We start from the raw sequence: 121,896 nt of genomic DNA, 5'->3' as shown, positions 1-121,896 counted from the left end.
TCTTTAAAGGAAGGTACCACAATTTAGTTTCATATTTGTACAGAAAGAGGAACGGAGGGAGGGAGGGAGGAAGAAATAGGAGGGAAGGAGGGGGACAGGAAGAAGGAGCAAGCAGCCACGGTGTCTGGCTGACCATTCACTGCACAACCCGAGGGAGAGTATTCACACACTCCACGTGCAAGGCACCCTTGGAGCACAGAAATATGAATCGTATTCCTTAGAATGCCGCAGCGTGGCAGCTCTGGGAAACGGTGCACAATAACTGGTGCTCAATGCGTGTGAACTGAACTCTGTCAAAGAACCTACCTAGGAAGGAACTACCAACTCTGAATGATGGACTGCGTTCCTGAATATAAATGGCTTATTCCAGATCCAAGACACTTCTTTTGTAGAGATTACATTAGGCTCATGAATACAGTGTACTTTCCAATTGACATTATATGGTGCGGAAAACAGTCTCCAAACTGATGTCTATAAGAAAGACTACTTATTCATGTAGTTGAAAGAGTGAATTCGGTGAACTATATTCTTAAAGAAACCTATTTAGTGCTCAAACTATATACTTTAAAAAATACTATTTTATTTATACTCATGTATGAAAAAAAGTGGCTGCACTACCATGTTTACATACACACCAATACTGGAAACAATTCAATAATGAATCACTTTTAAATTTTATAAAGAACACACAAACATTAAAACACTGATTGGTTATAGAAAGCAGAGTGGAGAAAAAAAAAAACATTAGCTATCATTTTCATTTTCATTAAAGAGCAGCACCCTCTGAGAAGAATCAAATCAGTTAGTAATATTCATCTATATTGCAAAATAATATATACATAGAAAAGTTAGTGATTGTACGGATTTTATTACTTTTACTAAGCCATTTTATCTTCCTCACACTCAATGCAAAGAAATAAAACAATATAAAGAAAAATATGTCCTCATTATTATTCACAATAAAAAGGGTCTGCTTCATTCTGCAGGCCTGGGCATATTATACAATAGGGAGCACTTAATGGCTCCAGTGGATCAAAGTACCATTTTGATTCTGACCCAATGAATAGAATCTCATGCATATCTGGTGACTGGACTAACTCCATGGGAGCTGTGATGTATTGAACCATTTCTGTGCTATCCCCAGATCTCACTAAATTAAGACCCTACACAAGAAAAGATAACAATCAATCTGTCCATAAATTGTATCTCTAGGCTCTTTCTTTAGTGGCAGAAGGTGGGAAAGGGGCCCTTTCTTGAGTATATGGATATAAGTATTGTTGTGTCTAAAGATTGCTGGATTGATACTGTGTCTGTTATAATGAAAATCAGGTGTACATCAAAACCACTGCCAGATTAAGAAACTTCCACAACTTGTCTCAATTCTTCGAATAATGGAGCAAGTTCCTTTTCTAGGCTGACAATGAGTCCTAAAACAGAGATTAAAAAAATTAGAACATCAGAAAAATATTCCTGAAAGTCTTTGACTTAAATTTCCTGTCAAAATTTAGTTACTAAAAAGCAAACAAGATCTAGTTTAATCCCCATAACTAAAGCAAGATATTGTAATTCTAAATGATCAAAACCCCGTATTAAGAAGTTTATTTTCATCATTAAAGTAAATAAACAAAAAATATTTTTATGTATAAGAAGATATAAAATGAATTATATATACTGTAACTTCGTTACAGTTTTGAAAGGAAAACTTTAATTTATACTTTACTATTTCAAAACCTGTACAGATTCAGAAATGATACAAGATTTTTACTTAAAAAGCTACACTTTTTTCCTGAACAAATTTTAATGGACTTTATCAAAATATATGTAACAGGCTGCTTCAACCGTAAGCAAAAAAATAATTAGAAATTTATTTTATAAATTCAGCAAATCTAAAGCATAAATGGGTAAGTCAAGTGAAAGAATGAATTTTAAAGATGAATGGTATAAGGAGAAAACATACACTTCCATGTTTAAAATTTAGTGATGAATCTGGGAGACAAAGTAGTCTAGAAATTAGCGTATCTAGCTTCTCCTTGGTTTACCAGAGTGAAAAGCTATGTATCTTACACTGCTTGTTTTATGCTCAAAAATCTTCCTCTATTTTGCAGAATATTAAAAACATCTAAGATTCTAGGCTCAGTCAACTGAGCATCAGACTCTTGGTTTTGGCTCAGGTCATGATCCCAAAGTTGTGGGACAGAGCCCTGCACTGGCAGAGCCTGCTTGAGATTCTCTCCTCCTCTCTCTGTGCCCCTACCCCACGCTCTCTCTCTCTAAAATAATATTGACAAGAAAAAAAATAAAAATAAAAGCATCTGTGGGGTGCCTGGGTGGCTCAGTTGGTTGAGCATCCAACTTCAGCTCGGGTCATGATCTTGCAGTTCGTGCATTCGAGTCCCACGTCAGGCTCTGTATTGACAGCTCAGAACCTGGAGCCTGTTTCACATTGTCTCCCTCTCTCTCTGCTCGTCCCCTGCTCATGTACTCTCTCTCTCTCTCAAAAATAAGCAAACATTAAAAAATTAAAAAATAAAATAAAAGCATCTGGGATTCTGAAAAAATGTTCTAGGAACTAAAATATATTTCTGGGGCGCCTGGGTGGCGCAGTCGGTTAGGCGTCCGACTTCAGCCAGGTCACGATCTCGCGGTCCGTGAGTTCGAGCCCCGCGTCAGGCTCTGGGCTGATGGCTCGGAGCCTGGAGCCTGTTTCTGATTCTGTGTCTCCCTCTCTCTCTGCCCCTCCCCCATTCATGCTCTGTCTCTCTCTGTCCCAAAAATAAAATAAAAAATGTTGAAAAAAAAAAAAATTAAAAAAAAAAAAAAATAAATAAAATATATTTCTGTACATTATCAAAATTTATAACTGATGACTTAGTACATGATGGTGATTTATCACAACTGAGGTTTAATATATTTAAAATATCGACACCACTACCATCCTATATAATTTACAAAGTGTTTTCACATATAGCATTTTACACCTTCAAAACATTTAGAAATGGAAGAGACATTGTAGATCATCCAATCTTAACCCCTCACTTTAAGATGAGGAATGTAAAGACAGGTTTCAGTGACATAGCTGGAAACAGAACTTGCTCAAACAACTTGGAAATATAACAAATATTTATATTTGCTCAAATAACAGTTCTAAAAAGCAGTCAAATCTAAAGGAGACAATACTAAAAAAAAAAAATCCCACTTTACCCAAAAATGAGTTAATAAATTACAGAATACAATCATTATTTTACACATAAATGCCCAGTGAAGGCTACTGGATATAATGGGATCTTATGATCTACTATAAAATGTACAGCCTCCTAGTATTTGTTCTCTAATTCTACAACCCTCACAAAGAACACATATATGTTCATCCTAGTCACGCTCTTTAAATTCTCAATCATAATTAAATATGCTATGATTCCACTCATATGTGGAATTTAAGAAACAAAACAGATGAACATAGAGGAAAGGAAGGAAAAAAAAAGTAAGATAAAAACAGAGAGGGAGGCAAACCATGAGAGACTCTTAAATAAAGAGAACAAACTGAGGGTGGCTGGAGGGGTAAAGGGGGAGGGGATGGGCTAAATGGGTGACGGGCATGAAGGAGGGCACTTGTGGGGATGAGTACTGGGTGCTATATATAAGTGACGAATCACTAAATTCTACGTCTGAAATCATTATTACACTATATGTTAACTAACTTGTATTTAAATAAAATTAAAAAACATCTATGAATAATATTGGAATAGAAATAAAGAAAGCATATACTTACAAAAAAAAATTCTCAATCACATTAATCTTGCCCACTATTGTTCAACATTTTACAAACTCTAATAGATTGGTCTACATGGAATTGAACTCATCTCTGACCATTTTATTATGTATTTTGTTTGGTTATCTTCACCATTCATTCTCTTTTTGTTTTAGGCTGTTTTAATGTGAACAACATGTTGCATTCAAGAGGTGAAGATAACGTTTAATTTTCCTTTCTATCTTATAGAATTAGTTACCCATACAATTTCTCATCTGAACTAGAAAATAACCCCATAAGACAGTTAAAGCAGATATCAGCTCCATTATACAGCTAGAGTAAACAGAATCCAGAAAGGTTACTTTTCTGGAGATGAAGGAACAGACAGTGGAGCTGGGCCACGAATTCACGTTTTCTGATTCTAAATCTACTATTCTTATCATGTTAGACTGCTCAGATAAGGTGTTTTAAGAAATTAAAAGCTACATGGGGCGCCTGGGTGGCTTAGTCAGCTGAGCGTCCGACTTCGGCTCAGGTCATGATCTTGTGGTCCGTGAGTTCGAGCCCTGCATTGGGCTCTGTGCTAACAGTTCAGAGCCTGGAACCTGCTTCAGATTCTGTGCCTCCCTGTCTGCCCCTCCCCCACTCATGCTCTGTCTGTCAAAATTAAACATTAAAAAAGATTAAAAAAAAAAAAGAAATTAAAAGCTATTATTAATTTAATTTAATACACACCTGTATTGGCATTGCTGCTGGCTATGAAACTCACCACCAAAGGTAAACGATTGAATTGAACCACCTAAAAAGAAAGTAAGCTCTAAATTAAGATGTTATTCAAGGGGCAGCTGGGGCTCAGTCAGTTAAGCGTTGGACTCATGGTTCGTGAGTTCAAGCCCTGCGTCAGGCTCTCTGCTGTCAGCACAGAACCTGGAGCCTGCTTTGGATTCTGTGTCTCCCTCTCTCCCTCTGCCCCCCTCCCACTTGTGCTCTCTCGCTCTCAAAAATAATTAAATAAACTTAAAAAAAAAAAAAAAAAAAAGGATGCTACTCAAACGAGACATTTTAATCTTTCAAAAATTTTTATTTATTTATTAACATTTATCCATTTTTAAGAGACAGAGAGAGACAGAGTGTGAGCAGGGGAGGGACAGAGACAGAGAGGGAGACACAGAATCCAAAGCAGGCTCCAGGCTCTGAGCCGTCAGCACAGAGCCCGATGCAGGGCTCAAACTCACGGACCGCGAGACCATGACCTGAGCTGAAGTCAATGGCTTAACTGACTGAGCCACCCATCACCCAGGAGTCCCTGATCTTTGTGATGGATTCAACTGAGGCATTTATTTAATGACAGTATAAATAAATATACACTTCATGACAGTATATATGCATATTTTATATGATTATTTTGTTTAACCTCATTTTTTAAATTACCTGACCAATTACTATTTCTTTTTTTTTATTTAATTTTTTAAATGTTTTTTTTATTTTTGAGACAGAGAGAGACAGAGCATGAGCAGGGGAGGGGCAGAGAGAGAGGAGACACAGAATCCGAAACAGGCCCCAGGCTCTGAGCTGTCAGCACAGAGCCTGACGCGGGGCTTGAAGTCATGAACTGTGAGATCATGACCTGAGCCGAAGTCGACCGCTTAACCGACTGAGCCACCCAGGCGACCATCTTTCAAAAATTTTTAAATGACCAACGTGTAAGATTCTATGTAACATCATGTAATATGAAAGAGCTGAAAACAAGTATTTCTGTAAAAGACTTCCGATTATCTCTGAGAGATATTAACATTACTTAGCCTAAGTTTTTCAAGTGGGACTGTGTCATCCTCCTCTGTCTTTAAACACCCAGCAGCATGTCAATTATTACATGGCAGGGGCTCCACAAATATCTGATAATTAAATGGCTAAATAAAGTCAGTATTTCTCATTTAAGTAGTTATACTATCAAGATTTTTCTGCTTCCTGTGTACCACTATTAATTTAAATTAATTTTTTTTTACATTTATTTATTTTTGAGAAACAGAGTGAGACAAAGTGTGAGCAGGGGAGGGGCAGAGAGAGAAGGAGACACAGAATCTAAAGCAGAGTCCAGGCTCTGAGCTGTCAGCCAGATGTGGGCCTCCAACCCACAAACTGTAAGATCATGACCTGAGCCGAAGTCGGACGTTCAACCGACTGAGCCCCCCAGGTGTCCCTAATTTAAACTAATTTAAATTAAGTTTAAATTGACTATTATTTAAAAAAAAACTTAGTTTCTGGGTGCCTGGGGTGCTCAGTCGGTTGGTTAAACATCTGACTTCAGCTCAGGCCCTGATCTCTTGGTTCGTGAGCTCAAGCCACGCTTTAGGAGCCCCGCTTCTCTCTCTCTCAGTGCCCCTCGTGGGATTCTCTCTGCCCCTCACTCACTTGAGCATGCGCGTGCGTGCGCTCTGTCTCTCTCTCTCAAGACAAAACAAAACAAAACACCAAACCCCCCGCTAAAATTAGCTTTAACCTAATCCTTATCGGTGAAATTAAAGGTCAAAAGGGTTGGTCGTCTTTTGCCTATTACACATTAAAATATGTTAACTTCTAAAATTAAAAATATCACTTGTGTAACATCAAGCAGCACATGAATCATACCCTGGGAAACTCTGCTCTAAAGGAGAAGCTACTAATTTACTCTAAAGAAGAAAACGCAGCCAGAGATCAAGAGGTATATAGCAACTAAATTCTTTCCTAATAACCTCACATATTATATATATATATTCCAAATCAAATGAAGGAATTAGCAGCAGTTAACAAATAACTTATCATGTGACCAAAAAAGGAAAACTTTTTATCTGTCACAATAACAAAAAAAGTATGTCATTTGAGAAATCATATTTGTTAAGCTAAGGGCACCATCTACTGGAGGTAACAGTGGCCTGACTTCCTTTTTTAGGATAATGTACTTTATTAATAAAACTTTTAATTACTTTTCCATATTAATTAATTCCTGATGTAAAATGTAAAGAAAACTACTACAATTCAACATAACCAATTTGAAGGCTAATGGCATCCATTTCAAAACTAAAATTTAGAGTAACATAAGCTATTTTATATAAAAAACATAATAATAGTTGAAAGCAGCAAGCCATTCAATAATTATGAACCTACCTGGTAGGTGTTATAGTAACAGATGATACTTTTATTTTTTGAAAGTCCAAGTTTGCTCCCTTGATCTGTTGCCAGGGCAAAAGTAGATAAGAAACCAGGTCTCAAAGCATGTTCTGGAGCATTATCATTGGCCACTGGAAATACAAATGATTTACATAAAAATTACGCAGTGGACAGGATACAGAGAAGTTCACTGCACTTTGTTTTTTTTTTAAACATAAATCAGTAAAAATATCAAGCACAAGGGCTTTTATGCTTCACAATATTGAAAATCCTATCACTAATCGGGTCTTACAATTTAGGCGAGATAAATTTCTCAGTCAGAAATTGAGTAATCAATAGCTAAAGGCAGAAATGCTGATTCTCGCAAGTTTTTTTCAAGAATACTAAACGTCTATATTTTCTTAATTTCTACTCTAAAACACAGATCAGTGTGTTTATTAATAAACTGAATATTCTGTCTAACCAAGAGCCAAGCTAGAATAGTCCAAAAAATTTCAAAAAAATCTTTGCTTTCATAAAACCCATAGCAGTATCACTTATAGATATTGACAATTTTGCAGCTGGTCATCGGTTTCAAGTTTCTTTCATTCATTTAAAAGCCTGAATGAAGTCACTTGTACCAGTAAGTTCAGAGCTTAAGGCTTTAACACAGAGATCCTAAGAAAGAACACGAGAGCTGGAAAATCCGAGATTATTTTGATTTCGTTTAAAGCTCTTGCTACAGAACTGAGTAAAGAAAAAGGCAGGTGCCTTATTTGCCCATGACCCCTATGTTTTATGGTGGGTTAGAAAGCACACTGACCCACACATCAGAAGATAATGGGTTCTATTATTGTCTTCTCACTGACTCATGTGCAACTTTGCCCTTGACCATCTTTGTTTACAAAACAAAAGAACTAAAATTAGGTGATTTTTAAGATTTCTTTCTAAAGTCTAAAATTATCTGACATATATAATAACCTCGGGTGGAAAATAAATTGCAAACAATATACAGAACATTATTTAATCTTTCTTTGGTAAGGCTATTATAGCATCCCTATGAACTATGACCATCCATCTGATAAGAAAGAAGTAGTAAAAATGGTCTTAATACATACTGACTCAGTGACATCATATATACTTTTTTAAAAAGCTGAAAAATAGGCAAAACATTTGCTGGGTTTTTTTTTGTTGTTGTTGTTAACAAGCTCTTCCTTAGGTGAACAAGTCTTATTAAAGTCTGGTTAAATAACATAATTGTGAAGGTAAAAGTTTAAACAATATTTTATTTCTAGTAAAAAGGCAGAAAATCCACAAAGAGTAAACAAAACAATCAATGTATGTTGATTCAAATGTATGAAGTTTATCCCCAAACCACTAGCAACACTGATTAAAAAGTGTTGGGGGTAGTGTGTACGTATAATATATCCCACTGCATATGTACACAGTCTCAGCACTTACATTTACCAATGATTTACATTATACTACAAATGTCTTCAAGAAAAAACTGGGCTTGTGATAAACCCATGCTTAAACTCTGGATGGTAACACAATATATTCAACATGTAGTTAAGTCATAAGCTCCAACCCAGCCTTCAACATTCAAAAGCAAACATTTCCGCCCCCCAACCAAGACCATCTCCTGAAAGTATTGCAATAGCTTTTCTATGCTTGCTTCTGCACTACTGAGACATAAATACGTTTTTACTCAAAAGCAAATGTGACACTGGTGGGGTGCACAGTTTTACCTTTAATAACAGGCACTCCATCTCTATCTGACACAACGATAGCATGGAGCCCTTCAACACTAGAAACAAAAAAAAAGAAGTTAAAAGATTATGAAACATTTCATCTTCTCAAAACATGTACCTCAAAGTCATTATGGGGATTTTCATGTATATTTCTGAAAAACTATGTAAACTCCGTTATTGATCTCATAAGCACCTATGCATCTGAATAAGAGTACTGAATAAATTGAATGAAAGTATTACTGACATGCTTATAATCTTAAAACGTTATGTAATTTACTGATAAAGATCTAAAACAATGTAACTCTGCGTTAAAATTGCTAATTATCCTTTCACTATTTATGAAAGTATGACGGCGTTTATCAGGAGTAGTGGCTACAGCGACAAAAAGACAGATTTTTCTCTTTCTCTCCCTCCATATCAAGTGCCTAGTATTTGGGGCACTTGATATTTATGATACCATGATACAGAAATAGTCACTGCTTTCACAAAGCTTACAATCTAGGAGGGAGACTATCAATCAAATAATCTCATGCTAACAAATGTTAAACGACAATGGTATCAAGTGCCATTAAGGTATCTGTGGGGTATGAGAGTCTATAAAAGGTGGGTTGATTAGGCAAGTGGGTCAGGGAAGGCCTCCCTGAGACAGTTGATTAAGCTGAGATGTTAAGGCACTAGTCGAGAGATGAGGGGCAGAAAGCTCATCATTCAGGCTGAAGGAACAGGATGGAAACAATGAAGATCACATAGAAATCTTTTCAGCTATGCCTACGTAAGAAACAGTGGAGAAATGGTCCAGACTAGGCTCTTCTACATTTACTATTCGTGCTACTCGGGGACAGCTATGAAACCTCTGTGAGCCTCCATTAACAATATGAAAATGGGAATAACCGTACTTATTTGGCTATCATAAAATTTAATAAAACCATGCATGTAAAGTAGAAGCTAGTACATAGTTAACATGCAAAAATATTATTATTAATTAACATCAGAGTGTCATTTGTGCACACTGACCATTTATTACTGTAGTTTAAGTAACAAATCATTAGAGAATTCCTAGAGCACAAAACTAAAGTGTTAAAAATTAAAATGGGAAAACATTCTCCAACTTTTAGCCCTATACCTATCTTATAGTATCCGAAGACTGCTACTCAGAAATGTTCAGTGCTCCTACTATAATCCACATTATCCATTCCTTATTGTGTTAACCTTAATGTTTTAACTTAGAAATGAGAAATATTTGTATTAAGATACTGAAATTAAATTTTTTAATGTTTATTTTCGACAGAGGGTGAGAAAGAGAGAGCACAAGTGGGGGAGGGCAGACAGAGAGGGACACAGAATCTGAAGCAAGCTCCCAGCTCTGAGCTGTTCACACGGAGCCTGACATAGGGCTTGAATTCACACACCGTGAGATCATGACCTGAGCTGAAGTTGGATGCTTAACCAACTGAGCCACCCAGGCGCCCCTGAAATTAAATTTTAAAGATCCCACTGGCAAAAACTTTTAAGTCAGAGAAGTGTTATTAAAATTTGAGAAAATGTTATAAATACCACCATTTATGAACCTCATGTTAAAAACAGGAATGATGGAAAAACTGTGTATAAACATTCACTGGTATTATTTTTTTATTATCATTCAATCCTGAAATTACCTACGGATTAAAATGTGCTCTATGAAGTTAACGTATAAAACAAATTCTTCTTAGTTAAAAACTAAGTTACATAAAAATATATACCACAGATATTTGCACACACAGACACTAGTCTGTACATTTTTCAATAGCAACATCAGTTGAAATAGGAAAAGGTCGGAAACCTAACTGTCGTCAAGAAGGACAAGTTAAATAAATTATGACACACATACAATGGAATACTCTGCAGCCATTCAGAACAAAGAAACAGCTCTTTAAATGTACCGGGAAGGACTGAACTCAAAGGTACATCGTTAAATGAAAAAACAGTTTTAAACAGTGTATACAGGAAGCAACAAATTATGTAATGACACGTGTATGTATATGTTTGCAATACACTGAACGTTTGTGTCACCCCCAAAATTCACATGTTGAAACTCTATTCCCAGTGTGATGGTATTTGGAGATGGGGCTTTTGGGAGGTAGTCAGGCCATGGAGCTGGAACTCTCATAAATGGGAAGAGTGCTCTTATTGAAGGCTAGAGAGCTAGCTTGTCCTTCTACCACATGAAGATATGGGAAGTCTGCAATCTGCAACTCAGGAAAGGGCCTTCACCAGAATTCAACCATGCTGGCACCTTAATCTTGGACTTCCAGGCTCCAGAACCGTGAGAAATAAATTTTGGTTATTTACAGGAAATCCAATCTATGTGGTATTTTGTTATAACAGCCTCAACTAAGACCTCTGTGTATGTGTAAATATGTATGTGCTTATATGTATGTTTGTTTGCAGGTGCATGAAGTATCTTTGAAGGTGATGGGTGGCTCTGAGAGGGTTAACTGTGTAGCTGGGGGGCAGGTATAGGAAACTTCTCACTATGTCCTCCAGTTAACTTTCGATTCTTGAACTTTATGAATATATTGTCTACTCAAAAAATAAGCAAATTAAAAGCATGTAAAGAGAACTACAAAACAATGTTTAGAAGTATCTGTGTCATCATAGGTAGTTTCTTTTTTTTTCTTAAATACTTATTTATTTTTGAGAGAGAGAGTGCAAGCGTGCATGAGTGGGGGAGAGCCAGAGGATCTACAGCAGAATTCTGCCCTGACAGCAGAGAGCCCTATGTGGAGCTGTGAGGTCATGACCTGAGCTAAAGTCCAAGGCTTAACTGACTGAGCCACCCAGGCACCCCCACCACAGGTGGTTTCTTTTCTCCTATTTTCAAGGTAATTAACTTACATGCCAACTAACGCAACAAAAGAGGAAGCAGAAATAAAACGACTTTCTTTTTAATGGATTTTAAATTCACAGAGATAATGCCCAACAGAGTAGAAAAATTTCTCACACACTTAAAATACTCAAAGAAATCAGGTTACAAATACGAAAGGTGTTTCCAATTGTACACATAGTGAACAAAGAATAACGTGAATAGACTTTAGCAATAGTTGAAAATAAGTATGATGCATTAATAGGCACACTACACTTCTAAAAAAAATTTTTTTAACGTTTATTTATTATTGAGAGACAGAGAGAGTCAGAGCACAAGCGGGGGAGGGGCAGAGAGAGAGGGAGACACAGAATCCGAAGCAGGATCCAGGCTCTGAGCTGTCAGCACAGAGCCTGACACTGGGCTTGAAGTCACAAACCAGGAGATCATGACCTGAGCCAAAGTTGGACGCCTAACCGACTGAGCCACCCAGGTGGCCCAGGCACACTACACTTCTCGAAGGACTTGATTACGAAATATTCTGCACACATCTAAACCTTAAACTTAATCAAACATTTTTACTCCAAAAAAGGAAATGCTGCATTAGTAACCAAACATCATACTTTGTTTTATTCATATAATAATGAAACATTTGGTTATTTTATTTTATTTTATTTTATTTTTTTTTAAAGGTATATGAAAATTACCCAAATTTATTTATTTTTTTTTTTTTGATTTATTTTTGGGACAGAGAGAGACAGAGCATGAACGGGGGAGGGGCAGAGAGAGAGGGAGACACAGAATCGGAAACAGGCTCCAGGCTCCGAGCCATCAGCCCAGAGCCCGACGCGGGGCTCGAACTCACGGACCGCGAGATCGTGACCTGGCTGAAGTCGGACGCTCAACTGACTGCGCCACCCAGGCGCCCCAACATTTGGTTATTTTAAAACACAAAAAAGTTGTGATTATCATAAAGCCTGAGCCTGCTTTGGGTCACAATTAGACTTTTAAAATATAAATTCAAGAACTATATTTAGGAGGGAATTTTAAAATGAATAAAAACATATTCCATTAAGTGCCTTGGTAAACTGGCTCTGGTCATTATGGGGGACAAAACAAAACACACGGTCCCAATCCTTTTTCTTTCACTATAGAAAGATTTTCATTAGACTTTTACAAATGCCCTTTATACAAATACCTACTATGCTTCTGCTCCTATATTGTGTTGCCAGCGTGATACTTCCCCCGGCCCCACAGGTCAACTTTAGCATGCTTTCAATATGCTGAACTTCCAACAAAGTAGATACAGATAAGAACAAAAGGCCATTATTTTGTACAGTTTCAGTATGGACACATTTTAGTTACCACAGGTGAATTAACTAACACTATCCCCCTGGGCCAAATTTCAGGGAGTATGGTCTATTAATTGAATAACTGCATAAAGTACAAACCTCACTAACTCTTCACACAAATCACTATGTGAATAACTTTGTAAATAACAGATGCACATTATGTCAGTAACCAGTCACATCACTTCTTTCAGAGTGTGCTGGTGATTGGTCACTGAACATCTGTTACTCAGTGTATGCAGAGACAGTAGAGCATGGAGTTTTGTGATCTCCCTGTGTCTTCTAAAAATAAAGCATGTGACATTAAAAAGAAAGGAAAAAAAAAAAAGGGAGTGCCTGGGAGGCTCAATTGGTTAAGTGTCCAACTCTTGGTTTCGGCTCAGGTCATGATCTCACGGTTCGTGGGTTTGAGCCCCACATGGGGCTCTGTGCTGTGCTGACAGCCTGGAGCCTGCTTCAGATTCTGTGCCTCCCTCTCCTTCTGCCCCTGCCCTGCTCTATGCTGTCAGTATAGAGCCTGCTTGGGATTCTCTCCCTCTCTCTCTGCCCCTCCCCCGCTCTTTTGCTCCCTCAAAATAAACTAACTCAGAAAAAAAAAAGAACTGAAATAGGGAACTGGCTAATAAAGATGAAATACAGCAAAGGGAGGAGAAGTGACAATGCTGGCGGTGAAATTCAAATAGAAAGTACACAGTTCTAGAAGTAACTGGCTGGAAGAATGCTGCCACTTTCATTCTTGTGCGCAAGATGTACAGCCAGAGGAACTTTGTGAAAGTGCACTTACTGACATAAATGAGGAAAGTGGTTGTGATGAAACCGATGAAACTATCCCGGAGGAAGTGACACTGGCAAAAAAACCTTGCATAGCATCGACAGTACAAAGGACAAAACTGTTGGCAGCTGATCCAAACTTAGAAAGGAGTGTGCCAATTTGGCAAGGTACAGAAAAGATGCCTGTTCCTTATCTTAAGGTTATACCTTTCATATATTTTAATGTTTATGCAAAGAAGTAAGCACTATTCAGTGGGGTGGAAGGCAGGGGAGCCTGTGTGGCTAAGTCAGTTAAGCTTGGCTTCAGCTCAGGTCATCATGGTCAGTTCGAGCCCCGCACCAGGCTCTCTACTGACTGCGTGGACCTGCTTGGGATTCTCTCTCTCCCTCTCGCTCTCTGCCCCTCCCTCACTTGTACTGTCTCTGTCTCTTTCAAAATAAATTAAAAAAAACAAGACAAAACAAAACAAAAAAACAACACTGTCTCAGCTTGTATGGTCATTTTTATGGCCCTGCACTACCGTGCAAGGCTAGGACCGCCTGCTAATCATTATGTTGAGAACAGAAGCAGCACCTGTCTTTCTAGTTTGCAAGTACTGCAAGGAAGAGAGTAAAAATGAACTTAAGTACTGCATTAACATGAAAATCAAAGGTAACAATTACTTAACACTTCAATAGTATTGTCTTCCTGAATATAGAAAAATATACATAAATCAAACCCACGAGATAATATCATTAATTTCTACTAGTCTGTAATCACAGTAAAGGCACAATAGACAAATCACAACAAACAATTCAGGCAAAACTCCAAACAAGAGATTTTTTCCTTTTGTTTATCTACTGACAGAAATAATAAACTGGCATCTAAAACTTTTTAAATTCAAACATTTGGAGAATAAAAAAAGAAGTAACATAAGGATCTCACCACGTATTCTGCTACATTACACCTCAAAGGTTATTTAATTATTCTGGAATGTGAAAATGAGTGTCTTGAGTTATATTCCTCTCTCTTAGGTCCTTATGTATTATTTTACACCGAACTAAATGTGAATTTTAATTCAATTAAAGGGACAAAGTCCTTTGAATCACAGAAATATCTAAAAGGAAGTTTGTCGGTCTCAACAGAGAGCCTAATTGATAGTGGTACATCAAACGGACTGGGTGCAGGGAAAGGAAAGCCTTGTGACTTTTCCAAGTATGAAGTGCTGCCTACGTCTAGCATTTTCGAGCTACGCTGACTCAGCAAGTAGCTCTTAAAAGTAATACTACAGGAAACCCAAGCTCTCAGGGTTTTTTGCTCCTTAAAATTGCTCTAACTACTTCAAAGCACAATCCATTCAACAGCCCTCTGGCATTCACTAGCTAGTTAACCTCTGAAAGTCACATTAACTTCTCTAGGCCTCATGGTATTTATCTGCAAATTCAAAGGACAGTTCTTGTGCTACCTAGCATGATTTGAAATGGTAAATAATAGCATAATAGGACCATACTATTAGTCTAAAAGAAACAAAATGCTACATAATCAATCATATATTATGCAAAATTTATTTAATAACAAATGAGTAATTTTTTACCTTGGTAATTTTTTATACAGGAATCGCTTCAGGTCCTGAAAGAGAATATAAAATTATCTTATTATAATGTGCCTTGTACCATTTCTCTAGATACTAAGCTATCCACATTTCAGGTACTTTAAGTCATCATTCATAATCCTTCTTGCTTGTGGGTTTTTTTTTTCTTTCAGATTTTGACACTAGTTCTATGACTTGGAACAAGTTATCTAACCTTTTTCTCTAAGCCCCAGTGTCATTATTTGTTGAGGAGGGGTAATAATCATGAACCTATGTTGTAAGGCTGTTAAAATTTATTGAGAAGATACGTGTAAACTTATAAGCATATCTAGAAAAATACACATATAGTAAATACACATTAGCTGTTAAATTAGATCATACTTTTCATACAATTTTACATCCTGTTGCTATTGTCATGTTCACTTGGAAATATATTATGAACATCTTTCCATGTCCACAGATAAACTTTCTAACATCGCTTTAACAATCCTGGGTAAATTAAGCTGGTAAGAACAGATACTACACTTGATCTTAGCCAAAAGGTCAAGAAGCAGTAACAATCCTGGGTAAATTAACTTCTCTGGAACTCAGTTCCTTTTCATGAGTAAATATAAATAACAACACGTGTCAAGTGTTAAGCACGAAACATAACCAGGACTAAAGAAATAAAAGATGGGGTGCCTGAGTGGCTCAGTCGGTTGAGTGTCCGACTTCCGCTCAGGTCATGATCTCACGGTTCACGGTTCAAGCCCCGGGTTGGGCTCTGTGCTGACAGCTCAGAGCCTGGAGCCTGCTTGAAATTCTGTGTCTCCCTCTCTCTCTGTCCCTCCCCCGCTCATGCTCTATCTCTCAAAAATAAAATAAACATTTAAAAAAAATAAAAAGAAATAAAAGACTGTTTTATTTCCTCTCATTATACCCTCTCACCTGGGGAATTTCACTGACAATCCAGGTATCAGTTATGAGGTCCTCATAAGTAAATCAGGTACCTGTTGTTTTGAAACTCTAATCCCTACTATTCTCTAAACCTGAATGTTCATTTCATGTTATCACCACCATCTTACCTCTGCTCTTATCTTAAACACACACACTAAAACTCCACTCAATGTTTCATGTGAAATCCAGATTTCCTCAATCTCATTTCCACTAACGGCACTACCAAACCCATTATTGAGATTGAAACACAGAGTAATATTTAACCCTAACCTCACCTTTGTCACTTCTAAATGATTTGTGAAGTCAAATGTTTTTAAAATGATCTCGGAGCGCCTGGGTGGCTCAGTTGGTTAAGCGTCTGACTCCTGATTTCGGCTCAGGTCACGATCTTACGGTTCATGGATTCAAGTCCCGCTTCAGGCTCTGTGCTGACAGTGAGGAGCCTGCTTGGGATTCTCTCTCTCTCCTTCTCTCTGCCCCTCCCCTGCTCACTCTCTGTCTCTCAAATAAATAATAAACTTAAAAAAAAAATTTTTTTTTAATGATCTCTTCCTCTCCTTTTCAACTGACATTACACTCTAGGTTTATTTTATTATTTATGACTTGCCTCCCAACTGGTATGCTGGTCTCCCATTTCTATCCCACACAGTTCTACACAATGCCAATAACCATATTATTCTCCTTCTCTACTTGGGTTAGAGATACTTCCCAGATGATTCCCTGTGCAGCCAAGGTTGAGAACCAACGTCTGAATGGCTCTCCACTGTTTAACAAATTCTGTACAAATTCCTTTAACATTTGAGCCTCTCTACAATACAGTCCACACCTAATTTTACAGTCCTGCTTCCTACCACTCCCTTGTACATATCCTCAGTCCCAAAGTGGACTACTCACAGCTCCTCCACAAACATCTTTCTCTTTCCTATCTCTGAAACTTTGCTTACACTATTCACTCTAATGGTATTCTCTATCAATCTTACTTAAAAAAAAAAAAACAAAAACAAAACAAAACAAAAAAAAACCCTGCTTCTCATCATTTAGAGCTAATCTCTACCAAATACTTCAAATAAGCTTTCCTGATAAACACAAACGAGATGTAATCCCACTCTCCTTTGAAGTTTCACATAACAGTGTATATACATTTATGATCACTTGCCTACTCTACTTTTTTAATTTTAAAAACCCTTAAGGAATTATACCTTAGTCATCTTCATTTCGCCCACAGCCTTTTTCACAACAACCTTTGCAAGGCAACGCTCAACAGATATACAGTGATTTGAGTATGCCTGAAGAATAGGTCTCAAAAACACAATGGGAGACACCCAAAAATGGAGTGATAAAGGCACACAAAGTTCCTAAATACTGAAACACATAATCTTGCAACCTAAAAAGAAAAACCACATTCATAATAATGTTAAATGATCATTCAGTGTTATGTTTAAGAGCATAAACTCTGGAGTCAGACCGCCTGGGTTGGTATCTAGGCCCTACAACTTACCAGCTGTGTAACCTGGGGCAAGTTACTTTATCTTTCTATGTCTCAGCATCCTAATCTAGAACCCAAGGACAATAGTGCCTACTGCACAAAAGTTGTTGCAAGAATTAAATGAGTATATTATATTCAATGTTTAGAAGAATGTCCAGCATGTATGTAAGTAAAATAACAGGATGTAAATTACAGACATAAACATTAGTAGTATTAATTCCCTGTTGTTTCTAATAACTAGTACAATTAAGTTTTCTAAACTTAGAACTTGGGTTCTATTGCTGTGCCAAAGGGGTATCAGAAATCATCTCAAATTGCTCCAATGAATCTAGAAACATCATGACCACTTACTGGGGGGCGGGGGAGAGGGCGGAGATTCAAGGCAGCAAAACATCATTTAAAAATTCAAACGGTATTCAGAGCCTCTCAGGCCCGCAGGCCTAGGGAGTGGGAAGAATACAATTTCCTAAACTTCAGACACCTTAGTGTCTTCGATCCCCATGTGGACAGAAACTCAGGACCCCCCCCCCCCCCCCGCAAATCTATTTATAGTAGTTACTCGTTCCAGAGTCTACAGAAAATACTTGGGCGGGGTGGGCTGTAAAAGGAGACATTTCTACTTGGGAAGCTTTACCTCTCCCCACCCAGTAGGCCTCCACCAAACTCCCCACCCTCCCCTTCCTCTTGTGTGGGAACTCACATCCGCCATGATGAACCCCTTTCTCCCGCAGGATCAATCTCCACTCCTGGAAGAGAAACTCCTGGTGATTCTCCCCTCAAGACTGCTTCCCACCTCCGACCTGATAAGCGGGGTCAGCTCCCATCAAAGCCAGGCAAGAACCCCCGGCTCCAGGACCCGCACCAGGCAAGCTGAGCTAAGTCGGGAGTTCCCAAATACCGAGGCGGCAGCCGGGATGCCCTGCCTGTCAGCCCACTCCACCCTCTACCCGCCAAGATCTAGGCCCAAAGGAATGGGGGAGAGGAGTCCTCTCCTTCCCTGGCGTCACACCGCCCGCGCCAGCTGCGGGCCCTAGCTGAATAACGAGCAGAGCGGCTCGAGTTACCTGGTTTGCTGGGTTGCCGTGTTCTCTCAGCTGCAAATTCAGGGACAGCTTCAAAAACAGTCTCCTCCAAAAGCCGTCGTCACATGATTTGTGACCTCTTCCGTGCTCCAGGAAGCACTTCCTACGCCTCCGAGGCCCGATGACACGAGATTTCCGGGGAAGCGCAGTGGCTCTGGAGCGCGCCTGGGGCTTCGGCGTCCGACCCACTCGGCCCCTCCCCGCGCCTCCCCGCCCCGCCCTGCGGGCTGCTCCCTGCGCCTGCGCAGAGCTGGGGGCGTCGGGACCCAAAGTGGTGGAAAAAGCGTTGGTACTAGACCTTTCGGCACTAAAAGCCCCCCCGAAAAATGCGTGCCAGGGGACATTGTTGTGTGGAGAGGGTGTGTAAGTTTCGTTAGTTGTTCCAGGTCCACCTTTTCTTGTAGGTGAAAAAATTTGAAGGGGGTGGTGTTTGCACACTGAACGGCAGGCCCGATGACTGTGATTAGAAGTCCCAGGTTAATAGGTTTCTGACCCCAGTGCCCTAATCTGCCTTGGCTTTTCCTGGTTGCCACCCACGTGCTCTTACAAAAGGTCTTGTCTAGATTGAATACAGGAGCTGTGGGCTTTCTGGAGTCCTTCGACAATGCAGACATTGGACAGCCTTCTGCGCCTTTTAAGGATGCCCGTATTATTTTTTGTTTGGTGTCTTGCTTGTTTGCACATTTAACAAAAACCTACGGTAGGTGGTAAGAAAATGAAGACTGTCAGAACTGGTGGACAACTCATCTTCAACTCCAGTCCCTAAAAGTGGAGTGCAAAAGGCACTAACTCTAGCCCAAGACGTGGTGAAGAGTCGGATGCTTGTTTCCTAGTTATTCTTGAGGAAGAAATGGCAAACTGCAGAGTTCCCAGGTGTTACGGATGACCTCTCCTCATCATTACAGGTGAACTTGACAGTTCCACAGGAACTCACATGGTTGAAGATCACTTCCTTTTTCTTAAACCCTTGGATCTCTTAGCTTCTGGGATTCTGCATCACTTATTTTAGATCCTCACCCACTCTAGTTTCCTCTCTAGATGATGACATGTAAAGCTTGTCTTTGTTTTTTTTCTTTCCAGGTTCCCGAGAATGTGAGTCCTAAGTCTGCACCTTTCGTCAAGAGTTCTAGGTTCACATTTTCAGCTGCTTGTGGGTTGTTGGATATTTCTACATGCATGTCTTATTGTCAGTTCTGACTCAGAAGCTCCAAAAACTTCTCCAATAAACCTTTTTTTCCTAATGTGTGTGTATTGTTTCCATTTTGTTCCTTATGTCAGCTTGTCTTTCCCAACAGTGATTTTTGCATCTACATTTTTTCCAGTTCTTCATTCAAACCCTTATTTTCTTTAGCAAGACTATATTAATAGCCACCTAATAATAGCCACATAAACCTTCCCAAAACAATGTATATTACTGCTGCTCAAAAAACCTGTATTGATGTACCACTGCAGACAATGATAAAGTTGACAGTCTTTAATCTGACACAAACATACTCTCTTTTACTTCTGAATGCATTCTAATGTGAGTCCTATACTCCAGCAAAATTAATTACCCCGTCCTTCCATCACTGGTTATTATTTCTCCACACTGGTTTTGAGGGTCCTTTAATCTCAAATGCTTGTTTCTCTTGTAGGGGAGGAAAAACTTACCTTCTACCTCTTAGGTGCTATGGCTGGGTGCAAAACTGACAGATTAACAGATGAAAAACATAACACATTTAATTAATAGCTTTATGTTTATATGGGAGTATTCAAAAGGAAATGAAGATCCAAAGAAGCCATTAGGCCCAAACTTTATATACCTTTTTATGTAAAGAGCAATAAATTGTAGGGATGTGACCAAAAAAGGGGGGCTTGGGTAAGGGATGGTAAATTGTGGGACAGTGACCACAATGTATACGAGTGAAACTAATGGAAGATAAGGATTATTTTAGTAGACTTGTTTGTACAGGTCCATTTTGGCGTCAGTCTCACCTCTGGTGATAAGAATGTTCTCTTCCTGGTAGAAGAAGGTCCCCTTTCTCACAGGAAATTTTATGACCTGCTTTTTGGTAAAAAGGGAGAAGTCAAAGAACCCCTGGTGCATCTGTTTTCTTAGGGATTTCAGCTCAAAATAATATACCTAAAGTATATTTTGGGGTGAAATGTTCTGAACCCCTTCACTTTCTACTTTAGCTATTTAAATATTGTTTTCCAATAATATCTTCTCACAGATTACATTCTCTTGAATTCTATTATATGTTACCAAGAATAATTGATATTTGTGAATAATTATGTGTCATAGTTTTGGTTTATTTCCCCAATTGAGACTATAAAAAGCTGGGTCATTAGTTTCTACCAATGCCTAAATGTCTTGCACTCTGTAGGCACTCATTCAGTATTTGTTGAATAACAGTGATTAAAAGAAACTATTGGAGTGCCTGGGTGGCTCCATCAGTTAAGCATCTGACTTTTGATTTCGGCTCAGGTCTTCATCTCATGTTTCCTGAGATCCAGCCCCGAGTCGGACTCTGCACTGACAGCATGGTGCCCATTTAGGATTCTCTCTTACCCTCTCTCCACCCCACCTGCTCACACACGTGCTCTCTCTCTCTCAAAATAGATTAAACTTTTTAAAAAAAAGAAGTATTAATCCTGATCCTGACTAAAACTTACCCACTCCTGACCCTCACCATTTGCCCCGAAGTTTATTTTTTTTGTGTTTATTTTTGAGAGAGAGTGCAAGCAGGGGAGGGGCAGAAAGAAAGGGAGACAGAATCTGAAGCAGGCTCCAGGCTCTGAGCTGTCAGCACAGAGCCTGACTCAGGGCTCGAACCCATGAATCTCAAGATCCTGACCTCAGTCGAAATCAAAGAGTCTGATGCATAACCGACTGAGCCACTCAGGTGCCCCTGCCCCCAAGTTTAGAGGCTAATAAAAATATGAACCCTCAGGGCACCTGGGTGACTCAGTCGGTTACAAGTCTGGCTCTTGATTTCAGCTAAGGTCTTGATCTCCTGCCTCATCAGTTCGAGCCTTGGGTCCAGCTCATGCTGACAATGCAGAGCCTGCTTGGAGTTCTTTCTCTCTCTGCCCCTCTTCCATTGACTCTCACTTCTCTCAAATAAATAAACATTTAAAAAAAAAAATGAACTGTAGCAGGTTCTTTTGAATTCTGCAAGTACTACTTTTCGTGTTGACATTTTCCATCCTAACGACCTCAATAAATGATAGCTGACCTGGGAAACACTGCTGTTTTTCTTTTCGGGTGACAAAAAGGGAGAACACAGCTTCCTAAGCTCTCCAAATACCACCACGTCCTCAAATTGAAAGAACTAACAAGATTTCTAATTTCCAAGTGTGGTGATTTCCAGTCAAAGGGAGAGTTCCTTACATACTCAGATTGGTGTGTTTGAATTTACTCACTGCTGCTGATACAGGACTAGGGGAAATATTTACTGGCCTAAAAGATTATCAGCACTATGTACTAGATCTCCAAAGTGGGGTGTCCCAGATGATCCCTGAGGTTTAGGAAGAAACTAGTAGAAACTGTATATATGAATGCCCAAAATTTTTATGTTAACTGAATTTTCTAGTACACAGCATACTGGAGAGGGTCCTAGCATATATTATTAAATAGCTAAACATGCACATGTTGTTGAAGTTCTAACTTTATTGGTTGTATCAAAAGCCTTTGTTTCTGCTTATTTTTAGCTTAAGTTTCTCTTAGTTTTTGTATATGGCAGAGATATCTTGATTTTTTTTTTACATTTTTTATTATTTATTTTTGAGAAAGACAGAGAGTGCGAGCAGGGGAGGGGCAGAGAGAGAGAGGGAGACTCTCAAGCAGGTCCTGTGCTGTCAGCACAGAGCCCAATGTAGGGTTCAAACTCACAAAACTGAGATCATGACTTGAGCCTAAATCAAGAGTTAGATGCTTAACTGACTGAGCCATCCAGGCACCCCTCAATTTTTTTAATCCCTCTTTCCTATGAAAAATTACTAATCATTTTGGTTTAGGTTGGTTCCAGTATTTATGTGAAAATTCTAGTTGGCATTCAAACTCATGAGGAGGGTCTTGCCGATTCTCCAACATACAAAAAGGAAAATGTTATCACTTAGATTGGCCAAGTTGGAAAATGTCTTGCTAATATTGATTCTGGCTATGGTTTGGGATTTGGCCCATTGAGAACACAATTGCAAGATCATGTGCAATAACTTTCTCTTTTCTACTACCACTCATTGTCATCACACCCTGGATTTCAGCAGTCACTTAAGTAATCACTAATTCCACTCATCTCTGGCTTGCATACAATAGGCAATCACTGAACCCCTCACTTGTCAACATCTTAAACTCTCCTACCTTCTTTCCTGCCTGCCAGAACCCCAAATTTGGATGAGTTTAACGAATTGTATTCTCCAGGCCTATGCCTAGGCTGCTGGGTTAGACTGGAGAAAATACACATGACTTAATGGACTATAAATTCTGTCACCGACCCAGCAGTTGTAAAAATCCTACTTTTTCACTAGTGAGCTGACAATTCCTTCACACTGTCTTCTTCCTAAGCCTCTGTTTATTTTTCTTTTCCCCTCCCCCACTTTATACAGAGAAACTGCCTATTCATCAAGCCAATGCAAGCAAGCCATGACATCTTACTACCAGCACTACAAACCTACCTGCCTTTGCACCCATCCTTTGTGCATTCCTTTCTGAAAGAATGCTGGTGGTCTCTCAGCTAAAGTAATTTTTCCATCTGGCCAGTGGACTAATATCTTCTGGACGAATCGGGCACTTACTGCTAACTATCCCCTTTTCTCTATCTTTACTCTTTCACTTTCTACCTGCCCCTTTACAGAAGAATGAAAAACAACAGAATAAAACAGATCTCTCATGTAATAAATAAGATCACATATAATTAATAATTGAAAACACAGAAGCCTTCTTTAGAAACCACATCCTCAGGGCACCTGGGTGGCTCAGTGGGTTAAGCGTCCGACTTCGGCTCAGGTCATGATCTCACAGCTTTTGAGTTCGAGCCCTGCGCCAGGCTCTGTGCTGACAGCTCAGAGCCTGGAGCCGGCTTCAGATTCTGTGTCTCCCTCTCTGCCCCTTCCCCACTCACACTCTGTCTCTCAAAAATGAATAAATGTTAAAAAAGAAAAGAAACCACATCCTCTTCCAGCTAACATCCTTCTCTACTCCCTTTCACTGCCAAATTTTTTGGAAAGTTTTTAATCTCTGCCTCTATTTATTCTAAATCCAATCAAACAAATAATTCTCTTGATTCTATCTCCTGAATCTCCCTCAAAATCATTCATTTATCTGTATTCCTACTCTGGTGCACGTCATGATTATCTCTCCTTTGCCAATCCTACATTCACTTTTGCCCTCCAGTCTTCCTGGCACAAAACTAAAATGATACTTTAAAAACTCAAATCTCATTATGTAACTCCCTCCTTAAAAATCTCAAAGGTTTTCTAATAAAGTCCAATTATCATCATCATAATCTATATATGGTCTTATGGAACCTGGCCCCTATCCTATTTTAATTCCCTACCTTACCCTGCCTTTCCTATGCCATAATCATACAAGTTTGTTCTCATGCAAGCCTGTTTTCACGCCGGTATAAAGTTTCTATGCTTTATCAACTTAGCACACTCCACTGGAACCGTATCTCCTAGCATTCACCTCACTCCTACCACTTATCTCATCTTTTGGGCTGCAGCTCAAGCTCACTTTCTCAGAGAAACTTCCCCTAATCATCCCTCCCAGAGTAGGTTACATCTTCTAGACATATGCTCTCGTTGTACCTTAGACTTTTCTTTGTACTATTCATCATAATTATAATTAGTTATTTACTTGACATTTATTTTTCTGGCTAGACATAAACTCCTTGAGGATGTTTGTCTTGTTCGGTGATTAATTCCCAGCAATCAGCTCACTGCCTGGGATACAGCAGGCATTCAGACATTTGTTGAATGGTTGAACGAATGAAAGAAAGTGCATATTAAGAGTATCAAACATGAGAAAAACAAATCCTTTACAGTGAGAACAGACCTTCTTTTTATTCATATATTGAGATAAACTGCAGAGACTGAAAGACAAAAATTCATCACAAATCATTCAGCAGGACATTCATTAAAAATCAAGTGCATTTTCTTTAACAGAGTTCTCACACAGAAAATTTTATTTTATAAGTCTGATATAACAGTAAGTATTTTACAAATCAGACATTTCATTTTTAAATCTAATTGTATAATCTTGAATGCACTATAGACAAATAAAGTTAGCTCTCCTTTACCAGTATCACTTCATTTAACTTATACAAGGCTTCCATTAAAATTCCATCACACCTTGAAAACTACCTGCAGCTTTAAAAAACACATGATTTAAACTTTAAGTGGAAAAGTCTTATGTAGCTATCCAAAAAACAAAACCAAAACCAAAATAGGTAAGAAGCATTTCTTAATATAAATAAATTATAAAATACCATTTATGTGTGAGTTTCTTTCTTCTCATTGGTATGGTCAGCCAACTCAAAAAACAATTCATTTTGAAATCGATGCTTAAAATACTACAGTGTCACTCGAAAACCTCTATTATTTTAGTGGCACTCTTAAATGGCATAGTAGAATCAGATTGGAATGGCCTGACTCCTGGGCCAAAGTGAATAAGACTTGCTCAAATTCATGCCGGGTGTCATCACTGTGCAGTCACTAGACAGCCCGGTGACCAGTAGTCCCAAATGTTAATAAAAACTTACTAAACTAGACACTTCAAGAAACACTTCTTACCCTGACATATTTCCACTGCTAGATACAGAAACATACAGTTATATTTGAAGTATGAGCCTTATAACAGGAATCTCTGTTTAAAATTTGAAACGGATCGATAGAAAGAATTCACACCAATGAAATTCTGTGGAATGATTTTCAAAGTTAGAAATAAGAATATCCATGGCTACTGGAAGCCCTGCTCTGTGCAAACATAGTGTGGTATATATTAAACAATCACACATTTGAGGTATTAGCTGGAAAAATATATATATATATATACACCTATACATGGACACGTCCACAGAATATTCACAAGTCCATTGGCCCCAAAACCAGCAGATAATAAAATTAAATGAGAACGAATCACATACCAACAGGAAAAAGTTACACACAGGGAACTTACAAAACACGCGGTTATATAATCCTTAATATAAGGAGTATGTTTTGAGTTAATGTTTTGAGGGAAAATGTTTCCATTTACATGAAAGTGTCTATTTAATAGTAATGGAAACCAAAAAGGAAGCCTGAATTCTAGGACTATGTTGCCTGTCAGATTATTAAAGGGATGTATAAGAATTCTTTGAAGATCCTCATTCTACTCACTTTTTCTTTGTACTTTAAAATAAAAAAAATGTTTTATAAGTTATTGTTATACTATTCTCTCCTTTTTCATTGGTTTATAGAGGATGTTATGGATTTTAACTAGGCAACTGTCCAACGTGGCCAACAGACATGGTTTTTCGGCGACTTAGCAAAGATTAAAATTCAGATCTATTGTTCATTTTCAGGACTTTTTCTGTTCAGACAAAAAAAAAAAAAAAAAAAAAAAAAAAAGATTATGATGCCCTTTCAGTTTGCTACACTCAGTATGAAGACAGATAGTAACATGGGTAGTCCTGAACCTTCATTTGGGGAAACTAAATAAATGCACAAATTCTCCTTTTGAACTATATGGTCCTTTGCTGTAACACTTACTTAACTGGAAAGATGGCTCATTTGGTTCTCAAGTCAACATCAAAAAATGTTTCACTGTCTTAACACAAGCGGGAGATTTAATTTTTAACGAAATATGTGGGAATACGTTATTAAGAATATGTCACAGTTTTTAAAAAACAGATGCATTTAAAACTATTACAACAGAGCAACAAAGAGAAATGAAGAGGGTGATCATTTCTCTCACTATACACTATTTTACATACTAGTGTAGCTGAAGATTTAACAGGAAGAAAACTTAAGCATAAAAGTGCAATTACAGTGAAGGGCTGAAACTCCACATTCCTATTCTTGTGAACACCTGAGCTGACACAAAAGCAGAGTGGCTTAATGCATTGGCATATATATGCCTTAAAGATTTATTCTACCAAATCTGTGTATATTATAAATAAAAATGCAATGACTATGAAACAAATACTTATTTAAGCATTCAAATGCAATCCGTCCCCAAAATATATTATTTTTACATACTAGATGGATTAAAACTTGAATTTTCTCACTGAGAATGACATTCTCAGATTTGATCAAAATAAATTCTGAAGCTTATAAATGACTAGCACCAGTCTATTTGGGAACTAAGGAATCAAAAAAGGAGGAGAAAAGATACTATTTACTTTCCCCCAAATCCTTACAAGGACAATGATGTTTATACGTATGTATGTAAAAAGGGATAAAAATGTAAAGCATTAATAAATATAGTTGCGGCCAAACTTCTCAAATACTAGTTAGAACAGCTAGTAAAGCAATACTCAGAGATTGAGAGCTTTGAGGCAATGATTAAAATGAATAGTATAAGTTATCAAATGAAATTGCAAAGCTCATGTAGCTAAAAATAAGATGGTAAAAGTTGAGATTTTTATCAGAAGAGTAGAAAATATGAACATCCTCTATCTCAAGATAGTTAAAACCCTCTTACTTTGTAGAATTAACCCCAAATTCTAAGACACTTGGTTGGGTCTTTACACCAAAATATAGACGACATTAAGGACTTAATCTTTCCTTGCATACTTTATACGTGGCTTAAATTATCAGGCACTCAATCAGGTATTTCGCACAGTTGTCTGAAAATTTTATTTTCTCAAACACACTCCCCCAAACATTTTATGAAATGTGATGGAATGCAGCAATGCAACTGAAATATAATACTGTTCAAAAGCCACACATGACTCCATAACATATAACTTCACTTCATTTGATAACTACATGAATCCCCTTAAAAAGCCGAGATTAAGGGAAAAAGAATCACTCAACAAGAGTTCAGTTCACATTAGCATCAATCACAATAGTGTAAATTTCCCACTAAAGCTGGAAAAATAAAAGGATGAGATTTTTTCTCTTAAATTTTTGTAAGTTTTCTGATGTACATGAACTTTCAAAGTTAATTAGAATGCTATGACCTTATTTTTAAAAAAATCACTCTACAGGCTCAAGAACATATTTAAATTTGTATTTTCTTTTAGCACTGCTATTATTTTATTTCTTTAAATATTTCTAAAAGAAAACTGGTTTAGCTCTCCAGTTTTCCTGGAACAGTATGTTGTTTAGTTTAACCCACTAATTCATTCAGGTATTTCTACTGATTCACCTGGAAAAGGGGATATAAGAGAATATTTTTAAAAAGAATGATCATTTTAGCAGTTTTATTCAACAGGTGCTATAAAATTAACTACATTCAGAAAAAAAATCTTTAAATAAAAGAACACTGCCACTCTAACTGGCATCCCCTCACATACCAAAAAAAAAAAAAAACTACCAAAGATGCATTTGTGTTCCATTAACTGAGTATGAAGCAAAATCATTAAAATATTACAGCTGTTAGACTAGAAATCAAATAGGTTCATACTCAATATACAGGCACCAAAAACTTCAATTTCCAGCTTATTTTTATAATTTATATTATGGGTTGAATTACAGAGAGCTTATTCCTATTAGACTAATTGAATTACTCAATGGTGAATAGATTTTAGCTCAGAATTTTGTAAGGATAACTTGCTATAAATCACTATTCTACCTGCTGCTATATTTCTGCTCACTGTTGCATATGGCCAAACAGATCATGCTCTGATCAAAGAAGTGTGCTGTAATCTACTTATATGTTTAAGAGTTGGCAATCAGGTTAAAAGGCACGAAGCTTCATTTTAGTAGTATTTTCTTTTATTACTCATTTGTAGAAGAACCCATTTACTTGAGATCCTGCTTAAATGATAACTAAGAAAAAACTAAAATTTCCATGGGGGACAAAACAGGTGGGTCTTCTTCTTCATAAATCTTAGCAGCCTTCAATGACAGATATATAAACATTTGAGGGGCTTATAATTATTGGAATTGCAAATGACATAAGTGCAATTTACTGTTGAAGACCCTTTCTGTTTAATATCTACATAGCCATTTCCTCATATTTTCTTTAAAATCTATCAGTATAGCATTTCATTTCTATGCATGGCTTAGCAATTCATAAAACTAAATAGTAAACTGATACTCTACACCAGTTCATTTATCTCAATATATATTCTGGAATATAATGGCGATATTAAAAATATCAATTCCCTCTAAGCTGATAATGCTACAAGATTTACACAAAGTTAAACAGCTTTTGTTTTTTCTTTTCTTTTTGAAAAAGTTTCATTGCTTAAACTCCACCAACATTCGACATCTGACAAGGAAAACGTGATTTTCTCATAGGACATTTATTCTATCAGTTTAAACTAAAGTGTCTCATGGAGCTAAATGCTGAAAGAATTTAAATAAAAATGTAGTAACCCGTATGTACACAAAATGATCATTCCAGAAATATTTACATGACAAAAGGAAACATGGAGAACTACTAAAACTGGAAACTGCCACAGGTGTGATAATCCTTTCTCACAACATTTTATTTAGGAATAATGTAAGCTTTTAAAGTGAAAATAACTGCAGAAGCATAACTAAAATGTTACTTTTAGTTTTCAGTTCCTTACTATTTAAAGGAGCCAGTAGGTCACAAACAGCCCAAGATTTCAGGGACCAACCATTCAGTTTAGTTGTTAACATCCAATCTTTTTCTTTAGCTCTCATGATGAAACTAAACTTACTTACGGAAGAAATTAAGAGTACACTAGAAGGTATAAACACAATCCCAGTTCATCCTCCTTTATAAATACTGGTCAGCCGCTCCAATTCTTTACAGTTGTCCATGCTCAAGGCATCTGCCTTCCTTCGGAGACGATCATCACGGTACACTTTTGCGGCATACTGCATATCTGTTTCTGTTAACAAACAAAAACATTTTGCTAAGTAGATACTAATTTAGGTCACCTAGCTATTTAAACCGAAATGATGGTTAATAGAAGCCCTTCAATGCATTTCTATTAACTGACTTTTTTTTTTTTTTTTTTTTAAAGAAAGAAATCCAAGTATTCCTCCTAAAAGCCTTTGGAAGCCTAGCATGTAAAACCAACACAGAGCTGTTCTGGGAAGAAAATGAAAACAAAATCCTATCAACCTTTCCCTCACTCCTGTCTCCAGTGGTTTAAAAACTACTGCTCTAAAGCATCGTCTTGACCTTTCATCCTGAAGATATCATATGCTATTCAATCCTGCTAGTGGTTGTTTTTGCTGTGACCTCTTGTTAAGGGTTCAGATTAATTCATTATGCCAGGACTTGAGTGGAAAAAATTGAAATCTTGTCCTGGGTTCACTTGAATTAAAAAAAAAAAAATCTTGGGGCACCTGGGTGGCTCAGTAGGTTAAGCGTCTGACTCTTGATTTTGGCTCAGGTCATGATCTCACAGTTCATGAGTTTGAGCCCCCCCATCAGGCTCTGCGCTGACAGTGCAGAGCCTGCTTGGAATTCTGTCGCCCTTTCTGTGCCCCTCCCCTGCTTGCTGTCTCTCAAAATAAATAAAAATAAACTTTAAAAAAATATATAATAAAAAAATAAAAATTAAATTTAAAAAATCTTACTGAAGGAACACATAACAGAAAACAGCTTGCTACAGAATCACAGCAGTGGTATTTAGCAAATAAGTACTAAGATGTTCTTCAGTATGTGGATAGCATTACTAAAAAAAACAAATGGGAATCTTCCGAGAGATCTTCCGGGAACTATTCCTTGCTATCTTCCCGTTACTCTCAGTCATTTCACTGTTTATTAACACTTCCAAAGGGTTGGGGGCACTTAGGAAAAAAATGTAACAAGACCCAGAAAAAAGTCACTTACTTTCTGGAAAACAATGGCCAAAGTAAAAGACATCAGTCAGGACCACATTCAAAATAATACTCACAGTAAGAGTGTATTCTACTGGCAAAGATCTTCAGAACAGATCTTTATTCCGTCAATCCAGCTAGGATTTAACAACTCAGTCAAAATCGCTCCATCCCTTTTATTTACAAATGAATCATTTGTGAAATCCTTTCGCAGATGTTTCTTCCCAGATGAGGTAGATAAAACAAAGTTCACAGGGCTAGTCAACAGCAGGGTCTAGATTCCAAGCCAAACCTCCAAACCGCTACCCTTTTATTCTTTCCATTACTTCAAATTATTGCTTGTGTTTTATAAAACACCTATTTTACCAATCTAGACATTACACAGTGTTAAAAGTGACTACAGAACAGGAAAACTCTGGTAAAAAGAAATCTATTGGCCAACAACCTTTTTGATGACATCAATTTATAAAACAAGATGAGCTCATCCCAATCAACAAGTAAAACTTTCAATCAATGGATTAATTAGTGTCATACCGAGCTCCTCCCACTTCCATCCTCACTTAAATTTGTTAAATCTCATTTTGAAAATTTCAAACCCACGTTAAAGCGTACTGAAACGAACACTCTAAAACCCTTTACACCTTGATTGACCAATTCTTCACCTTTTGTCAAATCTGCTTCAGCTCTCTCAATAATAAAGGCTGTTACTGTTGTGGTGGTGATTATTACTTTACAAAACCTTTTGAGAATAAGGTGCAGACGTCATGACTTTTCATTCCTAATTACTTCAGCATGTTTCTCCTAACAAGAGCATTCTCTTACATAACCACAATACAATTTTCAAATTCAGAAATTCAACAACAGTAGAATCCTCTTATCTAATGCATAGTCCATGCTCAAATTTCACCAGTGGTCCCAAGGATGTCCACTACAGCCATTTCCTCCCCCCCCCCCCCCCCCCCCCGCCCAGGAGCCAATCCAGGATCATACATTGTATTTAGTTGTCATTTCTTTTTAGTTTTTAAGTCTTTAGTCTTTTTGTCTTGTTCCACTGATACTCTTGAATGCAACCAAGTGGTTTTGTAAATAATGACTTACTAAAATCAGATTTTAGTTAAAATTTCCTTCCGATAGTAACTTTAAAAGACACACATGTTAACTGTGTACAATATAGCTGCAGACAACTTGGTAAACAGAACAGATTCAAAGTCTGTGAACATTAATACCAATCCTGCCAGATTACTAAAAGATTAAACTAAAGTATGCCAAGCAAAAACACTTGGTTCATAGTATGGATAGAATAAAAAATGATTATAAATACCATAAGTAATACTATTGAACACTTACAGATGCAAGATATTATGTTAAGTGTAACATATATTATCTGTTATGGTCCACATTTTAATGATGAGATAATTACGATTTAGAGAGGTTAAGTAACTTGGTCTAGGTCACATATTGGTGGAGCCAGGATCTTATCTTGCAAGGCAGTCTCTGAGCCTTCACTCTTACCATAACATTACACTATCTTCCACAAACATGAATATCTTTTCCTTCCTTCTTTCTATTTATTCAGCCAATTTCCCAATTATTTAAGGTAACAGAATTTAAGTATGCATAATCCCCAAATCACCCATATGTGGTTGAAGATTAGAATTCGTATTTGAAAGGTGATAGATCTAACGTGCTAGTCGTTCTTTTAACACAAAATACGCAGGTCTTTCGTACATTCATTCTTATGAATTCATTAATCTTTCATCCAGTTATTCATATATCCATCAAAAGTTTACGATATGCCAAGATATGCCAAGGATTGTGCAAGGCACTAGAGACCAAAAAGTGAAATAAAATGAAGTAAATAATATTTGGTGTGCTCTGTCCTTAAGACCTTCCGCTAATGGAGTTTCTCAGCCTCAGTGATATCGATATTTTGGGCCAGAGAACTCTGTTGTGGGGGCTGTCCCCTGCACTGCAGGATGTTTAGCAGACCACGGCCTCAGTCTGTTGGATGCCAGCAGCAATCTCTCCCACCCCCACCCCATAGTGACACACACAAAGTTTCCAGACATTACCAAACATATTGTGAAGCAGGGGCAAATCATTTCCAGTTGAAAACCAATAGTCTAGTATAACCTTCTCCACATTGAGACAAGATGGATTTCACAGACTCAGACTTGGAAACCAAGAAGGTTTCTAACTTCCAGTTTCTCTTCTAACTGCCACTATATAGATGAGGACTCCAAAGTCAGAGACGAGAACTTTCTTGGAAGTATACAAAGGTTATGTTTTATCGACTCTTCCCTACTGGATGGAAGACGATGATAACTGCTACCATTTTTCTGGGCATTTACTCCATGTGAAACACTTTATTGTCGATTTAATTTTTATGACAAACCCATAAAGTTGGGCATTATTGAGAAGATTACGGAGCACAGTGCCTGGACTGACTGGTTTGAATCACAGACTACCTCTATGACCTTGGGCAAGTTACTAAATCTCTCTGTGTCTCAGCTTCGTCATATATAAAATGGGTATAATAACTTCACAGTGGTGCTGTGGAAATTAAATAATATATATAAAGTGCTTGGGACAGTGACTGAAACCAAGTATTATATAAATGACACTTAGTTCCTCTTTCCACTAGTCAGCATCACCCATTTCACACCTGAGGGAGGAAATTCATGAAGGTTAGAATATTTGGCCCTAATCACTCAGCTAAAAACTACAGAGCTGGGATTCAACTTTAGTCTGTTTAACCCCAAAGTCTACTTTATATGGTCTACATTATTATATGGAACAGTCAGAAAAACAATAACCATAACAATACTAGATTCACATGCACCATCTCTGCAAATTCTTACAGTCAAGCTTTTTATGGGTGGAACTGCTTCTTAAATTAAGGAAGCTGAGGCTGGAAAAGGCTAAACAAATTGATTAAGTGTTCCCAAGGACTTCACGTACAGAATAAAACAAAATGTCAACAAAACTCATTATACATTGGGGCGCCTGGGTGGCTTGGTCGGTTAAGCGTCCGACTTCGGCTCAGGTCACGATCTCGCGGTCCGTGAGTTCGAGCCCCGCGTCGGGCTCTGTGCGGACAGCTCAGAGCCTGGAGCCTGTTTCAGATTCTGTGTCTCCCTCTCTCTGTGACCCTCCCCCGTTCATGCTCTGTCTCTCTCTGTCTCAAAAATAAATAAACGTTAAAAAAAAAAAAAATTAAAAAAAAAAACAAAAAAACCTCATTATACATTAAGTGTTAAATGCTTAAGCTAAATTAATGAAGAGTTTCAAACTTCACTCTGAAACTGGATGCATATTAAAATCGATGACATAACAAATGTGCCAGAATTTTTTTCTTTTATAGTGATACATAAAATAATGATGCATGTTACAATTGACAACATCTTAAATACAATGAAATTTGGAATTATTCACTTATTCAACCAAATATTTACTGATAACAATACATACCATTTATTAAGTGTTTTCTATGTAAACTATGTGTTTACACTATCATAAGGCCACATGTACATTAAAATGTATTGTCGTATTCAAGTACTGAGCTCCAATTACGTGCCAGGCAATTCTAGAACATTTCTGGAGTAGGGAAATCTACAATAATCAATTCCAAAGACTCTGAATAAGTTTTTAAATGTTAAACATTTCATAAACTTACTTTGTTGTCTTTCTTTCCAGCAATTATTTCGAATATTAGTCACATAATCTTCTTCCACACTCTTTTCTACTTTTTGTAATAACATTCCTTTATATTCATTTTTAAAGTCCTTGTTGACATAATAAACGACACCCAAGTTTTCTGTCTGCATTTTAATAGTTTGCCCTGATCCACTGCAAAAGAAATGCTTGATCATTATTTTTTTAATTAAAATTGTACATTCTGATCCTGCTACTACAAACCAAGTTAACAAAACAACTAAAAATAATTAAAAAGTTAATATTAGTAATCATTTGTTTACATTATTTCAAATTGCCTAAAACCACCATTCATGTAATAAAAAAGTAATCCTATTTTAATATATGTTCTTATAAGTTCTTTCAATTTTTAGTTAATTAAAATCTTATTTAGAAGAAAGAAAAAGTTATTTCTTATTTTTACACCAATCTTTTTTTAATACTGTAAAATCACTGGCAATATGATTTTATCAAGTTTCTTGTATGTTCACTGTATTACAGTAAAGTTTTCTAGAATGGATGCTGCATTACATTTCCTTTATGTCCTGATCTTATATAAAGTACATTGTGGAAAAATACCTCCTATACCAAAAAAGTAATATTTGCTTTTATTTAATTAACATTTCACAAACAAAAGAGTGAAGTGGTTTACCCCTCAATGATACAAATCTATGTAACATCAATTATAATTCTACTTTTGTCTTTCAAACTATTTTTTGTCTTTGATCTCAACATATTACCTATTACATAAATTGCTATTAAGCTCAAATACAGTACGTCTGTCTTTAGCCACAGTAGAACAGAAATGTAAACTAACAAGATAATACAAATTTATCACTTGAGCAACGATTTTTTTAAATTAGAAATTGTAAAATCTGGTACACTTGTAGTAATAGAAAATTACTTAAAAGCTGAAGAGAGCACAAGGCCCTTTAAAGGAAGCTAGATAAGAAACAACATTTTTTGTGTGTGTGTAAAACTTCACTTAGCTACTTACGATCTGGGATATAAGGAATAAGGAGGATTAGAGACCATCAATTGGCTTAATAATGACACGAGGATCAATACAATAATGGGCATCAGCTGGATAAACACAGAAAAACCTCCCTATAAAAAAATCATCAAAAAACAACAAATTGTAATATAACTGTAGTTGTCAATAATCCAACAGTTGTCATATATTTTTAGAGGCAGAAAGGACATTTGACATCATCTGGCTCGGTGCTTTCAAATCTGCCTGATCATACCAGCTTCCTGGAGTGATTGTTAAAAACACCACTTTCCAGGTGGAGATATGCAGATATGTAGATCTGTAGATATCCTGATTTGGAAAACACTGATATAAACTGATCTCATGTAACAGATGAAGAAGTTCTCTCTCTTACAAAACTATTTTTCCCTTGAATGTCAGAGTGGTACATGAAGCAGACGAGTGTCAGAGCTGGGGCCCATGCCTTTTGATTTCTAGTCCAGCGTTCTTTCTATTTACCTTTCTACTTCATGTAATTTAAGTGCTATATGCAATTGGGTATAACTGTATTAGAACAAGGAAAGTAACTTCTAACTTAAGTTTTTCAGTATTAATTCTAAATTCTTTAGGACCAACAACGAGAAGCTTTCCTCAAAGCATGCACTCTGCAGGGGTATCTTCATCAGAATCATAGAACACCAAACTCCAAGGTATCATTTTGCCCACCACCCTCTTACCTTGACTTCTACCACTGCTCCCGCAATATCCCTAAAGGACTGTCTAGTCTCTATTGAATACCTCTGGTAAGGGAAAACTCATTGCTTCCTTTTAAAACAACTTGCCCTATTTTCAGACAACCCTAATTGCTTTTCCTGAACTGAAATGTGCCATTTTGAAGATTTCTAATCATATCATAAACATACATCTCCTCTTTCTTCTTCTCTTTCATGTCCACTATGTCGATGCTGATGTTGATGGCTATAACCAGCTCGTCCATTTGAAAATGAATGTACGCTACCTAAAAAATTAAAAGCAAGGTAAAACTAAGGAGAGAAACCGTGATCAGAAAAATGATATATTTTTTACATTTTTATTTAATTTTTAAAAGTTACTAAAATAATACATGCTTGAGTAGTGAATGCTTATTGCCCTTTCCTCCTGTGAGTAAAGGGTGGATAGAAACAGCAATGATTCTTCCCAGACTTTGCTTCCTTGGAGATGGAAGTTCTTTATGAACACCTAAATAAGAGTCCTCCCTAATATTGCATCCATAGAGGACTTTGTTGTGGCTGGTTGTTTTTACAAATCTTGGGTCTTACTTTCAAACTCTGCTTTCTGCATTTATCAATGAATCACAAATACCTCTAGAAATCAAGACAGTGCTATAACTTATTAAAAACAAAAAAACCAAACAGCTGTATAATAGAATATGGTAGAGGTGAACCACAATTTATTCAAGTATTCTCCTGCTGATAGACAATCAGGTTGTTTTCAAATAAGGTGACCAATCAGAAAGAGCTACCTCTGACAAAGTAAATTATGTCATAACAAGCAAAAGAACTGTAACTCAACTATCTGAAACTTGACTATTAACCCGAAAGATTCTTGATTGTTCCTACATATTTACCATCAAAATTACTAGTCTGGATAGCTTTTCTGTGAGAAGTAATTATATGTCATAATATGTCAAAATACATGTTGTATTTTCATTCATTAATTTGCATTTACACATTCTCTTTCCTTCAAGGATGCTTTACAAAATGCCCTGTCAATGACCACAATCTTTCTCAATAATATTCAGGCAGGGCCATCAGGCCAAATTATACTGCTACATTCATGAAGATTCTCCTAATTTTGAATCGAATGTTTAACTTAGTACCTTAAATAAATGATGTCAACATTACTGGAGCTATAATTTTAACTACCTTACAGGAGCTATACACTCAGAGAACATTAATTCTCACACAACTCATAGTAAATAAAGTAGCATTCAATACAACTTATGCTGGTACTATAAAATCTATTCATTTAGTAGTACCTCTACAATATTTTACTTTGATAGCCTAATTCAACCAATTATTTCTATCTTAAATAATTTTAAAAACCCACTTACTTTATATATAACCTATGAATCAAACATTTTAATATTTCAATGAAAAGTACCTCTACATATGTCCAAATTAGCAATTTATAATGTGATGAATGAAATATCTACAAAGATCTTCAGAGAACCAATGTCAAATTGTCATCTAGGGTATATGATACCTCCTGTAATTGTAATAGCACTTAATTAAGACACTGCCAATGGATCTCCTACTTATACATCCTTTCTTCAGCTTTATATAAAATAGAGAATAACTGTACTCATTTCTTTCTTAAAAAAATTAAAACATGTTCTAGAAAAAAGTCAGACTTACATTGAAGGTAGTAAGTCTAACATTTTTTTCTACCTTCATGAAAAATCATCGGAGGATCATAATACTGTAAGAAATGTAGTGGAGAAAGTAGATAAATCTCTACATAGCCTAATTGGAGGTGAGAATCTCTAGCTTCATTAATATAATATTTATAACTAACATTAAAATACCTGAAGGAAATCCACCACCAAAGAATATATTAAACAAGTCTTCTGGAGTTATATCAGCTTCACAACCTCTATGGAAATTAAATCTACCATTGTTCTGGTGATTACATGCTTGTTCTTCACTGCCCGTGAGGTCATATTGTTTTCGTTTTTCTGGATTGCTTAAAACAGCATAAGCATTTCCAATCTCTGAAAAGGTAAGAGTAAAAGTTGGTAAGCAAAGTTTTTACACTATAAAAGACTTCCCCATATAAAAGCTACTGCCATGTTAACCAAAAAAAAAACAAACAAACAAACAACAACAAAAAAAACCCACATATACACACAAGAAACAAAAACAAAAAAAACCAACAAATCCTACTTAAGGCTAATCAAGAAATAGTAAAACAGTTAATAATTTATTTTCATATACATTTTTTAAAAAGACTTATACATTGCCTGCCATTACACATATTATTACCTCCCAATCAAATTTTTATGAGATGGTAAATCTCCTTACTATCTTGCATATAAAGGAATGTACATCCTGCTTTCTTACTACTGTGGTCCATCCCCTAATATCCTACTTCTTCCTTTTGAATATCCTAATTTAGTCATTCATTAAAGCTACTCAAACCAATAATAGTAACAGTGACCAACTGCCAGGCTTTGAACACAGTATCTTATTACATTATTCATTATTATCCCTAAATTACAGATGAGCCTCCTGAGCCTCAAAAAGGTTAAGAAACTTGTTCAAGGTCAAAATGTTTGTTGGCGCAGTAAGTATACTCTATGCAACCTACACCGTTGCACATGCCAGCCCACAATGTGCTATTTTTCATTCTATTCATGAACAATTTATTCCTCTTAAAACTGGAAACTCCATGAGGGTATGGACAATGTCTATGTTTTCACTGCAGTATCCCCATGGTGCACTTGTAAAATCTGAATTTGCTTCTGAATGGATCCAGATGGTCTCTAGTGTTCCTATCTCACTTCACTAAGTTTGTGGTATTTATTTATAAAGAATTCTATTTCCCTTCTCATACTCCCATGTCCAAAAGAGGCAATGGTATGTTGGTTACAAAAATGTCTTTTTGAGGTAATTTACAAAAGCTGTAATGCTTTGATCCAAGGAGGAATTACCCTATTCTCATTCTGACACTTCTAATAATCATTTCATAAATACAGCTTGCTTCTTAAAGTTGATTGTAAGCCTTTCACAATATGGGGTATTTTAAAAACACTTTTTGGATCCCATGTGGCAGCTGCCATAGGTACTGTGCAAGCAAATAGATGCTCATTAGATAGTTATTTTTGCATGATTAGATATCACACTGAAATTAATTATACACATATACTCTGGAACTTTTCTTCCTATAGAGATTCTAAAACTAAAACCTGGGATTCAGAGATAGCTTGCAGGTGCTCTGTGAATCCCAGTATATGAAAAATTAGTTTGATGGTCCATTTATCTAAGGAGATAGTCCAAACCTTTCTTTAGATTCTCAAATAGATCTATGACTCAGAAATATAGCCACGATTTATAATGTTGCTCGAACGGGAAAGCATGATCAGAGATCCAAACAATGTACTTACAAATAACACCAAGGTATTAAACCATACCTAAAAGAGAAGCATATCTATCAATATCTGCCAAAGTTGTACTTCCAGTAATATCAGTTGTACTTCCAATAATATCAGTCTATATACAAATAGACTATTCCAAGTAATTTCATAATGCTGTTACTTTTTACATCATTGATATATTGGCATCTCAATCCTATTTTAAAACAGGTTTTGTTTTTTAAAAAAGTAATTTCCAAACAGCAAGCTATTTTAGAAAATCTATGTGAAATACTGTTATAACCCATAATTGTATATGTAAGACAATTTATCTATTCTAATTTTCTATTCATTTACTTTGTTCTATACCCATAATACAAATTTTTTTTCAGTTCCTTATTACCTAAAAAATTAAGCCCCAAATTTATTTTGGCATTCAAAAGCTGTACAAAATACATTTCTACCCCAGTCTCACTTACTTCACCAAAGGTACCTTCCACCATATTCCCTTCTCTTTAATTTAACTTTTATTCTTTTATGTTTTTCTTAGAGAGAGAAAGAGGGCTCAAGTGAGTGAGGGGCAGAGAGAGAGGGAGAGAGAGAAAGAGAATCCCATAAGGGGCAGAGAGAGAAAGAGAATCCCATGAGAGGCAGAGAGAGAGAGAGAGAGAGAGAGAGAGAGAGAGGCAGTGGAGGGGGAGAGGGAGGGAGAGAGACAGAGAGAGAGAGAGAGAATATCCCATGAGGGCCAGAGAGAGAGAGAGAGAGAGAGAGAAGTGGGGCTAACCCAAAGTAGGGCTCCTGCTCACCCAAAGTGGGACAAGAGCTCACCCGAAGTGGGGCTTGGACTCATGAACCGTGAGATTATGACTTGAGCCGAAGTCAGATGTTTAACTGACTGAGCCACCCAGGCACCCCTTATCAAACTTTCATTCTGAGGTAACTTTAAACTTACATGAAGTTGTAAGAAATAATACAGAGAGATCCTCTGTACCTGCTACCGAATTTCTCCAATAGCAGTATCTTGTAAAATTAAAATTATCACAAATAGGATATTGACACTGATATAATCAGGATATCGGACATTTCCACTACTATCCTCTCATTGCCCTTGTAAAACCACACCCATTTCCTTCCCTTCCATCCGCTTTAATCCCTAACGACCACTAATCTAGTCTCTAGTTCTGTATTTTGGCATTTCAGGAATATTATATAAGAAAAATAATACAGCATGTAAATGGAATGAAACCATTTGGGATCGGCTTTTCTCAATTAGCATAATTCTTTGGCGATCAATCCAGGTTGTTAGGTAAGCCAAAACCATAGTCTCTCCTTTACCTCCAATCCATGGTTTCAGTTACCCTTAATCAACCATGGTGTGGAAGCAGATGATCCTCCTTCTGACTTATCATCAGATGTCAATAGTAGCCTGGATGCTGCATCACTATGCCTACCTCACTCATCTCACTTCATCTTATCACGTAGGCATTTCATCATCTCACATCATCACAACAAGGGTTAACGTAGTACAATAAGATATTTAGAGAGAGAGAGACACCACATTTACGTAACTTTCATTATAGTATGTTGTTAAAATTGTATTTTATTGTTATTGTTGTTAATATCTTACTGTGCCTAATTTATAAAATTACACTTTATCACAGGTATGTATGTATAGAAAAAAAAAAACACAGTGTATATAGGGTTCAGTACTATCTGTGGTTTCAAAAGTCCACTGGGGGTCTTGGAACATAACCCCTGCAGGTAAGAAGGGACTACTACAGTTCATTCTGTCTCATTGATGAGTAGTACTTCATGGTATGGATGTACCACTGTTTGTTTCGTCATTCACCCACTGAATGGGTTGTTTCTAGTTTTTGGTATTATGAATAAAACTGCTATTTACATCCATGTACAGGTTTACGTGTGAACATAAACTTTCATTTCTCTAGGATAAATGTCCAGGAACGCAACTGCTGGGTTGAATGGTAGCTGAATATTTAGTTTTTTGAGAACCTGCCAAACTAACCATTTTACAGAATGACTGTGTCATGTTACATCCCATCCACCATGTATGAGTGATCCAGTTTCTCCACATCCACATCTAACACCAAAGATGTTGTCACTTTTTTTTTTAAATTTCTTTAACGTTTTATTTATTTTTGAGAGAGGGAGAGAAAGAGAGAGCGAATGGGGGAAGCGCAGAGAGAGAGGGAGACACAGAATCTGAAGTAGCCTCCAGGCTCAGAGCTGTCATCACAGAGCCAGACGCGGGGCTTGAACTCACGAACTCATGAGATCATGACCTGAGCTGAAGTTGGACGCTTAACCAACTGAGCCACTGAGGCACCCCGTCACTATTTTTTATTTTAGTCATCAGTGATATCTCATTTGGTTTTACTTTACACTATCTCTAAAGGCTAATGAATGATGTTAAATATCTTTTCATTGCTTATTTTCCATTTGTATCTTTCCATTTGTCATCTTCAGTGAAATGTCTTTTACTCATTTTCTTTATTGAATTGTCTGTTTTTAAATTTTTGAGTCTGAGGAGTTCTTTATATATTTTAGATAGTAGTCTTTTCCAGATATGTGTTTGGCAAATATTTTCTCCCATCCTGGTATTTGTCTTTTCATCCTTCATAAGGTCTCTACAGAGCAAACTTCAAAAAAAAAAAAATTATGAAATCCAAATTATCAACTTTTCCTTTTATAAGCTGTGCTTTTGGTGTTAAGTATAAGAAATTATTGTCTAGCCTAAGATCCTAAAGATTTGCTCCCATGATTTTTGCTAAGAGTTAAAAAGCGTTTTATAGTTTATGATTTATTTCAAGTTCATTCTTGTAAAAAGTATAAGATTTAGGTCAAAGTTAACTCTTTTCAACTATGAATATCTAATTGCTCCAAAACCATTTGCTAAAAAGTCTATCCTTCCTCTGTTAAATTGTTTTTGCACCTGTGTCAAAAGCCAATTAGGTATATTTGTATGGGTCAATATCGGGGCTTCCTATGCTGTTCCACTAATCTATTTGTCTATCCCTCTACCAATACCACACTCTTTTGATCACTGTAGCTATAAAGTTAGCCCTGAAATTAGATAAACTGATGACTCCACTCCGTTCTTTTAGTAAATTGTTCTTATTTATTCAGGTTCTTTATCTTTCCATATGAGTTCTAGAGCAAACTTACTTTAATCTACAAAAAAAAAAGAAAAAAAAAAGGCTTCCTAGGATTTTGACAGGAACTGTGTTAAATGTGCATATCAATTTGATGACACCTGACATCTTTACTATGCTGTCTTCCAATCCATGAACATGATATATTGTTCCATTTATTTACATCTTCTCTGATTTCTTTCACTAGTATTAAATAGCATTCAGCATAAAAATCCTGTAAAAGGTTTGTTAAATTTACACCTAAGTATTTCTTGTGTGTATGTGTTTGATCACATTGATTCTATTTTCAGGAAGAGACCGTAGAATTAGTTTAAATTTTTCTTTAAAAGTTCTGTAGGATTCTCCAGGAAAGGCATCTGATTTCTTTTTGGGAGTTTCTGATTACTAATTTAATGAGTTTTTAATTTGTATCTATATATTCACTGCTAGTATACTGAAATGTACCAAATATTTCTAAAGAGAAAAATTGCTTTTTGTATCCTAAAATCTTGCAGAATATATATATTGATTCTACAAATTTGGGGGTGAGGTACAATCTTGAGATTTTTTATAATTAGATCATTTGTAAACAGGGACAGTTTTATCTCTTTCCAATATTTCTCTCTTTTATTTTCTCACCTTAATGCACTAACTAGAATTTCCAACACTACACTGAATAAGTGTGGTGAAAGGAAACATTCTAGCTTTGTTCTCAATCTTGGGGGGGAACATTCAGTCTTTTACCATTAAGTATAGTGTTTTCTGTAGTTGCTCTTGTATCAATTGGACGCAATGCCTTTCTATTCCTGTTTATTCTGTCAGGGCTTTTTTTCTGTTAATTGTTATCACAAATGAGTGGTGAAATGTTTCAAATGCTTTTCCCACACTGGTTGATGCAATCATGAGATTTTTCTTCTTTAGCCTATTAATATAGTGGGTCACACTGACTGATTTTGCAAATATCAGCCTTGCATTCTTGGAATAAACTCTACTTGGTCAGGGTGTATAACTATATATACAGTATAGGTATTGTTCAAATGGGTCTCTGAAATACTTGGGAGTCTTTGAAGATAGAGTAGACGGGGTATATTTTGAAGACATCCACATCAGACAGAAGGAAAGGGATCCATTTCATTCAAATATTTTTTTCAAGTATGTTCATATATACTGTGCAATTTACTCTCTAGATGTAAACAAAATATTCCCCGCTTTGAGAAACTTCAGTTACAATCCTAACTGTAAAGAACTTAAGAGTTCGTTTAGTCTATCCTCCTTGATAGCAACCTATCTTTTATTTTTAAAGCTTTACAAAACACACAAATGAAGGGGTACCTGGCTGGCTCACCCAGTAAAGTGTGTGACTCTTGATCGTGAGTTCAAGCCCCACATTGGGCATTGAGCTTATTTAAAAAACAAAACAAAACAAAAGACCCACACAAATGAAAATATCTCTTCTCTCTAATTTAATTCCCTAAACTGATTACCTCCTCTTTTTTATTCTTGAAGGAAATAAAAAGCAAATGGTGTCCATCTTCTGTAAAATGTCTTTCGGCAGTTACAGCGTGATCAATCTATACTTACCTTTCATACAAAAGAAAAAACTATAATATTTGCTTAAAACAAACAACTTAGTATTCCAAAAACAGAAGTTAGGATCAATTGGTTAAAAATAAAATAAAATGAGGGGCGCCTATGTGGCTCAGTCTGTTAAGTGACCGACTCTTGGTTTTGGCTCAGGCCATGAGATCGAGCCTTTCGTTGGGCTCCGTGTTGACAGTGCAGAGACTGCTTGAGATTCTCTCTCTCCCTCTCTCTCCCTGCCCCTCCCCTGCTCTCTCTCTCAAAATAAATAAATAAACTTAAAATAAAATAAAGTAAGAGGATTCAGAAGATAATGAAAAGATCCTGGGTGCTGAATAAATGATTTCTGTATGATGACACTAGCCGTAATGTCTTCTAATTAACTACCTCTGCACACCAAGCATCTGTGAATTACAACCTAGTTTTCCACCCACTCAATGAAAAACGCGCTCATCAACCAATTCCCTATTCTGATCCTCTTTGGGATTAATAAATTGGCATTCTGATTTACATATAACCTCCTGTGTACTGAATAATGTGAGCCTCTCCTCTAGAGAGGAACCACCTCCCAGCATGTTGATAAATATTAAGTTTCTAGTTTGCAAAGCGGAGCTTTAGACTCTGAAATGTACCACATCAAAGTATAATCACCTTTGTCAAGTTCCTTCCGAATGTCTAGCTGGAGTGACGTTTATGCTGCTCACCTCTTCGAAATGTAACATAACATGTAAAAATATTGGTAGATCCACTCACTGTTATTTCAAGACTAATAATGCTAACACGACTTCAATATGAAGTGAGAGGAACGAGCAGTTTAACATTTTTAATATTAATGAAGAATTAAAACTGGAATCACTTAGCAGATCACAAACATGCAAATAACTCACTGCCAAGATATTTTTCACTACTTAAAAGCACCAACAATTTGGGGTGCTTGGCTGGCTCAGTTCGAAGACTGTGCGACTCTTGATCTCAGGGTCATGAGTTTGAGCCCCATGTTGGGTGTAGAGATTACTTAAATAAAACTGAAAACAACAACAACAACAACAACAACAATTTTAAATTAAATGATTTTAATTCATAATGTGGAAAAAAATTATCTTTTTTCCACATTATGTGCTAAAGTTAGTGCTTTGGAGTAAAGAAACATTTTCTCTATTTTCAAGATGCCACTTTTAACTGAAGAAAACAGAGAAGGTGCTCACTGTCACAGGGATATTTTACTTCTACCGGCACCACTTTGGCAGCTGCTTTTATTGGAATATATTAATAATTGCCAAAATACACTGGACTTGGCAACTTCCTTCAAGAAATAAAACTGTAAATAATATCAACAGTATTTTGTGAAAGACCAATGGAATCATCTATGTTTTAGGAGCATTTTAAAAATTAGTGTCTCCATCCTGTCATTGCAAGACCCCAGCATTTCACTGCAAACATGATATGCTGACTGTAAAAATGCCAAATTCTCAAGAAGAACAATCACAAGTTTTTAAAAAAAATGTTTTATGTTTGTTTATTTTTGAGAGAGAGAGAGAGAGAGAGGCAGAGCACAAGCAAGGGAAGGGCAGAGAGAGAGGGAGATACAGAATCCAAAGCAGGCTCCAGGCTCTGAGCTGTCATCACAGAGCCCGACATGGGGCTCAAACCCACAAACCGCAAAATCATGACCTGAGCTGAAGTCAGACACTTAACCGACCAAGCCACCAGGCTCCTGGGAGCAATGACAAATTTAAGCATTTTCCTATGAATTAGAAGTTAACTACTATGAACAAATTGCATGTAACAAAATACGAAATTATAAAATGAGGTGACATTCATTCATGAAACTGGCAACAACGACAACAAAAAGCCTTGAAATAATATTAAGAAAATGAGGAAGAATGAGTAGCAAAAGGAAAAGGACTTTTTTTTTAAAGTAAGCTCTATGCCCAACGTGGGGCTCAGATTCATGACCCCAAGATCAAGAGTTGCATACTCCACCAACTGAGCCAGCCAGGTGCCCCAAGAAACTAATTCTTAAAAAGAAAAAAAAAATCACCATAGTTAGAACCACATACAAAAAAATGCAAAAATTGGCCAGTTAACAGAAATATAACAACACTGGGCAAACAGAAATTCCAAGCAATTTTCCAATTTTAGACAGTCTCTATTATCCTAAAAACTCGCAAAAGCTATGTTTTGTTTCAGTGCCCTTGGAAGCAGATGGTAATACACTAGAAGCTTATGTATACCACACCCTAGTGTAGTAAACTAGAAAGCATGCATGATTATCTAGAAAAGTTACTTAGGACTTTGCCCAAACTGGCATTTTGCTCTTGTGAACCACACTGTATTTGTTTGGCTCTTGGTATAACAAATTAATAATAAAGTTTTAAAGGATTTTGAGGACACTTGCTTAAGCTGGCTTCTAAATGAACCAGTCTAAAGGCAGAATTTAACATTCTACAACACTGTAAAGTGGATTCTACAAAGAGCTTAGTAAAACTGCTTTAAAAGGTTTACTTTACTTTTAAAAGCATCTGTTGCTCCAGGTGCATGGTTTTTGTCTGGATGAAACTTCAAAGCAAGCTTTCTATAAGCTTTTTTCAAATCTTCATCACCAGCATCTTTGGTAACTCCAAGTACTTCATAGTAATTTTTACATTTGTTTATGCTGTGAACAAGAGAGTGTGTTATAATGTAAATTTCAAGGAAGAACTTCAGGAAATATCTCTAATTTTTTACTTATTAGAATACTAAGAAGAACTGTCTGTGGACTATTTCCTCAGTATCAAAGGATAGCTTATCCCGTTAAAGGTTATTGCTTCATTCTCTTTTTTGACCACAGACCAGTCCCTTAACCTCTTTCCAGCCTACGGAGAGTTGGCCATGAGAATGTCCTTGATGCATTTTATCCCAACTACAGAGAAGTAGCAAAGCCCGTAACAATCATGGATGAAGGACAGAGCATACACTGAAGCTAGAATGAGAGAGTGAGAATAATTTTATAGTACTCTTAAGTGCACCAAGAAATTCCAAAACTCTTCCCAAGTATGTCGTAGCTAAGGTCAATTTAATACACACTGCATTCCAAGAGTTCTATTGTCACATAATGCAGACCTCACCAAATATCACAGCAACAATTTAGTGCATGTAAAACAATTACAAGTACTCTATGGTTTCAACATCAATGCAAATTAACTCAGTTTGGCTATTCTAAAGAGAACTCATCTGTGTCACTCTAAGAAAGATAAAACCTCATAATAATATACATCATAGGCCTCAAAAATGTTTGTTACACCCAATTTTCATTCTGATGAGCATACTTTTAAAGATTACTGACATAGCTAACTAAAGGTGTTAACAGATTTAAGCCCGGAGTCTTTAAAGAGTATGAAGAAATAAAATACTCTGACTGGAGCAGAGAACACTAATACTTTTAAATGTTAACATTCTCCCCCAAACTTACTAATTTTCCTTCACTAGAATACAGTAACATTTTAAACATCTTCTGTGGAGTACTTCATGACTTTTCACTAGAATACAGTAACATTTTAAACATCTTCTGTGGAGTACTTTATGACTTTAGATGTGTCCCATGTGTGAGTCGCCTGAAGTAGCAACAGGATAAAGAGCTAAGGCATAATTGTTCACTGGCAGCTAAAGAACTGCAGGGTGACTTAAAGTTCTGAGACATGATTGATCTTATTTTACTACTGAACCTATAAGCCATCATAGTGCTTGATACAGGATAGGTTCTCAGTAAATATTTCTGGAATAAATGAGCCTTAGCCCTCCTTTTATAATGATAGCATTCAGGGGCACCCGGGTGGCTCAGTTGATTAAGCACCTGACTCTTGATTTCAACTCAGGTCATGATCTCATGGCTCATGAGATTGAGCCCCACTTTGGGCTCTGTGCTGACAGCACGGATCCTGCTTGGGATTCTCTCTCTCTCCCTCTCTCGCTGCCCCTCCCTCACACATGCTCCTCTCTCTCTCTCAAAATAAATAAACTTAAAAAAAATAATGACAGTATTCAACACTTGTTAAATGAACGAAGTAAAAAAAAAAAAGAGAGAAGACATTGTATAAGATTATAGAAATCTATTTATAATCACACATCAATAAAAATCTGTTTTGCGGTCTTCTTTATGATAAAAATAATTAAAATTGGATGTTTCTACTTTGATAATAATTATTAACATTTTATTCCACAAACATGATATTTCCTTTGTTTAACCAGCAATATTTATTGAGCACCAATTATGTCACAGTGTTCTGGGCACTTGAGATATATTTGTGAATAAAACAGAGAATGCTTCCTGCCTTTGTAGAACCCATTCTCCCAGATATGTTTAGAAACTATGTGACAGAAAAAAAATGAAAGGGGACATTTATAGAACACCTACTGTGTGTCAGGCACAGGTCCACAATCACATATCCATGTTCCAAAATCCATAAAGCTCTGAAAAACGAAAGTTATTCTATAACCAATTTGATGCAGAAACCTGACTGAACTCTTTCAGAGGCAAAATTTGACCTGATTGGATGTGAAGGGTTTTCATTTATCCCATTTAGGTGTGAATATGTTGCTGCAGAAATGTTACTATTAGGTTCTGGGCTGCTCACTAGATGTTAAGTGTTGCTATGTAATGTATAATATATGCTCCTTACTATCTTCCTAAAATATGAACAATTCTGAATTCCAAACTACATTTGGTCCACAAAGATTTCACACAGAGAATTGCAGAATCATATTATACTGGCTATTTTACATAAATTGTTTCATTTCCTCCTCATTAGAGGTTATTCCTATTTAACCAATGAGAAAATCAAGGCTTTGAATGGTTAAGTTGCCAAAAGTCATATAACAAAGTAATAGAGGGGAACTGAGTTTATTTGTTCAACAAAAATTTACTGATCAACTACTTTCTGCGGACACTATTTCAGATGCTATAGTGGTGAATAAAATAGTCAAAAGAATCATGATTCACATTAAATTTACAATTGGGAGAGGGATGAACAATGAACAAATAAACAAGTAAAATATAAAGTACATCGTATGGTGATAAATAGAGAAAAATAAAGTGGCAAAGGGGACTAGAGAATGGACAAGAAGGCAGCCATTTTAAATAGGATGATGAGGAAAGGCCTCACAAGTAAAGACTCAAACCTTAGTCTGTCTGACTTGAAAATTCTGCCCTCAGAACCACGGTAAGGAAAAGGAACCCTTCAGACACCAGAGTAACCCACCTCTTCCTTTCTATCCACTTTTCCAATCAGTGTTTAAACAGACTTTTCTCTCTCAGGTATTTTCAAATGTTGGTTTTGGTGCCCAGAACGTGCCTTCTCTGCTTCTTGCTTAGTTAGTTTCCACAACTGCTTCAGACCTCAGCTTGGCTTTTCATTTTCTCAAGAACTCCCAATTCCTCAAGACTCAGTTTGGTGCTCCTGCTGTATCTTCCCCAAAACCCTCTGGACTTGAGCCCTACCGCGGCAATTACCACAGTGTACTGCACCTACCTGGTCCGAGCCCTCTTCTAGACTATAGACCTCCTGAAGGCAAAGATTATGTCTTGTTCACCATATGTGGTGAATGGATGTATAATAAATGGACAGATGGATGAATGGCCCAATTTGAAGGCAGAAACGTTTAGGATCTAACGGTCAAAGGTGGTAAGTGCTATAATGTAGTTGGCATCAAAAGTTAATTTGGAGGGCGCCTGGGTGGCTCAGTCAGTGAAGCGTCCGACTTCAGCTCAGGTCACGATCTCGTGGTTCACGAGTTCGAGCCCTGCGTCGGGCTCTGGGCTGACAGCTCAGAGCCTGGAGCCTGCTTCTGATTCTGTGTCTCCCTCTCTCTCTGCCCCTCCCCCACTCATGCTCTGTCTCTCTCTCAATAATAAATAAAACATTAAAAAAAAAAGTTAATTTGGAATAGAGGAGAACAGACCGTGGGACAAGGAATAGAGCCAAGAATATGATAGACACTATGTGACTGCAGAAAACAAAAGGCAGTGATAAAACACTAAACAATCCTAAAGTCATTATTACTTGGTTTGCATGCACAAGATGATAGATTATATGCCAGACTAACCCTCCAAAATTGTTTTGTTGAGATTTCCTGAGCATAAAAGACTAGGCAATAGAAAAAGGCAGCCCAAGAGAGGACTGCTGGATAGGGTAGGGAAATTAGGCTGGAATTCACAATCTTCTGCAGATGTGTCTAAAGCTAAGAATTGTCAAAAAAGAGGTAGAAAAACAATTATTTCACTAATTCTTTTTTTTAAATGTTTATTTATTTTTGAGAGAGAGAGACACAGAGCACAAGCGTGGGAGGAGCAGAGACAGAGGGAGACACAGAATCCAAAGCAGGGCTCCAGGCTCTGAGCTGTCAGCACAGAACCCGACGTGGGACTTGAACTCACAAACTGTGAAAGCATGACCTGAGCTGAAGTCAGACGCTTAACTGACTGAGCCACCCAGGTACCCCTTATTTCACTAATTCTTAAGTGTAGCTAGTTCTACTATATCCTCCTTGCACTGAGTTTTTCATCACATGTTTACAAGAGAAATTTTCTGAGAAGCCAGCAGAGAGGTATAAAGTTGACATCACCAGTAGACAGGCTGCAGACTACTCCATTATTTCAAGTAAGGCTCCAAATACACTCATTTACTTAATATTTCACACATGAATGAATTACCATTCATATATTTATTTCAATTTATATTTTTGATCATTGTGCCTTCACCAACTCAATGCATTTGTCATACTTCATATATATATATATATATATATATATATATATATATATATAGTTTACTCCTTGCTTAAAGTTTCAAGCCTTCTTCTCTATCTTCACCAAAGAATTTTTTTAAAAAGAAAGAAATAAACAAGAAAATAAATTAAGAAGAGGTAATCTATTACCTCCTCTGGAAGGAGATATGAACAACCAGTCCAGAAAGATCTGACTGCAAGCTCAACAACTGAGAAGTCAGTCTGGTGCAGCCTTTCCATCTTCCTTTACGTGCATGAAAGCGTAGTGCGTAGGGCAGGACAGTCCTCTTTCAATTATTTTTTTCACGTTATAGCTGATCATTTGAATAGACTCCAAATTTAACTGGTGTTTGGGGAAATAGCTGTTCGTCCCTGAGACAAAGGACTATTTATTTTATAAGTTTAGCAAAATGATTTCTTTTCATCTACAGAGCTAGAGCTTAAATCAAATCCTAATCAAATCCCCATAATTCAAATGACTTAATAATTGTAACACAAGCGTTCCTAATTGATAAATAGAAAGATGACCCAGTTAGTTAATGCTTTCACACTGATCTGGTAAAGTTTTAAAATAAAAGATGGGCTTTTCTTCAGTGAGAAATTCAAAACCTCTTCGCATTAGATCCATGACACTTCTTCTCAATAATTTTTCAATAGATTTCAACTCAAAGACAACAAACAGGGTTTAGCGACACAGAATATTAGCTTTACAAAGTGATATACTTTTTCTTCAGTCTTACTGTAAGCTAGCTCGTACTTATGCAATGGCTGCAGTATTATTGCATGGCTTCTCCCATTGAGCCAAACTGTCACTGAGCAACTTGTTTGCATAATCATGCTACCACAAGATAACATGGCTTTCTTCAGAAAAAATCCCCTGTGTATAGGTAAAACAAAAAACAAAAACATACAGCACGTAAGTGTTTGCTGGTGATTTGTTACCTTACTAAAGCAACACTTACAAGGGCTACTGTAATGAATAAGTGTTACATAATTCAGCTAAGCAACTCATGTAAGGTACCAACTGAAGTAATTCTGAATAACTTAGGGATTCTACTAAAGAATGTTCCAATCATATTTAGTCCTCAAAGGAAAAAAAAACTGCATTTAATAAAAAAAGGGATAATAAAATTATTGACCAGACAAACAATCCCTAATACAGCTATACTACTAAGCTAAAACTTATACCCAGTAAGAATTCATGGTCTCAAACTTGGCTGGGCCTCAACGCTAACCAGAGACCCTTCTGTTCCCTTTGCCTTTCTTCTCTGTAAATTTTCCATCCTTGTACCACTCTCCTCAAGCTTTCAATCTCATCTCTTTTCTTCTAACTCCCAGAGGATAACCTCATCTCCAATTTCACAGAGAATATAGAAGCCAACAGATAGAAACTTCCTCAACATTGTGTTTGCATCTTTCCAATGCTGGCCCAAAGCAATGTGAATCTGTACCCACTATCATCTTTCATTCCTCCATTCTCAAAATGTCCCCATGCCTAAATACTCAAAGAGACAGCAAAACAAAGCACTGTTCTTCCTTCCTTATTTCTACTATGACTTGAACTACTCCTCTTTTCCTTTCCAACTGACAGCAGAGGTAATGAAGAAAAAAGATTCTTAAAAAATAGTGCTAGATTAGGGGATTCCTATGCTCCCAAACTTTCAACTCTCTTTTGGTGATATTTCAAAATGTGTAAGTGGTTCTATAGTCTTTTGAAAGAAATCACAAAAATGATTCTAAATAGAAATCACATATAATACAATTAACTTCATTTAGGTCTTTCATTAAGAACATACCCTCCCAATAAAAAGTAAATTCTACAAGAAAATACAATTGGTTTGCAAACAGATATGGTTTCCCGGAATGCATTCCAGCACACTGTTTAAAGGTTCTTCTTGAAGAAATTCAAAAGGAAGTCTCTCATTTATTCATCCACTTAATCTCACTTATGCAGCCACCTCTGACACAATACTAGTTATAAAAGTAGTTAGCAACATTACTTATACCCCAAAAGTGCTTCACTACCATTCATGTTCATAATGGCTTTACCATGATTAGGGAGTCTTTTTTCTTTTCTTTTTTTTTCCCACCAAACACCAACATCTGTGGTCACACTCAGATAAAATGTTACAATAAAGCTTTAGCATCTAAATATAGAGGGGAAAAAAGAAAAATATAAATACATTGATATTTTATTTTAAAGACTTCAATTCTAAATTACGGTAAGAAAAAAAAGAATGAAACAAAAAGCAATGGAGAAAAAAAGGTGAGAAAAACAGGAAATAAGATTAGAAGAAAAACAGATTAAAAACAGGTAAAGAGAAAGACAATCTAAGTTGTTTTACCTACTCCTCACTTAGCTAGTTCACTGTACTATAATTCGTTCTCTATGTGAATTATCTGATTAATCACGATTTAGAGTCCTTCATTCTTACACTTTACTTTCCCTAGAGAGTGAGATCAGTACAATATTAATATGGCATCCCTAAGCTGTAGCAGAAAACAAAACATTATTTTCTCTAGTGTTTCACACTGAAAGGTTCATTTTATTCCCAGAAAATCTTTTCCTAATTATAAAATCAGTTAAGCCAGAGCCCCAAAACCCAGTTCACAATTTTCCAACTCTGATTCTTCTCTGTAAATAGAAGAGTATCAGGAGGTAAAACTAAAAATACTGAGGCAGAATAATTAGAGTAAGAAAAATATTAAAAGGAGAGGACATGGGAATGCAAGCTGGTGCAGCCCCTCTGGAAAATAGTATGGAGGTTCCTCAAAAAACTAAAAATAGAACTATCCTGCGACCCAGAAGTTGCACTACTAGGCATTTATCCAAGGGATACAGGTGTGCTGTTTTGAAGGGGCACATGCACCCCAATGTTTACAAGCAGCACTGTCAACAATAGCCAAAGTATGGAAAGAGCCCAAATGTCAATCGATGAATGAATGGATAAAGAAGATGTGGTATATATATACAATGGAGTATTACTCAGCAATCAAAAAGAATGAAATCTTGCCATTTGCAACTATCGTGGATGGAACTAGACGGTATTATGCTAAGTGAAATTAGTCAGAGAAAGACAAATATTATATGACTTCGCTCATATCAGGACTAAGAGACAAAACAGATGAGCATAAGGGAAGGAAGACAAATATAATATAAAAACAGAGAGGGGGACAAAACATAAGAGACTCTTAAATATGGAGAACAAACAGAGGGTTACTGGAGGGGGTGTGGGAGGGGGGATGGACTAAATGGGTAAAGGGCATTAAGGAATCTACTCCTGAAATCATTGCTGCACTATATGCTAATTTGGATGTAAATTTAAAAAAATTAAATTAAAAAATTAAATTAAATTAAAAAAAAATTTAAAAATTTTTAAAAAAGGAGAGGACATTATGATGTTTGCCTATGTATAAAGATGCCCTTAAAGAAAGAATATAAATAGAAAAAAAAACTATTCTACATTAATATAAGTAGGAAACTGAAAATGCTGTTGCTATTGTCCTCAATTTTCCTCTCATGAAATTCCCTGCTTTCATGCATACATAAGACAAAACAATTCTTCATCCTCTTTCAATACAGTTATCTAAATACTATGCTGTGTCAAAAAATAAAAATAATATTCCTCAAGAGAAAAATACCTGGAAGCAACTTTGTGTCTTATAGTTACTTTAAAAGATGGAACCTTCCATAGAGTCGGTACTTTACAGACTGATGTGACAAAATAACATAAAATATAAGACACCCAGAGTTCAATTCCTCCATGTTTGTTCCTCCACTGAATAATAGTTCACACACTTTTTTAGGTGTTACAACATTTAAAAGTTACATTAGTATCAATTGTAGTTGAGATATAATTCATGTTTATCCCTACCTGAGAACTCCATCTACTTGATCTTTGGTGTAGCCTTTTCCACTTTCACCACTACCAGATATGCTGTCCTTCGTGCAATTAGGCTTGTTTTGGTCACCACAACCTGATGGTTTTCGGCAGTGAGGGCTATTTCCAGCCGTGCTTCCATTTTTCATAATTATTTCCAATAGTGCTGTGGAAAGATAAAGCACACTATGCCATGTAACATCATGTACATACATATGATCTTGAGAAGAAAGTTATAAACCTGACAAATTAAGAATCATGTACTCCGAAAGAATTTACCGTAAGGCTCTTTTTTAAATTCCTTTATGTACTTGTTTACATACCACTAATCATCACTTAGAAGCAGAATATTACTAAATTAAACCTACAAACTCAAAATTACTATCACTTAATTCCTTATGACATACTTTCATTTGTCACATCATGGTGAAACTACAGAATACCAAAGAAAAAGAGATAGTCTTTAAAGCAGCCAATGAAATTATCTACAAAGAAACAGAAATTAGACTTCCTCTTTATTTCTCAACAACAATAATGGCCGCTGAAAGACATGGGAATAGTATCTTCAAAATGTTCTGGGTGAATAACTGTCAAACTTGAATTCTGCACTTACTTTCTAGAAAATGTGCAAGATTACAACCATTTTCAAAGAAACAAAAACTAATAAAACTTACCACTAAGATTTCACTAGAGGATACTGTAATGTATACGTTTTGGGAAGAAGGAAAATGCTTCAAGATAGGTGAAAATGTGAAAGGGAATGGCATGCAAATACTGTGGTAAATGTATGAAAAAAATCTAAACATTGAGTCTATAAAACAATAAAAAGTTATGTCTAGGATTTGCTTTAAAGTACTGGAGGAACATAAGAGGGCAGAGAAAACACATTGGCTATATAAAAGATGAGAGGGCAATAGGAATTGATTATACTATTCTCTTTCCTTTTGTGTATGCTTGAAACTTTCGATAAGTTAAAACTAAATAAACATGGGAAAAAAATAAAAGAAAGAAACAGAAATCCACCCTGATGATAAAAGATTTTAGTATATTTCTGTTTAACACAATTTAACACAATTCAATGTCAGTTATTAACTGACATAGGGTAGATGAAAAAAAATCACCAAGGATACAAATGATATAAACATCTACTTTGTCAAGCTTGAGCTAGGAGACATAACATTATCTCCAACAATTGGTGAATATTCATTCTATACAGGCACACAAAGAATAAAAATTGATTACATTATATACTTAGACCATGTTACTGTCTTTGAATTTTTTTAATATGAAATTTACTGTCAAATTGGTTTCCATACAACACCCAGTGCTCATCCCAACAGGTGCCCTCCTCAATGCCCATCACCCACTTTCCCCTCCCCCCATCAACCCTCAGTTTATTCTCAGTTTTTAAGAGTCTCTTATGGTTTGCTTCCTTCCCTCCTTTTTTTCCCCTTCCCCTCCCCCATGGTCTTCTGTTAAGTTTCTCAGAATCCACATAAGAATGAAAACATACGGTATCTGTCTTTCTCTGTATGACTTCTCTTTGAATTTTTAAGAATTAGTCATATGTTCCACAATCGAATGAGCACAATGCATTTAAGAAATCAATTTAAAAATTTAAGTAGCAAAATCACAAATGGGTTAGAAAAAAAATTGAGACAACTCATGTATCAAAGAATCATAATAGAAATGAAAAAATAGAATTGAACAAAAATGAACGTACTACTTATCAGAACATGTGGGTTAACAAATGGAGTTGGGACAACTGAATGTCCACATGCAAAAAAATGAATTTGGATCCCTTTGTCACACCATATACAAAAATTAGCTTAACATAGATCACATACCTAAATGTAGGGGCTAAAACTATAGAACTGTCAGAAGAAAATATAGGAGTATGTCTTTATGACCTTGATTCAGGCAAAACATTTTTAGATAAAAGTACATGGGACAAAAGGAAAACAAGAGAAAATAGACTTCATCAAAATTAAGAACTCTATCCCTTCAAATAATATTATCAATAAAGTAAAAAGATAATCCACAGAAAGGGAGAACCTATTTATGAAATCATGCAAAATCATACATTATACAAAAGACGTATACCCAAGAGAAATAAAAACACACATCTACACAAAAACTAGCTCACAAATGTTCATAACAGCATTGTTCATAATAGAAAAATATTGGAAATAATCCAAATGTTCATTAATTGATGAATGGATAAATAAAATGTGATACATCCATATGATGGAATATTATTCAGCAATAAAAAGAAATGAAGTACTGATATATGCTACAACATAGACGAAAGTGAAAGAAGCCAGTCACAAATATTGTATGATTTTATTTATATGAAATGTATAGAATAGGCAAATGTATAGAGATAGAAAGTAGATTAGTCATTGCCAAGGGCTAGTGGGGAGAAAAGGGTGGAATCAGGGAGAAATGAGGACTGACTGGGGTGCCTGGGTGGCTCAGTTGGTTAAGTGTACAACTTCAGCTCAGGTGATGATCTCATAGTCTGTGAGTTCAAGTCCCGCGTCAGGCTCCGTGCTGACAGCTCAGAGCCTGGAGCCTGCTTCAGATTCTGTGTCTCCCTCCCTCTCTGCCCCTCCCCCACTCATGCTCTGTCTCTCTCACTCTCAAAAATGAATAAATGTTAAAAAAAAAAAATTAAAAAAAAAAAGAAATGAGGACTGACTACTAATGAGTACAGGGTTTCTTTTCATGGTGAAAAAAAATGTTCTAAAATTGTTTGCTGTAACGGCTGCATAATTATGAATGTACTAAAACCCACTGAATGGTACACCTTATTTTTTTTAATAACACGTTTTTAAAATTTATTTCTTTTGAGAGGAGAGAAAGAGAAAGAGAGCATGGGAGAGACAGAGACAGAGGGAGAGAGAGAATTCCAAGCAGGCTCCGCACTGTCAGAGCAGACCCTGACACAGGGCTCGAACCCATGAACCATGAGATCATGACCTGAGCTGAAACCAAGAGTCAGACACTTAACTGAGTCACCCAGGAGCCCTGGAATGGTATACTTTAAATGAATGAATTGTATCTCAATAAAGCGGTTTTATTTATATATATATATATATATATATATATATATATATATATATACATACATACATATATATATATATTTTTAAAGATTCCATCAGTGTTGGCAGGTTGCAAACATATAGTTGTTTTATTTTATTCATATACACACACACACACACATATCTAGATAGATAGATAGATAGATAGATAGATAGATAGATTTATTTATTTTTTTAAGAAGGAATAGAGTGAGTGGGGTGATGGGCAGAGAGAGAGGAGACACAGAATCCGAAACGGGCTCCAGGCTCTGAGCTACAAGCACAGAGACCAACATGGGGCTCGAACTCACAAACTGGGAGATCATGACCTGAGCTGAAGTCAGACACTTAACCAACTAAGCCACCCAGGCGCCCCATTCATATTTTGTATATATGAGTACTTCTTTCAATGTATCTTTTCCCTAGTTAATGCATTCAAGAGTAAATACATAAGAAATTCAGTTTTTATAATATCTAGCTTTAGACAATACAAAAAAGTTCTTAGACACCAACCTATTAGTTACTAACAAGATAAGTGTAACACATGTTATACAGTTAATTGTTAACTATAGTTTAGTTTGTATTTAATGCATCATAATGTTAACACTGAGTGCAGAAGCCAGCATGGTCTGGAGATTAGGGGTTCACAACTTTTAAATGGGAAAAATTTTGTGAGAATTCTGGGAAGAAGGATGTAACAGCAGCTAAAACTTTTAAATCTCTGCCAATTCCCTCATAAAGTCTGAGCAATTAGATAGCAAAATCAAAACCTCATACACAAAATCCCCAAATACCAGAAGGGAGGGACTAACCACCAACAGCTACAAGATCTGTGTGGGTTTTGCCATTGGTGTTAACGGGACATTTGCTAGTCCACAGAACAAAAGAACTCCAAAATAACCTACAGGGACTTTCTATATTACAACACATAAGACAAAACTGAGGAAAGTGTGTAAAAAAGAATGAGTTTTGCTCACTACAGTAGCATATGAGTGACAGGATCAACACTAAACTCCTACAGGCATATGGGGTGCCTTTCATTTATGGTTTTAGATTTTTTTATCAGAAATGTTTTCTCTAATTATTGTTTTATTGGCTTTATTCCCTTGCTTTATTTTTCTTTTTTTCAGGACTCCTATTATATGTTTGTTGGATGTCCTTTAACTGTTTTCAGTATTTGCCATTTTTTCTAATTTTTTTAATTTAAAATCTTTCCTCCTTTTAATACTCTCTTTTGCTTACACAACATTAACTGTAGTTTATTAATTTTTCTTCTAGTCTTCTTTTTTGAATTGATTTTTTTTCTTTTCATTCTTATTCTTTCCTGAGTTTTATCATCTAAGCTCTGAATGAATAATTTTGGCGGTTCTAATTCTAATTTATGGTGTACTTTCATATTGTTTGTAACTTTTTAGTCTTTTCAGCTTGTTTTGAAGTACTGGTGTATAGCGTTTACCTGTTTTGTTGGCAAGTCTTTGTGGTGTATTTTCTTTGTCTTTAGAGATTTATTTTATTCCTATTTGCTTTTTTTTCTCACAATAACTTTGTATCAAGTTTCAGTTCTATCATTTTTTTATACTCATTTTTTAAAGTCATTTTTATGTTAGGGTAGTTAGCTTTTCTAAATACACAGAGATCCTTCTCCAGTTTTTGGGTAATGTTTGAAAATACGGCTCCTTGCTATATAAGATCTCTTCACTCCTTTCTCTTTCCCCTCTTTATCTGGAATTACTCATTTCTTCTATTGCCCCTGCTCTCTTCAGTTGGGTCCTGTTCCCATCAGGTTCTCAGTATGGCTTTGTTCTGGACGAGATTTTTCACTGACTAGTTTTGAGAGTTTGCAGTGACTGGAGTTTCTATGCCTGTAAGAGCTTATCTTACTTTATTTTTTAATGTTTATTTATTTATTTTGAGAGACAGAGAGCAAGCGTAAGTGGGGGAGAGAGAGGGGAGGAGAGAGGATCCTAAGCAGGCTCTGTGCTGTCAGCAGCAGAGCCCAACGCAGGGCTCAGTCCCACGAACTGTGATATTATGACCTGAGCCAGCATCCAGAGTTGGATGCTTAACTGACTGAAAGGGCAAATCACATATTCAAGAATATGTGACCCAAAATAACCAACACCCAAATATATTCTAGTAAAATCAACTGAACAGCTTTCTTACTTGAAAAAACAAATTATTGGTCTTCTCTTCCCTTCCCTTCTCTACCATTTGGCAGCTGAAGCTGGGACAAAGGAAGTTTATTGGAATCAAGAAGCAGGTATAGCCAAAAACATGGCTGAGATTGATAGGGCCTGCCCCAAAGGGGTTAAGGAGGCAACTCATTAAATATAGGGGAAAATGAACAAATAAGTATACTGAAGATAACAGGAGTCACATTTCTCACTGTCAGAGAATGGAATTACAAATATAGAAATGGAGAAGGCTAAAATGAACTCTGGTGGACTGCAAAGGCAGGCTTGGGAGTCTTAAACAAATATCAAAATTAATAAAGATTAAATTACTATAAATGTGCATATGCCCACATACAAACACATATAACACAGAGATTCACATACACGTACATATATTCATACAAACATGTATTTCCTACCTCTGTCTACTGAGAGGATCTAAAAGCAATGACACCTTTGTAGCAAGGAGCCTTTCTAGTGTGTATATCTTAGTTTCCAAGTACCATTGTCCACTAAAAATAATTAGAGCTCCTTGGAGAAATAGCTGATTCCCAGGGCAATAAAATAAAAAGTGAGCCTGAAAATTTTTTTGTGCCAGAAAGTAAGGAAGCTCAAAGAATGATGAAGACATGTCAAAAAGACACAGGAGTCAGCTTGAAGGGATTCCTTCTGCCGAAATTAAAAATGATAGTAATGGATTAAATAAGAAACCATGAATCCAAACTAATAAGTAAAATTGATGTCAACTAATAAATTACAGAAAGAATGACAGAATTAGAAAACTACCATTTGCCAACCATAAGACACTAAGGAAACACTCATCAATGGATGCTAAAAGGAGTTGGTGAGAGTTTGCTGGGGGACAGGACATTTACACAGTTTCAAAGTATTTTCCTATAAAATATTTATTAATTACAAAGGGGAAAAGAAAGAGAAGTTTCAAATAGAGAGACCTGACAATCACCAACTCAAACAAGCGATCAAAATTAGCATTAACCAGGGGCATTTAGGTAGCTCAGTCATTAATTTGATGGTTATTCAGTGGTTATATTCAGTGGTAAGAGTGTCCTTGCCTTAGAAAATATACATTGAATTACTGAGGAGTAACAGGACATCATGTCCACAACTTACTTTTAATTGGTTCAGGAAAAAATATAGTCAGAACAAATTGTGCCTATATGCGTGGGGAGGGGGGAGATAGCTGGGAAGAACAAAGGAAGGGCAAGATAAAGCAAACGTAGTAAGTTTTATCAAATAGGAAGCCTGAGTGAAATACACAAGGGAAGTCTATAATACTCGTGACTTTTCTAGAAATTTTTAATTATTTCAAAATTAAAAAAAAAACAACTTAAAATGGGGAGAGTATATGCAAAACAATTTACTTGTCTTCAATAATTGTATTAGTGGAGTAGTGTTGGTAATGCTATTCTGAAACTATTATATATATGATGTAGCCGAAAGCAAAAAAATAATCATGACACATTCTATCATTTGCCATGGCGTTGAAAACAAGTATTACCATTGTGGAAGAAAAGAGATAGAAATACAAGGAAGGAAGGAAGGAAGGAAGGAAGGAAGGAAGGAAGGAAGGAAGAAGGGGGAAGGAGGGAGGAAGAAAGAGAAAGAAAGAGAAAGAAAGAGAAAGAAATAAAGAAAGAAAGAAAGAGATAAAGAAAGAAATACAATCTAGAGAAGTTTAACATGCCAAAGTGCTTAATTTGAATGACAAGTAACAGCATAAACTCATAAGCTGTTTTAATTTAAAAAAAAAGTTATGATCTCGCGGTCTGTGAGTTCGAGCCCCGCGTCGGGCTCTGTGCTGACCGCTCAGAGCCTGGAGCCTGTTTCAGATTCTGTGTCTCCCTCTCTCTATGCCCCTCCCCCGTTCATGCTCTGTCTCTCTCTGTCTCAAAAATAAATAAACGTTAAAAAAAAATTTTTTTTTAAATTAAAAAATAAAAAAAAAGTTATTTCCTAGTCTGTACACTGAAATGGCCCAGAAACACTGAACAATCTAGTAGCTACAGCATCCTTAGTGCCAGATTGTAATGTTGAAACACCATTTTCCACTAAAAGAAACAAGGGCTTTTGGAGATATAATTGATTCCAGATCTATTACAGAAAAAGTATAAGAAGAGACTGAAACATTGTTATACCAAACGGCAAAAAAACTATTAAAGACTATTGGGAATCTATACTCAGGAGCTAATCTAAAGGGGCTCCCTACTGGCCAAAGACCTAAGAAATACAGCTGACCCTTGAACAACCCAGCAGTTAGGGGCACCAATCCACATGCAGTTAAAAATACCTGCATAGGGGTGCCTGAGCAGCTCAGTCATTTAAGCATCTGACTCTTCATTTCAGCACAGGCCATGATCTCACGATTTTTAGGTTGGGTTTGTGAGTTTGAACCCCAAGTCGGGCCCTGCACTGACAGCGTGGAGCCTGCTTGGGATTCTCTCTCTCTGCCCCTCTCCCACTTGCACTCATGCTCTCTCTCTCTTTCTCAAAATAAATAAATAAACTTAAAAAAAAAAACAAAAAAAAAACCCTGTGTAACTTTGACTCTCTGAAAACCTAACTACTAATACCCTACTATTGGTTGGAAGGAAGCCTCACTGATAACATAAATAATTAAGTAATATATATGTTGTATGTTGTATGTACTATATACTTTATTCTTACAAAAAAAAAAATCCAGAGAAAAAACATTACTAAGAAAATTAAGGAAGAGAAAATACATTTACAGTACTATCCTATATTTATCGAAAAAAATTTTGATTAATGGGTCCACACAGTTCAAACCCATGTTGTTCCAGGGTCAACTGTGCCAATTAGCTGCTTTTGGAGAAAACAAAGGGAACCAACTCCTTTTCTTGAAAACTAATAAAAGCAATCAAGCACTTATCTGGTCTTTCCTGTATGAACTACACTACTGTGTAACCCTAAGAGAGGTAAGGGGAAGTATCTCTTTATAGAAATAGTTGAGCTAATAAATGAAGAAATTATTTTTTAAAACTTGTGGAGCCAGATATGAAAATGGTTTTATGTGTTTAGTATTTACAGGTGGACACAAAGTCCCTATGCATGCAAGTTAGACGTTATCTGCACATTCCCTTTCCTTCTTAGCACAAAAATACTCTTCCAGTGTGTTTCTGGACACCTTCCATGTTAATAGATGCTGAGTATTGCTAAAGCAGGATCACACCACTGTTTTTTATTTTCAACAGTTTTATGATACTGAATATTTTTCTACGATGTCATGCATAGGGGCTCTGCTTAACAATGGCTACATGTGTAAATGCACTCACACCCAACAATCTTTGACTCCAAAGAGTGAAAATTTGGACAAGTTCCATTACCTCTGGGTCTCAATATCCACTTTTGGCATCTTAAAAATGCAATCAGTAAGGTTTTCTGTATTAATAATCTCTGGAACCAATGCCAGAGAAGGTAATATGATTTAGTTCAAATACTGTCAGAATTTAGAACATATCTGATTTTTCTTAGCTATCACATGAGATTTCATCTGCAATAATGTGCAATTAGTTGGGCAGATACAGTACTTATACACCAGACTACATTCACTTTTGTTTTCAAAACTATACAACATCATTTTATGCCTTCACTTTCCACACCTATTGCTTTGCTTTTGGGGTTTTGATGGAATCTGCATGTTTTAAAAGTTTTTTTAATGTTTATTTTTGAGAGAGAGACAGAGTTTGAGTGGAGGAGGGACAGACAGAGGGAGACACAGAATCCGAAGGAGGCTCCAGGCTCCAAGCTATCAGCACAGAGCCTGAAACAGGGCTTGAACTCATGAACTGGGAGATCATGACCTGAGCTGAAGTCGGATGCTTAATCAACTGAGTCACCCAGGCACCCCTGATGGAATCTGCACTTAATTTAAGTATACTTCATATTAAAGACAAGTAAAAAAGTAAATAAACAATATTAAAAATGTTTACATAAATAATCCAAAATTGAAGAACCAAGATATGTTTGTGTTTCATAAGTTTCTACTGCACACCTGTTATGTAGAGTGTCCATAATTAGCTAAATCTAAAAATAAAAATACATAATTTGAAAAACAAATGGATGTTTTCCCTCTTCACAAACTAGAAACAGCTTTTATTTGTGATTATAAAAGTAATGTTTCTCAGCTCATCAAAAAAGACATAACAAAGTAAAAATCACTTATAAATCCCACACACAAAAAAATCACTCAACCATTCTGATATATTTAATTCTAATTACTCTAGTTAACTGTCGAGTTTTTATACCTATTTAAACAAAATTAGAATAATCTACGTTTATAGCTTACCTTTATTTAATTTATAATACATCATGTTTTTCATTTTATTTTTTGCTGCATATTTTTGAAACAGAGCGTGAGCGAACGCAGGGGAGGGGCAAAGAGAGGGAGACACAGAATCTGAAGCAGGCCGCAGGCTCTGAGCTATCAGCACGGGGCCGGAGGCAGGGCTTGAACTCACAAACTGTGAGATCATGACCTGAGCCCAAGTTGGACACTTAACAGACTGACAGGCATCCCTGTGTTTCATTTTATAGCAATAAATATTGGTTCACTTTTTTTTTTTTTTTTTTTTTAAGGTCTTATGCAGGACTATTGCAATAGGAGAGTGATCAGGCTTAACTCCAAATTCAGCAAAGACTGCTGGGGATTTATGGCCAATAAGCAGGGTGAAGGGATCAGTGGGTGGAAAATTACTGAGGCATATTATCATTTTTAGTAGGTGCATAGTATATGAGAGCAATGTGATTTAATCAATTTCCACTGATGAACATTTATACTCTTCCCAAATTTTGCTAGTGACAATTTTTATATATACATTTTTGCACACTTACCCAATTATTGAAAAGCTTCACCTGTGAATACATTATCATGATAAGCCTTACAGCTATAAGATTTTTATTTAATTACTTATTCAGCAAATCATCTTTATTGAAGGAAATAAAGTTAAATAAACAGGTTATCACTCCAGAAAATACTGGCTTATATATGCCAAAACAAACACTATCAGGTACTGAGGAGGTAAAAAACTGAATAAATAAAGACTAAAATGGTTCCTGATGGCAAAGGACTTTTTAATCTAGGAAAAGGACAGCTATATACACAGCACAGCACAAGGAAAGAATGAAGCAACACAGGGAGAACCACATGTTAACTAAGCATGGAATGAATAATTGAATCTAAATGGAGAATAATCTTGGGGTGCCTGGGTGGCTCAGTCGGTTGAGTGTCTGACTTCGGCTCAGGTCACGATCTCGCGGTACGTGAGTTCGAGCCCCCCCGTCGGGCTCTGTGCTGACAGCTCAGAGCCTGGAGCCTGCTTCAGATTCTGTGTCTCCCTCTTTCTCTGACTCTCCCCCGTTCATGCTCTGTCTCTCTCTGTCTCAAAAATAAAAAATAAAACATTAAAAAAAAATTTTTAAAAATAAAAATAAATTGAGAGTAATCTTAAAGCAATTATTTTGTACTCGAGGTCACTAAAAATGACAGAAAATAGATAAATAATATACTGTTGACTCCGAGGCAGTATCCAAATACTTTTGCCATAGTAATAATACATGACATTCTTACAGCACTTAATAACATACTATCCTTATAATAATCCTGTGAAAATTACAGATGAGATAACTAAGTTTCCACAAAGAAAAGGCGAATGACAGGAATTGAGCTGCTATTAGTACAGCAGATACTTTATATTTCATTCCTCTAGAATGGAAGCTCTAAGAGGACAAGGGCTTTTTGTCTTATTTTTCATGGTCTCCCCAGCTACAAAGAAGTGTGGACTCCGTAAGGATAAATATATCCCCAATTTATAGCTGATAAAGATAAGCAATTTGAATCAGTCTGCTAAAGGATACTACTGTAAGATCCTTTTTGTTAGGATAAATGTATCCCCATTTTATAGATGAAGAAATTCAGGCTCTAAAAGATAGTCACATATGCAAGGTCACACAACTATTAAATTAAGGTTCAAAACCAAACCTAGTATTCTTTCCTTAACTATACTGTCTGAAACAGTTGGCTATTAGCTGAAATTTGGAAATCATTTTATAACACTTAACTCAATGTTACTGAAATAATTGTTCTGAATGTATAATCTGTACTTGTCACTAAATTTTAATTAAGTCAGAAATAGAAAGAAAATGGAATTGCCTTAAAAGGAATAGGTTGGCTAATACTCCAGATGTGTAATGACAGTTTAAAAAGCTTTATTTTACTATTTTAAGTGACAAAAGAGGAATAGAACTTTGAATTTTTTATTAGATTTAAATTTTAAAATAACGTAGCAAAAAAAAGGAAAAATCTATACACATATCTCTCACATGAGGGAAAAACAGAGGACTATTTTAATTGTTATAGTGCCGAGAGATGTTGCAAATCACACATGAGTACCCACTCATTAAAGTGGACACAGGATGGCCTTTTTTGAAGTTGCAGGCCACCATTTGGTTCAAATTACTAAGAAATTCTTAAAAACAATCAAAATACTTTTCTCCAAATAAAACCCTCCTCAAACAAATCTATACTAAAAATTGCCCCCCGATTAGTATGAAACATTAAAGTTAATGCTAAGTAAACAGCAATGTAAAGCGTTAAAACAGTGAGATTGTATCCCTCTGTGCAAGTCCAAATATATCAATAATTCAACAAATATACAGCTTAAGAAACTAAAATGTAATTTACTTTTCTGCCTGCTGAAATTATTTTTCCAGAATATGTACATTTCCTATGTAGTAGTCATTACATATCAATCCTTTTGAACATAAATTAAATTCACAGTATGAAAATATTTGGATATTTATAAAACTCAATTCACTTAGAAGTCCACTGCAATAAATGATCCATAAAATAATATCCTCAATGAAAAACATAGAAAGCAATAATGCCCTAGATCCATTTGAAGATCAAGTTTTTCCTCAAGGAAAATTCTTGCCAATTTTTCAAAGTGTTTTATCAATCAGACTGCTCACCTGGCAAAAATAAAATGTAAAGAGAATAAAAATTCTGGAATTTACTTAGAATTTAGTCTCACATTTTCCCATTCACTGTATAAGAATAACAGAAGTCAAAATGCAATGTTTTCCTTTATCTATCTTAGTATGAAAACACATCCAGAGAAACCTGTAGTCAAAACTCTGAGTTATAAGACTTTCACGGTAGTTGAGCAAAGGGAAATTCAGGGATAACACTTTAAAATTTCATTTTAACTGACAGCTTCAATTTCTTTCTACATTAAATATTTTCTCAGGACTTACACAAATGTTCTAGACCTTTCCCTCCCCTAAATTCTTAAATGATTCCAATAAACCTCTTCTGAGAACATTTTATGTAACATACACTTTGCTAAGTATTTGTGCATAACTTTATTTCAGCTAATGCTCACATTGACCCTGTGATGAAATCTTCATTTCACATATAACTAAACAAGGCTTAGAGATGCTAAGTAACTTGTCCCAGGTTACAAAACTGTCAGAGGCAAAGTCTGCATCTGAACTAAGGTTTTCAGACTACACCACAACCGTAACCTATCACTTTACTTGGTAATCACATACTGTCTCTACAAGGCATTGTACTACTAATTTTCACCGTTATTTTTCTTAATTTTTTCTATATTCATGTTTTTAAGAGCAAAAATTGTGTTGTGCTTTGAGATCTTACAGTATCCTTTAGCAGACTGATTCAAATTGCTTATCTGATAGGGGCTCCTGGCTGGCTCAGTTGGTAGATTATGCAACTCTTGATCTCAGGCTTGTGAGCTCAAGTCCCAAGTTGGGCAGAGAGCTTACTTAAAACAACAATGACAACAAACAGTCAAAGAATAAAGTTTCTCAATGAAGCATTCAACAAATAACAAAAACCTCAAATTGGTTATATAAAAATGACAGGCTAAAAGTTTAAAGCTTCTCAGAGCCTCACATTTGTTAAATAGAAATGATACTGAACCACCTGAGAGGTTACTGTCAAATGCTTTCCATGTGTATTAACTCTTTTAATCCTCACAACAGCCCTAAGAAATTGGTACATTATTGTCCCATTTTGCAGATGAAAATGCCAAAAGCTAGCGAGGTTATCCTACTTGCCCAAGATTAACGTTACAAACTAGTAGGTGGAGGAGATGAGCTTTCAAATGCCAAGGTATTGTCTTAAGGGTTACTTGCTTAATGTCAAAACTGTCCCTCTAGGACTAGATAATGACTAAAATGAAATCATGTATCCATACGGTATGCAAAAATTTTAACTCTGGAAAATGATTTCTTGGATACGACACCAAAAGCACAGGCGATAAAAGCAAAAATAGACAAACGAGACTACATCAAACTTAACTTCTGTACATCAAAGGACACAATAAAATTTCCTACAGAATGGGAGAAAACAGTGTGTGAATCATACCTCTGATAAGAGGTTAACATCCAGAATATATAAGGAACTCCTACAACTCAACAACAAAACAAATAACCCAATTAAAAAACGGGCAAAGGACTTCAATAGACATTTCTCCAAGATGATATAAACAAGCCAACAAACATAAAAACATGCTCAACATCACTAATCATTAAAGAAATGCAAATCAAAACCACAATGAGATATCACCTCACACTTTTTAAGATGGCTAACATCAAAAACAAACAGAAAATAAATTTTGGTGATGATGCAGAAAAACTGGAACTCTTGCTCACTGCTGGTGGGAATGTAAAATGGTGCAACTGCTACGGAAAACAGTATAGTAATTCTTCAAAAACTTAAAAACAGAATTACCAATATGATCAAGCAATCCCATTTCTGGGTATATATCGGAAAGAAATGAAAACAAGAAAAACTTGAAGAGAGATACTTCCCCACATATGTTCACAGCAGCATTATTCACAACACCAAGATATAAAAACACCCTAAATGTCTATTGGCGGATGAATGGATAATGAAAATGTGTGTGTGTGTGTGTGTGTGTGTGTGTGTGTGTGTGTGTGTGAATGAAATATTATACAGCCTTAAAAAAGGAAATCACATCACATGCTACAACATGTATTCAAAGGACATTATGCTAAGGGAAATAAGGCAGTCAAAAAAGACAAATACTGTATGATTTCACTTATATAAGGTATCTAAAGTAGTCAAGTTTTAAAAATAAAGAACGGTGTTGTGACGGGCTAGCAGGCAGAGAAAATGGGGAGTTGTTTTCATTGGCACAGAATTTTAGTTCTGTAAGATGAAAAACTTCTGGAGATCTGTTACACAGCAGTATGAAAATGGTTAATACTACTGAACTGTACATTCAAAAATGGTTAAGTACTTACTTTTATTATGTATTTTTACCACACTTAAAAAAATATTAATTCCTTTTTCTTTCACTTCCTTTTCCTGTCCTCCCCGGTACAGTATTCAACAGGAATGTAAAGAAAATGAGGAAAGCAAAGAATACAAAGGCTTCAACAATGTAAAAAAATTGAGAAAACAATAAAACAGCCTCGAGTTCTAACTTATCAATAATTTTTTAACCTGGAAATACCTTGGGCCTCGAGTGAAACAGTATCCTATTGGCAAGAAAATAGAGCAGAGTATTTAAAGGATTTTTGCAGCTGGAAAGCTCAAGTACTATTATGACTTTGCTACTAATTACTCTGTGACCTTGGGTAAAATACTTTCATTCATTCATTCATTCATTCATTCATTCATTCATCAAAAAGTCTGTTTACACATGGGTAAACCTGGTCAAATGAATTTCACCTCTACATAGGATTGAGAAGTAAATGAAACAATTCATATAAAACACTAGGCACAAGTCCTGGCACTTTTTAAGTGCTCAATAAATGCTGGCTATTGCTACTACTTTAAAGCCTGCAGAGCAGGACATGAACAGAGCGAATTCAACTAAAGTCAGTCCAGTACGCTATTCCTTAGTGATTTGCCTCATTTATCGAGAATGATGGTGTTACCAAATCAGATACTATTTAGGAAAACATTGCTGACTATCATTCTTGCCAAATTTGTGCTCCTCTCTTCTAAAGAAACTCTCGACTAGGGAAAAGCAGTGTCATCTCAGGTATTCGAAATGTTTGCTTTGGAAAACAGTGTTCTACCCCAGAGGTGGTGGAACCGAGACCTGTACGTTAGCCACTAGAGTTCCCCATTCCTCACCTCATTAGGGGCCTAGGCCTTATCTGGGGGTGAGGATGCAGTGGCAGGGGGGCCACACAACCAAACATCCATATATAACGCCCGACTCAGGTAAGACGGACAAATCTAGGAGAATGAAGCTAGTCTTTACAGAACGGACCGGGGTACCGGCAACACTCGCCAGTCAGCTGAGAGCCGGCATTTCGAAGGCAAGCTGGTGCAGAGGGAATCTCCGGGAGCCCATCCCAGGCCCGGCCCGGCCCAGCCCGGGACAGTCGGGGCAGGGGCGGGGGTGTGTCGGGATGCTCCCCCCGGGGGCCTTGCGGCGGGATCTGGGAGGCCGGGGGCCCCCCGCCGGTTCCCGGAGGGGCGATGGTGGGGGCGGGGGCGGGCTACACAGCGGCCTGGGGACCCGGCAGGTAGGGAAGGGACTCCGAGGGCCTCACCGCGGGCCGAGGGCAGTGGGTAGAGCTTCTCCGCCTTCTGCAGGAAGCGCTGGGCCTTCTCGCGGTTACCGGCGTTCAGGGCCTCCCGGGCGATCTCGACACATTTCTCCGCCTCATCCCGGTTCCCCTCCATGGCTTGCGCTTTCTTCCGTTTCCTCCAGCGGCGCAGCTACGGAGGACGGAAGCCGCGGCCGCGATGGAGGCGAGCCGGCCCGGGGTGGGGGCGTGCGGTGGCGAGCGGGGAGGAGAGCAGAGGACCGTGGCGGCGGCCCCGGCGGACTGGCGGGCTCTCGGCTCCGCCTCCTCACGGCGGCCTCCCCGCCCCCCGCGGGCCGCTACAACGCGAGTCGCATCCCTCCGGGCCCCCGGACCGACCTCCCGGGCCTGGACGTCGGTGCGGACTCCCCTGTCCGTGCGCTGCGCCGGCAGGCTCGGAGCCGACCAACTTCGGGGTTGGGAGGGGAGGCGGGCGATACCAGCCCCGCTGCCCGCCGGGGGACTGCGCCGAGGTAGGGGACCCGGCCACCCGCCTCGGCAGCGCCGTGCCCCCTGACCTCCCAGGGCGGCCAGCGCAGGCAGGAACCGCCTTCCAGGCGGCCGGGGCGACGGAGGGGTCTGGGGACGCTCCCTACAGGAAAATTCCCAGGGATCGAAGGGCTCGCCTCTGGGCCCCCTTAAGCCTTGGGAGGTTTCCGTCAGGTGAGTACTGGCGCTGTCAGTCCCTATGCAGCGCTTCCGGCACAGGTGTTTAGAAGCGCATCAGAGCCTCGTTTGGTCGTAACCATGGGTTATTTTATTTCAGCTACACACCATTTTTCTGACCCATATTCCATTAAATTGTCTCTCAGTACATCCACAAGGTGTGGACACTTTGTACTTTTTGCAAATTTTTCTCGTGAAAAGCCCAAATCCTCATCCTTTATGACCCAAACAAGGCGGGAGCCACCTTTTTAATGTGTCACCATCAGAGAAATAAACTACTTGTTGGGTTTTCTCCCCTCTCCCATTTTCAGGACATTCCCTCGTGAAATGCTGAACCATGTCACGTTGGTCTCTTTGAAGGGGGGAAGGGACCACTTACTTATTGCTTGGTAATGTCCTCCATATAAGAAGAAAAAAAAAATTTAGGGACTGCTCACAAAGCAAGTATCAAAATGAGCCATTCAACTCAACCAAAATAATACTCAAGCTATTGTTTGCATGCAAATAAACACCCAACTCAGGACTTACAAAGAAATACTTCTTAAGAATGGGAATAGCATGGCCTCCCAAAGGGTTAACTACTGAAAATTTAATTCAAGTAGACTTCAAAACACTGTAGCCTAAGAAAACACGTTTCAAAGTCCAAACTGAAAGTTCGCTCTGTGGAGGTAGCTGTAACGCAGGACTTCCTCCTTTACCTGCCCTCTCCTTCCCCATATCCACCACAGCAAGTGCCCACCAGGGAAATGACATCACATAAAGCAGGCACAGCCAATCTGAACTGGGACAGTCAAGCTTAGCCTAAGCGGCAGCAACTTGGCCCATTCCAGCTTCTGGCTTTTTTAAAAAGTTTTAATAGCTCATTACATAACATTAAAAAAAAATTATACTTGGGTCTTCTGACTTGGTTGATCTACAAGTTCAATTTCAAGAAAAGAAATATGCTTAGGTTACTGTTGTATGAGATACCTACTCAAAAAAAAAAAAAAAAGGAATTCCTATTGCAATCAAGCAAATTTAAAACACAACTAGTTTGGGATATGACCTTTATTGAGCTTATCCACTGGAGTGGAAATAATGTCTGTACAAAACCAAATGTTTGTTACTATAACTTCTGCATCACAATTAAAATCCAAACAGTTTTTTAAAAACAGTCAACTCAATCAAAACCCACTACTTCAGAATCAATAGCTTCTTTGAAGCCACAGTAACACTTAAATATGGTTAAGACTCGAATGCAGAAATTTGGTTGGTTGGAAAGCTAATTAAACTTCCAACTTGCTCAAATAGAATTACAAAAAGGCAAAATTGTGTTTTTCACAGAGATACAGTCCACTGGAATCACCAACACTGGACAGCTGTTAAGAGTATTTAGAGTCCTGAGATAATAAGGAATCCAGGCATCCTTTAAACAGTCTTCTGTTGTCCTTTCTTCCCAATCAGAGATTTGTGGATGTGTGGAATGACACCTAGGAAAGGGACAGGGATTAATTCCACTTTTTAATATACACATTTTAAAAACCACACCATACTTTAAAACAAGACAGTTTGACATTTAACCTGGAAGGCGTCTTTACATGTACAGCTCAAGTATGTAAAAACTCATTCAGTTATATACATAAACCAAATTTCATGATGCAACCACAATGAAGATCAGTGAAAATAGTACTTCTGGACTAGAAATTACTACTAAGAACTGAAGAATGTTTTCTCCAAAGGAGTAAAATTTAGTATTTACATACCACCACCAGCAATTGTAGCCTTGATGAGAGAATCCAATTCCTCATCTCCACGAATAGCAAGTTGCAAGTGACGAGGAGTAATACGCTTTACCTTCAAGTCTTTTGATGCATTTCCTGCCAATTCAAGTACCTACAAGGGAGATTCTAATCAATCTCCTTCCAACTTTCCTTAAAGACCAATGCCCAAGGGGTAGAATCGAATCTTCACGGAGATACATCTACCAAATGTCGCCTTCCTCCACTACCTACCTGAATGGCAACACTTGAAAAGGGGGCACGCAATTTTATTTCCAAGAGCAGCAAACTCAACCAAGCTCAGTAGGATCTCGTAATGAACACCAGCCCCCTCTAGCGTTCTCAGAAGCTTCTTGCCGCGTTTAGAGCCTGGGAGTTTTTCTTGCATCACTTTCCTCCTTCCCTCTCGTCGCCACCCCCAACCCCCCCAAACCTTTTCCAGATTATAAAGCGTACACCCATTTACCTCTGCGGTGAGGTACTCCAGGATGGCTGCGCTGTACACAGCGGCAGTCGCGCCCACACGTCCATGACTGGTCGTCCTAGATTTCAGGTGTCGATGAATACGGCCCACCGGGAACTTAATTTTAAGCACACAAACATAAATGCACAAAGATGTTAGCGTCCAAGATGGTAATATTACACGCGCGCCAAAGCAAGGGGTATGGACGCTGGTGCAGCAACGCGCCCCAGCATCGACACACGTGATCGCCCCCCCTTCGATATTTATCGTATCGGCAAACCAAGTCGCGACACCGCATCACCCACGCAAAGACGAAACGCCCGTCTAGACCGAAGATAAACAAGAAAAGAGGAGTAAAGAAAAACACCACGGCTCCCGGACTGCACGAACCACCACTGACCTGCAAGCCGGCTCTCTGCGAGCGGGAAACCGCCTTTGTCTTGGCCTTTCCGGAGTCCTTCCCAGCCTTACCGCCAGCCTGCGGCGCGCACACGCCCGCGAGCGAAGAAGGAACGGGGAATATAGGATTACCAGGGCGGCGTGCCCCTCCCCCACCGCGGCGCGGCCCAGGCGCGAGCGCGGCCCCGTGCCCAGCCGGGGTCTCCGGCCAGCCGCGCGCTGCAAGGGCGACCCCGCCCGCCCGCCCCCCGCTGCGCGCCCGCCGCGGCCGCGCGCCTCCGTCCGCCCGCCGGCCCCCAGCGGCGCTGCGCGCGCCACCCAACCGTCGCCGCCCGCCGCGAGATCGGAGGCTGCTCCGCTCGCCGCCGACAAAACACCTCCCCCCCGCTCTTCCAAATCCTGTCTCCGCGCGTTCCCAACCGTCGCCACTTCACCCCCATCTCCCGTGTGTAACGGGTTTTTCTCCCATCGGCAAAAACCCGCGGAGTCTGCGAGCGCTTCCGCGAAGTTTACCATTTCGAATTCTGCTGAAGCTCAAACAAGCAAGGCAGAGAAAAGACTAGTCAGATAGCCAGCGAGATCCCACCGCCTACTCCTTCGTCGCACCGCGATTCAAACTGCGCTGTCTCCCGCCTTCCCCGCTCCCTTTATACTGCAGAATGTTCCCTCATCCGGGAACTCGGATTGCTCATCCCACCAATGGCTGCCACCCGCCCTCGGGACGCGTCCTTGAGGTCTCAGCCAATGAACAAACGAAGAATAGGGCGGAGGGGCGGGCACTTCGCAGCTCGAGTCGCTATTGGGGCGTGGGGAAGGAGGTGGGGGGAGGGCGGAGGGATGGGAACCGAGGAGAAGAAGGGCAAGGCGGCGGGAGGGAAGAAACAGAGCGAGCTACCCAGCGGGAGTGAGGAGACCCGCCGGCTGTGGTCACGTGTCTGGGAGGAGGAGCTGAGAGGCTCAGGGGAGGGGCGCGGGGTAGCGCCCCCAGTCTCCCAGCCTGATCTCGCAGGTTACGTGTTGTGGCCTCCGGGTCTAGCTCGCCCTCTTTTCCCCCTCCCTAACCGCCCTACCATCCGGACTGGAGCGCTTCGAAGGACGAGACCCGCCGGCCGCCTCTTTCCGGGGCCCGGAGCACCCTCTTCCCCACCCCCCTCTCCATCCCCAGCGTCTCCTCTGGTCTGACAGGTGGCGCGTACGCGTCGAGCTAGAGTAGCCCCCACTCCTCCGTGAACCAGAAGCTCAACAGACATTTCGCGTTTCTTCCCCCTGGGCAAATACCCTGCCTCCGACCGATCACGACCCGCTACTCCCACGTCATTTTTAGCTGTATCTCCCACGTTTTCTTTCCTCACCACTTTTGAAGCTCCCCCCCCCCCCCACGAGATAGTTCCAGGGGGACAAACGGAGGAGCAAAGTCACCTCGGTGTCAACAAAAGACCTTTTGGTCTACGCACAGAGGGCTTGGAGTGAGGCCGTATTCTTTAATCGAATCATAAGCCATATTTTTCTGGATAATACACATCAATGGGTTGTACCTATAGCCTGGAATCTGAAGTTGATTTAGTGAAACCTGAAAGCCATTATGTGTCAACTTTTCTATACAAAACATTTTGCTACATGACAAATGTTCGATAAATGTCAGTGGGGTAACTTCTAACATGATTCACAGACAGTTACAGATGGTCCATGTAATCAATTGCAAATGGTGGGCTTAAAAAATAGTCCTGTACACAGAGTACTATTGTAATGCCAGCTACTTAGTCTTCCAACTAATAGATTAATAACACCTGTGTACATCTCCAAATGCTTGTAGTGATCTAAATCTTTCATATTTACAGTTATTACACTTTAACAGTATTTCCGACGTGAAGAAATTGTGAACTCTGTATTCTTACATACTTTAGATTGGCTTTCAGTTTGAAAGATTTTATCAAATTAGAGGACTTGTCTAATTTCTGAGAGATACATTCTAGAGAAGAGGTTCTCAATTTTGATACTAAGGTATTCCTCCCCCTTGGAACTGAGGAATTGTTAATGATGTCATCAATAGCAAGAGTTAATTAGTTCCCCAACTGCACTGATATAATGATAATAAAAAGCTATGAAACCTGATGTGATGGTTAACCTAGCCTCCATTGAGCCTTTCTGATACATAACTCACAAACCAACATTAGTACATTTTCTAGTGTAGAGAATGTGTTCTCTTTGTTATGAGGCTCAACTAAAGGAATTCACTGTTGCCTCACCATATAGAGTTTAATAGAATGAGCTCAGGAATAGGCAGAAATGAATTCTACTCTTCTTTCTCACTGTGTCATCTTAGTTGCTCTTTGGAACTTCTGGTTCTTCTATGGGAAGAGTATAGTATTGGGACGCCTGGGTGGCTCAGCCAGTTAAGCATCTGACTTTGGCTCAGGTCATGATCCCACAGTTTGTGAGTTTGAGCCCTATATTGGGTTCTCTGCTGTCACCCCAGAGCTGGCTTCAGATCCCCTGTCCCCCTTTCTCTCCGCCCCTCCCCGCTCATTCTCTCTCTCTCTCTCTCTCTCTCTCTCAAAAATAAACATTTGAAAAAAAAAAAAACAGTTTAAAGAAATCTTTCACATAGTTGTTGAAAGATTAGAGAGGGTATGCAATGTACCTTCTAACGTGTGTTTGTCACACAGTAAGCACTCAATCATAACTGTGAGTTTATCTTATATGTAGGAGATGAATCACTGGATTCTACTCCTGAAAACATTATTGCACTATATGTTAACTAACTTGGATGTACATTTTTAAAAACTAATAAATTTTAAAAAATAACTATGAGATTATCTTCTACACTGGAAGCTGGGGAGGGCTAAAATAAAGTATCTTTGATTCCTAAATATTTTTTCCTGTCTAGTACATTGTCTTCCTTTGAAATGAAAGTAGCGAGCCTGAGGCCTGCCCAAGTAGACACAACCAAGTCATCCAACCTCCAAACTAAAATCCAAAATTAGTTTAATACATTCCATAGTTTTCCTCTTCCTCTGGGTAACAGTATAATATCACTTTCCTCAGTTTCACAGCAGTTTTGTGATTGCCTACTCTTTTTGCTTCCCTGGAAAATGTGTGGTGCAAATATGTTAATATTCTTGGATTATCTCTCCTATACTTGTGTTTATACCAATACTTGTATATAATATACATACTAGAGCAATATAATTCTTTTGTTCAATGCCATATCTAATTAGCTATTTAAGTCCTCTTTTGTCATAAAAATCTAAATTAACATGAAGTAGATGGTCCCAATATTATTGACTCTCTCCTTAATGGCCCTATCCTAACTCTGCCAAACTTTCTATAACCTGTTACTATCTCGTGTCAAACACTAGCATGTATGTTAACTACTGTTGTTGTTTTTCTTCTTATGGTGAAAATTTGGGAATCTCACATTTGGGAATCTTAAATTTCTCAAATACATTTTGCTTTAAACAACCCATTTTTGTTCTTTGTTTTAATGTTTATTTTATTTTTGAGGGAGAGAGAAAGAGAGAGAGAGCAAGTGGGGAGGTACAGAATCCAAAGCAGGTTCCAGGCTCTGAACTGTCAGCACAGAGCTCGACGTGGGGCTCAAACTCACAGACTGCGAGATCATGACCTGAACCAAACTTGGACGTCCAACAGACTGAGCCACCCAGGCGCCCCAGACACCTATTTTTGTTTTTAAGTTTATTTATTTTGAGAGAGAGAATGAATGTGGGCAGGGAAGGCACAGAGAGGGAGAGAGAGAATCCCAAGCAGGCTCCTCCCTGTCAGCACTGAGCCTGACACCCGCTCAGTCTCACCAACCATGAGATCATGACCTAAGCCAAAACCAAGAGTCAGACACTTAACCACTTAATTGACTGAGCCACCCAGGCACCCTGTAAACACTTATTTTTAAGCAAATACAAACAGACTTGCAAGTTATTTCAAAAGATATTAGTCTAGATAGATAATGGCAGAATTCTTCTCTTGAGGAAATCCACATGAGAATCCCGGGTCTCTACCAAGGGCATCCAGAAAAGAATGTGCCTTCAATGACTCTGAGTTCCAATGTCATATAATACAGCATAATGACCTAGAGTTAAGAAACGAGAATGAAAACAAAAACAGATTGAGTCTGGATAGCCACTCACTTGTTATACAGCCTGAAGTAAGTTAAACTCTAAGCCACAGTTTCTTCACTTATTAAATAGAGTCATAGCATCAGATAAACTAACCTCAAAGAACTATGAAAGGATTTCATGAAGTATAAAGAATATAAGAAGGAATGTATTAGCTGTGGAACAAAGGCTGTAATCCTCCCGAAATTCATCGTATAAGTATGATTACATTAAGAGAAACTTATGTGTTACAGCAATGACGAAACCAAGGCCATAGATTTAAATTCTCAGTTGTCCAGTTATGCACTTCCCATGACCACAGATTTCATACTCTTAATTCATAAATACAGGGCATAGGTTACAAAGAATATCATCTGAATCTACTCTATCCCAATCCACTGCCATTTCAGAAAAAACAATTCAAAGGTCATGGGGCCCAATACATCTTTTAATACAGCCCTAAATTTGTTTTCCATGTCTAACAGTCCTCAGAATGTTTGAAAATTTGTTTTTTTTTTATTTTTTAAAATAAAATATTGAAGATCTTTTTTTTTTTTCTCATATCCTTTCATTATCTATTGTTGGTCTTTAAGATTTATTGGGTAGAGGAAGGGACTCTATGTGTTGATCTTGTTTTCCCAAATAAGATTTTGCCTATATTAGTATCTTACAACACCTATCCTTTCAGCTAAATTGTAAATACTGCACATCATAACACAGGATGCAAAATCCCTCCCTAATAAAGGAATAGAAGTGATATATTCTAGGTTGGTGCTGCCAGCCTGTTAGGTAAACTAGAACACAGTCATTAAGTTGTATTACGTGCCAGGCAACATGCCAAGTGATAGCAGTTGGGAGACAGGATATGTAGGGCTTAGGTTCTTCCCTCGATCAGACAAGGTAGAAAATTTAAACAATGCTCTAATCATCAGGACCGTGTTAATAAGGCTGTTACAAAATAAGTTCCTGATTGGCTGCAAATCAACAGTTTCTCTAGTTTAAAGGCCAGAGACAACTGTGGGCTGGAGTGTTTTTGAAGAGTTTGTTTCAATGGACGTGGGGAGAGTTTAACTAGACTGGCAGGCTCTTGTAAGGAAGCAGCAGTTAGTTAGAAGGTAGATGTGGAGGAGCTTCCTGGTCATATCCCTATATCTATTTTCCCATCTTCTTGAGGAATAGAACTTCCAGTTTTTAGTGGGACATTTGCTCATCAGAGTATAAGTATATTTGGCCATAAAAAGAGTTTTCACTGAAGAGTATAAGCAGCAGTAGGAACAACATCCAGGAAGTTTCCTTTAAAAAGATAAGCCTTTTTCTTCTTCTTGCTGACTGGAATGAAAACTGTTGGGAAAGCCATTTTGGGCCATGAATATAGGTCACACATGGAGGAATAATGAGATAGAAAAACCAAGTGACACTATGGAGTATCAAACCTGCCCTGGATCTCTCTGAACTTTTACATCTGCTTTGTCTGAACCGCTTTGGATTGTCTATCACTTGCAGCTGAACCTGATCTTAGCCATTATAATACGTCAACATCGTAAATCTTGGAGAAAGCTATCAGACTTTACCCTGCAGAACTGAGAGACCAGTTAATACTTCTGAGAAGGGAAGAGCCTGGGTGGCTCAGTTAGTTAAATGTCCTCCTGATTCTGGTTCAAGTCACAATCGCACGGTTCATGAGGTGGAGCCCCTCATCAGGCTCTGCAGTGACAGTGTGGAACCTACTTGAGATCCCTTCTCTCCTCTCTCTGACCCTCCGCTGCTCATGCTCGTGTTCTCTCTCTCTCTCAAAATAAATAAACTAAAAAATAAAAATGAATACTTCTGAAAAGGGGAAATACAGCGCTCACCAATTTTATGATACTAATCTGGCATGAGGTATAAAGCAAATCATAAAAGGGAAAATTTTGTTAGACGCCTGGCAAAGATTACATATGTCACTTAAGTATAAAGCCTAAAACCAGCATCATACTGTAACCAAGAGAAGGATGTAAAACATCGTGAAGAAAATATCAATAAAATTTAGTAACTGATATGACATTTAGGAAGGTGGGAGGTGGACATGAATAAATGAAAGGACTTAAAAGAAGATACCTAGGTTTTTAGATTGGTGGTCTGGGATATAAAGTAGCATCTAAAGAAATGGGGAGGGATGCCTGGCTGGGTCAGTCAGTGGAGACTGTGACTTTTGCTCTTGGACTCTTGGATTCGAGCCCTGTGATGGGTATGCAGCCTACCTAAAATAAAAATTAAAAAATTAAAAATAAAATAAATGGGGAGGCCAAGAAGGTGGATGTGAATAGACAGAGGGGAGAAGAGATAAGTCAGGAAAGTCATGAAATATTTAAGTTTACATTAAGAGAATTCAAGAGGAATTTTCAAGTAGGTATGTTGGAAATAAGGGCAGGAGCCTGTGAGAGGAAAAAGTTTCAAAGATATATCCCAAGGAGTAGGCCTAACACAAAAGTTTGGTAGTGATGTCAGAACTGTGAAAAGATAAACTGAGGCACATTAAAAAGTTTGAGAGTTCATTGGAGCAAAAACTGATTGGAATCGAGCAACCCCAAACTAGAAAATAGTCAGGGGTCCTCCACTGACAGGAACTGGGGAAAAAGACTTAGATACAGGGTGGAAGCAAAGAAAGGAAATTACTTGATTAGCTATAGTTTAAAGCTCAGTTGTCTCATTGGTTGTCTTAAGTCTCTATTTCATAACCTTGAGGCATTTACAGGCTTAAGATTTTAGGCTGCCTTGACTATAGAGCCACCTCAGTCTAATGGCCTCCTTGTTTAATTAATTTAACACCACAGATAACCACACCAAGGAAAAAGTGAATACAACTGAGATCTAATGAGCAACCTAAGGAAAAGACCCAAAGAATTTAAGTGTGTGTGATGTCTCACCAGGCAGGATTCCTTACTAAACTAGAAAATTCCCTATAGTGACAATGTCTAAGAAGATGATGTCCAAAACATTTCCACGTGTGTCTCACTAGCTCTAGGAAATGACCATTAATCTGTTTTGGATGTTTACTCTTCTGTTTACCAAAAATGATGATGTTGCTAGAGATTCTGAGACTAAATCTGGTTTTATCTACACTCCTGGTTGCTATGTAAATTTCTTATGCCCAATGTTACAAGGCAATGATAACTAAGAAAAGCCCATTGGCTAAATTCTCTAAGTTTGAAATTCCGCATAGCTATCTTAGTATGAAAGGGAATCCAGATGCCTTCTTCATCCTGAGGAGGAAAGGGAAACAGTGCAAAAAAAGAGGAGTCTAAAACCATGAAATTTATACTTCATACCCCTCCACAGACTCAGCCCCAGGGCAAAAACCATATGAAAGGGGTGCTGTGACATCCATTGTTAAAACTTTGTAGAGAGCTTATGCAGGTAATTGAAGAAGATATAAAGAAATGGAAAGACATTCCCTGCTCATGGATTGGAAGAATAAATATTGTCAAAATGTCAATACTACCCAAAGCTATCTACACATTCAATGCAATCCCAATCAAAATTGCACCAGCATTCTTCTCGAAACTAGAACAAGCAATCCTAAAATTCATATGGAACCACAAAAGGCCCCGAATAGCCAAAGTAATTTTGAAGAAGAAGACCAAAGCAGGAGGCATCACAATCCCAGACTTTAGCCTCTACTACAAAGCTGTCATCATCAAGACAGCATGGTATTGGCATAAAAACAGACACATAGACCAATGGAATCGAATAGAAACCCCAGAACTAGACCCACAAACCTATGGCCAACTCATTTTTGACAAAGCAGGAAAGAACATCCAATGGAAAAAAGACAGTCTCTTTAACAAATGGTGCTGGGAGAACTGGACAGCAACATGCAGAAGGTTGAAACTAGACCACTTTCTCACACCATTCACAAAAATAAATTCAAAATGGATAAAGGACCTGAATGTGAGACAGGAAACCATCAAAACCTTAGAGGAGAAAGCAGGAAAAGACCTCTCTGACCTCAGCCGTAGCAATCTCTTACTCGGCACATCCCCAAAGGCAAGGGAATTAAAAGCAAAAGTGAATTACTGGGACCTTATGAAGATAAAAAGCTTCTGCACAGCAAAGGAAACAACCAACAAAACTAAAAGGCAACCAACGGAATGGGAAAAGATATTTGCAAATGACACATCGGACAAAGGGCTAGTATCCAAAATCTATAAAGAGCTCATCAAACTCCACACCCGAAAAACAAATAACCCAGTGAAGAAATGGGCAGAAAACATGAATAGACACTTCTCTAAAGAAGACATCCGGATGGCCAACAGGCACATGAAAAGATGTTCAACGTCGCTCCTCATCAGGGAAATACAAATCAAAACCACACTCAGATACCACCTCACGCCAGTCAGAGTGGCCAAAATGAAGAAATCAGGAGACTATAGATGCTGGAGAGGATGTGGAGAGACGGGAACCCTCTTGCACTGTTGGTGGGAATGCAAATTGGTGCAGCCGCTCTGGAAAGCAGTGTGGAGGTTCCTCAAAAAATTAAAAATAGACCTACCCTATGACCCAGCAATAGCACTGCTAGGAATTTATCCAAGGGATACAGGAGTACTGATGCATAGGGGCACTTGTACCCCAATGTTTATAGCAGCACTCTCAACAATCGCCAAATTATGGAAAGAGCCTAAATGTCCATCAACTGATGAATGGATAAAGAAATTGTGGTTTATATACACAATGGAATACTACGTGGCAATGAGAAAGAATGAAATATGGCCTTTTGTAGCAACGTGGATGGAACTGGAGAGTGTGATGCTAAGTGAAATAAGCCATACAGAGAAAGACAGATACCATATGGTTTCACTCTTATGTGGATCCTGAGAAACGTAACAGAAACCCATGGGGGAGGGGAAGGGAAAAAAAAAAAAAAAGAGGTTAGAGTGGGAGAGAGCCAAAGCATAAGAGACTGTTAAAAACTGAGAACAAACTGAGGGTTGATGGGGGGTGGGAGGGAGGGCAGGGTGGGTGATGGGTATTGAGGAGGGCACCTTTTGGGATGAGCACTGGGTGTTGTATGGAAACCAATTTGACAGTAAATTTCATATATTAAAAAATAAATAAATAAATAAATAAATAAATAAATAAATAAAAAACAAAACAAAAAAAAATAAAACAAAACATAACTCCAAAAAAAAAAAAAAAAAAAAAAAAAAAAAAAAAAAAAAAACTTTGTAGAGATAAGTGTGACCCCACAGTCCTCTCAATTGGACGGAAATGGCTCAGAGAAACAGCTGAAGCTTTTTCCACACCCTTAGGTTTTCCCAGCTTTGTTTTGTGTGGTATTTGGGGAAGAGCAGGAGCGGTTTGAAACTGTTTATGAGCACAGTACAACCTAGGGAAAGCTAACTCATACAGCTATCTGAGAATCATCTTGTTAGCTATTGTAGTTGCCTTAAGGAGATTCTGAATGAAAAACTTCTCAGGAGAGAACTTAATTAGTGCCTTTGACCATACATACCTTGAATCTCTCTGTCTTAAACGAACTATGTAGACTCGGTAACTAAACAACTTTTAAGACATCAGTGTTATTCTTTCTAATTGAACACTGTTTTCACTGTCTTATAGTGTCCTGATGTTTCATGAAATAGTCATTAATTTCTTCAGTAAGCTCTCTCTATTGCTCAAAATCTCAGCAGGAAACAGTCTGAGACGATCTCTTCCTCCATTAATAGATTAATCCAACAACTCTAGGCAAGAACTGTCCAGGTCATTTATCATATTTCACCACAGGATATGGAAATTTACATGCTGGCTCTTTGTTTAGATTTTTTATTTCCTGTTTTAAAATTAAAACAGTGTACTCATCTTAATTCTCAAAAATGAAACGAGTCACTTTTTCTCCAAAATAAGCTGACAATTCAGGAATTTTACAAAATACATGAGAGGGAAAAGTCTGGCAAGTCAGAGTTATTATATATTATTATAATGTAGAAGTCCCTGTTTCACATCACTGATTTTGTAATGTAGTAAAACTTTTAATCTACAAAAAGGGTTTGTTCAAATTAATGAATATTATGAATTATAGAGCACTTGAAGATAAACACAGTATCTTGAAGATAAATACATATATGATACATGTAAGTATAAATATATAACATATTTATAATACTTTCACATATGAATATATATATATAACACTCCAAGTAGCTGGTAAACATATTGCCAAGGAAAAATACCAGTAGATTTGCTTTAAAAAAAAGATTTCTATGATAACATTATTTGTAAATGTATCAAAGCTCAAGACCTTTTTTTTTTTTTAATGTTTATTTATTTTTGAGAGAGACAGAGACAGGGCATGAGTGGGGGAGGGGCAGAGAGAGAAGGAGACACAGAATCTGAAACAGGCTCCAGGCTTTGAGCTGTTAGCACAGAGCCCCACACAACCCACTGAGCCACCCAAGTGCCCCTCAAAGCTCAAGAACTTTTAAAATATATATTTGAAAATGTCGACATCTTATGTTCTCTATTAAGTTGTTTCATGACCATTCTTTATAGACAAGTCAAACTATAGTTCAATTTCCGATGACATACTGAAAATTTCAGATGAACAGGATCTGAGATATTGAGGATCTACTCTTCGTTGCTTGCCCGTGGCAATCTGATTGGTCTCAAAGACTGGGGGGCATGATTTAAAACTGCTTCTACAAAGCAGTTTCTACATTTTTATTCAAACTGCATATTTTGGAGGTGGCCAAAATCTCCCGAAGACACCCTTGGGTAACTGAGATTTTGCCTTGAATGATAGCTCATGTAAAAATATAGACATTTGTAAGACTGCACCTGTCACAAATTCCCTCGCTCCATTTGCTTCACACACTTCAAAAGGCTATCTTGAAAGGAAACAGTGCCTTTTCACTGACATAATCTGTATATGAGTTTTAGATTTGGATACATTTGAGTAAATCCACTGAAGTATATGAAGTAGGTAATCAGGGCCCAGAATGGTGGAGACTGGATCATCCTTCACCAAACCCACTTCTTCTTACTGAGCATTCCACAAGAACTCTGGCTGTCTTGCCAGGAGGGGTGGCCATGTGATGGATACTTGTCAAGGTGTGTGAAAGTGGGATGTGTCATTTCTACATCATGTCTTTTAAAAAGTGAGTGTGCCTTCTCCGCTCTCTTTTTCTGTATTTGAGCACTTTGCTTTGCAAAGCAAGAGACTCCAAAGAAAGAGAGGATTTTAGATTCTCAAGATTGATCACACAAAAAATCACCTGCCAAGTAGAAGCATCAGACCAACACTTTTGTTGTGTTGTCACCACCACAATGTTGTTGTTTGTTTATTACAGCAGTTAGCCTTCATTAAGTAATGCACCTTGTTTATGGCCACAGAACAATCCATGTAAACAACATGCCTTTGAGAGACCTCTATCTGTGTGATCCATCATTATTAGAATGCTAGTCTCATTTGCTGATAGTATACAATAGAAGGAATTTTGGCAAGCATTCCTTACTAAAGAATTCTTGTTTTTATTATTGCTTACTTTTAAAAAAGAAGGTGCTTTGCAAAAATACAAAATAACGTATGCAAAGGTTATTTGTTGTGGCAGTGTTTGTAATAGCGAAAGATTGGAAATAACCCAGATTATCATTAATAGAGAATGTATTAATAAACTGGTATATCAACATAATGAAGCAAGATGGGGTTATAAAAAGGAACATGGAAAATACACACTGAAATATAGTGATCTTTTAAATATATAATTAAGAGGGATGAGCACTGCGTGTTGTATGGAAACCAATTTGACAATAAATTTCATATTAAAAAATTAAAAATAAATTTAAAAATACTAGGGAAAAATAAGTGCAGAATACGGTATCTAGTATGTTATGTTTTGTGTAAAAGTTTGCATATTTGCAAAAAGAATCAATGGTGAATGGATAGACCAAAAATTAATAAAAATTATTATAGTAAGGGGGAGGAAAGAAAAGAGGAGACTGGAAGCAAAACTTCTTGTTTCACAATTTTTACTGTGGGGTGTTATAAATGTTTTTATGTAATTTAAAAAACTCTAGGGGTACCTGGCTGGCTCAGTCGGTTGAGCATCTGACTTCAGGTCAGGTCATGATCTTGCAGTTTGTGAATTCGAGCCCCACATCAGGCTCTGTGCTGACAGCTCAGAGCCTGGAGCCTGCTTTGGAGTCTGTGTCTCTCTCTCACTCTGCCTCTCTCCCACTCGTGCTGTCTCTCTCTCTCTCTCTCTCTCAAATAAATAAACATTAAAAAAATTAAAAATAAAAAAACCCTCTAATTAGCAATCTATAAATATTGAAAGAAAACTTAATTAAATAAACCTAACTGAATATTAAGTTGGTGCCATATTCTAATAGAAAAGAATTAGTCCAAGTAAACTTAGAAATAATATTACTTTTAATCTTTAGTGAGATATACTGTAAAGACAAAAAGAACTACCAAGAAGTCTTACACTTAATTCAATAGTTAATGTCAGAAATTATATCAATACTGTTATTTTAAAAATTATTATATGTATATTACAGGATAAAGCAAATTATTAAGTATGTTAATTTTTCTTAAATACTAATAATTTAGCATAAGAAAAAAAGCATAAAATCAATAAAATTAAGATCCTGTGATCTTATATTTGAATGGGAATATCAGTGAGAACTAGGATTTTCCCGTCCTCTTAAAAAAGATAGCTCTGTCCAAGGAAAAGCCTTAGAAGCAATGACAAGCCAATAGCAGTAAATATCCTTAGTGGCAAGATCTTGGTTTCTAAATACCATTTGCCACTTAAAGGAATCTCTGGAGAAATAGTCGATTCCAGAGCTACAGCAGAAAATATACATGATGAACTTGTGAGATTATATAGTCCCAGAAAGTAAGGACACTATCAAAGACTGTGGATCCTTGCAAAAAGAACACTGGAAAAAGTTAGAAAAACCTCCCGCTGGCCAAAATGGGGTAATTTGAACATCAAAAGAATAATGACCACAAGTTTGAGTCAAACACATTAAATTTAGAAAAAGAAATAAGTTCAAATTTAAGATAAAAAAAGAGAGAGGAGAGGACAGAGAGAGGAGAGGGGGAAGGAGAAAGAAAGGGCAGGATGAGGGAAGGAGAGAGAAACAGGAGAGAAAACTCACTGGATGCCATTGGAAGTGTGGATAGCACCAACTTATCCCTCTGAAGATTTGATAATTAAAGGTGAGGAAGTGAACATTTACCTTATTGTTCTACTGTGAAGTACATTTCCATTTATATTGAACTAACTGATGAGGAAAAACTTCTAAAGAATTCCAGCTGATAAACACAGAAGAAATAATAGAAAAAAATTCTATTTTGTAATCTTCACATCAGCGTATGATAAAACCATCTTGTCTTTATATTATAGTATATTCCACTGAAGATTGAAAGTAACACTCTTTCTAAGCTTACCTGGAATATTCTTTTGAAAGAATATTTTATAGACAGGGCCGTGTACCTGACTTCATATCTATTCAAGTGTTTAGGCCACTGGAAATCAAAGGACAACAGACAGGCAATGCAGGGAATCATCAGCCACATGGAGGATGTGGGAAATTGACCTTGTTTCCTCGATGAGAAAATAGCATTGATCAGAGACGAAGGAGAAAGGAGAGAGGTTGAGAGAGGGAGAAGAAAGCTGTTTTAGATTAAGAGATTTTTTTCAAACAATTAAGATTCAGAATAAACCAATAAAATGTGTTGAACTTTGAAAGCTGATGTCTTTTAATTTTTTTTTAAGTTTTTAGATAATGGGGGACATTTGAATATGAACTTAGCATTAAATAATATTCAGGAATTATTGTTAATGTTATTGTGGGACCCAAGGAATTTAACAAAAATCCCCTACCCCTGGACAAGCAGAGCAAGACTAACTCCATTTTGTGCTACACCGACCATCTCATGTATAACCCCCACATGACCTACTTATTGCTTAAAACACTCCCCCACCCTAGTCAAGCCACTGAGCAACCCTTACTGGAAACCGGCTCATATAAAATGCGGAACCCCTAACCGCCAAAGAATGTAAACCCCACCTTTTGCCCGCCAACCTTGCGCACCAATTCTGAACAGAGTGATAGGCTAGTTCAAACAGTTACTATAGGGTAAATTGTAATTCAATTGGCCACCTGCGTGTGGACTGACATGACTATGCAACTTTCTGTATGTGCTACAATCTCATTGGCCACTGGCCCCTATAAAACTGCTACGCCTCTTAACCTAGGGGTCCAAGTCCCTGCTCCGCTGTGTTGGGTATACTTGGGCCCAAGCTCGAGCTTGCAAATAAACCCTTGTGCGTTTGCATCGGTATCGGCTCCTTGGTGGTCTCTTGGATTCGAAATCGGGGGCATTACAGTTACCAGATAAAATAATGGCATTTGGGGCATCTGGTTGGCTCAGTCAGTACAGGGTGCAACTCTGGATCTTGGGGTTGTGAGTTGATTACTCAAAAATAAAATCTTAAGAAAAAAATAATGGCATTTGGTTATGTAAGAAAATGCCCCCTACAGTATCACTTTAAAGGATGCACACAAATACCTAGAGGGAAGAGGAAATGATTTTTGGAATTTACTTTACAATGTTCCAACAAAAGGCTCCTGCCTGGGTGGCTCAGTTGGTTAAGCATCTGACTCTTGATTTCAGCTCAGGTCATGATCTCATGGTTCATGGATTTGAGCCCCACATCTGACTCCATGCTGGCAGCATGGAACCTGCTTTGGATTCTCTCTCTCCACCTCTCTCTGTCTGTGCCCCTCCCCCACTTGTACTCTTTCTCTGTAAATAAATAAAAATAAACAAACAAATAAATAAATAAATAAATGGCAATGAAGGTGCTACAAATGACATCTTTGTGTAGAAAAGGGAAACATGATCAACTTTGCGGTCATGCAGTTTGCTCCTTGTTTGGGGCCCAAACGATGTTTTGCATCATAGTTTTGCCCTTTAAACATTTTTGTAATAAAGGGCAACCCCTATATCTGATTTGAACAAACGCAGGCTGGCTTCTCAGCCACTCTGGTTTTACCGTGTAAAGGATATGTTCTTGAAGTTGAGCTTAGCTGTATTTAACAGATAAGTTTATCTGTATGAATGTTTTTGTTGTTAATTTTGTTTTGCTCTGGCTCTACTAAAATAACATGCAGGGGAATTTGTGCAAGAGTTCACAGGATAGCAATGTGGGCCACGAAAAAGAAGGAGCAATGAGGCAGAGTAGGGGAAAAAGAGGGAAATTGAATTCAGACAACAGGGATCTGACACTGATACTTTCTAGCTAAGAGATGTTTTGTCAAATCTCGCTCTGGGTGTTGCATTTTTCTAGGGCTATCTAAAAAGATTGCATGAGAAGGGTGCCTGGGTAGCTCAGTTGGTTAAGAATCCAACTCTTGATTTCAGCTCAGGCCATGATCTCACAGTTCATGGGTTTGAGCCCTGCATCAGGCTCTGTGCTGACAGCATGGAGCCTGCTTGGGATTCTCCCTCTCCCTCTCTCTCTCTCTACCCCTCCTCATTCCTGTTGTCTCTCTCTCCTGCAAAATAAATAAACCTAAAAAAAAAAAAGACTGCATTAACTACATGAGGTATTTTTTTTCAACTCCAGAGCATCATAACAAGATAAAACATCATTAGCATGAAATCCTGGGGACAGCTGGTCGGCTCAGTCGGTTAAGCATCTGACTTTGGCTCAGGTCATGATCTCACCGCCCATGAACTCGAGCCCCACATTGGGCTCTGTGCTGACAGCTTGGAGCCTGGAGGCTGCTTCAGATTCTGTGTCTCCCTCTCTCTCTCTGACCCTCCCCTGTTCATGCTCTGTCTCTCTCTCTCTCAAAAATAAATAAACACTAAAAAAAGAAAGAATCCTGGCAATATCTCACATGACCATTTTCACTTTACAAAAGTGAAACATCTATACTGATTTTTAAAGAAATCAAATAAACAAACTGAAAATTTCCATTAAAAGATACCAGAGTAAAGAAGTAATAATTTTACAATGCAGATCATTGCCTCAGTTTTCCTGTTTTAGGCCTTATCTTTAATATATCAAGGTGTGTGTGTGTGTGTGTGTGTGTGTGTGTGTATGTGTGTTTTATTTCAGCACCTAATACAGTTGTAACTCTTAAAAAACATGCAGGTAAATTTAGTACCATACAGAGGAGCAACAGACAACATTAACTGTGACTTAGATTGTCTTCAGTAATTTATTTTTTTATTATTATTTTTTTAAAGTTTATTTATTTTGAGAGAGACAGAAGCAATGTGAGCGGGGGAGGGACAGAGAGAGAGAGAGAGAGAGAGAGAGAGAGAGAGAGAGAGGGAATCTGAAGCAGGCTCCACACTATCAGTGCAGAGCTGGATGCAGGGCTCAAACTCACAGACTGTGAGATCATGACCTGAGCCAAAACCAAGAGTCAGATGCTTAACCAACTGAGCCACCCAGGTGTCCCTGTTTTCAGTAATTTATAATTTCAATTTTCAGTCAATATTCAGTGTTGCTGTGCCCCAGAACACAGCTTTTCCTAAACTGTTTAAGGCACTTAAACGTCCTGCATTAATATGAAAAGTTGTCCTTATGATATAATTTGAGTCATGAAAAGGAACTGAAGAAAACATGCTTTTCCCCTATCCTCTGTTCAGAAAAAAAGGGGCCACATGAAAGAACATGAAATCTCTTTAAATAAATAAAGGCTTAAGGATCACAAAGAACTTCAAGAAGAAAGAGCAAAAATGGTTTTTTCCCACTAATAAACAGCATTAAGAAACACATTTCATCAGATTCTAACGTTCCGATCAGTAGAGGGATTAGATCAGCCCAACAAACAGTTCCCACATTGTCTCTTACTTGGTGCCTACTAAGCCCCACTTCATGACAATAATGTTAGACCTTGTTTAGTTAAGCTGTAAATATTCCATCTTTTCAGGTGAGATGAGAGAAAAAACATATGTTCTATGAATACTGTCAGCATTTCCAGTACGTTTATCAGCAGGTTCTTCATTGTCTCCTCACCCTCACTTTTCACTAGTCTTAATTGTCTTCCAATCCCAACTGATCTTTTTCCCATGAACAATTTTATCTATCTATCTATTTATCTATCTATCTATTTTTGAGAAGGTTAAACTTTTACATGTTTCAACATTTAAATGTTAAAAAAATAAGTTATGTAGTGAAAATTCTCACTCCCATGCCTGTCCCTCAATTACCCAGAAATATGTGTTTTCCCCAAATTTCTTTGATCACCTGCTTTTATTCATATGGCTTCCCCTATCTGAAATGTCCTTCAAACACCTTTCAATTTTTGTTCTTCACTTCTTCAAAATGTAGTTTAATAAGCTTTCCCTGAGCCATCACCTCTAAAATAGATCCCTTATTTTCCTTATTCTGCACAATTGAATACAATTGGTACCCTGATTTTCTTAAATGTTTATTTATTTATTTTGAGAGAACAAGACAGCATGAGTGGGGGAGGGGCAGAGAGAGAGGGAGAAAGAGAATCCCAAGCAGGCGCTGAGCTGAGAGCTCGACCTCATGGACTGTGAGATCATGACCTGAGCTGAAATCAAGAGTTAGACCCTTAACCGACTGTCACCCAGGTGCCCCTGTACCCTAATTTTTAAAAATATGCTTAAAATTGCTAATATTCCTTAATCATTTTCATATTTCCTGAACAGATTTGAGGTTTCTGGACAGCTTACAGATTTGTAGTTTCCTTGAAAGCAAGAAATGATTCCTGTTTCTTTTGTTTTCCATACAACAGGCAGTCTGGACTCATGCAAATAGTTGATGCCTAATACCTTCTCTATCTTCAAAAACCTTACCTGGTAATTCTTAAAATTTGCTGCTATAAGAATTACCTGGGGAGGTTTGGAAACTCATAATGTCCTGGCTTCACCCTATACCAATTAAGTCAGAATCTCTGGGGGTGGGATCTAAGCATAAGCACTATTTAAAACTCACCAGATGACTCCAACTTGCAGCTAAATTTAAGAATCAGTAACGTAGCCCACCTCCATGCCCTCGATCTCAGACTATGACCCCATTTCATAAAAACATGCTCTTTCTACCAATATCAAACGTGACCCCTTCATGCAACCGTACCCATTTCTGCTTTGCTACTGATGTGGGTAAGAGAGAGTTCCTCTTCCTCCCACAGGCCTCCTTCCAGCTGCCATATTTTCGTTTCTTCTCCTTCACAGAAAACCTTCTCATAAGTCTTTACTATGCAGATAGTTGTCTTTTTTTTTTTTTTTTTAACCTCCAAGTCACTTTTCAACTCACTTATATCTGGCTTTCATTCCCATCAGGCATGCAAAAATGGTCTTGTTGGTGTTACTTGTCATGTTGCCAATACCAACAATCAGTTTTCTGCCTTCTTCTCTCTTCTTAACAGCAGGCTCACTTTGTTGGAAATAGTCTTTTCTTGATTTCCAGGACACCACAAGGTTGCTCTTCTCCTCTCCTTCTATTGCCTCTTATCTACCTGACTTCAGGATGGCATTTTCCCAGAGCTTGGTCCTAAGCCCTCTGTCGTCTCCACACACTTCAACATATCATTTGTGCCTAGAGACGATTTAAGATAGTAAATGGTTGAAATGTCTTTTACCTTAATAGATAAGTGTTTCTCTTTAGTGCTGTTAGAAAAAACTATAACCTACAAATCAAACTCACTTTAACACTGTAAACTGAAGGAGGATGGATTAAGTAGCAAACCATATGGCAAACGTCATAAAACATTCTTTACGCATCTCTTTTCCTTTTTCCCTGAGTGCAAGGAAGCCATGGAAAATTTGCTTGATATGGAAGAGATACTTTGGGGAAGAAAGAAATTATTAAATAAAGTCTGTCTCACATATGTTTTTACTATCTAAGAGTCAAGAATAATTCACATTTAGGAGTGTTGGTCTAGTTTAGGAATAGGGGAGTCTCAAAAGTACCTGTGTCAGGATCAAAGCTGTCATCTTTATCACTGATTAATTTATTTAATGGGACTAAACATGGTCAATATATAACTTTAATTATTAAATTTACATCCCTAAGATTTTATTTATTTATTTATTTATTTATTTATTTAAAAATTTTTTTTTTAACGTTTATTTATTTTTGAGACAGAGAGAGACACAGCATAAACGGGGGAGGGGCAGAGAGAGAGGGAGACACAGAATCTGAAGCAGGCTCCAGGCTCTGAGCTGTCATCACAGAGCCCGATGCGGGGCTTGAACTCAAGGACCCTGAGATCATGACCTGAGCGGAAGTCGGGCGCTCAATCCACTGAGTCACCCAGGCGCCCCTGCTCACTCAGGCTCTTATGCGCCACCGCAGGTCACTCTGCTCATGTGCATGATCTCCTCACCCCCCCCCCCCCCCCTGCTTCCCTTAGGCTCTAACACCCTGCATTGGGCCTTTCCTTGCATGGATGGCCTCTTTGTTCTGCTTGACACTGCAAGTTGGGCTTTCTCCCATGTGGACTCCCTTCTCAATCCACTCCATCTCTGAATCCCCATTCCAAGTTGTCCCCAAGGAAGGACATCCTTCTCGGGCTCTGATTCCCTGCACAGGCTGCCCCCCCCCCCCCCCCAGGTCAATGTCGTCCTCATTCTGCCCAGGCTCTGATACTCCATCCCACACATTTCCCTTGTATAACACCTCCTTACCCTGCTCAGGCTCTACTCCTCCCTCCATCCCACTCCATTTGAAAACCCTCCTTATCCAGCTCTGGCTTTGACACCTGATGCCAGTTTGCTCTCACTCAAGCATGCCGTCCTCACTCCTTTGGGCTCCAAGTCTCCATACCCAAGTTCCATTCCTGTATGGAGGCCTTTCTCTCTCCACTTGGGAGCTGACATCTCCCTCGAGGCCCCTTTCCCTGAATGGGTGACCTCCTGACCCTTCTCCCACCCTGATCCCACGAACTGGACCATGTTCCCAGTGTGGGTCCCCTTCTCGTTCCTTGTGGGCTCTGACTCCTCATGCAGTTCAGCCCCTTCAGGTGGATTTCTGCCTCGATCTCTTCACCTAATGTCTTTTCGACCGAATTGTTCAGAAAGAGGAAGGGGAATGGAAGGGAAAGTTCAAGTGAAGGAAAGAGGACAGAGAAAAGAAATCTGAGTAATTGTTTTTTTTTTTTTTTTAATGTTTTTTATTTATTTTTGGGACAGAGAGAGACAGAGCATGAACGGGCGGGAGAGGGGCAGAGAGAGAGGGAGACACAGAATCGGAAACAGGCTCCAGGCTCCGAGCCATCAGCCCAGAGCCTGACGCGGGGCTCGAACTCACGGACCGCGAGATCGTGACCTGGCTGAAGTCGGACGCTTAACCGACTGCGCCACCCAGGCGCCCCTGAGTAATTGTTTTTTTGATAAACAAAAAACAATACATGTATGTTATGGTACCATGCTGTCTTAGTTCATTTGCTATAAAACAACAACAACAACAAACAAAACAAAACACAGCCTAGGTGGCTCAAAACAACAAACATTATTTCTCCTGGTTCTGGGGGCTGGAAGTCTATGGTCAGGGTACCCACATGATCAGGTTTTGGTGAAGACTGTCTTTTGGGCTATGAACACTGATTTCTCACAGTGTCCTCCTCATATAGTAGAAAGGAATCAATGATCTTTCTGGAGCCTCTTTTACAAGGAGAGTGATTCCCGCTCACCAGGGCCTGCCTTCACGACCTAATCATCTCCCAAAGTCTCCACTTCCTAATAGTATTTATCTTAGGGATTAGGATTTCATGAATTTGGGAGGGAAATAAACATTCAGAACATAGCTCCCGCCAATCTGGAATTAGCCTTCAATTTGAACCAGACTTCAACTTTTCTTTTGAAGTGCCTGAGAAAAATAGTTGCCATGAACCCCAATCTTCTTCTCTAAAAAGGAGGACTAAAGTTGCCCTAAGGCCACAGGAATAACATTTTCAGGTAAAATCAGGTTTATGATTTAGGAAGCTTTAGATCATGCATCTGAAAAAATAGGGGTGTGAGGGAGGATGAGGAAAAACTGAATCACTGAAAAGTAATGTTTACTAACAAGTAAAGAATAAGAGGGGCGCCTGGGTGGCTTGTCGGTTAAGCGTCCAACTTCAGCTCAGGTCATGATCTCACAGTCCATGAGTTCGAGCCCCGCGTCGGGCTCTGTGCTGACAGCTCAGAGCCTGGAGCCTGTTTCAGATTCTGTGTCTCCCTCTCTCTCTGACCCTCCCCTGTTCATGCTCTGTCTCTCTCTGTCTCAAAAATAAATAAAAACGTTAAAAAAAATTTTTAAAAATATTAAAAAAAAAAAAGAATAAGAGACAACAGCGTGGAGGCAATCCACTGGCATATATTCATGGAGTTTCTACTAAGACATAGATAATCACTGGGCACCTGGGTGGCTCAGTCGGTTAAATGTTCAACTCTTGGTTTCGGCTCATGTTGTGGACTCGCAGTTTGTGAGTTCGAGTCACGTGTCGGGATCTGTGCTGACAGTGCAGAGCTGGCTTGGAGTTCTCTCTCTCCCTTTCTCTCTGCCCCTCCCCTGCTCACTCTCTCTCTCTCAAAATAAGTAAACATACTTTAAAAAAAATTTAAGACATAGATAATCACTATTGATCAACCATTTTGTATTTCAGTAGTCTCATGATTTCCTTATATAGTAACACAGCAGTTAATGTTCATAAAGCTGAATGAGTCATCCATAAAAAGCAAAGTGAAGGTCAATTTACTTTGTTTTTAAAGGCAGAAAAGTACATTAGGACATTTCAAATTAAGACACATCAGGACACTTAAAAAATGGCTGACAATTATTTAGTGCTTAAATTTTAGTTACCTGGAAAGTATATATGTGGGAAAACTCCATTTCATTTATATAGTATCATTGGAAAGTAAAGTGCTATTGTTTGTACTAGAGCTAATCCAAACTCAAGGTTCTACACAGTCATTGCCTCCAGCCAGCTTCTAGACTTTGGGATAGTCATTGTATATCTTAGGACCTTCTGTTTAGTCGTCTATGAAATAAGACATTTGGTCTAAATTAACTCAAAGATGATTGCCAACTCTAACATTCTGTATCTTAAAGAAGATTTTTTAAAGTTTATTTAATTATTTTGAGAGAGAGAGAGAGCTCCTGAGAAGGGGGAAGGACAGAGAGAGAGAGAGAGAGAGAGAGGGAGAGAGAGAATCCCAAGCAAATCCTGTACTGTCAGCATGGAGTCCAGTGCAGTGGGGCTCGAACTCACGAACCATGAGATCATGACCTGAGCTGAAATCAAGAGGCTAACACTTAACCAAATGAACCACCCAGGTGCTCTGAGAGGGGATTTTTATCTCCTAAAAAGAGCTTTAGGTTTATATAAGTCATTAAAGGATAAAGTATTTTGCATTGGGAATTGCCCAATGGAGCAAAAATGGCTGATTAGAAATGAAATATTCACTTACAAAACACCCACATAAGTCTAAGAATAAGGTGTGGTTTTCTCTCCACTGGTCAAAAATTTGAATAATAAAGTATGAAGTCCATAAGTAACTAATTTACCATTTGAGATTTACATTAAAAAAATCGGTCGTTGGAATTTCCCAGGAGGTAATTCCCCACTACAGCGTGTCTTTCTCAATGTGTGGAACATTAGAAGGCACCCTAGACTATGAATCACAACAATAACAAAATATTTCATATTTTAGTACTTCCACTATAAGTACAGGTATTCCCCGCTTTTTGGAAGTTTGCTTTACCCCCGCTGTGTTTTGTTGTTGTTGTTGTTTTGTTTTTTATTTTTATTTTGCTTTTTGTTTTTACAGAAGACCTCTATTAGTCCCTGTTTTCACTAACCAAAAGAAATTTGAAGAGGATTTTAGTTTTTAAGAAAAACGGCAAAACATGAACATAGCATTCAGTGCTCATCTCACAGCAGCCGTCACAGAGGCAATATGCAGCCTGAGCAGTGAGGGTGGTCCCGCCAGGTCCTTCTGGGGGAAAGTACACTCAAGCACCTCATTATGAAGCCACCACAACCCTGAACTGTGTCTGTGAGCGTCTGTGTTTTATCTCAATTTATCTTGTGCATCTGTTGGCAACACGTGTCCTAAGGTATCATAAAAGCCTAAGAGAGGTTGTTTTTTATGGTCTGGGAGCACTGAAAAAGTTTTCCATATAAATTAATGGTAATGGCGTCTCCATCGCAGCCTATGAAAGGTTTTAGGAATGCTCTGCCTTCAGAAAGTGGGGGAAACCTGTACCTCTAGCCACAATTCCCCCCTGTTTTCTTTTCATTTTATTTTTTTAATTTATTATTTAAATAAATTGATGTATTTATTTTTGGTTTGAGAGAGAGAGGGAGAGAGAGAGAGAGAGAGAGAGAGAGAGAGAGAGAGAGAGAGAGAGAGAGCTCCAGAAGGGGGCAGAGGGAGAGAGGGAGAGAATCCCAAGCAGGGTGTACACTCAGTAAGGAGCCCTCTGTGGGAATTGACCCACGACCCTGGGTTCATGATCTGAGTCAAAATCAAGAGTCCAAGGCTCAAGTGACTGAGCCACCCAGGCGCCCCTTCCCCTTGTTTTTTTGTTTTTGTTTTTTTTTTGGAGTTCGTTTTGTCAGTCTGACTGCTCAGCTTTAAGGTCTTTTTGGCACATTTTCCCCCTGAGACCAATTGTATTTCCTCACTTGGGATGTTGAACTGAAGAATATCAAAGCTGATTTAGATATAAGTGGAAATTGAAAAAGAAGGACTACACCAGGAGATCCTAAGAGGTACCACTAGAAAGTGATAGACCACATTCCTGTCAGATTATTGGGGTACAAATAAGTTGAGGGGGGCCTGGCTGGCTCAGTAGGTAGAGCATGCAACTCTTGATCTCAGAATCATGAGGTCAAGCCCCACGTTGGGCATGAAGCCTACTTAAAAAAAAATTAAAAATAAAGAAGTTGAAAAGGTGAAGAGAGGAGAAAGAGAAAGCCTAGAAGAGCTAAGACGTACATCATCTTAATTTACTTTCACAGCTACTGTGGTAGTGTCATATCATTATTACCAACTGCAATTCATAAATTAAAAGAATAATACTCAGGGGTGCCTGGGTGGCTCAGCTGATTGAACTCCAACTTGATGTCAGCTCAGATCATGATCTCACGGTTGTGAGATCGAGCCCCACCTTGGGGCTTTTCCCTGAGCATGGAGCCTGCTTGGGGTTTTTCTCTCTCCCTCTCTCTCTGCCCCTACCCGCCCCCCCCCCACCTCAAAAAAAAAAAAAGAAAAAAAAAGCATACTCAGAAGGATAAGTGACTCATTTTCCAAAGATCACATGGCTAATTACAACAACAGTTATTTTTAAACCTCACTAATGACCTGACTCTTGACTCTTGACTTCTAACCTTCATGTAAACACCACCCAACTTTGCTGCTACCCCGTACTGCCAGTACGGTCTCTGCATTGGTCTTGTGACCTTGGAAAACTCGATCATTCTGAGTCTCAGCTTCCAGGTCAGTCCAGTGGAGTTACCGCACAGCCTTACCTTAGTTGATAGGGTTGTGTTAATACTATATAACTAAATATCTTTCTTATTATGCTGGATAGTTTATAAAAGGGACATTGATACATGATTTTATACAGTTAATTCTCCCACAAGGCTGTGAAAATCAAATGAACATGCGTGTGAAAGTCTTTGTACTGCGATGATCACATGCTTCTGCTTCCAGCTACTACTCCCCATCACTGACGCTATTGAAATTCTTGAGATTTTACTTATGATTTGCAGGTTGTCCAGTGACACATTTCAAATAGATGCCATAGCCTTTGATAATGCTTAAAATGAAATAAAGGCATAAATAATAATTTCATAACTTATAATGTCCACATTCTTCAAATAGCCATTCAGGGCCATTAATAATCTGTTCACCATGACTTACAACATTCATGTAAACACCTTCCAACTTTGCTATCCCCAGGCCTAAATGAATTCTTTCACTGTGCCTACCTGTTCTACTAATGGTCAATTCTATGCCTGTGTCTTGCCTCACATTCGGTTTCCCCTCCCTAGAATACACTATTTATTGTCTATCCTTCCATATATAGTCTAAATACATGAGTTTTATTCTCCAATTGCTATTGGTTCGTATTGTCTATAGCAGGGTCTGCAAACTATGACCACAATCTGTTTTTGTAAATAAAGTTGTCTTGGAACTCAGCGTATGATTGGCCATAAAGGCAAAGCTGAGTAGTTATAACAGAGACCATATGGCACCTAAAGCCTTTAATATTTACTTTCTATCTATACTACCTATTTATTATCTATCTAGTACTAAAGGATACTATCTGGGCCCTTTATAGAAAGTGTTTGCCAATCCTTAGCCTATAGCAAATTTCACTTACCCATGGAAAAACCTGGATCTGGCATGATGGGAACAGCTCATTTTTTTCCCTGAAATTATTTATTATTTAATAGTAATTTTTAATGGCATAAGAACTACAATAGTATATTGAATGCATGTTTTATTTTTATATGAGTAAAACACAACTTAGAAATTCAATTATAAGATGAAAATAATAAATGTATTTTAGTGTCATGGCAATGACAGAGCACTAAAGCCAAATAATATTAAACACATACTATGAAATATAATAACAACAGGTAGCTAAGGTAACAGAGGAAAGGTAGATAGCAAAAGATAATCCTTAGCAGGAAGCTTAGGCTGGGAGGGACCCCATCAAAGATACCTTCTGCACAAAGAAAGCTAAGGATCATGGCAACAACCTAGTGTTCACTGTTACTCCAAAGCAAGTCACAAAGTCATGGGTGGATAATAGATGGCTGGCTGGCAGAATCTGCAGAAAATGCACATGTCACTTGTGGCGAACAGGAACGTTAAAGAGGAGCAGTTGCTGATGAATTGTTACCAAAGCACTGCCTTACGTGGAGAACACCTGTTCATGGCTTTGAGTGGCACCAGCTGGGAAGCACTGGTCTCTGTACTGCTTGTTCTATTTAATTTTCCTCTGTTGGCCATATTTGTCCAACTATACCAATTTATTTATTTATTTTCTTAAGACAGAGAGCATGCATGAGCTGGGGAAAGAGGCAGGGGAAGAGAGAGAGAGAGTTTGAGACAGAGAGAGAGAGAGAGAGAGAGGGAGAGGGAAAGAATCTTCAGCAGTCTCCACGCTCAGCTTGGAGGCCTTCCTGGGACTTGATCCCATGACCCTGGGATCATGATCTGAGCCAAAATCAAGAGTCGGATCTCAACTGACTAAGCCACTCAGGTGCCCCTATGCCAATCTATTTAAGGCTATGAACAATGTCACATACGTCTACCATCCACCTTGTTATTTTTTTTTTAATTTTTTAAAATGTTTATTTCTGAGAGAGAAGGAGATAGTGTGAGTGGGGGAAGGGCAGAGAGAGAGGGAGAAGCAGGCTCCAGGCTCCCAGCTGCCAGCACAGAGCCCAACTTGGGACTCGGGCCCATGAACTGGCAGATCATGTCCTGAGCTGAAGTCAGACACTTAACTGACTAAGCCACCCAGGTGCCTCTAATCTTTCCACTTCTTTAATTTTTTTTTAAATGTTTATCCATTCCTGAGTGGGGGGGGAGGGGCAGAGAGAGACACACACACACACACACACACACACACACACACACACACACACAGAATCCGAAGCAGCCTCCAGGCTCCAAGCTGTCAGCACAGAGCCCAATGCGGGGCTCGAACCCACAAACTGTGAGATCATGACCTGAGCCGAAGTCGGATGCCCAACCCACTGAGCCACCCAGGCACCCCTAATCTTTCTACTTCTTATCTAGTAATAAGTTCTTTCAAATGCAACTGATTTTTTTAGTATACTTAATTTTTTAAGGAGAATTTTAGGTCACAGCAAAATTGAGAGGAAGGCACAGAGATTTCCCATATACCCCTTCTGCCCTTACACATGCATAGCTTTCCCCATTATCAATATCCCATAGCATAATGTTACATTTGTTACAACTGACGAACCTACGTTGATGCATCATTGCTCAAAGAGCATAGTTTACATCGGGGTTCATTCTCGATATTATGCATGTTATGGATTTAGAAACATGTATAATGCACCCACAAGTACAGTATCATACAGAGTAGTTCCACTGCTGTAAAAATCCTCTGTGCTCCACCTACTTATCCCTCCCTCCCTTCTAATCATACTGCACGGAGCCTGAAAAGATGGGCTTCTTTCACTTAGTAATGTGAAAGAGCCTGAAAAGATGGGCTTCTTTCACTTAGTAATGTACAGCATTACTTATGAGTTTCCTGCATGTCTTTTCATGCCTTGATAGCTCATTTCTTTTTAGTGCTGAATAATACACTCTTGTTGAATGTACCACACTTTATTTATCCATTCACCTACTGAAGGACATCGTAGCTGCTTCCACGTTTGGGCAATTATGAATAAACCTGCTGTAAACATGTGTGTGCAGAGTTTTGTGTGGATGTAAGGTTTCATTCAGCCTTATATATTGGGTAAATACCAAAAAGTGCAATTGCTGAATCATAGGGTGAGTTTGTTTAGTTTTGTAAGAAACAGACAACTGTGTTTCAAAATGGCTGCACTACTTTGCATTCCTACCAGGGGTGAATGAGAGTGCCCGGTGCTCGAAAGCATTTAGATATTGTCAGAGTTCTGGATTTTGGCCATTCTAATACACGGGGAATGGTATCTCATTGTTGTTGTTGTTGTTTAAAATACTGTTTATTTAGTTATTATCCCCATCTGATGATTCCAACATCTTTGCCATATCTTTGATTCTGATGTTGGCTCTATTTCTTCAACTTGTGTTTTTGTTAGCATGCCTTGTAATTTTTTTGTTTGTTTGTTTTTAATCACTGAGCATAATGTACTGGGTAAAAGAAAATGCTTAAAATAGGCCTTTAAGACTATTGGCAGCAGGGCGCCTGGGTGGCTCCATTGGTCAAGCACCTGACTCTTGATTTCAGCTCAGGTCATGATCTCACAGTTTGTGAGTTCGAGCCCCACATTGGGCTCTGCACTGACTGCGTGGATCATTTGATATTCTCTTTCTCCCTCTCTCTCTCTGACCTTCCCCTGCATGTGCACACACACGTTCTCTCTCTCAAAATAAATAAACTTGAAAAAATTAAAAAAGTAGAATATGGCGGCAAGGTGTTGGGATCGGGGTTCATTGTCCTATAGAAGTGTTCTATTGTCCTATGATTGAGTCTTATGCTTTTAGTGAGCCTGTGTCTGTACTGTCAACTTTACAAATGTTTTTCAGGGTTTTTTTCCCTCCCATTTTAGGTAGGAGAGGATGGATAGAGTTAGAGGCAGGTACCTCCTTTCCTTCAGTGTGTTTAAGCTCTGATAAAACCCCAACAGGTAAGACTCTGGTTAAATAGTTTCTCCTCAAGGCAGATTATGTTAAGAAGAAAAAGTGCTATGTTGTATTTCAAAATGGTTTCTTTCCTCCTCCTCCTCCTCTTCCTCCTCCTTGAAGCTTGAGGGAATTTTTCTCTGGTTGTCACTGTGAGAACAAGATCAAGTTCCTGGAGGGAATACTTACAAAAATGTATAGCAGGCGGGGGGCGGGGGGGGGGGGTAGGGTTGAAGGGGAAGGGGGCTTCCCTATGACTTCATCCCCCTGGAGTCTTTAACACTTAAAATTGTCCATACTGAGCCTCCAGCAATTAGTCAAATATGGTTCAGGTTTTCCTACCCCAGCACTGGTTCCCACAAAGGTTTCTGCTCTGGTAAGTTGGGATTCTCTGTATTTGCCTGCTGTCTCTCCAGTTCTGAGGACAGAGGTTTGCCCTGGGATCTCATTTGCTTTTTACTACATCCAAGAAAAGTCGTTGATTTTTTTGTTTGTTCAGCTTTGTACCTTTTGTTAGGACAGAGGGATGACCTCTAAGTTTCTTACATGCTCAACTGGGAACCTAAAGTCCAAATGGTTTTTTAAAGAAAATATTATTTAGAAATCTAAGTTACATTAAATCTTAAAGACATCAGTGTAGAATAGTAGGATAACTTCTAATTACATAATACTAAAGCAAATAATTGATGTTTTTTAACTTTAAAAATTGTGGTAGAGTGTATATAACATAAAACTTACCATTTTAACCATTTTTTTAATTTTTAAAAACATTTTTTAATGTTTATTTATTTTTGAGAGAGAGAGAGAGAGAGAGAGAGCAAGTGGGGGAGGGGCAGAGAGAGAGGGAGACAGAATCTGAAGCAGGCTCCAGGCTCTGAGCTGTCAGCACAAAGCCCCCCACAGGGCTTGAACCCATGGACTGTGAGATCATGACCTGAGCCAAAGTCAATGCTTAACTGACTGAACCACCCAGGTGCTCACCATTTCAACCATTTTTAAGTATATAGTTACGTGGCATTAAGTATACTCACATTTCTGTGCAACCATCACTGCCATCAATCCTCTGGAATTTTCTTTATCTTCCCAAAGTGAAATGCTGTACTTGTTAAACAATAGCTTTCTATTCCTCTGTCCCATCGGCTTTTCTACTATTCTACTTTCTCTCTCTATGAATTCGCCTACCCTAAGACCTCATACAAGTAGAATTATACAATACTTATTCTTTGGTGTTTGGCTTGTTTCACTTAGCATGGTGTCTTCAAGGTTCATTCATGTTGTAATGTGTCAGAATTCCATTCTTTTTTAAGGTTGAATAATATTTCATTATATGGATATTCCAGTTTATCCATTCATCTGTTGATGGACATTGGGTTGTTTGTCCCTTTTGGCTGTTTTGAATAACACTGTTATGAATATTGGTGTACAGACCCTGTTCAAGTCTGATTTTTTTTTTTCTTAGAAAAAGTCCTTTTACAAACAAGACAGTCTCTTCAACAAATGGTGCTGGGGAAACTGGACAGCGACATGCAGAAGAATGAAAGTGGGCCACTTTCTTACACTACACACAAAAATAAATTCAAAATGGATGAAAGACCTAAATGTGAGATAGGAAAGCATCAAAATCCTAGAAGAGAACAGAGGCAGTAACCTCTTAGACCTCAGCCATGGCAACTTCTTACTCCGCAGATTGCCAGAGTCAAGGGAAACAAAAAAAAAGCATGAACTATTGGGACTTCATCAAGATAAAAAGCTTCTGCACAGTGAAGGAAGTAATCAGCAGAGCTAAAAGGTAACTGATGGGATGGGAGAAGATATTTGCAAATGACATTTTAGATAAAGGGTTAGTATCCAAAACCTATAAAGAACTTATCAAACCCAACACCCCAAAAATAAATAACCCAGTTAAGAAATGGGCAAAAGACATGAATAGACATTTTCCCAAAGAAGACATGGCTGTAAGACACATGAAAAGATGCTCAACATCACTCATCATCAGGAAAATACAAATCAAAGCGATGATGAGATACCACCTCATACCTGTCAGAATGGCTAAAATTAACAACACAAGAAACAAATGTTGGTGTGGATCCAGACAAAGGGGAACCCTCTTGCACTGTTGATGGGGATGCAAACTGGTGTAGCCACTCTGGAAAACAGCATGAAGATTCTTCCAGAAACTAAAAATAGAACTACCCTACAATCCAACAATTGAACTGTTAGGTATTTACCCAAAGGATAAAAAAATACAGATTCAAAGGGGTACATGCACCCAATGTTTATAGCAGCATTACCAACAATGGGCAAATTATGGAAAGAGCCCAAATGTGTGAATGGATAAAGAAGATGTGGCATGTGTACACACACACACACACACACACACACACACACACACACACACACTGGAATATTACTCAGCCATCAAAAAGAATGAAATCTTGCTATTTGCAACAATGTAAATGGAGCTAGAATGTATTATGCTAAACAAAATAAGTTAATCAAAGAAAGACAACTACCACATGATTTCACTCATATGTAGAATTTAAGAAACAAAACAGATGAACATTTGGGAAGGGTGGGGAAAGAGGAGAAAGAGAAACAGACCACAAGAGACTTAATGATAGAGAACAAATTGAAGGCTGATGCAGAGGGGTGGGTGGGGGATGGGCTAGATGGGTGATGGGTATTAAGGAGGGCACTTGTGATCAGCACTGGGTGTTGTATGTAAGTGCTGAATCACTGAATTCTACTGAAACCAATATCACACTGTATGTTAACTAACTAAAATTTAAACAAGAAAAGAAAAAGTCCTTTTACTAAATGAATAATTATAAAGTGACTAATACTTGCTAGGAATTATGCTAGGTGCTAGGTACACCCTAGTGATCTTTGAGCTCATCATGATGCCTCTTTATTTCTTGGATATATAGGCCCTATATTCTTGCAGCTCAGGGTAGTAAAAAACTAATCAACAGTTGGTGATGTCATTGCTATCAGCAGTCCAAATGCATAATGCCAATATTCACATATTTGGGGACTAACGGTAGAGTATACAGGAAACATTTTCTCATAAAATATTGGAAAGAATCACAATATTACAGAAATTTTGTTTAATGTGTTAAGTGAGTATGCTACTTTTTAAAAAGCAGAGCCTTCTTTTAGTTGCATAAAGTATGTTTCATTTGTTTCAATAAATGCAATGTCATTTGAAAATTCTCTGGGGAATAGAAAGACTAGGCATATCTAGCTTGAAATGGAGTGGTTTGTTCTTTTTTAGCATTCTACTAAGCAGTGAATAAAAAAAAAAAAATCTCCAGGGAACCATCTTGATCATTAGAGTTTGCACTGAATGGAAAAACTAAGTATTGCCTGAGCATCATCCTCATTTGCTAGGATCTTTGGCAAATGATTTTGCCTCTCTGCATTAGTTTCCCGAGGATAGTAATATTTATTTTGTAGAGATGTTTCAAGAATGAAATGAAAGGATTCATGTAAAAGCGTTTTGTGTGTTCAAGCACTATACCAATGCAGAGTTTAAAAAGTTGCTATTTTGTAAATATGTCCATCCATATATTAACATTTTAATGGTTACAAAGATGTACTAACATGTCCCAACATTCTGCTGTTTGTTAAAAAATGTAACCTCAGTTGTAAAACCTTTTCCCCAATGGAATTCAAGAAAGCTCCTTTGAATTGAAGAAAAAAAAATGTTTTCCACAAATATTTTCTTTGCCTGAATTGGGCCATGTGCTAAAAGGACTCAGCCAAGCATGTGGTATCCATGCCAGTCAGCTTGCTCTGGACTCTTCCCTCTCATTGAATGCCGGCCCCACAGATCATTCCATTGCCACACCTCTCACTAGCCCGTCCTAGTTTCCCGCAGCCACACACAATATCCCCACGTAAATACTCCTCAAACATTTATCTGTATCTATTAATATTTTAATTATTTTTCATTGTAATTCCATATAGCTGACATAAATTGTTATATTAATTTCAGGTGTACAATATAGTGGTAACCTATTTATTATTTTTTAAAATGTTTATTCATTGACTTTGAGAGAGAGAGAGAGAGAGAGAGAGAGCAGGGAAGGGGCAGAGAGAGAGAGAGGAAGAGGGACGATTCCAAGCAGTCAGCACAGAGCCTGATGCGGGGCTTGATCTCCTGACAGTGAATCAAGAGTTGGACGCTTAACCAACTGAGCCACGAACGTGCCCCCAATTTTATCTATTTTTATTTTGAAGAATTTTAATCCCAGTATAGTTAACATACTGTGTTATATTAGTTTCAGGCAATGTTTCAAGCATTTAAAAAGAGCATCCCATTCCTTTTGATGCTGTCTTTCCTCTAGACTGGGTTTTCAGAATTTTTGCCAGTCTGACTACTGATATTGTTTGTTTCTGTATTTCTCTCACGGTGCCTAGAATGGAGCACAATATTCCAGATACTGTATGAATAATACAAAAAAATTACTTTTTGTATCCTAGGTCCTGTGCTTCTGTTAATATGTTCTAAGTTCACATTAGAGTGTTTTGTTTTTGTTTCTTGTTTTTACAATAGCGGATGCTTAAGCCATATTTTACTCATTCCGTTTTCCTATAATGGCTTAAAAAAATTTTTTTTAACGTTTATTTATTTTTGAGACAGAGAGAGACAGAGCATGAACGGGGGAGGGTCAGAGAGAGAGGGAGACACAGACTGTGAAGCAGGCTCCAGGCTCTGAGCTGTCAGCACAGAGCCCGACGCGGGGCTCAAACTCACGGACCGCGAGATCGTGACCTGAGTTGAAGTCGGACGCTTAACCAACTGAGCCACCCAGGCGCCCCTCCTACAATGGCTTTTAAAAATAAAGCTGCAGAACTGAGTCTGTTCTTTGTAGATTTTTGTCCTGTCAGATGCAAAAGCGAGAGTGTAGAAAACATTTTTGCTTCCAGACTTTCTATTTCATATGAAACCCATCCTAACTTCTTTCCTGTCCTTGGACTATGTAAACTCCAAGAACAGTGCTCCCGTACCCCCAGGATTGGCTCTTCTTGTACCCGAACTAATTCAAATGGGTTTCTGATCTTTACACTCAAAAAACGGCCTTGACTACAACACAGCATTAACCCAGCTGGGGCTCACTTTGCTCCTCCTTGGAGGCCAGCCTACGAAGTCGTCCCAAACTGAAAGACCAAGAATTGTAGCAGCCTTGACTCTACAATTGCCAGAACAAGAAGAATATAGTCCTCCATACCGTATCTCTCTCGTACTGAAAATGGAAAAAGTGGCTGTATAAAAAGCTCATTTATGGGGAGGGAGGCAACAAATGCCTATACGTAGAAAACACACTGGCCTTGGAGTTAGGAGACACTGATTACGATCCTAATTCTGCTACGTTCAGGTCGTGGGACTTTTGGCTGGTCACAACTTTTCTAGGGTTCAGTTTCTTCATATGTAAAAATTAAAGGGTTAGATGGAGTCCATATAAAATCTCAGGCCCTTTCAGCTTGAAATGTCAGCTTCAGTGTCCCTCTGGCTTTGCATGCACAGCACCACTTTGTCATCTCCTGGGGACAATCCTCTTTAGTCTTGCTTTGCTTTCTGTGTCTGAAAGTTATTTCTCCCTGATTCCTGGAGACAGCCAGGACTACCACAGGTGTGTAACCATGGGTTATGGATTCAAGAGCCTTCTTCCCCTCTCTAACCTGTATCCCTCTCTCCTTGCTTCCCTGGATACGCATAAGCCTTCTTCCTCTGTTCTTAGACTTTGGATGAGTCCATTTCTGGATTTTGTCAAATCCTCCTGGCCTATGGTGACATCTAGGGTTGATGTAATATACCGTTTCCCTCCAATTACCAATAACTTTGGCTCTGATTGCCGTAGCAGCATTTGAAGAGTTTCCCCGTTATTTTTAACAGCTTCATAGTATTTCCTCATTTGGATGTATCAGAATCTATCTGATTAGTTCTCTGCCGCAGTTGCAATTAATATCCTTTGCCTTTGTGGTTTTGTTTATGTCTGTATCCACCTGCAGGACCAAGTCCTAGAGATGGAATTACTGTGTTAAAAGGCAGATGTATGTGTGATCTTGATGGATACTTCTGATTCTCCCTTCCCAAAAGTGCCTGTCCCAACTTATATTCCCACAGGCAACATAAAAGGGCCCCTGTTCTCAACATTTATTCCAATACAATGTATGATCGGCTTTTTGGATTTTCCAATTTGACAGGTAAAAGACAATATCTCACTATTGATTTAAATTGTATTCTTGTATTGTGAGTGAAGTTGAGTATCTTTTCATGTGTTTTAAGGCTATTTGTCTTTCCATTTTTGTAAGTTATCTGCTAATATCATTTGCCAATGATATTAATGCTGCTATTTACATATCCTAAAGATAAGTTTGACACAGGTTTTTAAACTTAACTAAAATAAGGAACAAGTAATGGTCAAAAATCAGGACAGAAGGTTTTTAATCTGAAAATAAAAATAAAAATTTGGAGGAATTCTTTTTTTTTTTAAGTTTATTTATTTTGAGAGACAGAGAGAGAGTGGGACAGGAGCAGAGAGAGAGGAAGAGAGAGTCCCAAGCAGGCTCTGCACTATCAGCACAGAGCCCGATGTGGGGCTCGAACTCACGAACTGTGAGATCATGACCTGAGCCCAAGTCAGACTTAACCGACTGATCCACCCAGGTGTCCCCCTCCCGCCGCCCTGGCAATTCTTAATCATCATGTTTCCTTTTGCATTTCATTTTCTGTCTTCCCTTTCCTATTTACCTCTACCTCTCCTCTCTTAAGTATTCATAAAGAATTTAAATATGCATTTAGATATACACTCAGTATTTCTATTTACTAAGTTAAGTTTTGTGATCTGTTTCTCAACTGTGTAACAACAAAAAATAATTACAAAATTCTATATCTATTTGTTTTTAATTTTTAAAATGTTTATTTATTTTTGAGAGAGAGTGCAAGCAGGGGGGAGGCAGCGAGAGAGGGAGACAGAATCTGAAGCAGGCTCTAGGTGAGCTGTCAGCACAGAGCCTGATACAGGGCTCGAACTCATGAACCTCAAGATCATGACCTGAGCTAAAGTCGGAGGCTTAATTGACTGAGCCACCCAGGCGCCCCTAAAATATATATTTATTAAAAGATAGGGGTGCCTGGGTGGCTCAGTTGGTTAAGCATCTGACTTTCACTTAGGTCATGATCTTGCTGTTAGTTCTAGGGTCAGTCTCTGTGCTGACAGCTTGGAGACTGGAGCCTGTTTTAGATTCTGGTCTCCCCCTCTCTCTTTGCACGCCCCCCCCCCACGCTTGTGCTCTGTCTCTCTCTCTCTCTCTCCCTTAAAGATAAATAAACAGTAAAAAAAAAAAAAAGATAAATTTAAAATGCGCATGTTTTTATGCCTTTTACCTTCTTTATGTCTTTCTTAGTTAGACGCAATGCAAACTATGGAGGTTTTAAAGACAAGTGGGGTAGCTCTAAAATCCCCAGCCGGCAGGTAACCAGGCTAGTCATCCGTGAGTAGTGGTTAGAGTCATGTTACAGAGTCACGAGCCCATCACAGTTGTCGGGCGCTATTTCCCATGGCCTGATCCCTACTGCTAGTGGACTCCAGGGGCTGTTGCTAACACGGCTGCTCCTGTTACCTTAGAAACTGGATGTGACTGCTATTGGCTTCTCCCCCGTGGGTTCAGAGCAGTCCCTGCTTCTTTGAATCCATAGCATTTGATTTGATTAGTCTAGGCTATGTCTGGTCTGTGGCCCGGGTGAGGTGTTCACCCCCTACCTGCAGGAACACTTTGGAAGCCAGTATCAGGCATTTCCAGTGTCAGTAGTCGGAGGCAGGCTCTGCCTCGTTAGATAGGGAGGCTCCATCATCGGAAGGGCTTTTAGATTCTGGATGGACAAAAAGATGGACAATTGTCATCAGCAGTTTCCAACTAATCTTCTCTAGGCAGTTATCTTTAGAAGACTGCCACTTGAGGGGCACCTGAGTGGCTCAGTCGGTTAAGTGTCCAACTTCAGCTCAGGTCATGATCTTGTGGCTCATGAGTTCGAGCCCCGCATCGGGCTCTGTGCTGATAGCTTGGAGCCTGGAGCCTGCTTCAGATTCTGTGTCTCCTCTCTCTGCCCCTCCCCTGCTTGCTCTCTGTCTGTCTCTCTGTCTCTCAAAAATAAGTAAACATTAAAATTAAATAAAAATAATAAACAGAAGACTGCCACTCGAGAATCAAGACTAATAGTCTATTTATTCTCCTGGCCTACAATACCAAGGGGTAAGGAGAAAAAAAATAATTGGTCCTCTCTTCACATAGCCTGATCAGTGCTTGTCTGGGACAGGAAATAGGAGAATGCAGTTGGAGAAATAGCTGCCAAAGCCAAAATTTATGCCTGGAATTACCAATTTTTAATCCTTTATTCTGATTTTTAAATTATCTGAGCTTTTTCCATATGCTTACTTTTTCTCAAAAATGATTTCACACTAACACTTTCTGAATAAAAATAACAACTTACTGTCGCTGTATTTTCTAGAATTACAACAGTTAAGTCAGGCCTGGCCACAAAGATACACACGTAACTTAACTTCTTTTCTCCAGGCTAACTGTATTAGTTTGTTAGAGCTGCTGTAACAAAATGCCACAGACGGGGTGGCTTCAACAACAGAAATTTAATGTCCCACCATTGAGGAGACTATAAATCCAGGGTCAAGGTGCCAGTGGAGTTGTCTCCTTCTCAGGTCAGTGAGGCAGGGATGTTTCAGGCTTCCCTCCTTGGCTTGTAGATGGCCATCTTCTCCCTGTGTTTACGAACTATCTTCTCTCTATACGTGTCTCTGTGTCCACATTTATCATTTTTATAAGGGCACGGGTCATGTTGGATTAGGGCCCATCCGAATGATCTCATTTTAACTTGCTTACTTCTATTTCCAAATAAGGTCATGTTCTGAGGTACTACAGATTAGGATTTCAACACATGAATTTCTAGGGGGGGTGCAATCATTAATCTTATTGCTAATCTTAATAAAATTTGTGTTTAGGAGAGGAGGAAAAAAGACTGTAAAAGACTCTATTGGCTGTACTGCTTTCTAGTTTGGGAAGAAAGTAGTGCTGGGGTCAGGAGTCTGAGATAATGGCATCTCCAAATTGGGAAGGCTCAAGCAGACGTCTCGGTACACAATCTATGTTTGCACTATTTTAAAATAATAAGTTGCAGGCATGATCTAGGCGATTAAATGTCAGTCGAATTTGGTTCATATCTGTCCTATATACAACCCTAAAATCTTTTTTTTTGTTTGTTTTTTGTTTTTTTTGCAACTTAAAAAAGCACAACTTTGTGGCACCTGGCTGACTCAGTTGGTGGAGCATGTGACTCTTGATCTCAGGGTAGTGAATTCAAGCCCCATGTTGGGTGTAGAGCTTATTCTAAAAACAACAACAACAACAAAAAAAAACATGAAAAATTAAAAAGCCCAACTTCTCAGGCACCTGGGTGGCTCAGTCGGTTGAGAATCCAACTTCAGTTCAGGTCATGATCTCACAGTCTCTGAGTTCGAGCCCTGCGATGGACTCTGTGCTGACAGCTCAGAGCCTGGAGCCTGTTTCAGATTCTGTGTCTCCCTCTCTCTGCTCCTCCCCAACTCGTGCTCTCTGTCTCTCTCTCAAAAACAAACATTAAAAAAAAAAAGCACTTCTCAAATTCTAAGGTGCTAAACTTATTTCTCTTCTCTGATTCTAAGGTGTTACAATTTATCTTGGAAATGATTTAACAATATTGCAACAGAACTTAGTCCTACTAATTTCATTCCATTTTTCTTTGATTACAAGAAATCATATACAAAAATCTCAAAACTCATGGGTTTTCAGATGGATTCTTCCAATCAGTTGAAACCACATTTTTTTTTGAGTACCTATATATAAAACAGAATGTAGTAAAAAATGTACTAGATTCAGAAAATTGTGATGAATCTTCTCTTATCCATCTGCCTTCTCTACCTCACAGGACTCAAAACCAATAGCATAAACTTTATAAAGCTCTATAAGTCCAAGGGACTTTTGTAACAAAGTATGAACAGAGAACCTCACTTTGCTTTTAGGTTACTGAGACATATGGCAAATTCTCTACTGGTCTCAAGCACCTTAGAATTAAAATGGAGATGATTGATGAGATGTTGCAAGGAATTAAGAGCATAAGCAAATACTGCCAACTTTTATTAAATAGCCTTATTAAAATTACAGCCTTAAGATTTTAAAAATAGGCTGGTGTCTAAGACAGTTGACTCTCCCCTCTGGGTCTCCTTTGCACTTAGTTTAAGCTTATTTAGGTTCCTATACATTCTGTCTTGCATTTTGGCAAATGACACCTGTATTTCCTAACTTTGGCAGATCATACATGATTCTTACCATACTGTGCACGAAGCTTACAGTAAGAATGTATTCTACTCACTTTCATTTTCTTTGGGGCTTCCCCCTTTGCACCTTGCTGAAAGTAAGGGGTCACTATAAACATTGTAGTCTTTGTGAAATATTTGAATGTGAATGAGCAAAGCAACCACATGATGGCAGCATGTTAAAAGAATAAGGATGGTTCACTTGAAGCCGTACTTTTAATCTTTAAAAATCTATATCAACAAAGAGGAAAACTTCAAATCTGCCAACTTAGCGAACCCCTCACTCTCATTGATTCTTCCAGAGGCAGGAGCTGAGGGTAAGAAATGGGTTCCCAGATCTCAAAAAACAGTAAGGAGCAAGAGAACTGAGAGCTCTGAGTACTGAGATTTTAAACTAGGACCAGACAATCAGGATGTGACTCATGCTTCAAGCTGAATGGTTTTTGGTTACAAGTAAGGGAATTATTTGGCAGATTGTACAAAGAAGAATAATAATTTATGGACAGTGCCTAATTTTAATGTCTAGTAGTCATACAGATGTTTTTGGTTGCTCTGCAGATTAAATTTTAAAAAGTCACATGCATGTATGTGCTATGTATTTTTAAATGAATTACCAAAGCATTGCAGTGATGCATTTGAATAACCTCCTGGCCTTGTCATCTGTGACTAAAGATTTTTGTTTCATTAGCAAACAAGTTAGTCAACATTTGTTGAAAACCTCCAACTACATGACAATTGTCATGGTCAGACAGAGTCAGAGAGAGTGAAAGAGCCGCTCTAGGGTGTGATTAATTCAGAGCCCTAAACAATGTCATAGTCTTTCTTAGTTAAACACTTGCTGTTGTTTTCTTTTGCATAGGTATCGTTTTCAGCCAGCCTTTCTTTGGTGATGGCAAAGCAGACTCTAGATCATGTTTAGCTGGAGGTTTACTTACTTCAGAAAGAGAATTCTTTACCCAAAGGTTTCAGCAAAAGTTCCAGGGCTGCTTCCCATTGGCTGGGCTTGGGTTACTTACAAATTCCTAAGCCAATCAAAGTGACAAGGAAGAATGGAGTGTTCTGATTTGCTGGGCCCATCACAGGCAGATGGCTGAACCCACACAGAACCACTTGCCTCCCCACTAAAAACATAAAAGAAACAGACATTAAATTGTTTGCTTAATTGCTGCTTATCATACTCAGTATAGAACTTATATCAAAGTTGAAACTCATATGCCTATTTCCCAAATGTCAGCGGTTTTCCCCGTGTACAACAGTATGGAGTGCTTATAAGTATTTGCAAGTAACAAATATTTTTATATTATGTGATCTAATATGCAATAATCAAGCTATGTTCGGCCATAAGAAAAATCACCTAGCCAGAATTTCTCAAATTGTAGTCTTCCCATGTCATACTTTCCTGGGGTATTTGCTATAAATACAAATTCCAGAGCTTCATCCTTTAGACTTCCTGAATCAGAATCTCAAGAGATGGGGTCCTAGGAAGTCGTATTTTTAAACAAGAGGCTTACATAATTCTTATGCATTGTGATTTTTAAAATATCTGGTTTAACATATTTAACTGTAGGTAGCCCTAGAGATTGCATATCTATAGAAAAGAAGAAATCAGAGATCCACAAGATTCCTTTCAGTCCTTTCTTCAAGTTTTGGCTCTTACTCTGGTCATCTTTTTTGGTTCTTTTCTCTTTCTTCAAAGTTGAAATACTTGGGGCACCTAGTGGCTCAGTTGGTTAAGCATCCAACTCCTGATCTCAGCTCGGGTCTTGATCTCACTGTTGTGAGTTCAAGTCCTAGACTGGGGTCCATGCTGGGTGTAAAACCTACTTTAAAAAGAAAGTTGAAGTGTTCATAAATAAGAAAGGCTGAGATTTATATACCAATATTACATCTAATTTGTAGCATCCCAAATTAATCACTGATAAGGCTATTAGTTTTCATAGAAAATACCTTAAAATAAAAATTTAGAATTAGAAAGGACCTTAGCTGAACTAACTGCTCTTATACTCAGATAAGGAAACTGACTTCCAGAAAAGTAAAGCGACTTGCTTAGCTAGGCAATTAATATGGATGACCCTTTTGAAACCATTCATTTTAAATGACTATTTCATTTGGAGAAATGGTCATAAAAGTCAGTTAGCATTTAGAATTAAAACCCAGCTTTCGTTACATTTAATTGCGTGTGCACTAGAGCATAGAATTCAATTTCAGAACCCTGAGCCATATTTTATAATATGTCTTTATTAATAGTTATGAGACATTTGCTATCCCTCTACATGTACTCCACATTTAGTCCCTACAATGCTAAGAGTAAGTACTAGTGTGCCCATTTTATACATGAGGAAGCTGGGACGCGCATAGATCAGGTGACTCACCCTAGATCAGTGTTTCTCAAACTTCTATGTGCAAAAGAGTGACTTGGGAGTGTTAATGTGCAAATTCTGATTCAGGAGGTCTGAGACAGGACCTGAGATTCTGTATCTTTAACCAGCTCACAGGTGAAAGCCAACATTGTTGGCTTGCTGATCATATATTGAGTAGCAAGGTCTTAGATCATGAAATAGGACACAGTAAGCAGTCAGTGTCTTAACCCTGGCTACCTGACACTGAAGCCTGTGTATTTAACCCCTATGGAGAGTATGTGTTGACCTTTCTCTTCATTACATCCTACAGATAGAGGAGTGCGGCCAGTTCTTGCTGAATGCTCATTTGGGATGTAACTTTATCCTTGAGGAATATCCAAGAAAAAGCCTACCAGGACCATCCTCACTCCAGATGGTATCTCTTCTACATCTGCCTGTTTTGGGGTGGCTGCTACATGATCAGGAGGGTAAATAGCCAATACATTTACAATTATTTGTATCTACGTAACCATTCTCTTTCTCACTTTCTGTATAGTATTCAATAAATTACATGAAATAGTCAACACCTTATTGCAAAATAGGCTTTGTGTTAGATGATTTTGCCCACTGTAGGCTAATGCAAGTGTTCTGAGCATGTTCAAGGTAGGCCAGGCTAAGCTATCATGTTCCATAGGTTAGATGTATTAAATGCATTTTGACTTAACAATATTATCAACTTACATTCGGTTTATTGGGATGTAACCCCATTATAAGTTGAGGAAGATCTATGTTGTCAAATGACAAAACTAAAACACCTTAATAATGAGTTTGATGTCCTTTTTTCAAGGAATATACTCCATGGATTTGGGGAATATAATACCTCATAAGCGATAGAGTGCTGTTCCAGAGGGATTTGGGGAAAGAGCCAGTTTTATAGGGCTTTAGAAGCAGCAAGGTGGCTCAGAAAACCTTTGTTCATTGGCCAATGACTCTTCAGAAACTTGCACAAACAGGGAAGTCGAGAAATGATATCACAGACTGCACTAAATGTTTACTCTGTTTTACAAACTGGCAGCTCCAGGTGAAGCATCAAGGATTATTTGATATTAAAAATTAAAATCTGTGTTCACAGGATATATCAAGGTCTGTACCATTAAGCATGATACAAGTGATTTTTTTTTTAAAATTATTATTCTGGAGCCTCAAACAAACATTATAACTTCTGTGATTATTATTACCTCCTTTAATTACTTCTAGAACACTCCACACCGATCTTTGGAAACTCACCTCTTATTTTAAAGAAACAGAAAAAGAAAAAGAGTTTGTTACTCTATTGCATGTTACAAAAGAACTATGTAGACTGTGGAATGCAGTTTAAAGATGATATATGCCAACAAATGCCTTGTATTATATGGCGTTGCTGTAATTCAAATTGGTGTTTATTTTGGAAATAAAAGTTCACTGTAACTTTTTTCATTCTCTTCGTTACATAATTGTTTTTAAAAATGAAAGGAAAATGTGCAACACAATTTAGTCTTCATTAATTGCTGACTCCGCGGCATCATGTTGTAATTAATTTTGGAAGTTTCTGTTAAAGGTTATGTCATATATTCCGTTAATTGCAATATTCTTCCCTATTTATAAATGTATTTTGATGGGCAATAAAACAAAATGTCTTAAAAGTCTTAAGTAGAGAAAATGTGCTTTACACAGTTGCCTATAAAAAGTGATCTATGTTTTCCAAGCAATTCCTACTATAAGCTTCACTCTTATTGTTGTATGCAATTTTTACTGTCGTGCAAATAAGCTTAGGTAAGTAAAACTAATAGATCACCTTAGAAATTTATGCAATTAATGTAAAAATAATTGATGTTTGCAATGTGTCTTCCTCTGGTTTACAATCAATTTTAAAGCTACATCTGTATAAAAAAAAAAGGAAAGAAACAAAGAGAGAAAGAAAGAAAGAAAAGAAAGAAAGGAAGGAAGAAAATAAAGAAAGAAAAGAAAGAAAGGAAGGAAGAAAGAAAGAAAAGAAGGAAGGAAGGAAGAAAAAGAAAGAAAGAAAGAAAAAGAAAGAAAAGAAAGAAAGGAAGGAAGAAAGAAAGAAAAGAAAGGAAGGAAGGAAGGAAGGAAGGAAGAAAAAAGAAAGAAAGAAAGACAGAAAGACAGAAAGAAAGACAGAAAGCAAGCAAGCAGGCAAGCAAGCAGCAAGGTAGAAACAGGGCTTGATTGGCTACGAGGTCAGGATTTCCTTGTAAGGCTAGCAGGTCCTGTCTCCTAGGGTAAGAAGAGCTAGGGTAAGATAAAGATAAATTGGAGAATTGTGATTGGTGTGTGTTAGATTTCCTCGACAGTGAGGTGTTTTCTGTAAGTGCAGGCTGGCTTAAGCTTAGATTTGTGCTGTAGGCCCCGCCACTGGGGTGGCCTTCATTTTGTGGGGCCTGACGTATGAATTAACTTGATCAACATAATCCATGTTTCATTTGCCTCATGATTTCTAGCTTACCTCGCTTTTCGTTTTGCTTTTTTCATAGTTCATTTTCTTCCGATTCATCTTTTTGTCCTATACTGTCTTTTCACCCAAAAAAGACTTCCTTTTTATAAAACTGGAATTCTAACAGTTACTAAAAATAAAGAAGATTCAAATTCACCACCTTTATATTGTACTCCTTTGGAAAAAAAAAATAGCCTGGAGTCAAGGATTTCCTCTGTACAGCTATGTTTTTCTTCAGGTGAGGTAGTTTGACTGACTTGGTCTGTGCAAACAGAGGGACAAGGGGAAATAAATCCGGATGTTCAGCATGAAAAGAGCTAATGACAAAGCTATTTTTAGGGATGGGGCTTTTTGTCTTTTGGTATGTTATTTTTTATGGGCGCTTGATATCTCTGTTCTCCGGTTCTTATCTTTAAAAGACAGCTGCTTTACCTCGGGCATAAATCAGAAAAGCAAAAGCGGCTCCCAGTGAACAGCCTGGGCCTGGAGGGAGGATGAAAGGGGATAAAAGTTGAGAGAGGGGAGGGGAAGAATGAAGGACCCTTGGAGAGTCCGCGCTGGGCCAAACCCTGCACGCGGAAGTCCACTACCCTTCCGAGGAGCCCGGGCCAGCAGAGAAGCCAACCTGAGAAGAACGAGATGAAGCCCCGGATGCCTCAGAAGCAGAAAAGAAGACCCCGGGCAAGTGACACCTCTGCTTTGGAAGCCAATTCGCCCTGGAAGTACAAGGCGCTTCCTCTGCCTTCCTGGAGTAAATGGGAGGTAGGTGCTCAAATTCGGCGACCCAGGCAGGAGGCACCTAGGGAAATGGACAGGATGTTACCAGTTGTAAGTCCTAGTCACGTGCAATAGGAACCGCGCTGGAGTTCAGAGTTTACGGATGAAGGAGGTCAGTTTTCTTGGAAAACATATGGAAGAAAGATTTATTCAAGATTACACACGAGTCTGGGATTCCTGAATTAACCCGTTAATTTCTTTAAAATTCGCAAGAGAAAAAAAAAAAAAACCTCATTAAAATATGGCGAGAAAAATTATTTGACACCAGATTGCTAGCTTTACATTTTTCTTTCCTCTCCTCCCCTCTCTTCTTTCCTCCCCTCTTCCTCCCCCCACACCTCCTCTTCTCTCTTCTCTCCTCTCAGCCTGCCTCTAGGAATTGTATAAACACGGCTTAATTTATGCCAACTTAGCTGGAAAATTGGACGACTCACATCAATTTCAGTTAAGGTGTCCATCGTTTGAAAATTAGCTTTGTACTGAAGATTTAGAACTTTTTTTTTTTTTTAAAGAAATTCTGTGGGGAAAGAATAAAAATCTGCTACCAGATCTGTTTGCTATCAGTATTTTCAGACCCCTCATATTTTAACATGCTCTTACCTTAAGTTATTAGAGAGTGGATTATATAAAACCCAAGTAAATAAAGGGGATGGGGGCTGCAGAGGTGGTGGATGGGGATATGTCAGCAATTTTGGGATGGCAAATCAGGAGAGGAAAAAGTACAAGTTCATTCTTATTTTAGATCTTGCAGCTAGAAACTTGGGGCCCTTTAAGGAGGCCAGTCTTGATTTATATTACTCCTTCCAGCTGCATCTATCTCTCTGCATTTTTCTCTTGCTTGCTGGCTAACAGACATAGCACTCCGAAGACAGGAAGCGAGAAGCACTTTCAGGGAGCAAGAAATTCAGCTTCCAGCTATACACACACACACACACACACACACACACACACACACACAACCACCAGAAACCAAAGGAAGCTAGGAAGAAGTCATGATGTACTCCTAAGGAAAAGAAGCTAGGGGATTTATTAATGTAGAAGTCAGTTTTACAGAATATTCTTGAACAAAAACTATTGTAACTGCTGTGCTAACAAGCAACACTAATGCCCTAGGGAAGGAGATTACAAGAAGATTACCAGGAATGGTCCTGATTCTGCTTTAGGAGTGAGATCTTTTCTCTAGGGACAAGATAAATAGCCACCCCCAGGATGCTGTCCTCCCTTAATGCACCCTGTTTCATTAGTTCATTGCCACCTAATTACAGCTGAGTCCAAATAAAAACGTAAAATGAATATTATTTACTTACATAGGTTGAATGATACGGGTGGCCTTGGACTGTGAAAGGAGACATGTCACTCTCGGGTTTTTTTGTTGTTATATCTAGGGTTTCCTATCTACTTTGGGTGAATTATCGCCAGCCACATGAAAATACACTGACTAAAAAAAGACCGGGAGAAGGTGCACATCTTCCTCTTGTGCGGAGTGCTGATAAAGTTATATGGCTATTTTGTCCGTAGAAAATGCCGATTATTAATAATTCAACAATAGATCTTCAGGGTTCCAAGTGCTTTAAAATCAATAATGTCTCCAAAATATTTATAATTTGAGACCACTGAAGACTTACCAGGATGGTACAGCAGAAAGTCCCCCTCAAAATACCTAAAATACCCACTTTGGCTCTTACAATGCCAACGTTTTATTTTTCATTTTTTGGCATGTATAGTAGAGTTAACTAAATGCTGGTGCTGTGTTAGTTCTTCGAGCTATAAATATGAGCTAAAATGGGAACAATTGTGACAAGGAATAATGACATCACTGTTTTTATTCCCTGTTCACACCTAAATTGGTCCATTTAGCAGCGGGAGAGGTGGAACACTGGGTGCAAATAGGACTCTGCAGGGGCACCTGGATGGTTCAGTCGGTTGAACATGGGACTCTTGGTTTCGACTCTGGTCATGATCTCGCAGTTCTCGTAGTTCGAGAGTTTGAGCCCCACATCAGATTCTGTGCTGACCGTGCTTGGGATTCTCTCTCTCTCCCTGTCTGCCCCTCCTCCGCACTCTTTGTCTCTCAAAATAAATAAATAAACTTAAAAAAAAAAATAGGACTCTCTCTCTAGGAGCTCTGTTGAGTTTTGGCAGGACAGTTATCCGCTGATGGGATTCAAGATGGGAATGCCACATCTTGGGAAGGATTCTAATAGTATCGCCGTCTATGAATTACTACACCCTCAGCAGAAAGTCACAAGGGTCTAAACCTGCTCAATATTTATTTTCTTAGGTCACCCATCTAATATTTGTCTTTAGTTATAAATTAAATTTGGATGTCTGATGATAAAGCAGTCATATATTTTTTTCTACTTTCTAAACTAATCTTTTAAAGGTTATTTATATAAGCGGTCTTAAGCAACCAAGAGTCGGTCACTTAACCGACTGAGCCACCCGTGTGCTCCTCTAAACTAAATTTTAATCTTCAAAGCTATATGCAGACGTAGTTGAAAAAGCCCAGTATTTCATAAGGCTCGTAATTTAATGCTAGCACTCTTCGCCTCCTTCCTTCTCCTGATTATTGCCCCTCAGAGAAAACCACTTTCAACTTTTAGGCTTTTTCCTGGTGTCCACCGCCATCTTTCTAAATAACATTCATTTCATGCTATTTTGTTCAATTTGTGTGCTATTGATCAATTCTCTATTTCTAACCCCTGCTCTCTTTCCCCTCAAACACAGAATTCTCCTCTCCCCTTTCTAGTATAGCCACAACTTCATTTTTGGCTAAATATTCCGTTTTCGTTATTATGACCATTTAAATAGTAATATAATGTAGGGGAGGAAAAAGTTTTCCTTGGCCCTCTTAGGATCCTTGGTCGAGTCTAAATAATCAGACTAACAAAAACAGGAGAAAAGCATACAAGTGTACTTAATATAAAAGTTTCACGTGACGTGGGGATCTTCATAAGGAAATGACAACCTGAAAAAATTTCTGAATCTGAGTGTTTCTGTGCAGGGTTTGATGAAGCGTTGGACTTCACGGACAAACAGGACAAAAGCTATGAGCTAAGTGTAGCCACCTGGGACAAACTCAGCAAGCTTCTCCGTTTGGATTCTGGGTCTCAGAGACAAGGATGACCCTTTCCTGTGGGTAGAGTGAGGGTAGCTGTCAGATGAGGGTCTTATGAACTGCTTCAGGGGAGAAGGACGGGAGAAGATCAGAGAAATCTTCCTGCTTCTGCGGTTTCCTCAAACTCTTTCAGCTTAAAATATTCAATAGGCCAAGGTGCCATATTTTGGGTATCCTGTTTTGAACCTCATGATTATCATGCTTATAATTACTTTCTTCTATAACTTTGTTTTCTAGGTAGTTACAATTCTTTTTTTTTGGTTAGTTTTCTATGTGCTGATATCTAATTTATTCTGTGTTACTTCACAAAGCAACCTCCTAATATATTCTAGCACTTTGGGTAACCTCTCAGTTCCCCCCCCCCCTTTTTTTTTTTAACATTTATTCATTTTTGAGAGA

At 38.1% G+C, this 121,896-nt stretch overlaps 3 protein-coding genes and 1 pseudogene across 5 annotated transcripts; all 4 read right to left on the bottom strand.

The window, feature by feature from the left end:
• Positions 1–560: 560 nt before the first annotated feature.
• Positions 561–18,783, bottom strand: LAMTOR3 (late endosomal/lysosomal adaptor, MAPK and MTOR activator 3). Its single transcript, XM_058721819.1, has 7 exons — positions 18,645–18,783; positions 18,281–18,326; positions 15,162–15,196; positions 8,623–8,681; positions 6,893–7,026; positions 4,484–4,547; positions 561–1,427 (listed from the first exon to the last, which is right to left on the bottom strand). Exons 2-7 carry the CDS (start codon positions 18,287–18,289, stop codon positions 1,354–1,356), a joined length of 375 nt encoding a protein of 124 aa, XP_058577802.1. The 5' UTR covers positions 18,290–18,326; positions 18,645–18,783; the 3' UTR covers positions 561–1,353.
• LOC131508284 (U2 spliceosomal RNA) lies at positions 15,537–15,713 on the bottom strand (annotated as a pseudogene).
• Positions 18,784–24,681: 5,898 nt separating the features above from the next.
• Positions 24,682–71,174, bottom strand: DNAJB14 (DnaJ heat shock protein family (Hsp40) member B14). 3 transcript variants are annotated; one of them, XM_058721815.1, is made up of 9 exons: positions 54,765–54,854; positions 52,939–53,036; positions 48,521–48,576; positions 46,638–46,783; positions 37,847–38,032; positions 36,183–36,277; positions 35,287–35,396; positions 34,273–34,445; positions 24,682–29,656 (listed from the first exon to the last, which is right to left on the bottom strand). In XM_058721815.1, exons 2-9 carry the CDS (start codon positions 52,990–52,992, stop codon positions 29,532–29,534), a joined length of 945 nt encoding a protein of 314 aa, XP_058577798.1. In that variant the 5' UTR covers positions 52,993–53,036; positions 54,765–54,854; the 3' UTR covers positions 24,682–29,531. The 3 variants fall into 3 exon arrangements, with proteins under 3 accessions (XP_058577798.1, XP_058577797.1, XP_058577799.1); XM_058721814.1 differs by lacking the exons at positions 48,521–48,576; positions 52,939–53,036 and adding an exon at positions 70,624–71,074 and having other exon boundaries at positions 54,765–54,936; XM_058721816.1 differs by lacking the exons at positions 24,682–29,656; positions 34,273–34,445; positions 35,287–35,396; ... (1 more) ...; positions 37,847–38,032; positions 52,939–53,036 and adding an exon at positions 70,624–71,174 and having other exon boundaries at positions 46,671–46,783; positions 54,765–54,936.
• Positions 71,175–72,354: 1,180 nt separating this feature from the next.
• Positions 72,355–74,615, bottom strand: LOC131507279 (histone H2A.Z). Its single transcript, XM_058721818.1, has 5 exons — positions 74,458–74,615; positions 73,946–74,023; positions 73,549–73,662; positions 73,068–73,197; positions 72,355–72,794 (listed from the first exon to the last, which is right to left on the bottom strand). The coding sequence occupies exons 1-5, from the start codon at positions 74,458–74,460 to the stop codon at positions 72,733–72,735; spliced, it is 387 nt and encodes a 128-aa protein (XP_058577801.1). The 5' UTR covers positions 74,461–74,615; the 3' UTR covers positions 72,355–72,732.
• Between the last annotated feature and the right edge of the window lie 47,281 nt (positions 74,616–121,896).

This window comes from Neofelis nebulosa, chromosome 3 (assembly GCF_028018385.1).
Source record: "Neofelis nebulosa isolate mNeoNeb1 chromosome 3, mNeoNeb1.pri, whole genome shotgun sequence".
Lineage (NCBI taxonomy): Eukaryota > Metazoa > Chordata > Mammalia > Carnivora > Felidae > Neofelis > Neofelis nebulosa.
The sequence above is the reverse complement of the archived record's forward strand: the minus strand, read 5'-3'. Positions and strand labels throughout refer to the sequence as shown.

Excerpts from the sequence above, each read along its gene's own strand:
- LAMTOR3 (XM_058721819.1), bottom strand. Across the intron at positions 8,682-15,161 it reads CTGTATAAAAAATTACCAAG|TGTTGAAGGGCTCCATGCTA; the intron begins GTAAAAAATTAC and ends TTTTGTTTCTAG. Across the intron at positions 7,027-8,622 it reads TGGAGTGCCTGTTATTAAAG|TGGCCAATGATAATGCTCCA; the intron begins GTAAAACTGTGC and ends TTGTATTTCCAG.
- LOC131507279 (XM_058721818.1), bottom strand. Across the intron at positions 73,198-73,548 it reads TGGAGTACCTCACCGCAGAG|GTACTTGAATTGGCAGGAAA; the intron begins GTAAATGGGTGT and ends TCTCCCTTGTAG. Across the intron at positions 72,795-73,067 it reads GGCTACAATTGCTGGTGGTG|GTGTCATTCCACACATCCAC; the intron begins GTATGTAAATAC and ends TCCCTTTCCTAG.
- DNAJB14 (XM_058721814.1), bottom strand. The coding sequence starts at position 70,756 with ATGGAGGGGAACCGGGATGAGGCGGAGAAATGTGTCGAGATCGCCCGG. Across the intron at positions 46,784-54,764 it reads CAAGTAGATGGAGTTCTCAG|CATAAACAAATGTAAAAATT; the intron begins GTAGGGATAAAC and ends TCTTGTTCACAG. Across the intron at positions 36,278-37,846 it reads TGGTGGTGGATTTCCTTCAG|GTAGCGTACATTCATTTTCA; the intron begins GTATTTTAATGT and ends TTAATTTTTTAG.